This window comes from Salarias fasciatus, chromosome 20 (genome assembly GCF_902148845.1).
Source record: "Salarias fasciatus chromosome 20, fSalaFa1.1, whole genome shotgun sequence".
In the NCBI taxonomy this organism is placed as follows: Eukaryota; Metazoa; Chordata; class Actinopteri; order Blenniiformes; family Blenniidae; genus Salarias; species Salarias fasciatus.
The window spans coordinates 17,790,109-17,909,315 of NC_043764.1; the positions used below are offsets into that span (position 1 = coordinate 17,790,109).

The following is a 119,207-nucleotide window of genomic DNA, read 5'->3' on the forward strand; positions in this document are numbered from 1 at the left end:
TGGAAGTTTTGGACAAAGTTGAGCTGTTTATATCGCCTCCTCCCTCAGCCCTTGAATCCACTCCTCTGACGCCTCCTTCCCACGGCAGCAGCCGCCAATGCCGTGATGCCTTCACAGACTCTCCGTTAATTACATCACTTTTTCCGACCACGTTGAGCGGTCAGGATGAACGCGTTAGCATGAGTGTATTGTATGGGCAGAAGAATCAGATAAGATGACCTTTAGTTTGACCAAGAGTCAATAAAATACGAAACTCATCCGCCAAGGCAAATTTTAACAGTTTTATGTTATGTTTTAGTTTTCTATTTTTTTTTTCAGACTGACCACCTAAGTCTGTCTTGTCATGACCCAAAAATAACCCAATTATTAACCCAACCGAAGAGTCAAAGGTCAATTTAAAAAGTTTAAATTAGGGATGTCAACCATAAGGCCTGAAGGACAAGAAAACCCCACAAGAAGCTCCAATCCGGTCTGCCAAAACCGCCAAGCAAATTGCAAAAATTTCAAAGAAAACATTGAAAATATAATATAATAAACATTTAAAAAAATTTAAATAAGTGGACAAAGCACAACATTGAGACCTGAATGGCGATATGAGTGATGCTGGCTTAAAATCTAACCATCTCATTGCCGTGAACCTTCAGGACAAAGTGTAATTGAAATTGGCCTGATGATGCCACTGTAATAATTCACAGTAGTAATTCTTTGGTCTTATGAAAAAAATAAACATTTTGATCACGTATGTCCTTTGTCACAAAAAAAAAAAGAGAGAAAAACTTCACAGATTGAAAAGTTATTATGACACTATGTTAATGGTCTAGCCTACTCAAGATGAAATTGGACTGTATTTGTCAAACAAACTAATGCTCCGAAGGATTCTTCATTGAAAACTATTCTTTCCAGTTTCTTTTTTAACTAAATCTGAGTACCACTTTCTATCAGAAATAAATTTGTCTGAATCTAAAACACACTGGATGTTTTGCAATGTTAATCAATATGCATTATTATTTTAAAGCATTCATATATCTTTGATTGCCTGGTAAGTGAATTTGGCTGACTGGCAAAAATGAGAATTCCTTCAGATTTTCCAGAGATGTTTAGTAACGAGAACAAATTATGGATGTGAAACATTAACTATAAAAGTTGTGTATTGTATTTTTTCTTTATTAATAACTTGTGTTCTACAGTAAACTCAAGGTTACAAACTTGGACTAAGAAAAACTTTTAAGTATGAACTATATTTTTGTAGCTTTGATATTTTCCAAATTAAACATGAACAGTATGTTCACTGATGCTAATAATTAAGTGTTAAAAATAATTTGCCATGTACAATTCTGTCTAAACAGGGAGGATATTTAAGAAGGAGCAGGCTGTTCCTTCAGAATAATTATTAATACTGATTGCTTAACCAGGATATGACAAAGTGTCACAAGTTGTTTGTCAGTAAGGAAACCCTCTTTAAATATTTCCTCTTTTTTTTTTACACCATTTTATATGAACTGTAAAGACATAGGTGTGTAACCTCACACGCATTCAGAGTCGACTGTATGTTAGGGTGAATTTAAGAGAACTATTTAAAATGTAGTTCCTCTGAGAAGTAAATTATCCTGACAGTCTCCAATAACACTAAGGGCAAATTACTGGACAAAACTGGTATGTAAAATTTAGCAAAGTGAATTTGTCTCAACATAGCATCATGTGGTAAAAGTCACAAGTCTTGTTATGGAAGAATTTAGTATTGACACTCACGAGCATGGTGTGAACTCTTTTTGTCACTCAGAGCAACATATCTGGTGATATAAATATATATCTTGTAAGATTTGTTACATGTTTGCTGTCTTTTCCATTCATTTCCCAATTATATGGCTCATAAGCATACAATAGTCATGGTTTGTTATTCTGACATTAACAATGAATTGCGAGTGGGAAAAAAAAATATTCACCTCAGCTGGCCAAACTGTAAACTGTGTATTTATTAGGTCAAAAGCAACCATCTGGAGAGGCATCATAAATTGATTGTTTGAGCTTAACCTGGTTTATGGTATACTTTACATTGCCGCCGTCATCTGACTTCACATATATTTTAATGTGACTGATAGGCTATTTTCTGAATTTTGCCTTGATGTAAATTTTCAGCAAGTATCATCAAAATTGTAACTTTTTTTTACTTGTACAAAAGTAAAGAAAAAAGAAAACTGGAACTTACAAAGCTGCTGCAGCAGAGTGATAACAGAGCAAAAACGCACTGTCATGTGGTTAAGCTTTATGGCCATGGTTAATGCTGTGCACCACATGCAGCAGTAAGTCAGGGCGTAGTGTGACCTGTTCAAATTCAACCCCTCGGTGACATGCAGGAGGAACTTTAAGATAAACACCACCAGTAACTTCCTGCTTTTAATCAGATGTCAGACTTACATCAATTCCCAAGGTAAACACTGGACACAATAAAAGGAGATCATTGTATTTCAAACTTTAAAAAGAAGAATTCACAAAGTATGCTTCATCGCACCCCAGGAGAGCAGAGGCATGTATTTCCAAAAAGCTTTTGGCAGAGGATTAATTAATTATCAGAACTGTAGACGGTGTATAAGCGTGCGCGTGATACAGAGAGAGAGACTGTTTTAACTGTGATGGTCACCTTTCCAGGATGTGTCCTGTCTTTGCCCACAGTCTGCCAGATTGGCCATCACACCTCGTGACACTATTTTGAATAAAGAATTTGAAAGAAGTCTGTGAATGCTCGTGAGTAGGTTTTCAACAGAAGTGTGGTAATCAAACTTTTCACATTTTAATAATGAGCTGGTTTTCATTGCAGACATTCAGACTTGTCAAAGTAGGACATGGGTGTTGCGCCAAACATGAGCTCTGCATCAGCCCTTTAGTTGCAACATACACTAATGCAGTTTCTATTAATGGCTTTACTGTGTAGAAATCTGTGTATGGAGCTTAAACAAGGACAGTAGAATTAAGACAATATGCATCAATCCTCTAATATATTTTGCTTGTCTCTCTATGCTCTGACGTCGAACATTATATACTGCTTCCAAAGTGGATCTCTCTGATGTCGACAAGACGGGACGAAACTACAGAAATGCTCAGCTGTCACTCTTAACTCCGTGTTTTGTTTTATTCATAACAAGATGTGAAGAATTAGTTATCAATAATGATCCAAAGTCAAAACTTTCACAGTGTATTACTGGACAAATATCAGATAAGTGAACTCTATGACGCCAAATTTAGTTTAAGCGTCCCTCATATCTATCTGCATATTTACCCACTCCACCAATGTCAAACTGTAACTTGTTTGGTTTGCATAACCATGAAGCTTTACTGTTTCCCAAAAGACGTTTACAGCGGTCTAATAAAATGAGCTGCAATAAAATAACTTGTCATTAAAGAAACTTTTTAATCATCATTTTATTTTTCATAAATTAATAATTTTTGTTTTGAACTCAAGTCCTGTATTTCCAGCTTCATGAGCATTGTTTATACATTGTTTTTCTATTCCCTTAATTCTAATAACATGAAAAAGTTTTGCTTTAGGAATGTTGGGTTGAACAAAACAAAATATGCGTTGCACATCTGGCTTTGGAAATTCTGGATTAGTTTTTCTACCATTTGTTGATTGAAGCTTATAGCCTCACAAAAATAACTGATTCACTAATAGTTTAAGACAGATTAATTAACAGTGTAGATGATTATTAATCACATAGATTTTGTTGTTTGAAATTATACATTTGTAATGAATTGGCAATGTTTTATTCATAGTTTCATGTTTCCACTATGCAACACAACAATTTGTTGTGAAATAAACAATAGTTCACAGCAAAACCATATGTGATGCTTAGCACAATTTGTTCTCAAAATTCTATGATTTGGAGTATTTTCTACACCTCAAGCTTCTGTTGGGCAGTGGAGGCAAAGAGGCTGATTGCAATTTGTTGGTTTGATCTGTACAGCAGACAGTCCTCCATTGTGTGTCCCTGAGCAACAGGAGGCCTACAGATCAGTTCTTGTTTGAAAGATTGCTTAATGCAAGTATCACTGTTTGTGAATACTTTTCCAATTAGGATAAAAATGTAAATAAAACTAATCTTTGGACTTCAGATGAGGCATGCATACTCACGTCAGTAAATCTACAGTAAGAAGAATAATTACTATTAACATATCAAAAATTATCAAAATACATCATCAGCATTTCACGAAAGAAGTTGAATGTATTTCAATAAAGTAAAATTTGTCGAAAACTGTTCCCATGGAGACGAACAGTGACGATATTCTGTTCCATCTTTTGATTGGCTGAACCGAGCGCCCTGAACCGGAAGAGGCGGGACTTGAAATCATCAGAAGGAGGATATGGTGAAGTGATCATGGCGGGATACATGAAAATGACAACCTGCTACCTCACAACAAGTGTTCAACTAATGCTGTTTACTGTGCTCCTTACCTGTTTGCCTGGAGCCTCACACCAGAATACTGGTAAGAAGCGGTTTTACGAAACAGAAACAGTGACCTTATTTATTTATTTTAGAAGCGTATTTGAAGATACATACTGTCCAGGCTAGTTTATGTTAGCATGTGTTTGAGGCAGTGAAACTTCATCTGTTTCTTCAGCTTAAGCAGTTTTTGCACTTTCCAAAATCCTTACAACTCTCGTACTACTAGGTGTTGTCTATTTCTGGGTATAAATAGATTAGATTTGATCATTTGCTCAGTTGTAGGTTTTCTAAAATTGGGTGAGCCTCCCACCGCCCCGCCTTCATGTTATGACTAATTATGAAACAGAACCTGTAAAGTGAGTCTCGTGTGTCTCATATACGCCTTAATCGACTCGATTTTGCGCTGTTTACAGACTAAACACCCAAGGAAACCCCATTACCATTACTACTTCAAACATTAATTTGAGGCAACACTGGCTACTCGTTTGACAGAAATAAAGTTCCACGTATTTCGTCGGTTTAAGCAGTTTTGCGGCCTGTTTAAGTGATCTTTCATCCCGTTTCTAATCGACGCCCGGTGTTATTCAACAATAGTTCTCCAGTAATAGTGTTTTTCAGGTATTAAACATATCCCATTATCAAAGTTAATATAAATCTGTCTCTGAAAGTAAGCGTTGTTCAGGTAGCACTACAAAATGTGGATAATTGTATGGCAACAGGAAATGTATATTCTGCAAATAATAGAATATGATAGGAAAATAAAAAACAAAAGTGTCAGAAAAGTAGTTTCTCTCTTACCTGGCGCCTTTCAAATATTTCTGTTTTGCTTCCTATTTTAACATTAAACTGAAGTTTGCTTGGAGTCTTTCATTTGTCTTTGAAAAGTTAGGCGATCCACATTTGGCCAAGATATGTGAGAGAAAGTTCCTGTTTTGTTTTTTGTTTTAAATTATTATGACAAGTGAGTAAACTTCAGTGTGTTGTAATCAATTTCATAAGTTGACATGATGTGAAGCAGTCCTAAATTCAGTGTGTCTTTTTGTTAAAATGCAGAAAACAATCATTCAATACGTGATCTGTGGGATGGAGAGGCGATCACCATATCGGGGCCCAACCGATTCTGTCACAGAAACACCATTGTGCCAACCTGGAGACAAACATGGACAAGAATTCAGGTAAGGCTCAGTAATATTCTCCATCCCACACATGACAACTTGTTAGTATTATAAGATGGACAAACAGCGGTATCTATTAGTTTGGGGTTATTGTTACCAAATTGTTATACATGTATAAACTTGGTTTATGTCATTCCACATTTGGGGGAAAAGAGTTAAAGGATTAAATTTTCTAGTGGTAGAGCATCAGTCATTGCAGTTAAAATACTTTTTTGTAATCTAGACACTTTCAACTAATAAACTATCAATCATGAATAAATTCAGTGTTGTAATAATGGAGGTTTCTTGACAGGTCAAAGTGTGGAGCAAAGATGTGTTTAAGGTGGTGACAGTGGAGGGTGAGGAGGAGCTGCAGCAGCTGGATCGCTTCAGCATTTTGGGATGGTTTCAGAGTTTGCTACGCGAGAAGCACAATGAAACCAGCATTAATGTTAACCTGTACAACAAGAAGATATGCTTCAAGGTCGACCCTGCTGGAAAAACTCAATACACCGTCAAGCTGCTTCGCAGTAAGTGGAAAGTGAATGAAGTACCGTAATTGCTGATAAATTGCAGATATTATATGACCAACACTGTTTTTCTTTACTTTTTTTTTTTTTTTTTTTTTTTTACAGAGTTTGATGTCTATCTGTTTCTGGTGTTCCTCGCGGGAGGGTTGTTGTTTTTCTTTGCTGACTCACTCAGCAGGTATTTATTTTTTCAGAATGAACTAATTTTATTTTTTTACTAGATTATGATCACTATTAACCATGTACTTTTCTTTTTCATGAAGGAGTCAGGCTTTTTTCTACTCTGCTGGTATGGGCACAGGCATGATCGCCTCTCTCATCATCCTCTTTTTTATTCTGGCACGCCTTATGCCCAAGGTAATGTCATTTATATGCAAACATTAATGTATTTTCTTTATTTTAACACTGCTGCTTTGCAGCAAATGGTATGTTGTTGGTAATCTGAAACTTACCGCTATTAACATACTTTATTTACATATGCTATTAACATACTAACATCTTTTTTCCTCATCCCATAAATGCACATCAGAGATGTAATTTGGCTTTCCAGTGGTTTAAGATTTATTTCCTTAAACCATTTGTCATAACAAGAAGTAGTCTAATAAACATGGATTTCCTTATTTTTTATTCTTAGTTTATATTATTGCTACTATACCTTCAGTTATGTGGGTTTAAAATGTCTTTTTTGCTCCAAGGCTTGACTACATTGTTTGTGTTTGTACCCTCCACAGAAAAGTCCCTTTTATGTGTTGATAGTAGGAGGCTGGTCATTTTCTGTCTACGCCATCCAGCTCGCTTTCAGGAACCTCAGCATAATTATGCAGGAGCACTGGCACGCAGCGTTAGGTACGAACTGCTTTGATTATAAACATTGTTGTCATTGTTACTTGATAGAAACGGACCACAGCAATCACATTCTGATAATAAATTGCTCACTTTGTGCAAATCATGTCCATATGACATAGTAGATCTAAGATAATCAGGTCGAGAAAGGTTTATTTGATGAATTGCTAAGTAATTAAAAAAATGTGTTTGTTGATCTGCATTTGAAATAACACCTGACTCTTCTTAAACCATCTGATTCAACTCGTAAAACAGGATAATATAGACCAGAAGAACGTGTGTAAAACCTAACCTTGCTAATCTCTGCTAGATCAAATCTGCATTCTCTGAGTTACTTCTTTATTTGCAGCATCTTAATTTGTTTGTTTTCAGGTTATGTAGTCGTGGTGGGGTTCATCAGTTTTGCAGTGTGCTATCGGTATGGTCCGCTGGTTGACCAGAAGAGCATCAACATCCTGTCCTGGACGCTGCAGCTGTTCGGTCTACTGTTGATTTATTTAGGGATTCAAATTCAGCGGGTTGCCTTAACTGTCATTTTGGCGGCTGTGATCGCCAAATATCTGGAATATCCGGTGGTCCTGGCCGTGTCTGCATATAGGTATGCGTTTCCAAAATGTCAACACAAGGTGGCGTAGGAGTACTGGCAAACCTGTAAACCTTAATGTAGAGCTGGAGTCAAAGTATCTGATTATGTTTACTGAAGAGGCACCGATTTTGTTGCAGGTGTGACACTGAAAATCAGGGATTGGAGACTTTAATCACTGTGAGGAACAATAAAAACATTGCCACTGTCAGAGGGCCAAACTTTGACTTGGCACAGCTACAACAATTATTTATGTGAACTGTGGAAGCTAATTAAATGAAAAGGCTAATTGTGTGTACACAGTTTTATTTACCTTGGAATAAAGTCTTCAGTAAGCTGGACTCATTTTTCATTATTACTTACTGCTGTAAGTCACTCCGATCCACAACAGTGACAAACAGTCATTCGTGCTTGTGGCGGGCAAGTTAAATTTCTCCAGTTAGGAATTTTTTGAATTGTGATCTTTGCTTTGCGTTGCAGGAAGATGAGGCGGTACGTGCGGTGGAAGCCGGAGCCGCGCCGCCTGCTGACTGAGGAGGAGTACCAGAAGCAGGGCGAGGAAGAGACCCGGCGTGCTTTGGAAGAACTGCGGAAACAATGCAACAGCCCGGAGTTCAGCCCATGGAAGGCCGTGTCTAGACTTCAGTCTCCTAAAAGGTCCACTCAGGATTATTTTCATTATTTTCTTCCTCTAGTAGTCAATTTCTGTCTACTGATTGTGAGCATATTTCCTTGATAATGCACAGGTTTGCAGATTTCGTCGAAGGATCCCCCCACTTGATGCCGAACGAGGTGTCCGTCCACGCTCAGGAGTACGGCTTCGGAGGATCTTTTTTTGAAGATGAAATTTTCGACACCGACGACGACGATGATGAAGAGGACATTAAAGGATTTGTGAAGCCAGAGTGAGGCTACACAGCAAAGGACTGTGTCTCAGAGCAGAGACTGGTTGTAGCCTCTCAGAGGGGTGGTGTGAAAGCAGCTCTCGAACGCTGGAGAATGGATTCAAATCCAAAGGGGATGTTCAGGGAAAAAAAAAAAAAACCCTGAACATCGAAGACAGAATGAGAGGTCAAAATGTTTGCTTTTTCCTGTTGCACTACAGCTTTATTTTGAAACAAGGTTTAAAAATTTGGTGAAACTGAGTGATTGAGACGATTTGGGGTCGAGTTTTCAAAGCATGTTGTATTTCCAGCCTCTCGGGTTCTTGTGAGAGTGACGGCAACCAGGCACATCACTGTGATTTACAGATTCTGTACTGTTAAGCAAAAGAGGAGCGATGTTTGTTTTCCACACATTTCTTTTAATGGACATCTGTAGATGTGATTTAGATTATTTTGAATTAAAAAAATATATGTTTTTGAGACATGGCAGCTTCATTTGTGTTGCACATTTCAACAACAGCGCAAGAAGTGCTTGAGGTAAAGCCCGACCAACAAAAATACCAGGGAAACGGCTGGAAACCAGGATCAGGATTTTTTTACTCTTCTGAAGTGAAGCGGTTTCAGGTTCTTGAGCAACAAAGAATGTCCTTATATGGCGTTATCTCTTTCTTACAGTCTCAAAACGCTCAACACAATCAGACGCATGTGAAGTCTTTCTGAAACTAGTCTATGGAATTTGCTAAAATGTCTATTATATCAGTCTAAAGGAAGAAGCAGGGATAATGCTGCTGTTCTCAGTATTAGGAGGGAAAATAAATCATTCAGAAAGTATTCACACAACCTTATTCCGAAGTCCATTCAATTTTTCTCTCAAAATTTGACATAACGAATAATGGCATGATTTGAGGCTGTAGCTGCTCCCGAAGGAGCATCAACAAAGCATTGAGTAAACACTGTGAATACATGTGATTCTTTTGGTTTTTTTATTAATAAATTTACAAACATTAAAAAAAAATGTTCATATTGTCATTGTGGGATATTGTGAGTAGATTATGGAGGGAAATCGAATTTAATCCATGTAGGAATAAGGCTACAACAAAATGGATTAATCAGTATGAATATGGATGTTGTGGATTCACCTAAAGAAAAATGATCAAAACCTCGATTTCAATTCCTCAAACTGTCCCCAAAAATGTGATTTGTGCTTTCATAAAAGACTGATAGTGAATTCAAGGGTTTCTAATCATGAAAACAGATGAATATGTTTTTATTTTACAGAGAACTGAGTTTATAAAGAAAGTTGTGTGTGTGATTTGTCTCACGACAGCACTTGAGGTAAAACCACAAGGTTCTTCTCAGGTTATTTTTCTTGGTTTTCTCCACCCCAACCTGAAATATGTGACCTTAAATTATGGGGATGTGAAGCTTTGGCGTCGCAAGAGTGTCTCATCTTTCTCTTATCTGCACACCATCGATGGTTTCAATGTAAAGGTGATCACTGAAAAATCAAAACAAAATCCCGACACGCACGCATCTGCTCTGACACATTAAGCCGTTTTTTTGTCACTCTGCAAAAGTTCACATGAAGTTAAAAGTGAAAGCAGAACTGGGGAAACTGCAGTGAATGATGTAATTTGTTCATTTACTGTTATCTTAAATCAAGCAACTTTCAGTATGCGTTAGAGGAAATAAAAAACACGATCCATCTTTCCTGTTACACTCTAGTTTCATTGAACTCTATCTGATTACTCTGGGACGTGGTGACATTTAAACCCTGATCATCTATGCATACTACTACTTTACATTACGTGTCCCTCCTGGCAGATAACACTGCTGCTCATTATTACCTTCAATTGCACGAAACGGCTGATGCAGCCGATATTTGCATGCGTTTCCCAAGCACCGGTTCACATAATCTACGGTGAGACTGCGCTCACATTCCAGCTGCGTTGCCATTTAACGACTTCCCCAAAACGGGCGTCCGCAAAAGGAAAAGCTCACGGCGCCACATACACGGCTGTGGGAAGGCGGGAGAATCCCTTGAATATTTGAGCGTGAAGCAGACATTGTGATAGCCGCCTCATGGTGGCTTCATGTAAAGTGTGTGGACTTCCCCGCAGCCTGAAAACTATCATGTGTCATCAAGTTCAATCCTGAAAGCCTCCTTTAACCAGTTTCTATGCCAAAGAGGAATGACGAGCTTGACACAAAGCTTCTGAATCAGACATGGATCGTGACAGGGGTTTATTGCAGTGTTGTTGCATGCTGCATGTAATTCCTTCATAGTAAATTAAGAGAAAAAGCAAGAAAATCAGCTTTGCAGACTTGCAGCCAGTGCAGTTTGTAACAAAGAAAATTATGTCGGAGAGAATAATTAAACGTTGCAGTTGCTTTTTCTCCAAAACGAGAACTAATCGTCTGGTTTTTACATCAGGAACAATAGTAAAGAAGACATTTACTTTGCCGTAACAGCAGCAGTGCGTTCACCTTTTCCAGGCTGCGAAACGCAGCTGGAGGAGTAACTTCGACATGAGTGTCCACTGAGTCCGTGCAGGGAGAACAAATTGATTTCCATCTCATCAACCTTGAAAATAAAACAGTTCAGCAGAAAACAGAAAAACTAAGAGTCCAGGTTGGTCTTTAAAATCCAGTATTCCGCTCAGTTCCTTCAGTATTTGTTGATCCCAAATATCCGTACTCCGTGAAACTGAGGCAGCTTTGGAAGGAGGACGCTGAGGAGGGAGCATGTGTTGATGACGAAATGCGTGGGGTCGTATTTTGTGTAGAAACTGGCGAGAATGTACCTGCAAAAAGAGACGAGGGCATCAGGATGGACTGAGATTTAGAAGCTCTAAGTAGTTTACTCATCAGTGTTCAGCTGACATTTTATCAAGGAGTTTACAAGCCTAAAAGTCAGGCTAAGAGCTCAAAAGTCTAACCTCTATACCACCAATAAAATGTGTTATTTAAAACACTGGATTGTTACATCCAGGTTTTTAGATTTAAAAAAAAAATATTACTAAAGGATTGTTGATTGTGTCCTAAAATGTTAATCCAATAGTCGACCATCATCACTACAGATTTTCGGTGACTCGATCACTATTTGAACTGCACATGATTCACAAAACAGACAGAAGGTCTCGCTGAAGATTTGCATGAGTTTCGCCACCAACGCGCTCACTTCATCAAGCCGCTGCTCCAACCACACGGACGCTGAGCGGCCGCCGAAACGAAAGCAAAAGCCGTGAAACAAAAGGGACTCACAGTACGATGGGCGAGATGGTGAGGAATTTACGTGACGATGTGAACTGGACACCGTAGTCCATCTGTTCCCAGTGCGTGAGCAGACGGGCTTTGCCCTGGTCTGGCGTTTCAAAGGGCGTCCCCTTCACTGTGTGCAGAAACAGGTACATGACCTGCAGGGGGGACACCACACCACACACACACACACACACACACACACACACACACACACACACACACAAAGACAAACACGTTCACACAGTTAATCAGTAACTTATTGAGTCATTAATATCAACAAATACTAAACTTAATAGCACAAACCCAGACAGACAGCCTGCAAAATCCCCAAATAAAGATAACCACTTAATGCCAGGAATAAACACACATTCATGTATTATGAAACCGAATCTGAAATAAAACTGCAATTCTGGTTGTGTTATTCTGCAATTTAAAGGTAAGTAGAATGCATGGATTTGGAAATCTGATCAAACCCATCTGTTATTTCTAACAGAATAAAAGTTTGATGGATTTTGTTCCATGAAACATCTCAATTTCAACATGCGACATGTTTCCCGACATTGTTTTCTGAATTAAAAAAAATGACATTGTGAGATTTAAAAATAATTTCATATGCTTTTATTTACATTAAACACAATGTATAACTTTTGAGAGGAACTGGAGTTTCCTCTTTCTTGAATGTCAAATCGGTGAATGTCCTCACGTTTTTTAATCGCTTAAGTTCAACCAATGATTGTGAATGATTATTTAATTGGTTAAATTAATAGAACACACAAAAATGCTCTCACACGGCTACTTCTGATGGCACTGTTTCTTCTATGTAAAAAGTTACAGAAAATAACCAGTCTGAAATCTGTGGTGTCTGAAAGCAGAGGCGCGCCACAGACCATGTTGTGGATGACGTTGGTCAGCGTCCAGACGAGCGGCACGGTGAAGAAAGGGATGCTGAGCAGGACGATGTGCAGCACCACTGTGAGCAGCAGGTAGGTGAGCCAGATCCCTCTGCTGTTCATCACCCGCGTGTTGGGGTTCACCTCGCTGTGAGCTACGCCCACATTCATCTGGAAGAGAGGAGAGCATGAATGGACCGGCTGAACGAGATGGAAATGCACTCAAGCACTCTGTAATACTAATACTGATTTTTACCAGAGGCATTTGTGCTGTGTTTCACAAGTACATCTACATTTCCACAAGCTGTGTTTAAAGGCTGCTGATGACTGCAGGTTCTTATCAGAATTACGTTCATGACTTGACACACTGAATTTCATAAAAGGGAGTACAACCAGGTCAAGTCCACAGGCGTCGATGCTGATGGCTGCGTTATGTGTCACAATGTCATCATATCGGAATGTTCAAGAGGATGATACAATCACAAAGTGATCTAAATTGTATGCACTGTCAGTTCTGTGTGATCAATTAAAGGTCCGAGAGTGATGTGATATCATGTGCAATGTGGAGAATTTAAATCAAAGTTTTGCATGCATTATTGCACAACAAGAAGTGCAACACCAAGGAGTTGGACATCTATACCTAACAGCAAATAAATCAGCTTGGCTAAATAGAGAATAAAATGAAAACACACACACAACCTATTACAGAGAAATTGACCGAAGAAGGGATACAACACAACAGATCTCAGAAGAAACAGATCTAGAACACAGAACAGATCCCAGAATCAGAACAAATAATGAAGTCATGGTAAGACAAGTGATGAAATGGCATCTCCTTTCCCATTGTGTGAGACACAATCATAAACGTTGCAAATGTTTCCAGATATTGTAAATCAGGGTTTCCTAACCCTGGTCCTCGGGGAACACTATCCTGCATGTTTTGGATGTTTCCCTCTTCCAACACACCTGATTCAAATGATCAGGATTGTTATCAGGCTTCTGCAGAGCTTGATGACGAGCTGGTCATGTAAATCAGGAAACATCCAAAACAGGCAGGACAGTGTTCCCCGAGGACCAGGGTTGGGAAACCCTGATGTAAATCACCAGGCATGTTTCACTGATCAACATTCATGAATGCAAACACACTAAATTGGTAGTTTATTTTGTGCCATCTTCCACATGAGCATCCGGGAATGTTTAAATACATGCAAACCTTGATTATACCAGAAATTCTGTAGTTCTACAAAGTTAATTTTTTCTCTGAATCCCCCATCCTTTCTTTTGCGTTTCACCTCCATTTGTCATCTTGTGAAGTAGCTGTCATTCTCTGCTGTGTTAGACTGGATGGTGAGGCTGTTCTGGAATTTCACTTATATGCATTCCCATTGAACAATTGTCCTATATTGTCTAAATGTGATCATATTTCATTTCCTTTATTTCAATTCGTGATAATTTATTAACACTGATTGTCGTCTCCCCCCGCCCCCCCCCCCCCCCCCCCCCCCCCCCCCCCAAATTCAATGCGTTCTCGGTTACGTGGTCCACTCCACCCGCCGGGGTTACGCTGTACAGTAAAGCACGCGCTTCCCGTCCCTACATCACCCTGCTAATTAAACTAGCAGCAACTTTCATTCTAAACCAAACAAAACAAAGCGGAAAAAAACAAGCTGCGAACAAGCCGCGTGAACATCACAGCAATAAACGACTGCTTAATCGCAACTGCCCACACAGGAGTCAGTGTGTTAGGAGTTAACGACAGGTAACAGGACACTCGGTAGCTAGCTAGCCGCTATCTACAGGTTGACGGGCTAACGTCACTTTAAAGTGGCTTTAATTCCAATGCGGAAGACAGACTGAGGCTGGCGGGGTCAACGCCCCTGTTAACCTGCGACTAATGAACCCGGCCCGGGAGGCATGCGAAGGTATAAAACATCACTTTTCATCAGAGTAAACTTTACCTTCCTGTGTTGTCGTAGCTCACCAGGAAATTCCTGTTTCTTTTCTCTTTAACCCCGCCCTCGTGGTGTTTCTGGGGCTGGTTTTTCTGCTGCAGCTGTGCACGCCAGCGAGCAGCTGCAGGTGAGCCGGAAAAAGTGGCCCAGTTTCAGTCAAGAGCTGCAATCCTCCAAGAAATTCCCGTCACGGCCACACCAATCAAGACGAAGCACAGTTTAAAGCTCGCTGTTAATTCCCTTGTAGCTGCCAGAAAAGCCAGCCCGACATTATGCAACTTTACAGAGGTTTCACTTCAACTTTCACCTGCTTTCACACACTTTTATTTGACTCTCAGGATTTGCATTTACACTGGATAAGGTGTGATATTGAAAAGACACACACACACACACACACACACACACACACACACACACACACAAAAGAAAAAAAATACATTCAAAAATCCCCATCTTTTTTGTTATTTTATAGTTTTTTTTCCCCCAAGTGTATGGGCCTGGTGGTGAAGACGGAGTGCACACTGAAAAAGTCACCTGTCCATCAAAGGTCAAACAGACTCAGATACATATGGACTATTCAGGCATGTTTATGGACGGTGGGGGGAAAAACATACACAATAGGGAGAGCATGCAAACTGCGGTGAGAAATGCCAGTCCTATCAGACACTCCACCACTGCCAGGCCCAGTCTCCATCCCAATCCACAAAAGTACGAATAGATAAGTAATTAAAACTAGACTGTTGTCCTTACTCCTCATCTCTTTGCTGTTGTTTTGTTCTCTTTTCACCAACATCCACATGGTATCTGTCATGATTTTGTAAGGTTTCTGTTGTGAATACTTTTTGTTTATCCGTGGTTGTTTGAATCTGCTGTGTCTTCATATGAACCTTTTCATGTTTTTTTATGAGGGTTTTTTCTATTTGTGTCTTTTTTTCCCATTTTGTCACTTGTAGTGCTGGTTTTTTATGTCTTTTTCAAAATTTTGTTGTCCATTGCTATTTTACATTCTGTCTCCTTATAATAAATTTGTGTTTCTTATTTCTATGTGGCCACTTTGTTGTGCTTGTGTTTTTCATGCTGTGTGTTCTCGGTTGATCTCAGGCAGTTTTGTGTCTCTCATTGGTCATTTTTTGTGTCTTTCCTGTGATATTTTTGTATTTGTCTTTATTTTGTGATCATTTTGTGTCATTTTCGGTCTCTCACACCCTTTCTGTGCTGGAACATTACTGATCATTCCATGCAGATAATCCACAAGCTGTATTTACACTTTGAAGAAACTCAGTATCTTCAACGCTTTTCTATTGATAAATTATTACTCCGCATAACAGAAATAGCTCTGAGACCTAATCACGTGTCAGAGGAGTTCAGATCATGGTTTCATTCCTCCTCCATTCATTAAGAAACCTGATCTTGATTTGTCTATGCCGGCCAATTATAGATCCAAATCCAAGATGTCATTTCTTTCAAAAATCATGGAAAAGGTTGTTTTTACTCACATAAATCATTTCTGGATGAGCAAATTGTCGTGGATATCTTCGAGTTGCGTTTCAAAACCCTTCATAGGTGCCTTTGATTCTGTGGACCACAAACATTTTATTATTATATAGTTGTGGTCCTATCTGTCAGATAGAACCATATTCCTAAATATTTTGGATTCTGCATCCTTCTCCACTCTGCTGTTTTGTCTTGTTTTGTTTTTTGTTTTTAATTTCTACATGGTTCAGTGTTTGGGATCGTTCTATTCTCCCTTTATTCACTTTCCCTTGGAAAGCGCAGTATGTCCTTTCATTGTTACGCTGACGACTGCCAAGTCGTGCTGCTGAAACAGGAGAATGCCTACTCTCTTACACGCATCACTTGAATGTCTAATTGACATTAAATCCTGACTGGCACTTTTTTTTTTTTTTTTTTTAATGATTAAAAGACTGAAGTGATGCTTGGTTCCTGTGAGTGCCTCCCTATTGATCTGGGTCCCTTTGCTCAGCATTTAAAGTCCACCTTTACCAGTGTGGATGACAGTGTAGTGAGGTCCAGCTTTTTCTTCCGTTGCAAATCTTTGAACTGGATCTCGGATAGAGAATATAACTCATATTCTGGCTTCACTTCACATACTGCCTGTGCTTTTCGAGTTCATTCTAAACTGCTTTCATTTCTTTTGAAATCCTTAAATGGTCTTGGTCCACCCTGCTTTTCAATCCAGTATGAGACATTGACCTGAATTTATTTGCTGTCACTTGTTTAAATGTGTTCTTTTGTATATATGTTTTTTGTGGGGTTTTTTTTTTAGTGTTTTTTGGTTGTATTTTATTGTTTCATCTGTTATTTTGTTTTATAGTCTATGTTTTAAATTGCACTCTTCATATACAGCACTTTGTTTTCAACCATGTTTGTGGGAAAGCGCTTAATCAATAAATATGTCACAGTATGATTATGGTATCTTCCCCATACAACTGGTACATTAAACATTCATCAGTTACAAAACCATACAAATCCAGACCAACCCCACAACTCACATGTCAGTCTAAAGTGGTTAGTCCAAAAGTGTTTTGAAAGCAGAAGTGGTGAACACTTAAGGATGTGTCTCTTGATATTTAGTTGTTATGTGTATGTACAGACAAGTCATGTGGTTGTGTCCATGGTCTGTTATCTGTGGTTCCTCTGTGCCCTAGCATGCCATTGCTATCGAAACGTTTCTGTGAGCCCGTCGTTTAACCACAGAGCTTTACTGGCAAAATCCTTCAATATAAAGGGCCTTTGATGGCTGCTCTGGGCCATTCCCACTAATGTGGTCTTATCATGTGAAAACTCTTCAAATCAAGAAATCTGCTGCTTTGAAAAGTCCTGACCCAAAGTGCCATTTCATAAGATTTCTTTTGAAGAACGAAGCTGGGGTAAAAAAAAAAAAAAAAAAACTCTGGGAGCCACACACCACAAAGTTAGACAGAAACATGCTTTTATAATGTCTGCAGTCAAGGCGTCACATTCATAATTTAAAATGTAAACGTTAAAGTTATTTGTAATATTCAGTTATGTACAGCTTCATGTTTCTACTCAAGGCTGCATCGCTGAGTAGAAAGATAGTAAAGTCTGGTTCCTGATCGAAAGACCAAAATCATAGAAACAAGCTGCTGAGCTGAGTTTAGGCAGGAATCAGTTTTTGTGATAAACTGAGAAGCTTGGCCTTCAGTCGTTGAGCCACTACTCCCAGGAAACACTGCAGAGAGTAGACATCTTAGTTTGTCTGGCAGGACCTCCAGAACTTTTATAAACTCAATATAATTGAGCTGTTTTGGGCATCAATTCATTTTGTAACATTTAAATGGTAAATCATTTGGTACTAGATCAATAGCTACACGCACTTCCTCACTTTTGCACACATGCTGTATTTTGAACTGTGTGAATTCTGTGACCTTCAATTTTGCCTGTTTACCTTTTTGTGTTTTTCTTTAGTATTTTATACATTTTTTGCCTATTTTGCCGTCACTACATTCCGCTGCCATACTTGTATGACAAATAAAAAAAAAATCCTCATCTAATCTGAATCTATTGTGCTCCCTGGTGCAGAATTTCCATTCTTCCAGAGAACAGTTGTTTAGTACTACTACTAATTTCCCAGAGAATAAGTTCAAAAGTCGTTGGCGATCCCCTGACTTTCAGCCGTGTATAAGTAGGTCAAACTTTGAAGATATTTATCACTTCATTAACAGTTTAAAAATGATTGCAGCTCCCATAGTTTCAGCACATGTATCATCTGAGACATTTTCAGTATTTTTGCTGACTCAGAACTCCAAAGGATATCAAAACATCACAAAGAAACCTTATTGCAGCATTTGCGCTACGCAGCCTGTTCGCAAAAAGGTTTAACTCTTTTCGTAGCGTGTGCCATGTATTTTATTCAGGTATCAGTTTTCTCACTTTTTCCTAAATAGCACATTACATAACATTACATAGATAATCTGTCATGCTACTTTGATATTAGTCTTGCATGTCCGTGTGTGTTATTTATATGTGCATTCACTTGTTCTTCTCATTTGATTGACTTGTGCCCTTATCTTTTACACAGAGGAAGATAAAACCTACATTCACTCAGGTGCTGAATCACTGATTTGCAGCATAAACTGTGGACTTTCTGCCTTCCGAGGTGATGACTGTGGGCACGACATGATGGACGGCTGAGAACATTCTATCAAATCAATGCAGAAGAGACTTCCTTGTTGAGTAATCCTGTACCTTTGCGCTTAGCTCACTCCTTCTTCCCCTTCCTTTTCAAACGTGACAACTTCCTGCTTCTTGCTGTGAATGGCAGCTGAACTAACATTACATCACCGCTGAGTATGACTCCACTCAGCTGTGATCAAACATGCTGACTGAGAGGAAATATGCAGGAAGTTGTGGATCTCCGAAGGGATGTTTCAGGAAAGCACGACTTCCTTTTTGTTTAATTACATTTTTGTTATGAATTGAATTCATTCATGTAAACATAAAGTTCCAAAGTTCAGGTAACTTTCTAAATTTCCTCAATGTTGCTGTTTGTTTCTTCGAAATCCATGATATTGTTGTTTTTTTGAAAATGCAGCACACAGAGCCTTTCAGTATAATTCAATTTTTTTTTTATTTGATATGTATTAAACTTACACTGGTTCACATAAATAACAACAAATAAATATGATTTTAATAAATAAAAAATAATCCCTCTGGAAATATTTTGTGCATATGTGACAGAAAGAAACTGAAACACTGTAGTAAAAGCATCATCAGTAACTGAAAACTGCACTACATGTTTTGATCAATGTGATCATAAAAATCACCATCTCCAAGTCAACACAGACACTTTCACATGCATTTTGTCGCTGAGCTGGAGTGTAGCGTTGGATCTCCAACAGCAAAGACGCGGGCAACGAGGATGGAGAAGGAGAAGAGCCTGTCCATGATGTAGTGGCACAGTGGCTCCTTCTCCCAGTTGGCGATGGGCTTTGACTCCTCTTCACTGGTGTGAGACTCCTGTGTTGAAATCAAGAAACACCACATCATTATTAGGCACTGGAACGATTAATAACTCCTTTCAGGAAAAGGAAAAAAGGTGCTCACCTCGTCCTGCCTCCAATCCCTGATTGAATTCACACAGGTGCTGATGTCTTTGTGCAGTTTGTGCAGAGCTGGCTTCGCCTCGCTGCCGAACGCCATGCAGCTCTGGAATGAAGAAACTCTCTCCACTTCTGAGATGTACCTCGAAAGGACACTGAGCATCTTCCCAAGGCATGGCTGACGAAAGAAATTGTAAATAAGACTTCAAGAATTCACTGATGAACTGGCATTTACAGTTTTCTACACTCAGTATCTGCCACACTAAGTAATGTGGCAGGAAAACTGGTATTGAAATGCTGGTCTTACCAGAGACTTGTTTTTGAGAGAGTCGGGGTCACACGTGTCTTTTGCCTCCATCCAAACAAGTGAGGTGTTGAACTCTCCAAAATCTTTAGATCCACGGTGTTCCTGCATTTGGGTGGAAAAACATCACTTAACATATTGTGTAAAAGAGAAAAACTTTTTTTTTTTTTTTTGCTGTCTTGTATAATATTCCAAATCATATACTAAGAAAAATAAATCAGATTGGGTTTCAAAACTTAGAGGCAATTGCCAAAATCGTATGAACATTAATGTCTAAATAGTTCATTGCCATATATCAGTCGTTGTACGCACCTCCACAGCAGCTTTGGCAACTTGGTTGAGAATCACAGAGCTGACGCGCACATCCGCGCACGCACGCTGCGTCCCTCCGCCGGCTGGAGCGGCGCGTGCAGCCGTGAGAAACAGCAGAAGAAGAGCTGCAAACGCTGTCAGAGACACATTCATGGCGAGGGTTTGGTGTGCGTGTGTGTGTGTGTGTGTGTGCGCGCGTGTGTCCTGCTGTGAGCAGAGGGATGCTGTGAGTGTCCGGGCTGATGCTTTTTAAGTGGTTTTGGATGTGGGTCACACCGCAGTGACTCAGCTGAGGGTTTTCCTGCCTCAGGTGAGTTCATGCTGAGTGCAAACAGGAAGAACTGAATGAGTGAATGGGCAGCACACACACACACACACACACGCGCGCGGTCTGAATTACCATATTTTATGAGGTAATGACAGGTGAATGAAGTGAAAGTAGGATAGAGGAGCGGGATCTTCTGATGACTTCACAGGTTTATTATCGATCTAGACCTCGCAACACTTTCCACTGTAAAGATAATATATTTTTTTTCGCTGAAGCATATGTAAATAATGAGTAAAGTTTCAAACTGTGAACACTATTATTCAATTTAATGCTATGCACAGCACATGGTCAAACGTGAGCTGATCAGGTTTCACGTCACATCGGGGAAGTGAGAATAACCTTTACATTTCAGGGCGGTGATAATAAGCTGAACTGTCTCACTGGACAAACTTTCCACGTGTGTCGGCAATCTGCCCCTCTTCTCTACCAGAGAAAACCCTTTGCATTTCAGCTGAAAAGAAAACATAGAGTGCTTTGTGAGGTCTAAGATGGTAACGGGAGGCACAGTGTTATACTTCCCTTATCTTTCCCATTGATGTTAAGTGTTCTTTTGGTGGAAGTGACTAATTCAGTGCAGTCAGTCTTAACTCACATATGACATAAAGCCATCCATCGCCATCTTCATTTAAAAAGGTCAGAAAGTCAGAAAGTGGAAAAAGAAATGACAAATTAGTGTTTCAGTTCATAAAATCAAAATAGGATGGATCAAAACTCATGATAAATTTAACTCTAGGGGCTGTTGTTTGAAGGGTTAGCCCCTCACACGTCTCATAAGACCCTGAGCCCCCATCAGTCCCTCAGGCTGCATACCACACAATGGTTTATGTTTCAAGTAATGATTTCCCATTTTATTCAGAATTCTTAGAAAATAAAATGTATCATTATTTGCTGTTTTAGTCTGGTTTTGGAATGCGAGGATGTGTGACTGATAGTATCTCTGTGTTTGCTCTGTGATGGACTAGTGACCAGTCCAAGGAGTACTCTACTTCACCCATCATCTGGGATTGGCTCTGGCACCCTGTGATGACACCTGGATAAAGCATTATAGAAGATGAATGTTATTATTATTATTTTTTCCTCTTTTGCTCATGTACATTTTTGCCCATTCAACACGAGGAGGGATTAGTTTGAAAGTGTTTCCATGGGCAGATTTGTAAACGACCTCTTATATTTACTATATGCTAAAGTATTTTTCAATAGCCATTGTAGTATAACTTATAATTTCACTATAATTTTGCTCTTTGAGGGGTTGGAATTTGCTGAAATATTTTATGAAGTATTTTTATTTTTGGCCACGCCATTAAATATGTATTAAATTGTTACATTCTGTTTAAATATCACTGCGAACTGTAACATCAAAAATATACACACCTAATTCTAGACATCTGTGAAGCAGAATTTATGATGTATGCTATATTGCTGATGTATTTTATTGCATTGGATCATGTGCCAAATGAAGACAACGAGTGTATTGTCACTGTCAAATGGAATTGTGGTCAGTAAGAGGAAACTAATTTGAAAATTTGGATGACAATATGGAACTATCATAAAACTCACTTCCCCAGTATGAATTGTGTTTGCTTTTGTTTAGCTACGCTAAACTAAAAGTAAGTGCATTCAGTGTAATAAGATGTAAAATATAAAGCATGTGTATAAGTTGAAAAAAAAAAGAAAATCTCCACATTTTTTAATGATTACATTTTTTTTTCAGGAATTTTGTGGTCCCAAAACAAACGAAGCTCACGGTGCGTTCAGAGACTATAGGGAAAGTCACTCAGTTACTTATTTCACTCATTCGGTGATTGGATTTTGCAGTTTTTCACACATGTGAAATCATTTCCAAAACGAGTAAACAAAATACACATTTTTTGGAAACTGTACTCATTTATTATGTAAAACTTCGGACTAAAAGCACGTGCTTGTGATGGTTTGATGAAGCGCTGATAGAGACAACTGTGGTATCCCAGCTACATTGAACACACCATGCCCCGGAAGAGTTCATAAATAACTGTTATTGTTGTGAATGGGGTGAGCATGGACTCCTGTACGGCGAAGAAGTCCAGCAGCAGGTCTGGGAAACCTTTTGAAACAATGTATTTCGGTTGAAACGAAACACTGAAATCCCTCCTACATGAAAAGTGCTTTTAGAAGTGTTTAATCTGCTCAATTTAGCCGGAAACACTGCGGTTTTGTCGGGCTAAAGGAGCTAGCGATATCCGTCAGCTGTCTGCAATAATCACACTGGCAATAATTTCAACCCTGCTGTGGTTGAGATGAAGCTCTGTGGGTTTCAGTGTTATTAGATGAATGCTTCATATACGTTTTTCTGTTTTTTACATTTTTATTTTCTGTTACCTTCAGCGTTAGCTTCAGAGGCTATTCCGGTTTGTTTGAATCTTTCAGTTTGAAACTTTCACAACGTAACTAAAGGCGAATTGTGAGTGTGAAATTTTTGAGAACAACATTATTGTTTAACTCTTCACTTTACGTTTAAAAGTAAGATAATTCTAAATCACTGCAGGGACCTGTGTGAGAGCTGGAATTTTCATCTCAAGTTTTTAACCTTCATAAGTTTCGGATCTGAATCTACATCGATAAAAGTCCTTCCTTTTGTGTTTTCATCATTTGCAAATCTGTGAATGGATTAGAAAGATTAAGAAAATAATTAAAAAAAAAAAAACCATTTCACCAAGCCACTTGGATAAGGAGTGAAACAAGTACTGAAAGGAGACAAATGCCCACATGGCGAGAACATGCAGTCCAGCATTTGAATGAGAAAGCACTAACCACTGCTCCACTGTGTGGCCTGAGATGCTTCCTATCTGGAGAAATGAGAATATGCATCAACAACATTGAGAAGCAAGCTTGCCTGCCTTTACAAATCCCTCAACTTAACCATTTACTATAGAGATGATATTCCTGGAAAAGCTTGCATTAAAGAAAAAGCCCTTCAGTGTTGGCTGATGTTTAGGTTTTTTTTCTTCCCCTGCAGATTTATTTAGCCATACCCAAGATGAATTTTGACGGGCTCGATGCCGGAATGGGGGAGTACTCACCCAGTCTTCACGGGACTCTGGACGCGGGGCTGGAGCCCTCCATGGACCCACACCTCAACCCCACCCTGCTGCAGGCTGTGGAGTTGGACCCAGAGGGGCTGGCCGTGCCCGTCCCCGAGCCCGTGCACCTCATGGAGGGCATGTTTTCTGAGCTGCACAGCGTGGTTTCAGAAGTCGGCATTCCAGTTACCGCCACGCATTTTGACGTGCAAGAGGAAATGCTGTGGATGGGAAACCATAGAGTAAGAGCCCTCATATGCTGCTAGTTTCCCTCAGTTTAACACTGGAACACATTACAGCTGTCATTCAGTCTTAACCTTTTATTTTCTTTCCACAGGGTCATGTGACCTCCTTTTTTGGACCAACAATGGGCCGCTACTCTTCTTTCCAAGTACATTCAACAGATGACATTCGACATATTCAGAGTTTGGAAACGGGCGTGCTGTTTCTCTCTAAGTGCAATCTGAAATGCTTCACTCGCGGGGGTCTCGTCATGTTTGACTATCCGTAAGTACTGGATTGGATTGCTGAATCTTTGTGCAGATATTGACCTGAGACTAGGGATGGGTACCGAATTTCGGTAATTTTTTGGTACCGACCGAATTCCCGCTGAAGTACCGAGTATCGATTCACGGGAAATCCGTCGGTACCACATTTCGGTACCTGAACGCACCTTTTTTTTTTTTTTTTTTTTTTGACCCTGAACGCACCTTGACATTACACATCGGCAAGAGCGGAGGACGCGGTTGCGTGGGTCCAAAATCTTCGGAGTGTTTTGACTCGCAGACCGGGAGCAAATATATAATATACCGGGAGAGCGGACACGCACACGGGCCGTGAGAGCAGGCGGGGGGGGGGGGGGGGGGGGGGGACACACACCGGCCGTTTGGGAAACCTCCCGATGGCCACCCCGCCCCTGTTCGGAGTTGTTCGCGGGAGGGACAAGCCGCTTGTGCTTCTGCGATGGTCGCTCCCGTTGCATGTCACTTCCTAAACAATGCTCTGCGCATGCGCGGCTCGAAACAAGAGCGCGCAATCGAGGCGGCGACTCGACATGATATGTCATCACGCAAAAGCGGTCCCACGTGGCGTTTGATTGGCATTATGACTGCCCAATCACGAGTTGGAACCATACAATTCTGATCCTCCAGTATAGGCTCTATGCACAACTCAGCCACTTCCTGAACTTCAGGACGCTCCTTGTTTCCTGTCTTTCATGATAGGATGAGCTGATTAATGCAGGTGTGTCTGAAGCTGTTCCAGAGGTCAGACACACCTGCATTAATCAGCTCGTCCTATCATGAAAGGCAGGAAACAAGGAGCCTCCTGAAGTTGTGCATAGAGTCCATACCTTTGAGTGTTTGTTTACTGTAGAGGTGCCTGGTGCTGCTAATGTGAAACATTTCATACAGCTATTTATTTTGAGTCTATTTTTATTGTGTTACTTATTATTGTTATTTATTTAAATTTTTTACTTTATCCCCACACACATTTTTCTCAAGTTCTATGTTGGAGTTATTTCAGTTGATGTTATTGAAGCATAAATGTTGAAAATTCCGAAGTTTTGACTATTTTTTTAAATATACAAAATAACTTTAATTACCAAATGCATATCCCCCCCCCCCAAAAAAAAAGTATCGAAAACAGGTACCGAAAAATACTGGTATCGATTCGCAGGTACCGAGTATCGGTATCGTATCGATTCAGATGTGAAAGGTACCCATCCCTACCTGAGACATTCTGCAACTTTGAGCCCTTTTTAATTTATCCGCTTCATCTTTAAATTTCTAGATTAAAGTTTGTCTTTGTGTTTATTTCAGGATGGATGAAGGTGCTGATATGCATAGTCTCCTCATGACTGACAACAATACTTTACTCATGGGTGGATTACAAAACTATGTGGTTGAGATGGACTTAAATACAGTTCAAGAAACACAAAAAGTAAGATACTGGACTATCTGTTGTCTTATTCTGGGCGTCTATCATAGATTTGTGCATGAGACCATATTTATTAAGACCTGTCGACTGTGTTTCTCCCTGACAGTTCACTGTTGAGGTGCCTGGAGTTGCAATCATGCGTCAAACTAGTCGTTTCTTCTTCTGCGGCCACACTTCCGGCAAGGTATTATTGACCTGATCAGTGACGGTTAATGAAAGACGTTTGGCTGTTTCATTTACCTGTCACAATCGCCCTCTGCCAATCCCAGGTGACCCTTCGGGACCTGCGCAGCTTCAAAATGGAGCACGAGTTTGACGCCTTCTCCGGCAGCCTGTCGGACTTCGACGTTCACGGGAACCTTCTGGCCGCCTGCGGGTTTTCCAGCCGCGGACTCAACGGTTTGGCCTGTGACCGTTTCCTGATGGTGTACGACCTCCGCATGATGCGAGCCGTCACGCCGCTGCAGGTGCACGTCGACCCCCTCTTCCTGCGTTTCATTCCCACGTACACGTCGCGCCTGGCCATCATCTCGCAGACAGGTATTCACAACATTGACAAAAGAGTAGATAAATGATAGATAAAGACATATGGCTTTGATGTGATCTCCCTCCTCCAGGTCAGTGTCAGTTCTGTGAGCCCACCGGACTCGCCAACGTGGCGGACATCTTCCACGTCAACACAGTGGGGCAGCTGCTCATGAGTTTCGACGTGTCGTCCAGCAAGCAAGCCCTGGCCTTTGGGGATTCGGGGGGATGCGTGCACCTGTGGTCCGACGCTCCGGAGGTGTCGTTTAACGACTACTCTCGGGAGACGGACTTCGCCCTGCCCTGCCTCGTGGACACGCTGCCCCAGCTGGACTGGAATCACGACCTGCTGCCGCTGTCGCTCATCCCCACGCCGCTGACCAGCACGGAGCCGCTGCTGTCGGACTGGCCCACCGCCCTGGTCACTCCCAGCCCCCGGTAATGCAGTAGTGTGTGTTTTGTTACTGGACACAGGTTTTTTTTTTCTGATGTTGCTCATGACAAATGTTTCTGTTGTCATGCTTACTTTATAGAGTAATTAAAGATGTTTTAGTACCGTTATCTTCAGTGAACTCTTTTTTTTTTGTGCTGCTGCTGTCATCGTTGTATCTTGATGGCTCAATATTGGAAACATTTCTCAGTATGAGAGGCCGCCTGTAAATCTAAATCGTGTGTCTTTAAACAGACGAGCTCCTCCTGTCGATCCAGAAATCCTGCGCACGATGAAGACTGTTGGATTCATCGGCTATGCCGCGAACCCTCGAACTCGTCCTCGAAACCAGGCAGGTTCAACACCACAACACACTGACACCACTTCAAGTAGACGATAAAACAGTCAAACACGTCAGTGTTTTTGTAGATTCATAGAATGATTCAAAGTTTCACGTTTTCTCTTTGAAATGTGTCAGTTTTATCTGTAAATTTTGATGACATCTGATTGTGATTTCTGTTTCAGGTTCCTTACAAGATCAAAGATGTAGAGCTTGAATATGATAACTATAATCAGGTCCCTGAATCGCCGATTGGCCGTGATGAAGAGCCACACCTCTACATGGTCCCCAAGAAGTTCAGAAAGGTTACACTTGATCTTTTTTTTCTTACATTCACTATGCTGGTATGGCTCCTCCCTTCCTTTTAGGCCAGAACATGGAGTTGATTTTGGAGTTTTCCCATTGGCTGCAGTTGTTTGATAAAACAAATATGAAACATTTGTAATAAATATACTTTTTCTTTGGACCAGGTCACAATTAAATACTCCAAACTGGGACTGGAGGACTTTGACTTCAAGCACTACAACAGGACGCTGTTTGCTGGCCTGGAGCCTCACATCCCCAACGCCTACTGCAACTGCATGATCCAGGTGAGGAGCTCGACAGCTTTTCGGTGAAACTTCATCTGTTGCTACTGATTTCTTTTTAATGTTTTCCTCCGTGTACAGGTTTTGTATTTCCTGGAGCCAATCCGATGCCTCGTGCAGAATCATTTGTGCCAGAAGGAGTTTTGTCTGGCGTGCGAGCTCGGCTTCCTCTTCCACATGCTGGACCTGTCACGAGGAGATCCCTGTCAGGTAGATCTTTATTACGTTTGAATTGAATAACAGTAAGTGGATCCTTATCAGTCTCATTGAGGCGTAACTGCACTGTACAGCATGTGTCTCACTTTCACTTATCGTCTTCTGGCTCCCTCCTCCCAGGCCAGTAACTTCCTTCGAGCGTTCCGCACCATCCCCGAAGCCTCGGCGCTGGGCCTGATCCTCGCAGACTCAGACGAGCAGACGGGGAAGGCCAGACTGGGCCGCTTAATCCAAAGCTGGAACCGCTTCATCCTGACTCAGCTGCACCAGGAGACGCAGGAGCAGGAGGGTCCGCAGGCCTACAGAGGAGCCAGCAGCAGGTGGGAGCGCCGCCTGCGGCTTCCTCAGAGCTCTGAGTTAAAGTCGGGAGCTGACGTCTGCGGTTTCTGTGTCCGGTGCAGCTCGCTGGGCTCCTCTGGCGAGTCGGCCATCGGAAAGCTGTTTGGCTGTGAAGTTGAGAACAGCAGTTTGTGCCGCTGTGGAAAGGAAACGGTGCGCTCTTCCCTCACGTTGCTCTTCACCATGCACTACCCGGAACAAAACTCCCAAGGCGAGTCTGATGTGCTCCTGAAGCTGTTGACACTGCCAGAGCTGGATCAGCAGAGGATCAGTGAGAGACGTCTGTTGATAACGTGTTGATTTTCCCATCAGAAAAAACTGTGAAGGAGTACGACTTTGCTGAGATCCTAAAGAAGAGCATCTGCCTGGAGCAGAGCACTCAGGCCTGGTGTGAAAACTGTGAGAAATATCAGCCCACAGTGAGTTCCAGCTTTCATCCAAACGTAACACCAGGCCATGTAAGAAATGATCCGACAGTCTGGGGATGTTTCTGTGTGACGCTCTAGGTGCAGACGCGAAACATCAGGTGTTTACCAGACGTGCTGGTCATCAACTGCGAGGTCAACAGTGCTAAAGAGGCTGAATTCTGGAAAGTGCAGGCAGAGGTAAGGGGCGCTTGTATTTCTTCACATATTTAAAATACAGTGGAAACATTAAATTAGGAATCATTGCTTTTTCTCATGATTTGATGTAGTTGTTTTTTTTTCCACAGTACGCTTTTAGCAAGGCCATGCAGAAAGAGGCAATGGAGCCTACCAAACCGAAAGAACCGCCACCATTGCCCAATGAATGGTGCCTGGAGTAAGATCCCACTTTCTAAAACTGATTTCTACTAATCACAGTAACCACATTTCTGTCTGTAAGTGAACTCATTACATCTGTGTGCAGTGGGGAGGAGATCTGCAGTATGGAGGGCTTCACCTTTGACACCCGGGCAGAAGACCTGCGACACGTGTGGATCCCACTCACAATGAAGATGTCCATCAGCAAAAGTCAGGGACTGGAGATCAGCAGCTGGCCCGAAGGAGAGGAGGTGAGCGTGCCAATCGGCAGTAAGGCTGCGTGGTCAAGCAGTAGTGAGAGTGACAGCCGAGACGCTGCCTCTTTGATTCAAAAACAACTGCAGCAGCTTAAAACTCTTACCTCTTTAGTTTTAAAATTCACTTGTAAATAATAAGTTACGTTTGTGACCAGCTGAGTGCCTCTGAAGAGGCGGAGGGCGCCGCCCTCTATGACCTCGTGGTCACCGTCCCTCACATCCTGGACGCTCGCACGGGTGGAAACCTGGTGGCTCACATCAAAGTGGGAGAGACCTACCATCAGCGAAAAGAGGTGAGAAGTTTTTATGTTCAAATATTTTTATTGATCTTTTATCACTAAGAAAAAAGAGAAAAAGAAAAACAGACACATAGACACAATGACAGAACTCAAAATGAGAGAAAAGGAAAAAAAAAGGGAAAAATAAGTAGAGGACAGGGTTGCATAGTAACCTTCAATATTTTCACAAATAATGTACTCATGTAGAAAACAAAAAAAAAAAAAAAACATACGTACGTCAGCCCTTTCCAATCCTCCCACTCAACGGTGTAGAAAGAGCTAACAACAGATAAGGCACACTACCAAGAAGTGTCTATTACGAAATACCATTCAGAGCCAAACCACACTTCACGTCAAGGGTTAAACCAATCATGAATTAGTTTGTATATTATGAAAGTAGGTGAGAAAAGTTCCCATGTCTCATTAAAACCCCTTCTTCGGGGGGAGTCACGTGATGCGGAAAGAGGAGGATCGTCTGAACAGAGCTCCCGGGCCCAATGTAACTTTGAACATTTCAGAGATAGATTAATGCTGTCAAACCAGCTCCAGAACGGAGCTCAGCTAAACTGAGCTCCGTTCTGGACGCTAAACTTGACCAAATAGCCAAGTCGGTAAGATCTGTGTGCGAGAACGTGAAAGTTCTGGAGAAAAGAGTGGAGGACGCGGAACAAAGAATCTCTGACACGGAAGATACAGCATCTAGGCACGCCTGACAGAGACCATCCAGAGGCTAGAAGACCAAGAAAACAGGTCCAGACGTAACAACATAAAAATCGTCAACCTGCCAGAGTGTACAGAGGGTGACAACGCCAAAGAATTCTTCGAGACATGGATACCAAAGATTCTGAATCTTAAAGTGAAAAACGACCGGATCAAGATGGACAGATGTCACCGCAGCCCAGCGCAGCTCCGGACAGGATCAGAGAGACCTAGGATTGTTTACATCCGTCTCCATAACTACATGGATAAACAGCTGATCATGCAGAGCGCACAGAACATGGGGGAGATCTCTGCCTCCGGGAATCGCATACACTTGTTTGAGGACTTTTCACCTACGGTGGAAAAAAAGCGACAAGAATTCCTGGAAGCAAAGAAGGCACTGGGGATTTCCTACAGGATGTTGTTTCCTGCTGTGCTGCGCGTCACTCATGACAACAAGGTCCAGCTCTTCAAAACGGCGGCAGAGGCACAGAGGTATGTTCAGGAGATGCGCAAAGACCACGCATAATGGACACGTGCAAGTGCTGGAGCACGCATGCAGTTTGGTTTGTGTGCTCAGTTTATAAGTACAGCGGAAAGGACATTTATGGACATGAGTACAGCAACGTTATGTATATTTGTCGTTCAAGTTGGTGACATGTTTGATATTGAGGAAATGCTGAAGACATTGGCCTGATTATTAGAGGCTATGCCCTATGTTTTGGGGACATATACCCCCTTTGAAAAGAGTTATTATTATCTATTACATGTAAGATGTACAATTTCTTTTTTTTATTTCGTGGGGTCAAGTACAGTTGAAGCATATTATCTCTGAAGGTATTTTTCCAGACGGTCTGGGAAACTCTAGTTCATCCTACTGATTTTAGTGTTGGAGTTAAAGAAGGAGGAAGAAATGTTACGAAGTATGTGGTTTCACATGAGCCCCATAAGTATGTTTGGGTTAAAGCAGGTATGTGTAAGTTTAAGTTTTCTGTTGTCTCTGTTAAGGGTATTTCAGTTTTGTTATTTGCACCCCATCACCATCAAAAAACATTCATCTGAACTGGACATGATCATGGGACAGAGGAGAAAAATGAGATATGTCAAGTATGAATAATATTAAAGGGGCTGTATCATGCAAAATTCACTTTTTGTATGTTTTAACCTTGTTATATAGTTATGTACTCACCTAAAACACCCCCAAAGCATTTTTTTCCATCGTGCCTGCGTGTTTGAGCTTTACTAGTGTTTGTGCTGCTCAGAGAGGCAGCCCCTCCCGCACCCGTGAAAACGCTCTGTTTCCCATGTTCACGTCACACTGTGAAGATGGCTCCCCTGAGGCCCCCCTCCCGCAGGCCCTCGGCAATCAGCGTTGCTGCTTTTTGTAACTCCGATTTCGAGGATAAACTTTGACCATCGTCTGAAAGCAACAGTCAAGCAAGAGCAAGAGTCTGAAGGGTCTGCGCTTGGTGAGTTTCTCACAGGAAAAGACGTTTTTGCGTGTGGAGAAGCTAGAGCTAAAGAGCTAAAGCGAGCTAGTGTATTTGTTTTGAAGCACTGATTGGTTGAAGTCAAAGTCCACAGGGGGAGAGGCGGGATTTTCAGTGAAACGGAGCGTTTTCTCTTCCGGGTTTCAGAATTAGCCCCAGAAAATCTTTTATTTCACACAAAATGACTTTTCCTTAGCGCCAAAAATAAACTATTACCATGTTAATGCCATTTCTAGGGTTTGGACTAGCTAAAAAAGCATGATACAGCCCCTTTAAATTCTGCACTTTTAATGTGAAAGGGATCCATCACCCCATAAAGCGCAAAAAGATCCTAAGCTTTCTCAAGAAAGAAAAGATACAGATAGCTTTTTTACAAGAAACACATTTAGTCGGCAAAGAGCATATAAAACTTAAGCGAGATTGGGTGGGCCAGGTTTACTTCTCTTCATTCTCCTCTAATAGCAGAGGAGTTGCTATTCTGATACACAAGGCTACCCCATTTGCACTTAAAGCATGCAAGAAGGACCCGGATGGCAGATATATTATTGTTCATGGTACAGTTTATGGTGTGGAGATTACTATGATGAATATATACGCCCCGAGTCCACCATCCTCTTCATTTTGGACTAAAGTAGGAACAGACCTGGAGGAGTACAAATGTCCGTTGACACTGTTGGGTGGTGATGTCTCTCGATTCATTAAAAGCATTTGACTGAGTAGAACGGTCATTCCTATTCTACACTATGGAAAAATTCAAAATTGGCACGGGGTTCATTGGTTGGGTAAAATTGTTCTATCTATCCCCTAAAGCAGCTGTTATCACAAACCTCTACTGCTCAAATTCTTTCTCACTGGAGCGTGGAACCCGCCAAGGATGCCCCTTGAGTCCCCTCTTGTTTGCACTGGCTATTGAGCCATTGGCAGAGCTTATTAGAACTTCCTCAGAGATTAAGGGATTTAATATAGAAGGCACAGAACATAAAATATCGCTTTATGCAGATGACGTACTTCTGTATCTAGTTGAGATTGACACCACTATCCCACATGTGCTGGAATGTCTACAGCAATTTGGATATGTATCAGGTTTTAAAGTGAACTTGTCAAAAACGGAAGCGATGCCTGTTGGTGCTATGGCAGGATCTGCACCACCTAGTGGCTTCCCTTTCTATTGGTCACCCAAGGAGATTACCTATTTAGGAATAAAAGTTAGTCCTTCCCTCAAAAAACTGATCAAATTAAACCTACGACCAATTGTAACACGTATCAAGGATGATTTGGATAGATGGAGAAGTTTGCCGGTTTCTTGGTTGGGCAGGATCAGTGTGCTGAAAATGAATATATTACCTAGGTTGATGTACCCGCTGCAAATGTTGCCAAATTCCATCCCTAACAGCTGGTTTGCAAATCTGGATAAAATGTTTGCACAATTCATTTGGCAGGGAAAAAAGGCAAGAATGAAAATTACCAAACTTCAGAGAGCTAAGGATCAAGGGGGGCTGGGAGTCCCTAATGTACGGCTTTATTACTGGGCTGCACAAATGCGCTATATATATGAATGGGTGAATCCGGAACCTACAAATACATGGATTGACATGGAGTCTTGGAACTGTGGCCTCCTAACACTAAAAGACTGCCCTTTTATAACCTACAAGAAAGTAAAATTGGAGGTTCAAAACAATTTCATTGTCAGAAACACATTGAACACATGGAACAAGATGATGAGCTGTTTTGGATTTAAAAATCATTTTTCTCTCCTGGCCCCGATATGGAAGAACCCAGATTTTGTTCCATCATGTCATGATGCTGTATACAAATTTTGGCATGAAAAGGGCTTGGACCGGCTTGTCAAACTCTATGAGGGAGGTGCAGTGGAGTCATTTGAAGCCCTGAAAAGCAAATATTCTTTACTACAGTCTCACTTTTTCCGCTATTTACAAATAAGACACTATATACCTAAAAACAGACATGCTCAAAATACATTTTTGGAAGACCTTCTTATACAACCCATACCAAAAAGATTTATTTCTCATATTTACAAAACCTTTGGCTTAGATTTTAACTATTCTACTGACCATATTAGAAAGCAGTGGCAGAACGATATAGGGGAACAAATAGAAGAGAAGGTGTGGACTTCAATTATAAAAAACACACATAGGATTCTGAGCTGTAATACAGAAAGACGATTCAAAATATTACACAGACTCCATTGTACACCACTGCTGAGGAGCAGATTTGGCCTTGGCTCTCCAAATTGTATTAAATGTTGTTCAGAAATTGGTACATACACACACATGGTTTGGAAATGCTGTAAAATACAAAATTTCTGGTCTGAAGTGAAGGAAGAAGTTGCTACTTTGTTGGGATATGTCTTGGAACTCACCCCATCTCAGTATATTCTGGCAGCAAAAGTGGACAATGCTCGGGACAAACATAATGCTAAACTGACTGAAATTCTCTTGTATGTAGCAAGAAAGACAATCCTTAAACTCTGGGTATCGAAGGACAGCCCTACAGTGGAGGATTGGTACAAGGAGGTTCTGAGAATACTCCCTCTGGAAAAGCTGACCTACACGCTTCATGACAATTTTGAAGGATTTGTTAAGATATGGCGACCCATTCTGGACAATGTGGACATCGTGGACATGTCTTGGACTGGACCCTGTTCTGATGGGTCAATGATGTTCTGGTCAGTCTGAGACGTACTGAAGCTGGTGGTGTAGAGGGGTGAACTGTTGGAGTTTTTGTTTGTGCTTTTATTTATTTAATTATTTAATTATTTTATGATTATTTTTATATTCAGTAATCTATTTATTTGTTTTCTGTCTGATGCCTGCTGTGTGTTCTTATGTGTTCAGTTGTGGAAGACAACAAAAAAAAATGTGTGAGGTGGGATTCTATTTTGTATTGTTTCGGTCCACAAACCTCAATAAAGAGAATTAAAAAAAAAAAAAAAAAAAAAAAAAAACCCTTCCTCGAGCCATTCACAGAGAAACGCAGCATCTCAAGTGTTAGACAGGACATTACATCCTGACGCCACTGGTTAAGTGTGGGCAGGGCAGCACCTTTCCACCTCAGTAGAATTGCACGTCTGGCCAAAAGCAAGGCAAAAGCAACCATACGGAGTTCTGATGGAGTCAGATGAGGGTTATTTCCACCAGTAGCACCAAGCAGGGCAAGAGTAGGGCTAAGAGTTAAATTCTTTTTTGGTATCGTAGATAAAGTATGAAATACATCATGCCAAAATATTTGCAATTTAGGGCATAGCCTATACATATGTAGTAGGGTGGCATCACCCTGATTGCATTTGTCACAGATGGGAGATGTATCAGGATAGATGTTGGATAGTTTGGTCTTGGACATGTGGGCTCTGTGAACCACCTTGAATTGGAGTAAGCAGAGTCTGGCACAGATGGAGGATTTATTGTATTGATGAAAGAATTGATTCCCATTGATTATCAGAAACGTGTCCTAGATCCTGTTCCCAGGCCACCCTAATCCTTTCGAGCTGTGGGTGTTTCTGCGTTGCAATAATACTGTAGAGCTTGGAGAGAGCGCCCCTAGAAAGTGGGTCAAAAGATAGAAAGGTATCGATAGGTTTCGCAATAGGTGTTGAGGGAAAAAGTAGGCAGGTTTGCGCGAACATACTGTCTCACCTGTAAATACCGAAAGAAGTGTGTTTTGGGAAGATTATATTTTTCAGTCAGTTGACTAAAGGAAACAAAGTGGCCATCCTGAAACATGCTCGCAAATGATTTGATACCTTTCTCATGCCAATTGCGAAAAGTTGAATCGGAGCGAGGAGTGAAATGATGATTGGAGGCAATTGGACTCAGAAAGGAAAAGGCTTGATGCCCAAAGGCTCTCCTAAACTGGATCCACACTCGAAGGGAGTGGCGTACCACTGGATTATTTAGTGATTTCAGTATTGTACAGTCAAGTGGTACACCTAAGAGCGTGGGTAGGGACAGATCGCGGCATGAATTTAATTCCAGGGATGTCCAATTGGGACTGTCGAGTTAGAGATAAAAGCGATTCCAGAATGCAACACACCGAATGTTGGTGGCCCAGTAGTAACGGCGAAAATCCGGTAACCCCATACCACCACCTTTTTTAGGTCTCTGGAGTAAAACTTTATTAATCCGAGGTCTCTTACCCTGCCACATGCATGAGGACACAGCTGAATCTAGTGAAGTGAAGAATGATTTCGGAATGTAAGAAGTTTTTAAAAAAAGGTTGAAGGTCAAGCCTGTGTGAATCAGAGGTCATGTTCATTCTCACTTTCAAAATGACATATGTGTGTGTGTGTTTCAGGGAGTCACACACCAGCAGTGGTACCTCTTCAATGACTTTTTAATTGAACCTATTGACAAGGTCAGTGTTTTTTTTCTTTCCCCAGTTCTTGTACACATACTGAAGGTGTTCAGCCATTTGAAGTTATCTTGTCTTTGCAGACTGAAGCCGCACAGTTTGACGTGAGCTGGAAAGTTCCCGCCATCTTGTATTACGCCAAGAGAAACTACCACTCCAAATACGACCTGCGCAGTGAGTTCCACCACATCCAACCTGAATGTTTCACCCGTGTCTTGGATATTCAGTCGTTCAGTCTTCATTTGCCTCGATGTTCGTCTCAGTTAAGAATCCCATCGACGCCAGCGTGCTGCTGACCGAGGCCTCGCTGGCTCGGAAGCAGAGGAAGAGTCACGCCACCTTCATCCCCCTCATGGTCAGCGAGATGCCGCAAGCCGGTGACCTGGTGGGGCTGGATGCCGAGTTCGTGACTCTCAATCAGGTGAGGCCGTGGAACATGAAAAGAATAAGCTCTGCTGCAGATTTACAGGCATATAATCCACACTGTGACCTTGTAAAAAGGTTAGCGAGGCTGTGGCTCAATACTGTGTTTCAATACTTGAAAGGGAGAAAATGCTCATAAAACGCTCATTGCTCACCTTGTCGCTGCGGTGTTTGACCCGGCGGCCTGCAGGAGGAGGCGGAGCTGCGCAGCGACGGCACCAAGTCGACCATCAAGCCCAGCCAGATGTCTGTGGCCAGGATCACCTGCGTGAGGGGGCAAGGCCCCAACGAGGGCGTCCCCTTCATCGACGACTACATCTCCACTCAGGAGCAGGTCAGAGTGGAAACCGTGTGTCTGATGCTGGGGATTTAAACTGCAACACTTCAACACAGGTCCATAATAGACGTCACATTAGAGGAAGACGGCGCAAAAAACTGTTGCGAGGTCCAGTTTACAGTTTTCTGTAAAGTTCTGAGTTGGTCAGTGCCTCATTTCCCGCTCAGGTCATTGAACTCTGCTTTATGTGTTTTATTGTGCTCTTGCTGTGGTCATGGATTGCACCTCCTCTGTTTGTTCAGGTTTTAAACAGCCGGGAAAAGGAGATAAGTGTTTTATAGTAACGATAAAACCTGCAAAGCAAACGTTAACTCGAGTGGTAGAAGTGTGTTCTATTGCTGAGTGAATGTGTGAATAACCTGAGTGTCTGGGTCTTCCTCCAGGTGGTCGACTATCTGACTCAATATTCCGGCATCAAACCGGGAGACCTGGATGCCAAAATTTCCTCCAAGCATCTGACCACCCTGAAGTCCACCTACCTGAAGCTGCGCTTCCTCATCGACACGGGAGTTCGCTTCGTCGGTCACGGCCTACAGAAGGACTTCCGTGTCATTAATTTATTGGCATGTCTGATTTCTCAGCTGATGTTGATCCTGTTTGTCGAGCACAGTTTAAAACAAGCTGAAGATGAAAAGTCATCTTAATTTTTTTTTTTTTTTTTTTTTAAAGGTCCTGAAAGATCAAGTCATTGACACGGTCTACCTGTTTCATCTCCCTCGCAAGAGGATGATCTCCCTCAGGTTTCTTGCCTGGTACTTTTTGGGTAAGTCTACGTAAAAAAGTAAAACTTTCAGAAAAATATTAAATTCCTCTGAAGTCTTATTCTATTTAATGGGGTTCAGCCTTCGCTGCAGGGACCAGACTGATTTTGTCCCTCATTCTGCTCCCAGACCTCAACATTCAGGGGGAAACCCACGACAGCATCGAGGACGCGCGCACCGCCCTGCAGCTGTACAGGAAGTACCTGGAGCTGAGTCGAGGGGGCAGCAGCGACGAAGTCAGGAAGGTCCTGAAGGGACTCTACGAAAAAGGCCGCCAGCTGGACTGGAAAGTTCCCGACTCGGACGCCGGAGATGGTCAAGGTAGCCCAAAAAGTACGACATTAGAGCGACTCGGCCGTGGCTGCGCTGGTTCTGTGTTTGGATGAGTTCTGAATGAAGAGTTCCGGCAGACGCTGACGGGACGTGTCGTTTTCCTCCCACAGGTTCTGCAGTGTTTCCCTCTGTGATGGGGCTGTGAGCCTGGCCGGCTCTCCGCCCACCCAGCCTCACTTTTTAACTCTCATTCACGTCGTGTGAAGTTTTAACGGAGGCCCGAAGTCGACTGCTCTTCAACGTTTCACTCTGGAAATCTTTTTTGAAACTAGAAAATGAGTGTCTTTTTTTTTTTTTTTTTAAGATTTTTTTTTTAAGAAACTGAAGCAGCTGTTTGTGCACTTAAATAAATCACAACTGCTGTGAAATATGTTTGTGTTTCAATGGATAAACTGCCAAATATGTACAGGTAATAATTACTATTTAGCTTCTTTTAAAATCAATTGTTTGTGCTCACTGACCCTCATCCCAAACTTTGAAATGAAATAAAACGGACAAGAAAAACGTAACATGGAACCAAAAATACAAAATGTAGCATTTTTTGAAATGCTGAAGTAGATTCATTTTGAGCATCAAAAACGTTTTGGGGTGCAATGGCGCCCTCTGCTGGATGTGTCATAGTGACTCATCTTTTCCACTTGTTGCATCCAGAGTAAAGAGAGGGAGGTTTGCATTTCAACAGGAGATAATATGAACCCACAGCAAAGCAAATGCAAAGAAAAGCTCAAAGACAACTTAGTTACTGTATGTCTTGAAGAATCAAGCGTGTTTGGTTGCCTGGAGAAGCGGCAACCTCAAAGAAACACTTTGTGTCTCAGTGATAACCTGTTAAATTGTTTGTTTGGATCAGTGTAAACTACAGGTCATGGAATAAAATGAACCCTTACAAGTATAGCAGCAGAATGAGGCTGCTGCTTAAAATCCTTTATAATCCATTCCTCATTTTTAATTAAGTTAAAGCTTTGACTCAGAGGCAAGTTTAATCTATTACGTGATATTGGTGTTTTGTGTGAATGAGCAGCATTATGAACACAGTTAAATGTGAAATTATAGAACCTTTTTGACCTCTCCATCTTCGGCTCCCAGGCAGCATGGTAGGGGAATATAAAAAAAACAAAGCATACACATTCTGTATTGCAAACTGTTTATTTGTAGTAAATGAAAAGTGTGCCATTCAGTGAGGGGGAGAAAGAGGGGGGCCGGGGAGTCGGGGACGGTCGATGTCTTTGGTCCATACTCTGGTGGAGGGGATGATGGGGATGAGTCGGTAGGAGACAAAAGGCACTTGAGTTTACGGTTGTCTCAGAAACTTTTAGAGGAGGAGGACACAAGCTCTAACTAGAAGAATGAATGGGCTCCATGTTTCAGCCTCCTTTATGCCTAATATGAATATCACATACAAAATGCCCCATGTGAGCACAAAATTATATAGCTACTTATATGTATGTACAGCAGGGAATCAGAAATAAAAGGAAGAAAAGGACAGAAAAAGAAAACGTGAAGCTTAGTTTCATCCCCTTTGGACATCTTTACAAGCAGAGAAAAAGAAGACGAAAGAAAAGGCGACTTCAAAATGGGACATGATTACTTCTTTGGCGAAAACCTAATATCCCTACAGTTTGGAATGTAAAACAAAAGAAAACGACTGAAGGGAGACAAACCACTGGTGTCTGATCCTCCGACAGAAGCAACATGCTGGAATAATAGCTTTTTTTTTTTTTTTTTAACTCCGATTCCCATCTGTTCTGTAGCTTCCATCAGCACAGAAAAGTTGTTGAATTTAACTCAACTTCAGCCTCTGAAGGATCTCTGATCAAACTGCTGGATGTGTGGCTCCAGCACAACAACAGTGTTTCCTAATCCGGGTCCCGGAGGGGACAATCTGTTTACTTGCTGCAACACACACACACACACACCCGATTCAGATGGGTGAGTCATGGCGATGCCCTGCAGCGGCCGTGTGACTCCGGTAAACATCTGTAACACAGGGGGGCAGCGGGTCCCCCGGGGGCCCAGACGCAGCGCGGCCCTGCAGTGTTCGCTCACAATAGCTTCAAACGAATCGGTAGACACATTTCTCACTAGATCCTTTTTTGTTAATAATCAAGCCAGCACATATTTACCAAAGACTGCAAACACATTTGCACTTTTTTTTTCCTCCTTAATTAATAACTAACTTAATAGAGAAAAGTTTTTCCACAAATTAAAAGAAAAAAAAGAAACTTCCTATGATTTAAAAATAACAAATAAAAACTAACTCACAAACAAAAAGTGAGGAGAGGAAAAAAAAAAAAAAAAAATCCCAACGAGTTGAAATGAATTCTTGTTTGTGAAAAGTTCGAAGGAAGACGACACATGAAGAAGATGCAGCGATAATGTAACAACCGGATTTTTCCCACTTCAGCCTTGCAGCTCCGTGTATGTACATAACTACAGAGGAGATCAGAGGAGGGGGAATCACCGGGGGGTGGGGGGGGGGGGGGGTGGGGGGGGGGGGGGGGGGGGGGGGGGGGACACGTCAAGGAATCAGCAATGAGGTATTCATCAACTTTAAGTTTACAAACCCGACCACCGCGTCACATTTAACCTCCACAGCAGCCATAGAAAACAGATCCGTTCGATCACTCCCACAGATTGATAAAGTCGGTTCATATTCATATAAAAAAAGGGAAGAATAGATCTTGCGGCCTTAATCTTTTTTCTTTTTTTTTTCTCTCCTTTTTTCTTTACAAATCACGCGTCTGCCCTGCGAGTACCGTCTGTTCAGAAAGCTGCGGCGATGCAGACGTCTACGTCTCCGGAAAAGGCAAATGTGAAGTCTGTGACTAAAAGGCAAAAAGCACGACATTAATATGCCATTCGTGTGCATATAACGAGAAAGAAGAACGCAAACGACAAGGAACTGCGCGCGTGAGGAAGAGGAAAATCCAGCCGAGTAAAACGTTCGGTATGAATAACAGCGATGTGCACAGCGGAGGACGGGGACGAGCGTCCGTCCGTCCAGAGTTTGAACATTATTCTACAAAAGGTAATGAGCCCTCTCGGTTAGAAAAGAACGGGCGGCAGGTCGAGAACGGACAGCGACCCGCCGGCCAGTGGGAGGGAGACGCGACACAGCCTCGGGCGAAGCGCAAAGGAACGGGTTCACATTTTAGGAAATGCACATATTCAGCTTCTAGATGAGGACTGGAGGCAAGTATCTGGTTTAATATTGAGACAGCGAGCAAAAGAACCAACCAACCAACCACCACGTGCAGGTTTACATACAGGATACTGTGCAGTTTGTCATAAGGTCATAATAGCAAAAACACCCTCTAGTGGCAGGTTGCAGTGAAGGGTAGAAGTCCTGCTGCCTTAAAGCTGCAGATATAACGAGAAGTTTACTCAGAAGAGGTAAAATCTATACTTTAAAATCAGCTAATCGAGGCTCTGGAAACAGTGGGACTCTGAATAGGGGGAAAGCTGTGATCGGGTGTCGGTGCGTCACTACAGTGCAGAATTCGGCTATAAAATGACATTCCTAGTGTTCCAAGACAGGATAGTTTGTTTCAGAGTGAGTAGTTTGGGTGCAGATGTGAGGTCTTCATCTGTTTTATAGCGATTTTAACTAAAACAAAACTCGAATAAGTGCATTTCCAAATGTTAAACTCTTCCTTCTGCACCACAGAGCTGCTCTGAATCTAAAGTCTGAGCATCAATAAGTTCCCTCCAGTTTGTAGCAGCCGTAGGAAAAGCTTCTGGTTTACAGTTTGATATGTCTCGTTTTCATTTTGCAAAGATTAACGACAGTCTGTAGTGTTGATTGCACGTCTTCTCTTCTGGTGACAGAAATCCTTCTTTATACAAGAACAACTTTTTGCTCGTTCACTGTGTTTTTTTTTTTTGTTTTTGTTTTTTAAACCGTGAAGGCAATGAATGAAATGGTTCTGGAGACAAGGATACTGAAAAAAAACTTTTTTTTTTTTTTTTTTACCATTCAGGTTTAAATCAAGACTCCTGACGAAAAAAAAAAAATGAAAACAAGTACTAAGAGTTTCACTTCATTAGTGCACAAAATTGTTGCAGCTCAGTGTCAGGCTGCAGAAACTAACTTGCAAAGCAGTGAGATCTCTCTCGGTGGGGGTGGGGGTGTGGGGTGGGGGGGGGGGGGGGGGGGGGGTGGGGGGGGGGGGTAAAGATAGAAGCTGTTAACCGGGGAGGAAATGAAGGAAGAGCAGTTGTAGAAAACAGCGAGCGCTTTTCAAGTTTGAAGGATGAATGGACTGATGTCGAGAGGCGGCACTACAACTCAACTGATCTGAATATGTAAACTTGTATTCTATTCTTCATTGAAAGGGGTTAGTAGAGGGAGGGGAGGGGGGGGCAGGGCGGGGCGTGGGGAGTGCGGGGGTTGGTCGGATGGGTTCGATTGAGCAGACCGTTTCTAACGTCAAGGGCAGTGCGTTCGCGGCTGCCTCTGGGGCAGCCCGTTGTGGGCGGGCCGGTCTTGGTGGTGGGAGGACGAGGAGGTGGTGGAGGGGCCCCTGGAGCTATTGGAGTGGTGCGCCGCCGAGCCGCCGCCGCCGCCGCCCCCGTCGCCCTGGTGGCGGTGGTTGGCGCGGCCGGCGTTCCTGTCGTGGTAGCTGCTGCCGTTATACCGCTGGCCGCCGTGGTAGCCCTGACCCTGGAAGGTACGCCGGTTCCCCTGGAAAATCTGGGAGCAGAGCAGAGCGGACGGTCGGCCGCCGAGGGGAAGAAGAAACTGCTTCACAGCTCGAGTGTCTGGACGCTCACCTGTTTGTTAGGAGGGGGGCGGGGCTCGCTGGGCGGGGGCTGCGCCTGGGGGGCAGCAGGGGCGTCCTGGAGGCTCGGGCTGGCCACGGAGGACGACGTGGAGCTGCAGCGGGACCGGTTGGAGTAGCCCGTACGAGGATGGTAGACTGGAAAAGAGACGATCAGCAAAGTCACAAACAACCCAAGAGACCGTTCAGAGCGCCACCGGCCAAAACCTCATCTCACCCCGGCGACACACTCAGACACGTCTGCTCACTCACTGATCACAGGAAATATGGTGAAGGAGCTCAATGGAGTCTTTACAATGAATAAACTTTAGATTTCTAATAACATGGACAGTATTGTCCTTTTTTTTTTTTTTTTTTAAATGAGTTCACTTTAACGCTTTTAAAACTGATTTAACAGCACAAAAAGCATTTAATTAAAATCAGCTTGTACAAAAGAGGATATTCAGAATTCATTCTTTACAACAGGAACAGGAGTTCTTTGTAAAGTGGTATTCAAAATTATATTGGAGGATTTCCTACAACAAAAAAGAAAAACACGATCTTCACAGGATTATATATAAATCATGTAAAACATGATTTCAGGTGATAAAAGAGCCCATCAGGGTACTGAACCTCACTTATTCCAATTAGTGTGGTCTGAACAGTTAAAACAATTCTTCAAAATATCAGGGTATTTTTTATTATAATCATCTTAATGATAGAAGAGAGAAAAAAAGTCATAAACATAACTCGATGTATTCAGTCTATGGCTGAGTAAAGCACGAGGTGCAGGTACCTGATCCAAACCCTGAAATGCTCGTCTTCAGCGGCTCCAGATCAAACGTGAATCTCACAGCTTTCCCCAGATCTTCGTCGTATTTACGCTCGCTCACGAAGTGCTGCAGAGAGGAGACGGAGTGATAATGAGACGCGTTTAGAACGCAGCGAGCCGAGGGCCGGCGAGGCGGAGCAGCGCCTACCTTGATGTCTGCACGCAGTTCAGTCAGCTGCTCCTCCGACATGGACGCCGACTTGTCGGTCAGCCGCCTCAGCTCCTCCGCCTTCTTCTGCCGGGCGTCCAGGATCACCACTGAAACGCCACAGCAGGGACGTCAATGTGTGTGTGTGTGTGTGTGTGTGTCACCATGCCTACAGAGATGAGCGACTCCAATCAAAATAAAAACATTTTTTTCCTCTCTCCCTTTAAATGAGATTAATTCTGACTGGAAGAAACGACCCCTCAGCAGGATTTGCTCTTTAAATTGTGCTCGGCTGCATTTGCAAAATTCACTAGTGTCCAAAAAAATTGAAAAACGCAGCAAATTGTTCAGTTTTCTCAGGTACACAGAGTTTAGTCCTTTTAATCACATTATATTTTATGCAATAATCCAAATTAACGTCGTATACTTCTTTGAAAATAATAAGATTTCTAAATCTTGACTAACAACAGTTCACTTCTGCCATACTGCAGGCCGGCCGCCCCTGAATGAGTCTTTGCTTCATGAAAGCCACAGAAGGATTGAAGGCAGTCTGTAATCTAAAGAAGATCAAATATTTGCCATCAGAGCCCCTCGCTTTATGAAAGGACCCTCCAGAGAAGATTAGGCTCACGACAAGAAAAGAGCCTTTTAAAATGCCCCATAAAAACATGTTTATATTTAGGCTTTATATTTAGGCTTTCTTTATTTAAATTCTATTAATGTAATTTTTAATACTGTCTTTTTAAAGCTAGTCATTTTCAAGATTTCTTCAGTGAACTAAACGAAATACACTCACTGAGTTCATGCACAAACAGATTCTTGTTCGATCCGTTGGGGGAAAATGGAATTCAAACTCAAATTACATCGAAATCCCAATTTACACTGCGGTAAAAACTGCTTTGGAAAGGTCTTAATTTAAAAACCGCGCATAGTTTCTATGTTCTCCCTGTGGATGTGTGTTTTTCCTAAACAATGACGGTTTCCACATCAGCTCCAGATAACAAACAGAATATATGAAATAATAAAAACAAAATGATGAACCGAGGGCTGAGATGTCTGATCAACACTTGACACAACAATTCATTTTAACAATCCAAGCGTTGGTTCCTACAAATGTGATGCAGGAGAGAGGTGAGTGGAGGGGTGAACTCTGAGGAAACGCGGCTTTTGTAATTGTGGAAGAATCCGCAGAGTTTTCTTTGCTTTCCTCTCGATTCAACACACACTTCACACAAAGGCAGCATTGAGTCTCCCTCGACACCTGACACTATTCACTTTTTCCAGGCCTGGATCACACAACACTCCACACCGGGAGGACAGGAGGAGAGAGAATGGCCTACTTGTACAAATATGTAGTCCTGCTCTGTCATGTTACACACACACACACACACACGGGGTGGTATGTTGCAGGTATATCTGAACCCCCGGGGCACCAGTGTGCAGTTTAGGAGAAACTGGGACTTTGCTGTTCGACATCAATCTCTTTCACGACCTCCGGAAGTAATTTAGGTCAGATTCTGCCGGCGCTCGTGTCAGGTGATCGGATTATGGGAAGAAAAAGGCTTCTGGGTGGCGAGCGACCGGCGGGGCTCGGAGCACATACTGGAAAACACACCACTTACTGGCTTCAGCTTTCACTTTGTCCATCTCTGCCAGGAGAGTCACTTCTCTGTCCATCAAACTGGGGGGGAAAAAAAAAAAAAAAAAGAAACAAGTGAGTATCGCCGCGTTTACATCTCGACGGGAGAGGCAGATGTGCACGTCGGACCACCTCATCCATCAGTGAATGACAGCGCAAAATAAGTGAAACGCGCAAAACAAGTTTCATTTGTATCAGAGCGCTTAAACACCTGTGCCTTTGCAAAGTCGACGTTGAGACGGCTATTAACTCTCAATCACATGTGTGTGGAGCATGGGAAAAAAGGCTGAAGTATCTGGAGACAATAGACTAGTTTATTGTGGTTTTTGTTCTCAATAATGGCCTCGTGACCACGCCGGGGCCATTCACCGGTCAAAACACCTGCGACAGAAATTATGTAAAATTAAAGTTAATCATAGATCATTAAAGCCATCTCGTAATTAATTACTTCTACACCCAAAATGTGATCAATCAAGCCGCTTAGCAGATCATCGCTTCTGCAGAGAACACTCAAAACGGTCTTTTTTTTTTTTTTTTTTTTTCTTAAGTTTAAGGCCTAATTGTGTTAAATACATAAACATGCTAAACAACCAAATTCCCTAGTTTTGTCACATTCATTTCAGCTTTGCACGCACCAGCAGTTCCAGAGGTTTTCAGAGTATTTTTTTTGTTCAGCCCAATTTAATTCATTTATGTCACAAACCTAATAACTTTAAATATTTACATTAAATTTGCAAGCAGTGGAAGGAACAATGGTGGGCAGGATCGGAGCTGAACGCATCCCTTTGTGGTGAAAAACTGCTGAATGAAAGTTTCAAACTGTGCAGGGCTAAGCAGCACCACACACACACACACACACACACAGTGTGTGAACTCAGAGTTTATCCTCTGTACAGGGTGCGGTGGGCGACAACTGGGTTTACGATGGTAAATATTTGGGTCTTTCAAGAAGGAGGCTGGGAATCGCCGGTCTAGATGAATCATTAAAAAACACACAATGGACGAACTTTTCTTCTCATAATTAAATTCAGACCGATGATTCAAACAGTAACACTCCCTATAATTTAGATTTATAGCAAAAAACTGAAGCAGGACAAGCTTGTTTTTAATTCTTGCCTTTTTTTCAATACCATTTTCAACCTATAACGTAAAAGAAAATAACAAAACACAAAACAGTGTCTCAAAATACCAACATTTAAAAACTTCCAGCTCAAACACTTTTTTGAAATATGTCCTGGTGCACAGAAGCGACAGAACAGAAAGTTCATGAGTTCGATCATTTAAATGGTGACGTGAAACTGAAAACGCTGCATTAGAATTTCCAGTAGTGGGGGTGAGACGCTGCCTCCAGCTGCATCAAACCGAGTAACAGGAGGCGACGGGCCAAGGTGACGTGAACGGACAATAAATCAGGTTTTACAAGGTCTGGATTTTACGCAACTTAAATTTTATAGTACATTTGAAATGACTTGTTCACGTCACGTCCAGCTGATTGACAGAAGCGGCAGGAGGTCACTGGTATCAGGATGGTTGTCTTTGGTTTGGCATTTATCGTCGGGCATTTATCTCCGTCGACGTGGTTGTTGACAGAGGAGCTCTGCAGCGCCAGCGCGGGCCAGCCTTGGCAGATGAGCATACATCTCCATTAATCTTGCATGATAAGTTAATTTGTTGTGATTAAATCGGCCTTGGAGCAGCCAAACTGCTGCTCCGCCGTGTCACGCTTCTCCGCATGTTTTTCATACTTCTCCTGAAACATCTCACATTCTCGGCCGTCGAGTGTCACTCCAGTGTTCTTCGTCGGTGACTTTTAAATACCCGATTTGTGAGATTAAATCAGAAGCACAAAGAAAATGCGACCGAAACTGAAAAATAGGCCTTCTGATTAAAGTCGCCGCCTCATTTGCGAGCGAGAGTTTATATGAAAATAATAATTCCGTGACTGAGCTGGTCGGCGTCCAGCTGGCTGCTCGTACAAATCAACATCACTAAATAATTCAATCATGTTTTTTCTCCTTGTTAAAGACTTCAACATCCCATTTACTGGCTTCTCAAAAAGCAACAGTCCAGAGAAACAAATATAAATCCACTGAGTCACCGACTTTCCTTTTTCTGTGAAGTGTGTTTGGGAGAAGTCTGCTTGAGTCAGTGTTGGTAACATGATCATCTCTCAGCCCGGAGCCGGAGCCGCTCTGTGGGGGTTTGGGAGGAAACACTTCTCCCTTCAGACGAGGCCAGACGACACGTAGCTGGAGCCGCGGCACGCCGCCACCAGGACTTCGTCACCCTCACTACGCTGGGCCGAGGTAGAAAAGCTGATTTCTTTTGTTATTTTTTTTTTTTTTTTTTAATTCAGACCATGTCTGTTAGTGATCACTTTTAGTTTAGAGATTAGTTTTGTCTGTTTTATGGATCGAATGGATTTTCTCACGAGCCGACGGCCTGACTCACTCACTCAAGCCCAAACTCAGCTGAACCTGGACTTTCTCTGACGAATCCTCGTAGCGTCTGTAAACTCTACGACCTTTAAGTGAAGTGGATTACGTTGTTCTGGTTTTAACAGAGTCAACATGAAGCGTCTGTTAAACAAACTGTAGCTTTCGTTCCATGCATTGCTTCACTGCGTTGACCCAACAGTCACGTATTAATTGCGACACTTTATTATTTAAATGCTTTAAATCATTTATTGGTGCTTCCACGTTCTGCGCTTCCTGTAATATTAACCTGTACAACCAGAGGCTTTATAACAGTGAGCCGAGGGTCAACGTCTTATGACGCAAAACTGTTCCACAAGGAAGAGCAAAGGTGGGAAATTGAACTTTGACTGATGATACAGTGAACCTGTAAAAACCAAACACGTTCACTGCTGCGGTACAGATGTGACAGCGGCGCCAGTTTTCCCACTTCAGACAACCAAGAAGTTTGGAGACGGAGGAGTTAGAGATGATGTTGAGTGAACAGTGTCGTCTGCATACATGGATTTTTCTCCAGTTTCCTCCCACAGAGCAGAAAGATGCATTTGAGGCAACCACGTTTCTGTGAGGTCTGCGCTAGTCAGACGTCGTCGAAGAGTTCCTTCTCTCGTCAACGGCGGCACCGCGATACGCCGAGCGGTTACCTTGACATTAAGTACCGAAGTTTATCACCACAGTGAAGAAAAAACAAAATTCCTTTTCAAGTCGCCCGATATCTTTACCATCTCATCACGGTCTATTTAGACAGATTAAAAACATGAGGTGACTTATGTGATATGACTGTTTTAATGGAATACACCTAAAAATGACAGCTGAGGTCTTCATGCTCTCATCTCATTTACACACTGTAGTAAATGAACGGCAGACTTTGTGTTTGTGTTGCTTAATTAATGCAGCATTTGAATCAAATACCTGCCCTTCTAGTTCCCGTAGTCTACATCTACATATTTTTGTAATTCTTAAAAGGGAACTAAGCTTTCCATTTCCGTTGCTGGCTTCTCTGATTGAAGCACCGGTTTAGCTCAAAAGAGTCCTTTCAAGTAGTTTCTTTGAAAGTGGAATAAAAATAGACACCTTGAGGAGCGATACTGCCAGAGAACGTTTCAGGATATATTTAAAGTGTACAAACCAGCTCTGGAGCTCACTGAACGTCTGCTTCATCCTCTTGATGGAGGAGTCCATCTCCTCTTTGACCACCATCCTGTAGCGAGTCAGCGAGGCGGTGCATCTCTGCAGGTCCTTGACCGAGCGGTCGATGTTGGGAGCTGAGGACGAGACGTTTGAGGGGACGTGAGTACCGCTGAGTGTTTCTCTGAGATCGTTCCAACAGGCCGACACGTGACGAGGCGACTCTGTGCTCCACAAATGGGGAAAAAGATGAATAAAAGGAGACTGACCGATCTTCTTTGCTCCCGATGATCCTTGCTCGTCGATGGAGGATGGGAATGAGGATGAGGAGGGGTTGGAGTTGAGCCCTGGCCTGTGTCGGGACTTGCTGCCTCTGGGAGCTTGGTGGTTCCTGCCCGTCTGTGGCAAGGCGGGACTCGGAGCGCTGCCTTGACTTTCTGCTTCTGCACCTGTGAGAGAGTCAAGAACTCGTTTTAATCAAACATACCTGAGAGAGTTGCACATAATTTGAAAAAGTTTTCAAGATCTTCAGTTTCCTCATCTGTGCTTCACTCACCGGTGTGTTCGGACGTGGTGGGTTCGGAGTCCAGCTCGGCCGCGTCCAGCGAGGCGGAGTCCAGCTGCTCGCTGAGCGAGTCCAGGGACTCCCCGTCCATCACCGAGCCGTTGGCGTGGAAGCCGTTCACCTCGTCCTTGCCCTCGGCGGGCGACGCGGCCTCGGGCGGGGCGGGCTCCGCCGAGGCCTCCGGCTGAGGCTTGGGCTTCTTTTTCTTCTTGGGCTGAAAATGCAGACATGACCGTCACGGTGCGACTGCGGTCTGAATCTGCACACTGACTGAGGGCATCATGCGACACAAAGAAGAGCAGCCCGCAGCTTTAACAGCTCCACAGCTGAAGCTTGACATCTTTATTCAGAGAACAAAAAAGCTGCACGTAAGACGAGGGCGTTGTGCTTCTCACCTTCTTCTTCCCGGTCACATTCCACTCTTTGAGGATCTCGGCTGCGCTGCCTGGAACGAGAGAGAGAGAGGCGCGGCGATGACGGACGAACTCGTCACATTTACGAGCTCGCAATCCACTTTCAAAATCTGAACGCCCCACGGCGTTGTTTAGACAGCTCTAAATAAAGAACAAAGGAGTAAAGGGACAACCCTCATGTTCTATAATTAAACCTGAAAAAAAAAAAAAAAAAATGCGGAAGGCATGCGAGTGACGCGCGGCTCCTGAATGCGAGGCATGACATGTGTGACGACAACGCTGCCGAATGTTACGGGCAATAAAAACCACAGGTTGTGCGCGGCTTGTCTGGGCAGGTTGAACGCAGCGGAGCAGCAAGGCGGCGTCCGTCCGACAGACAGAAAGAGTAGCATTTGTGGAGGAAAGGAATCACGAAACATAAGACGGCGAAATAGAGAATCTTGAATCTGTTGCTCGAGAACTGCATCGAACATTGACGTCGTCTGAGATGTCCGTAAAAATAAATGCTGAAATACCTTCTAAGAAAGCCTGGACGGCCTTATCGACACAGTTCTCAAAATGCTGCAACACCAGAACGATCTCATTGTTGCTTTTGTTGGGGACGACGGCTCTGACGGCGCTGATCTGTGGAGGGAAAAAAAAACAAAACAAATAATCACACTGTATTGACTGGAGATGAACATTTAATAGAGAACGTTAACACCTTTCAAAACATTTATAGCTGATGAGCAAGGAGACAGCGATGCAGATCAAACAACGTGCCGCGTCCCTTCCTTTAACCCTTTAATTCCCGGGGCGGCACGTGAGCGGATCCTTCTAAGAACAGCGGCGAAGCTTCGCCAGTTTCACCAAACACCGTGTGTTTTATCAGTGACGCGACTCTGAGGGATCCTCCTTCTGCACACGGATGCTTTTAATACTATTTCTTTAATGTCCAGTTGGCCTTTTATCTACATGCAAACTGTACTTCGAGTGGCATTAAAAAGGCACATAATCAGATAAGGCCTTGGCGTTTGCAGTCAGACTTTACAGCGGCTAAAATAGCTCGTTATTGCAACGCTAAACATCATATCGCCTGATCTCAGACTCGGATATAATCTTGATGTTTTTTTCTGAAGAAGAGACACAATGAGCTAATACTGGTGACCATGAGGAGCTGGCTGAGGTACAGAATTATCGGGTCGCTTGTGAGAGAGAGAGAGAGAGAGAGAGAAAAATAGAAGTGGTGGCTTCAAAAAGGAAGACAAGAAAACTTCTGCATAATAACGACAACGCTGCGATTGCTGAAAGAGCTGCTGCACCGAAGGGCTGACACAGCTGTAATGAGCTTTGGCTCCTGACGGTGTTTAGCTGCATTATTTCAGCTTCATGTGGACAAGACCGTTTCTGCTTAAACAGAGCTATTTGAAAAAAAAAAAAAAAGGGAGCTGGACTTAAAACTTGTGCTGATGAGCAGATTTACTGCTTTAAATACAGAGAAGAGACATGAAGAGGTTTGTGCTGATGAATATTCTACAGCGCTACACGCTGGGATTAAAGCACGGCCTGTAAACATGAGGTTACTGCAAAGACACGGCGCTTCTGATGCCCGTCAAGTCCACTGCTTTGTGCTTTTGAATGCAGCACGAACGCCGGTGAACTCAAACACACCTGAACAGGAGGCTGTGCTACGATGCAGTTGCATCCACATATGAACAGTTGTGTGGTTTTAAATGAAGCGACAACGGCGCGTGAGACAGATTCCACCAGCGTTTCACACCTCGCTTGGTGTTCTCACACACACACACGCCCAAAGAAGCCACACCAATGCAGCATGTGCGCCAGGCGTAATTTGAATGGCACCAAACCCGACGATGGTGAGCACACCCTGAGCCCAGCCAAACCTGACAAGTGTCAACACACACCCTGAAATATGCTTAAAATGCAGCCGGATGCTAAGAAATGCACACACCGCTGCAGGTCCTGATGGGTTCAAGCAATCTTTCGAAAATTAAACTCACCAAAAAACAATAAATCACATAACCTGCAAAGTCATTATGTGATGTTTTCACGATCAACAGCTTTAAACATGCTGAGGCAGCCTGCCATAATTATGTAATGACACTATATATGTCAAGCGTTTGAGGAAATGTGACCTTCTCATCCGTTTAATTGCTTCCTATAAAAAAAAAAAAAGTATGCTGGTACATTTGCCCATGAAGCAGTACTAGAAGAGATTTTCCGTTCTCTATAAACTTTTAACTTTGGGAGAAGATCAGAAGCCACCAAGGAAACTTGAACCTGCAGACTGAAAAGCTCTCACCTTCTCCTTCATCCTCTCGGCCGTTCCTCCCTGGGACATGACCATTTTGGAGCGAGTGTCAAACACAACCCCGGACGTGTCTGAAAAAGAGAGAGAGAGAGAGAAACAGAAAATCAACTTCGGGCTCTGGATCGTATTTGCAAACCACCGTTGGACATTATTTGCAAAACAAAACAGCCAAACATCTTCGCTGAGATTTCCTGGAACACACACACACACACACACACACAAAAAGACTTCCTTTATGAAGATAAATCTGGGAAATGCGCGCACTGGGAGCAAAAAAAATCTAACAAAAGCAGGTAGACAACTTGAAAAGCAGCTTCCTGAACGAGAGCACGCGGTGTGCAAATGAAGATGCCAGCGTCAGTCAACTGTGGAGGAGGAAGGATGTGTTATTTAGGCATCCGAGCACAAGCGCACAGCGGAGGAAACAAGAAGCAAAACTTCAGCGCAGTGTCCGCAATCTGCAACGGATTCCACTGACCAGCAGCCAGCGACGGCCTGCCGAGAGAGCTTCAAAAAAAAAAAGAGTAACTCTTCTGAGCAGGGGCAGAATCAAACCAGTGCAGGCAGGAACACCGCTGAGTCAGGGTTAAAAAAAGAGGAAAAAGAAACTTAAAAAAAAAAAAAAAAAAAGAGGTTGAGCTTTCTTGTTAAAATGATAAACAAATAGAGTCAGAGTAAAGTCCAAAGGTAATCGATGGCCATTTAAAGACAAGACAAGCAAAGACGGAAAGAGGAGAAAAAACTGCTGAGGCTTGTAAAAGTTGTTTTTTTTTCTACCCCCTCGTTCATGAAAGTAGGTTAATGTCACTGTGAGCCACTGTGTGGTGAAACGCTGGACTTTCTGGCATATTTATCACTTAAATAATCCACAGCTGTAACCAGCCTCTATTCTTCTGAGTACAGCCATACTAACAGAGACAATGCAAAGCGTATATTTACCCTTTTGGCTGTTTTTCTTTGCCATGTTGTCGCCGGTTGTGTCCTAAACAGCAACACACTCCTGTGAGGAAACTGGAGCTGGGATTGAAACGAAGGCTCCCGGCGAGGCGGTGCTCAGTTTGACTTGCGGGATAAGACGGCAGCGAGGCTCGCGGCTGGCAGGAGGGTCGGAAGAACAAAGTTCACGTCCAGACCTCCAGCACGCAGGCGAAGATTCAGGCTTTCCCCCCTTTTCCCCCCTACACACAGAGGCGATCCAAACCTGTGAGGGGAAACAGAAACTTCTGTTAGGAAATGCAGTGAGTGGGAAAAGTATTACAGCAAAAAAAAAAATAATTAATTAAAATGCACAGAAACCAAACTCCCATTTCTGGAACATCTGTGAACAAAAAGTGGATGCAAATCAAATGAAATCCATTTCCTCTGGCTATAAAATATGAATGAGAAACAGATTTCAATAAATGATTGTCTGTCTGGCAGAGGATTGTCGAAATGTGCAGTTGATATCATCTCTGGCAGAAACGCTGCGCTACTTTTAGTTTGAAGAAGTTAGCGGGGCCACAGGGTGACACATCTTCAAGAGAGTAATTCCTCTTTCGTGGCTCGGTGCAGAAGTGGCGAGCGAAAACGATACGAGAGGAACCCTGAACATTCACACCGTCTGCAAACGCTCCGACTGTTAAAATTACAAATCAAAAAAAGTCCAGTAGACGTTTTCAGCCATCCTTCCAGAGGGACGATTGAAGCTGCAGTCAGCTCTTGACCTTTGAACATGTTTTCTAGAACTTACTTTTGTTGCTGCAAATAAGAATTAAAAAAGAAAAAAAAAAAGAAAAAAAAGCAGCAGTTCAGGAGGTTGTTCAAATAAACAGATTTTGCTTTTAAACCACAAGGAACTTTACTTTGTAAATGACTAAAACAATCTGCAATTCTCGAATATATTATTGGAAAAAACACCATCACCTTGCTGGATAATCAGAACTGAACACACACTCTTCCTCTGCCTGTTGTAATTAAGTAATGTTCACTCTTACACTCTTACCTTCAATGAAAAAAAAAAAACCAACCCTTGTACCAGAATTCCAGCTGTTTCTCTACAGTTTCTGTTTGGTCCCGTTTCTCCAGAAAGGGAAACCTAGTAGGCTGCACAAACCCACACCCCGTGGATCAGGACTGTGTGACCACACCTCTACAGACGTCAAACTCACATCAGCACAGTCACAAGTGACACAGCAGCAGCCGCTCATGCAAACACTCGCATTCTATTTATCAAGAGGGATCGGTGCTCGAGTCTTGAAGTGGATGCCAGGTTTTCTCATGCCGGCTCAGCCGAGTGACGCCACTCGCAGGGATTAAAAGAGCCGAGGAGCAAAAGTAGTATTTCACAATGCAGGGAGAACTTTATGATGAATAAAATTATATGTTTAAAGTCATAGGAAAATCAACAGGAGGAGTCAAGCACTCAAAGTCCATGTTTTTTTTTTTGCAAAAAAAAAAAAAAAAAAAAAAAAAAAAAAAAAAAGCATTCAACTAGACTGTGATGGTGCAAAATGACTAAGAGTTTTTTTCTTAAAAATCTGAGCAGACAATTGAATTATAACATGGGGAGAAAAAAAAGTATGGCTGTGAGATACGGCAAACATTTGCACACATTACGAATCACTGTCTTTAATGATTTTAAACATGAAACTGTATCAACATATTAATAAAGCACAACAGGCATTTATTGGTAAAATGAACTTTATCTTGCAGAGTCGGCCAAATAAATTGTCCTGTTGGCTGATGATGATAACTGTCATAAATATCATATCAGGGCAGAGGTTGAGCTGCCAAGTGAACCTTGATTGACCAACTTAAGGTTTTAAATAGACCTTATCTATAGGAATAGATTAAGAATAGCTGCAATCTGCTGCAGAGGCTTGTAATCTGACTGCATGGCCAGGATCTCCTCGTTCATGCGTGGCTTCGCCCCTGCGTTAATTGGAGACTCTGAATTGCCCGTAGATGTGGATGTGTGCATTTGCCCCCTGATGGACTAGTGACCTGTCCTGGGGGGTAACCTGCTCTCTCGCCCACAGACAGCTGGGATCGGCTCCTCAACCTGCGACCTGGAAGTGGATGAAGTGGCAGAGAAGGTGGACGGACAAAGCGATGGAATATATCACGGCTACATCGCCCAGTCCTGTGTGCCAGCCAACACACCATGATGATCAGTTTATCACTGAAGGATTCAACAATCCAATTGCCAGTTCCCAATTAAAACCAGTTCATCAGCTGATTATTTGGAAGCAACAACAAAAAAAAAAGCCTTCCTCAAATAGCTTCAATGTAAGATTTCTAGCTTCACAGTTGTCTGCAATCTGCAAGAAGCTCTGCAAATTTCAACAAGTCAAGAGAGTTTAACTTCAAACAATTGTAATCTACACTGGCAATTCATATCATCCCTCATCAGAAGAGGCTTTTTTCTGGACATTCGCAGTCAATCAAGCCTTACAGTCAGAGGAGGAAGGCAAATATTTGTAGTTAAAGGAAGAAATGTTCATGAGACAGATCCCTGACATCTTACTGCAGCTGAGCATCTCTCAGTAAAATCCTCATTCAAAGTGCTGCAGGAGCTATTTTCGACCACGCATTAGCAGCGAAACACTTCCAAAAACAGAAGAAAATAAGAAACCACATTAATATGCAGATCCTTTTGTTAAATCAGGCTCCCTGGCTGCTGAACCTCCAGCTTCGTGTTACAATGTTAGCTTGAAATAAGCCTGCAGTGAATTTCACCGCTTATGAATCCAGGCCCTTTCCACATTTTTGCGAACTTCCAGCTGAAAAAAAAAACACACACACACAAAAGAGGCTCCGATGATCCGATCTCCGAGGATCAGCTCTCTCTCTCTCTCCGGCTGGGAGAGAGAAAAATTAGCCGCGGCTCATTCGGGCTGAAGACGTCCCGGAGGTTTCCTTTAGCCTGCTAACATCACCGAGCGACGCACGGCCGCACCGACCGCACGAAAAAACCGGGAATTTAACGGTACGACCCGACAAAAACCACACAATGGAAGCAGGGAGCCGTGGAGCCCGGTCCCGCCTGTGTGCGGGCAGTGCGCGGAGCTCCGTGCGGGGTTTGAACGCAGCCCGAGCTAACGTTAGCGCAGCTAGCGGGGCTGCTGGCTGCTGCGGGGCTTCATCACAGACCACCCCGAAAAAACATCCCCACAAAGCGGCCCCGGAATGAGTCCGCCGGGGCCGCCTCCGATACGCACCTGGTACCGGGCAGCAGGCCGAGCAGAGGCTTGTGGAAGCGGGCTGGAGCAGCTCCCCGGACCGCCGGTCGTCTGTAATGCCGAGAACAAGTCTGCTCTGCTGGGCAATATTTTCCTCCAGCAGCGGACTGCCCTGCGGGTTGCCACGTCCGACTAACAACCCCCTTTTAATTGCACACGCCAGACACGAATGAAAAAAAGGAAACGCATGCTAATTTCATTTCAGTTCTACAGTGAAATTATAAGAACATTATCTGATATTAAAAATAAGATACTGGTATGTTTCAGTTGTTTAAAAATATTCCGTGTGTAGCCCTCTTTCCAGAAAAGGCATGAATATGAAATTGGTCGGCCTTTCTGTGTGGAGATTGCATGTTTCCCCTTTGCCTCGGCTTTCTCAATTTTCCATCTACACGCCAAAAACATGTGTTTGGGTTTGATTAGTGACTATAAGTTTGTAAGTCTAAGTCTCTTAAATTTCAATGGATTTGTGTGCAACAAATGCTAGCTGAGTATTTCTTTATCTGGTGATCTGATGAGTTTTCCACACTCTATAAAGAATTGGCGAGAAGAAATCAAATGAGCCGCTGTGACTAACACTGCTGATTGTATCCAACATATGCTGCAGATCGTGTTTATCTTTGAAGCCACAGTGTGCATCCTCTGATGTCTAGACAGGATAAAGCATCATACCATACAGATGAAATCACCTCAAACTGATATCTTCACTGTTTCACTGTACTCCGAAAGACTTCAAGCCACAGATCTCAATCTTACTGTCAATCTAAAATCAAAGAAGCAAGCGGGGACGTGTCATTGTTTTTACACTGTAGCTCTGCCTGCGTGTCTTGCTTGTGAACCTTTTTTGCTGCAAAAATGCGTCAAAATGCTGCTAAACATCCAAACGTGGCAACTCGAGATCCACGTCGTCACATCCGTAGACGGTCGGGTTGGGTGCGCTCGATATGCCACCCTGTACCGCCCTCCCCACGCGAGCAGGCGCTGCCATGACAGCTGTGGCCTCGGGCGACACAGTAACCATCTAACAAATATCAGCGAGTCTGTAGCTGCGCTGCTCGGCTCGGTGGGATCGAACCAGGGACCGGTAGAGGGGGACACTGTTACAGAGCGAGTCTAAAAACAGGAGAGGGGAGCCGAGCGGAGCGGCGCAGCACCAAAATGGCAACCCCCTATGTGACAGATGAATCTGGTAAGAGCTGCAGACCTTTGTGTCCGTGAAGCCGAAATCTGCTTCTTAAACGGATAAAAAATAATCACGTTTTCCATCTGCAAGACATTTCACTCCAAATTCACCAGTTTTAGTTATATTTCTGTTTAATAAGCCATTTCATCGAACGGCTAACTACATGCTACCTGCTAGCTCACTGTGACTTTACCACTACGACTCATTAAAAGAAAATATTTATTTATTTCAATTGTATCTGAAATCGACCCAAAGCATCGATTCTCTAACTTCACTTTGTTTCTAAACTTATCATAATTCCTTTATGAATGGAGACCAGTTCTCACTGGCTAATGCTACCTAGCCTACATGCTAATGTTATGGAGGGAGATGCAAACTTTGAAGTTACATGTAGCCATGAGTTCATCTTTCATTCAGCCATCGAACTAAAAACTAAAAATCCAAAGCAAAGCTATTGAACATTACTTGACGGGTTAATTCCCTCAACATGTGATTTTTGGTCACCCGCAATCGAAAATGAATCAGTTCATTACTATAGATCCAAGACAGCCTCCAATACTGAGGATATGAAAAAGAAAACAAATCAACAAAGTGGCCCTCAGATTAGGGGCCATCAGTCAGAAGTAATAAATGGATCAGATACTCTGATCTCTAATATTGACATTTTTCTCACTCTGAAAAGTTGATTCTGCCTCTTCTCAGTCAGTGCTGCTTGGCTGGATCTGTTCTGCCTCTGTGTCCTAATGCAGACACTCGTCATGGTTTTACATGACCTCATGTCTCAGACTTTATTTCAGTTATTTCATTCTTTTGTGGTTATAGAATGAAAAGAGACTCCTAATTTGCAGAGCTTTAGCACGTTTTCATTACTGCACAAATACACGTGGTGTTTGAAATTAGGTGCCCATTTAGTTCATTATGTGGCTCATCAAATGTCAATAGAGGCCTGGTATTTATAGATGACTGATATTTACGATATGCACTATTTGTTGTTGCCACTAATCCATTTTTAAAGTGTAGATTTTGTTACATTTCTACTCAGCATTGGTAAATCGTTGTTTGATTGATTCTTTGTTTAAGCTTAACCACACAACTTAAAAATAAAAAAAATAAAAATGGCAACATCTGTGATCCACATCTGGATGCTTTACCTCCAGGAGCCAGCAGAGGGGTCCGCTGGACTCTGAGCCTCTTGCACTCCTTCACAGGGTTTTTTTTTCTGAGACTTTGTGCTGTGGCTGCAGGAAAATACATCGCTGCCACTCAGAGGCCAGACGGGACCTGGAGGAAGCCCAGGAGGGTGAAGGACGGCTACGTTCCTCAGGAAGAAGTCCCGGTGTAAGTACACCTCTTCCTTAACTCCATCCATCCATCCCTTCTTTCCTTCCACTTTTCTGCACTTCCTTTCTTTATTTCTCTCTTTCACTGTACCATCTTTCCTTAAAACCCACTCTTATTCCTTTCTCCCCAGCTTCCTCACTATTTGATATGATTGACTTTAACTGTAGTAATTCACATGTCCTTGGATTGTGGGAGGAAGCTGTCGTGATGGAGAAAACTGTTAATTTGCTCAGAGAGAACATGAAGACTTCTCACAGGAAGACCTTTGGACAGAACACAGGTCTTCTCACTCCAGATGAGAGCTACATCCACTAAATTACCGGGTTAGCTTTAAGGAGGACAGAGTTATTGCAACTTTATAAATACTGCTTAGTCTCATAAATTAGAACTTTCAAGTCTTGAGTGTCTCATTATCACGTTAAACAAAACGGCGGCCGCTCTGATCGGATCCGCTTTTCACAAATTTCCTTATATGGTCGTTTCCTCCGGGCAGTGCCATGAAGCAGAGGAAGAAAACGTTCCTTTTAGTGTGATTTACTTTCCATTCACAGTTTTTTTAAAGCTGCTTCACAGATGTAAACTGTGTGTGTGACGTACATCATGCGGCAGGATTTTCCCAACACACACAGTGGCCCTGTGAGTGGTGCTGAAGGCAGTCGTGAGATTAGTGTGGCAGTAAACCTGTCAGCTTTTTGATTATATAAGAGGAATCGAAGCCTAAACACTGTGACAGAAGCTGCAGTTGGACGGTCTTGACATGGTGCGGTCAGGTAGATCTGTGTGTGTGTAACAGAAATTAGCACCAATGTCTCATTGAGGTGTTGTTTTTCTTCTTTCAGGTATGAGAATAAGTATGTCAAGTTTTTCAAGAGCAAGCCAGATCTTCCTCCCGGGCTCAGCCCGGCCGAGGCCGCGCCGCCGAGTCAGCAGCAGAAGATCCCCGGCTGCGGCAGCGAGAGCGACACGGCCGGCCTCTCCAAGTCCGCCAAGCGCAACATGAAACGCAAAGAGAAGCGGAAACAGCAGCAGCAGCAGGGCCAGGACGGAGACGCCGACGTGGAGTCGGTGAGCGACGCCGTGGAGAACGTGTCCATTTCAGAGGCGGCGAGCAAGACGGAGGCTCCCGCCCCATCTGCCGACGACCCCTCGGCGGCGGCGGCGGCCGAAAAGTCCAAGAAGATTAAAAACCTCAAAAAGAAGCTGCGGCAAGTGGAGGACCTGCAGCAGAAAGTGGACTCGGGGGAGATAAAGCAGCCGACGAAGGACCAGCTGGAGAAGCTGGGCCGGGCCAAAGCCCTGCAGGAGGAGCTGCGGCAGCTGGAGCTGGAGTCATGAAGCAATAACACACCCATCGCTCAGAACACACACACACACACACACACACGGGAGCGGACATCTGCAGCTTCGTGACCCATCAAACACGCTCCGCTCATTTAGTATTCAGCAGAAACTCCCGGAGCGGGCGCAGTCGGACTCGGCAGGAACCACAGCTTCTGTCTTCTAGATTCAGATCGCAAACGTTGTGACGCCGCCAGCCAGCCAGCCATTTCTAGATACACTTTTAACTCGATCATCGTGACCCGTTTTGTGCTTGTTCCCTTTTTTTTTGTTTTGTATCATGAGGATTCACTTTGTGTGACAGAGCGTTTAGACTTCTATTAAAATACACTCATCTCTTCACCTCCTGTTACTGTACAGTTGAACTTTCTCACTGTGGATGGGTTGGACAGAGGGACATTTTTTTAACTAAAATAAAGAGGAAAAAAAAAAGACATTTTACAAAGCGTTTTTAAGCTGCTGATTAGAAGACGAGGCAGGCGATGATCTGTACTTCAGTTTTTGTGAACAAAGCTCATGTAAAAAAAAAAAGAAGAATCAACAAGTATAACCTGTGTAGATGAAGCCTATTAGAGTTTCCTCTTCTGTGCCATGGAGCTCAGCTGTTGTTGAAAAACTATTAAAAACACACGAATGAGCCACATCATGGACGTGTTTTCTGACTGCTCTCTGAGGAAAAAGACCCAAACGTTGAGATCGGCTCCTGTCGGAGTGGTGTTCGTCTAAAATTGTGATATTTTCCAGTGTGAAAGAGTTGAATAATTTTTCTTATTAGATTTTTTTTTTCTAGTGAATGTCACTCGAGGCCGTTAGTTCAGTGAATGATCCACAGGAGCATTGCATTTTCACATCAATTAAAGTCGGAGAACTTTTCGTTCTGACTCATCGGAATGCTTCCAGAGAAGTGGAAAAGTTCTGACAGTATTTCTCTGCTCTAAAACTAAAATGACTTAAGGCATTTTATTATTTGTTTTTTTGAATTGTAGTGAGCATGATGGAAATTTAAAGCCTAAAATGCAACTATTCCTACAAGATAATTCAACTTAGTGACAAAAATGAGGCTTTAGAGCCAGTTTAGCTTTAGTTTATTTTTGTTATTCCTAATACTTGTAATTAAATCCCTTCAGTCTGGTGATCTGACTGGTTTTCCACAGCAAAAGATGGAAAAATACGCTGCATCTCAAAATCTGCCCAAACAATTGGTGATGCATTCAGTAATACTCACCAATATTAACTTCAAAAGAAACATGATTGTGATTTGTTTTCACGTGGAAAACAACGTGAGAGACAGAAAAAGTCCCTCAGCTGAGGTGCAGTCTGTGATCATGGAGTTATTTGCCATCAAAACGTGAAATTGTGTTTGTTTGGTTTTTTTCATCCACAGAGTCACGGCAGCAGCAGGAGGCGTCCTCTGTCTGCTCTCAGACACTTTGTGCCGATGGTGACTCGGAGGCGTCATTGTTTCCTCCTGCGCTCAGAACAATATAATTAGCTGTTGTCTTATGAGCGGAGTGTGGTTTACTTGTTTTCCTCATTGAGTCAAATTTAGCGCAGGATTCACAGACAGATGCGAGCAGCAGCTTTTCCTTGTGCATCTGTCGCACACATTGGAAAATAATTAAGTGGCAAACCGAAACGGTTTAAAGGAAACCTTTATTTGCCGTGACCAGCTGGTGGGCAGCTGATCTCCCTGTCAACCGGGTTAACTTTTAATTTATTGGCTTCCTTTGACGTAAACAGCATTACCCAGAAGTTATTCTTACATTCTTCCAGACAAATGGCCGCAAACGATGGTGGGAGAAGGCGTAATCGTCTGAAACAAGTGCTGGTTTTTGTAGTTAATTCACGTGGAGGTCTGGTTTTGAGGCAGGACCTGAAGCTGCAGTCAGCGGTATAAAAGCAGCAGCTTCAGGACACAGAGGAGGGATGTCACTGTGTCAATCCAGAGGGGTTTTTATCAGTTAAATTGTATTTTTTTAAGTCTTCTGCAATGGGAATGGAGCCATGGTGTAAAGCGGGGAGGAGACTGGAGGTGATGGTGTTTCTGATTCTGATGACAGCGGCTTCTTCTCTGGGCCTGAGTGGAAACCGCCTCCCCGAGGCCGTGGTAAGAAAACACAGGGCAGAGCAGAGCCGCCGACGCTCCGGTTTTAAATATTCATGGAGAAGGACAAGTGTTGCGTGTTTTTCCGTGCATTTCCTCTTTTAACTGAGTACTCCAGAAAATACCCACCGCAGCATGCAGGCCGAGAGAAGGCCGGGGTCAGCGAGTTCACTGCAGCGTGTGTGTGTGTGTGTGTGTGTGTGTGTGTGTGTGTGTGTGTGTGTGTGTGTGTGTGTGTGTGTGTGTGTGTGTAGCTGGGCCTTTCTGTCTTAACCCGATGATTTCTAGCTGAAATGAATCCATCCCGTCCGCTCACTGCGATGAAGTGTAGATAGACGGTCAGAGGATCCTCTGCTTTACATTCAGTGGTTTTCAGTCTCACTGCTGCAGAAAAATAGCTGCAGCGATTTGTGATAGAGCCCAAAATTATTTCATGAATGATCATTTTGTGATTTTTTTTTTTTTTGTGGTACTTCCATCCTGGGTTTTAAACTTCTATGAGGATCTCAGGTATTTTGGTTTGATGATGCATTTGTCTGCAGGCAGTGTTAAATCTAAATAGACTGTTCATTTATATATATTTTTCAAAATTAGTGTATATAAAATAAATAAATAAAACCTACAATTTCCAAGTCTTGTTCGCAGCATGATTGTGTAGCATGCACAGATAATAAGGGACATTAAAAAAATCATTCTCTGTTTGCCTTTGGACTCTGTCATGTGATCAAATCTCACCTTGAGTGAAAAAAGTTCAGATTACCAAAAACAATGTAGTGAAAATATGGAAACAACACAGTGCAGGACTTTTTTTTTAAAACTCTAATTCCCAGATGTGAACCTCTTTTCTCCAGGCTTATTTAAGGAAATACGGTTATCTGCATGTTCCCCTGAACGGTGAAGGCAAAAACCACCAAGCAGAGCAGATCGAAGCAGCTCCGAGGTGAACATTTAGCTTTGACCGTCTTTATTACTCAGATTGTTTTTAATACAATGCATATAACTCTTCTCTTCATGTCAGACTTTTCCAGAAAGTGACAAACCTTCAGATAACGGGAAAGCTGGACGCTGCCACTCTGGAGATGATGAACAAACCTCGATGTGGCCTGGAAGAGTCTTTCAACAGGAAGTCTCTCAGATATCAGGTGGTGGGTGGGTAGCAGCAGACACACTGTGGGCCTATTGTGCAGAAGTGGGGCCGAGTCCTACTTATGGATCTGTACATCTGACTGGGCAGCCTGTTTGGAAGGCCTCGTCTATCTTTCTCAGCATCTGGACCACCTTTTGTTTCACTTTTGTGAGGCCATCAGTAGACAAATCCCTCTGGGACGGATCCCTCTGTTACTGATGTGTATCACTGCGTTACCGTTTTGTCTGTTGTAGATGGTCTTAGAGTAGATATGAATTTAGATCAGGGTGTATTGGTCCAAACTCTCCCTTTGAAACAGTGAAGGTTGGTTCATGTTTGGACTAAATATTTTATTTCTAAATCATGTTTAAACAAAAATACATCTTGACAAAACAAATTTGTAAAATTGAATCTGTAAATTGTTATAATTTGTATTCTTTTGACTAATAAAAAGAGCGAAGACTAACAGAAGTTCTACGTGTGGACAGGCTACTGGCACAAGAGGAAGCTGACCTACCGTATCTACAACTACGCCCCTGACCTGGGCCAGCTGCAAACCCGCCTGGCCATCCAGAGAGCTTTCAGATACTGGAGCGACGTGTCGCCTTTAACGTTCCAGGAGCTGCATCGAGGCAGAGCAGACATCAAAATCTCCTTCCACAGAAACGACGGGTCGTGTCCGGTGCCCTTTGATGGGCGAGGTAGGAGACGTGATGGTTTTCCATTTAAGAATGAAGAAATGCAATATTTGAAATCAAAGGATTGATTTTGGGGAATAAATGTGCCTTTTTTGTGTTTCTGGAACACAGAAGTGTGTCTCAAGACCCAACGACTTCCATGTTTCTCTTGAAAACTGTGACTGATGTTGCTGCGACTCTGCAGGTCATGTTTTGGCTCACGCCGACGCCCCCGAGTCGGGCGTCGTGCACTTCGACGCCGACGAACTGTGGACCGAAGGGGAGCAGAGAGGCTCCAATCTGAGGATCGTGGCGGCTCATGAGATTGGCCACGCTCTGGGTCTGGGCCACTCTCAGTTCTACACAGCAGTGATGGGGCCCATATACAACGGCTACAGCTCCCACTTCCAGCTACACCCGGACGACATACGAGGGATCCAGGCTCTGTACGGTAGGGCCAGAGTGTGGTTACACCATGAAACCAACGCTCTTTAAAGACGGGAAGACATGCAGCGCTCTCCTCTTCTCAGGTAAACCGGCCGCTCCAGATCCATGCAAGGCCACTCTGGATGCAGTCATGCTGGGTATGAACCCACCGTCTTTTCATATGATTGTTGTTTATATGTTTCTCATTATAATTTTGCTTCAGCACAATAATGTTCTCAAGAAAAAGAAAAAAACTCTGAAATGAAATATCCAAGAAAAATCAGATACCATCTCTGGAATTCTGTCCCTGCAGGGCCTTTGAATAAGACTTTTTTCTTCAGCGGTCAGTACGTGTGGACACTGTCCGGTCGGGGCTTCAACGCTCCCGTCCTGACCTCGGCGCTGTGGAGGGAGCTGCCGGCAGGCCTCGATGCTGCTGCTCACTCTCAGCGCACAGGAAAATCCTACTTTCTGAAAGGTGGATTTACTTTGCACTTCTTGCAAAATCACAACACGGACCAGTTAATGTGTTTAGTTTGTTTGGAGAATCTTCTATTTGTGTTCATGTGCTTCCAGAGGACAGAGTGTGGAGGTACACAGGCTTCACACTCAACCCCGGCTTCCCCAAGCGTCTGTTCGGCATTCCTGGAAACATCGATTCAGCTTTTTATTTCAGCAAGAATAAAACCATGATCTTTTTCAAAGTAATGCTCATATTTTCTTTACTTTTTGTCTTATTTTAGCAGTGAACACACACATTAATGATCTCTTCTTTACTGTAGGGCTCTGGATACTGGCAGTGGGATGAAGTCGCTCCAGCAGACTTCAGCTCGTATCCCAGACCCATCGGGGAGCTTTTCCGTGGAGCGCCGAGTCACCCCGACGCTGCCTTAACGTGGACCAATGGTCGCGTTTACCTGTTCAGAGGAGCTCAGTACTGGCGAGTAGACCAGCAGCAGCAGGCTGTGGAGAGAGACTACCCCCTCAGCATCCCCTCACGATGGATGCAGTGTGAGGCCTGAGCCACTAGAGGCCACCAGGGATTCAACTCTCTCCTCCTCTGATCACTGAATCACAAGAATTCATCACTTCTGTTCATCATTCTGACCTGTGTAGGAGGATTTGACTGAGCTCTCACATACTTGTTACATTATAATATATTTTCAAGCCTCACTGATTCAGGAAATTAAGTATTTGGGACTGTTTTTAAAATCGACTTATTCTACACAGTGGGAGGAAAATGGAAAACCTACAGGGAATCCATAAATATACATGGAGAAAATCCAAATCTTGAAATGAACTGGCATGATTCTGCACCACTGTGCTGCTCTGCACAAAGTTTTTCCATGCAAAAACTGCTGCCTCACCTTTGAGGCTTGAACATAACTGTTAGTGGGTTATTGTACTGGATAAAAAGGCGTTTTGTTAGTTGAAATAACTCGTCTTCTTTCATTAACACCCAAACACCCTCACACTCCCACTGTAATTGCTGCTTTTTCAGCTGCAGCCACGAGATAATAAACTGTCAAAACTGATTCTGTTTAGTGTCACTTTAGGGTGTCTGATGCCTTTCTTCTTATTTAAGAGTAGCAGATATTTCCCATTATTCACAATCCTCTGTGTTTTGCCATTTTTAGTTATTCTTCTGAGTTTTAAATAACAAACAAATAGAGCAGTAATCAACAGACCTCATAATACCAGACTGTGAAGTCAGTGTTTTATTGGTTGATTGTCCAGAATACCACCTTTCTTATGCATGTTCTCTACTTTATTTCAAACGCTAATATGAAACCGTCAGTTGTCCTCTTGAAAGTTTGACTGCAAACGAATCTAAACACATGTGAAATCTACATATCCAAAGAAATGGAAGAAGTATTTGAAGACTGGTGAGCAGCTGTGTGGCGATCTTGATCCTGATGCTTCAAAAAGTCTGGCTGTCATTGAGATTATAATCCCAGAGCATCTGAAATCACTCTGTGCATTTTAATGATTATCTGACAAATGAGACCCAAACCAGGACAGGATGACGGTTGTTTCAGAGAATAAAAATAGAAAAAAAGAAGACATTTTGGTGCACCGGATTCCCGGAGACAGCGGTGAATTGGTTCACACGGCGAAGACCGGAGAGGCGGCGGTCAGAGGCACCATGGAGCCCGTCTCGAAGTCAAAGTCGATCAGGGTGTGTGTGATGGTGCTGACGCTGCTGGTGGAGGAGCCCGTCCCCATCTGCCGCTCCTGAAGGCTCTGCAGGTAACTCTGGAAGACGAGCAGGAGGAAGGTACACGCAAACAACACACACAATGTTAATAAGAAGAAAATAAACAGTGTCTGCGAGGTCTGGGCTTCGCCTCTGGAGAAATAAAGCTGTGAAGTGTTTTAATCTCAGACACTGACCGGCGCCAGGACGTCCCCGGCGTAGCGTTTCAGGGGAGGAGGCCGGCGCCGGCGGTGTGGCGGAGGCCTTCTGCGAGTCTCTTTGTATCTGTACTTCTTGGCATTTCTTCTCTGCTTTGCAAATTCAGCTGAACACATTCAAAGAGAAAGAAAGGCAATAGACAATGAACATTTTCTGTTCTACTGATGAATATGGTGGACAATAAAAATCTAAGCTCCTCTATGAAATTATTCTTTTTGTTTTTGTGTGTATAGCCATATTATTATACTCATTTAAGTTTTCACAAACCAACTCAGTATCAAAACTGCACTGTTGTGCTATAAACTGATCTAGTTCCAAGCTTGTAAAGTCTGTTGATACTGAGGCTTATCTTCCCATTTGCAGGCTGTGCAGAAACTTCACAAACTGTTCGAGTCGCCACTGCAGAGAGTCAAAATAATTTACTTGGGAAAGGAGAGCTGTTGCTCTCAAACCTAATCACAGGTCAGACTTTTTGAATGTTGAAAACCTGGAGTGAGAAATGTTCAATGTAGGAGGAAAAAATATTGAATTTCTTTATATTTCACATTTTTTTTTCTGCTTTTTTTTTTTTAAAAAAAAAGAACAACAAAACTTAGATTTAAAAATATAATGACGTATCATGTCAAATGTTTCACCGATGAAAGTCAATTTTGTAAATGTTTTGATGACTTTTTGTGTTTGATGTTTACCTGTGTCTGTATGTTATAGTTGTGATTTGCAACAGTTACAACATTTTATCCATGAAAAGACAATTTAAAAAGTACTTCAAGTGTTGTTTTTTTCTGGACAGAATGAAAATGAAAATTGAAGGTGCATTTTTGTTTCATCTAGCAATCAAACAAATTTAGGCGGCCTGGCACACCTCAGCTGGAGGTGATTGAAATGCTAAATCAGGTTGACTTGTTAGAAAAAAGTAAATTCCAGAGCTTCTACCCTGAACAGCTGAGAAAGTTAAAGAGTAAAAGAGAGCCAAGCAGTACAGAAAAGACCTGGCAGGGGTGTGAAACTTTAAAAGTTTTGAGACTCAGAATAAAAAGAATAATAAAAAAACTAGTGAGATTTTCAAGGAAGGCAGTCTGTGAAGCTGTGCACAGGAACAGACTGAGGAAATCTCCAAGAGCCAAACTGGCTCAGGGAGACTGTTGTGCATGCTGGAAGTATTTGCGTAAAAACATTGCTGATGTGTGGAGAAAGAGTGGCTTCTCATGAATGCAGGAAGGCTTATTGAAGACTGACATAAAACGTTATGCAGTCCATGAAGAAACTCATATCTCCGTTTGAAGAAGCACCTCAACCAGTTAATGCCTGGACTAGAATCACTAATATTCACTAAAGCAAATCTTTAGGGTGAAATTAAGTCAGGGGTAAATAAAATAAAGACCATAAAATTGGGAAAAATCTGAAGAGATTGATGCATCAGAGTTTGCAGTTGGAATGAAACTGACCTTCTCTGTGTGACACTCCCTTGGCTGTGAACATCCACTGCGCCGGCGCGCTGACGAGGCTCAGAGCAGGACAGATCCCCAAGATCACCCAGTTATACCAGCACAGGGGCCGCGGGTCGGCTTCACAGAACAGGTCGTACACCTGATCTGGCAGCGCGAAGGCCCCCGCCAGGTAGTCCACGCACAGCATCACCACGGCCGATCCGAAGACGGACGTGTAGACCACGGCGAACAGTTTCTGCCACTGGAGCGTCACGACGGCCGCCACGATGCTGACGGCCAGGACGACGCTGAGGGGCACCCAGGCCGGCGAGAGGCTGTGAAACTGAGCCACGGCCACCAGGACGGAGAGGGAGAGCAGGCCGCCCAGCTGGAGGCCGCTGAGGAGGAGTCCCACGGTGGACACCAGCATGGTCACCAGCCCGCACAGCACCCCCACGCCCAGGCCGATGCCCGCCTTCGTCTCCATCCCGGCATGCGTGTTCAGCGAAGGCTCCTTGGAGTATAAGAGGAGGACGCCTCCCAACGCGAACAGGAACCCCGAGAAGAACATGACCATCCGGAAGCAGCGGTATCCTGAAGGTGAAATGACACCGAGTTGGAAGCTGCAGATCGCGAGTTCAAGAAAACAAATCTAATTAAACTGTGACTTTTTTTTAAAGCTAGTCTCTTCATTCATTCAACTTTTATATCACTATGTTGTGTGCAGAGTCGCTGGAATCAATCCCAGCTAAACTATAGGTGAAGGAAGAGTCAAAGGTCAGCAGTCACAGGACAAAACGCAGAGAGTCAGACGAACACTCACACTTTTGCACACTCTTGCACGTTTTAGAGGAAACACTTGCATGCACAGGGAGAACATGCAAACTCCAGTGCTTATCTAAGCAAGCTTTTGTCTGGTGAACACACACACGCACGCACGCACGCACGCATGCACACACACACACACACACACACACACACACACACACACACACACACACACACACACACACACACACACACACACACACACACACACAAACCTCAGAATCTCACAATAACATGAAAAACACAGTTCTGGCACCATGTTCTTTGCAGCACTCTGACCACTGCTGTTCCACAGAGGATTCATTTCTTACACTCATGGACTCGCAGGTCACACTAACTCCCTGTGAGCGAGCGTCAGAGCAAATACAGACTTTGGCAGCGTGTGTGTGTGGGTTTACATAATCTCACGTTTTAGGGAGCAGGTCCATCGGACACAACACTCCCAGTCACGTTTGGTGTTTTCACTGAATCTGCATTTGAATGTTTTCACAGTAAAAAAGTGACGATAAACTTGTTATTCCCAAACATTAAAGAAGCTTATATATAATTTTACACGTTCAAGTGTTAAAAAACTAGTTAAACTGCAGACTGCTGGAAGGGTGAACAGCCAAAAGCGAACAATTAAATGCCAGTATTGCAGTTTGTGCTTTAAATTTGATATTTGTCCTGTAAATGTGTTGGCTGTGCTTTCATCTGGTTAATTTCTAACCGATGGGTTAAATAGCGACTGATTAGCTCTCCGCCACACAAACTGCACTCAAGAGGAGCCTAAGATTGTCCAAAAACATAATGATGGATGCTGCACTGATGTGAAGAACGAATTACAAAATATATAGAAGCTGATAGTTATTATGAAATGATTCAGCCATTAACAGCATTCTGTGTCCAACGCGACTCATTAGCATCACTTCAGCTGAACTTCATGACCCGTCGTCTGCTGCCTGCATGCTGCTGTGTAATCTCGTCCAGATTACAGCAGAGTTTGACTGTAAAATTGCAAAAAATGAATTCTTCTTCTCAAATGCAACAAGGAAAAACTGTGAAAACTAGTTTTTTACAGTCCAAAGATAAATATTTGAGCTAATTTAAAGCTTTTTTTGGGATCGTTCCAACATTTTACCCACACATTCAGTGCTGTTCAGAAGCTGTTTAAAGAGAATCGGAGCGCACTGTTGGATGAACTTTCTATCCTCCGGTTTAACGCTCTGACATCAGTGAGGTGTCGCCGATGTCAATCCAACAGGTGGCACTTCCAATGCGCTGCCTCTGTCAGATTCAGACGCAACACCGCCCATCTGCCCCCTGCAGCTCTGAGCCTTATCCACCCTAAACCCCTGGCAGCCTGCGAGCACCTGCCGCCGAGGGCTTTAAGGCAGCGGTGCCCGATCCTGGCCCTGGAGGGTCACGGCTCTGCGGGGCTTCATGAGCCGGCGCGTCTGCAGGCGTCAGCAGAAAGCCTGATAATGAGTCACTTCGTGATATGTGTGTGGGAGCAGGCAGGCGTCCAACACCTGCAGGGGAGTCGACACGCAGGACCTGGACTGCACGGCTCCAGGCAAACTCTAAAAACTGACAGAAGCATCAGGATGGCACGTCATTGCACAGGGAACGCCACGGCAATACATACCGAAAAAGCAGTAGATGAGGCCAAAGGAAAGGCAAACGGCGCAGACGACAGTTTGGATGACTTCATACTTGATATTAATCTGGAATGTACATATGTCCACTTCGGTTAAGCCAGCCCCGGGCTCCTCGGTGACATAGAGAGGGGGGACCGCCATCCTGGAGGATTATTACTTCTGTTGCTGTGCAGCAGGTTCGGACGTGAATCTGCCTCCTGCTCTAGAGGGATGAAACCGGAACATCCTGCGAGCGACGTCCAGGCAGAGAGGAAACTCCTGAACCAGGAACGTCTGCTGAACAGCTTCCTGTTGTGCACCTGCAAGAAGACAACACTGATTTAAAACCCTCGCAACTGGAAACACACACGGCTCTGGTTTCCTGCCACCTGCAGCTCACATGAGAGTTACAAACCGAGTCTGAACCATCCTGGGAAACATTCCTGTGAAATACGACTGTCATTCAACTCAACGTGGCGTCAGAGTTTCAAGAGGCCCGTTCGTTCTCGTTTAGGTGAAAACATTGCTGGATGTGGTTTATTCTCCACTTCCCCGATTCCCTGCTCAGGAACAAGAGAGGGAAACTGGAGATCCCCTCCGACTCTGTGTTTTGTTCAAGAACAGGATGCAGATGAGGAAATGACCTGGTGACTTCGTGCCATCGTTATTCAGACGTATTGTTCCGAACATCTGTTTTCTGGACAATACAACGAAAACAGAACGGCTGAATGAGAAACACTGCGAGTAGCAGAAACGCTGCTTTTCTACATAATCTCTACAAACTCAAATTAGCATGGGACATCAGCATATTGCAGCATAATTAAAATATTCATGATGTAAAGAGCGTTGAAGAGAGATTTAATTAAATTGAATTAAATTCTATTTAAAATTATACAAATGAACCTGCCAAAAACTACTTAAAGTGATTAAAGTTTCACATTACTTTCCAAACTAAAACAAATCACTGTAAACTTTTAAGTCAAGCGGACACAAAATGCGTAGCTGCACAGAAGCGTGGCTGATATTCACAGACTGCTCTGATCTGGGCTCATAGTAAAACGGTGTGGCTGCAGTCTGCATTACTGTAAAGACAGAGTAAGCAGCTCAGGCAGATCTCACGGTCAGCAAATGGAATTAGAGGAGCTTTAGCTGGTGAGTGATCCTCCTAGCGGCTCCACGTCCCCCCACATAGGTGAGCGTGGAACAAGAAAACACTTTCTAACAGACAAAAACCCACAGCTGAATGGTGCTGATATTATGAGGGGAAGGAAAACCTCAGCAAGCTGTCGAAAGATGAAAAAAAAACTATGACAATAAGTCCTTTTATATTAGTTTGTGAATGTTTTCTTCAGTTCAGTCATAAAAAAGGATAATTCTGAAAAAAGCCTCTCTGACTGACTGTAAGTTTAAAGACTTTAACAGGCTGCATTTCAGTGAGAAATCAAACTAAATCTCCCAAATAAGGATATAAAATAAACAGTAAAAAACTTCTCAGCTTACCTTGAGTGAAACATGTCTTCACATGGTGGAGATCAACTTCATAACAGAGGCTGAAGTGTCCTCGCTGGTAGTTTTCAATCATTAAATCACCATGAAACCAAGAAGGAGTCAGGAGTTTTGTCAGGAGTTCCAGAGAGAGTGTGTGTGTGTGTGTGTTTTCCTGTCAGAGCTGCGAGTGAGACCTGAGCGTCTGACGCACTAAAGTCTCTCATCTGTCTGCGAACAGCTGACGGCTAAACTCCGAGAGGGAGGCCATCTGCCCCCAGCGCCAGGACCAGGCCCCCGCCAAGTCCAAGGCCGAGCCAGCTGAGAGTTCAACTCTCACTACCCATGATCCCTCTGGAGCCGCAGCTCTGACTCTGCACTGTCTGCTCTGAGGATTCTGGTTTTGTTTTTTTTAAATCAGAGCGACTTTTTCATTAAAGTGAAATTCAAGTAAAGGTTATTGCTGAAGACCCTGAAATACCTTCACTATTGGGAATTTTCACAAGAATCTCATTTAATCCCTCTGTTGTTGGACAGAATAAACAAGGAGTATTTGTGTGTGTGTGTGTGTGTGTGTGTGTGTGTGTGTGTGTGTGTGTGTGTGTGTGTGTGTGTGTGTGTGCGTGTGTGCAACACTTTTGTCAGCAACAAATGCCTGAACACATTAAAAAATACTATTTAATTAACATATAATGACATTTTTTGTGTGTGTGTGTGATTGCCTTTTACTGGAAATGTAAACTGCTGAAGACGTGCGGCGTTGCTGTTTCTTTATGTCCCAATGACCCAGCTCATCCCGTAAACAGTAACTGTTACTATTTCACTAAACCCCTGTTGACTGGAGGGGGAGCACTGATGTCAGATCCACAGAATAGCTGTGTTGCATTAGCAGCCGTAAATAAACACTTAATCTGCTGCTATGCTTGATGGTGGTTTATCTATTTGCTGTTTTGTGTTATTTAGTTCAAACATAAGTCCCTAAAGAAGAGCTAAAACCCAGAATCAATCCATGTAATCCATTGACTTCCGTAATGGTTAAACTTACACGACTTTGATCAAGACCTAAAAAACTAATGAAAACTGAATTCTTGAAAAGGCGCAAAGTAATCTCCCCTTTTATTTTGCAACGATTAAGCAAAATACTCCGTAACTAATCTGCACACGTTTTCAGAGATGTAGCAGGCAAACATGAGGTTTTTGGTCACCTGCTTCAATCATTTAATTACATTCCCAGCAATAAATCCACATGAAGCTTTACACATTTGTGGTAATGTAAACAGCTTTGCTACAAAATAAATTTCATCTGATAATTTCCTGTGGGACACGCAGCGTATTGAGGCAAACAGGATTCATGGGTTGTCAAGTGGGATAATCCTTAATTTCTGCAAAAACAGTCTCAATCAATAACTTTTAGCTTTATTACATTTCTCTGGCTGTTTGCCTAATGAACACATTTACTCAGAGTATTAAGCTGTGAGTCAACCCCCCCCCCCCACCTCAAGATGCAAACACTCTCAGCTGCAATATAAGAACAAGACTCAGCCGAGAAACGACGCGGCACATCAAATTTCAGGGGACCAGCAACAGATTAATAACGACAGGAGTGATTGTCACATAACAGCAGGGACACGGAGCTGCAATAAGTTGGATGCAGGCAGTAAAATGTGTCCGTCTGAAAGGATTTAGCTCCTCCTGTGAGAACCCCGACAGAAGCCCGGCCAACCTGCAGCGCTTTCATCAGTCAAATGTGTCTTTGTACTGGCTGCAATCCTGGATCAAAGGATAGCACGCTTTTACAAAAAGTAAGGGGGAAAAAAACCACATATAAAACTAACAAAAGTGCTTTGTGAGATAAATCTTTAGGGTTTATTTCATTTATTTTTATCGGTTCCTGTGGTGATGCTTGAGAGGTCTTGCTCTCACTCTGCTGGTGAGTCTGTGCACTCAAGTGGAGCAGACTGAATCATTTCAGAAATTACTGCAGTGAATTTTGTGCAGACATTTACAGTCCCAGTCAGCCTTATTTTCACTGATTTATAGACTCATCTCGTTGTATTACTAGCAAGGCTCCAAATATCTATTTCAAATGCTTTGTCAACTGTTAACAAAATGTATGACAGACAATCTACTTTTATAGGATAAATTGTTATTTTCACTGGTTGTCATAGTAACAGCTGCAAGCAAATGTTTGCCATCTGATTAGTTTGCTGGTTTTGGACACTTCTTTAAAAACTACCTGGGCAGACTTTGGAGAACAGACAGTATCAGCAGTGCTACTTCTATGCATATGACTAATATGGTAGGAAACTATAGAGCTCAATCTCAGTCTCATTTAGGTGAGAGTACGTCTCATTTTAAAGATTCGACTCTGTGAAAAGTAAAATTGCACAAATTGAATATTGAGATGCTGACAGAAGAAAATCCTTCTCTCCGGGGTGTTATGAAAAATGCATTTATAACATGCTATTAATGTTTGTTTTTAACATGGTGGTTAATCAATTAACAAGTGCTCTGTGAGTCCTTCTTTATGGCATTTGTGATTGAGCTATATTGGATATTGATCAGGGCTGTTTCATGTTTTCAAATGACCTGTAGTTTTCTGATGCTTACAGCCTCATTGAAAGGAGATTTAGAGTCTATTCATCTTGATTTAAAGAGAATCTGTTCATTTTAAACATTTAGACATCCATTAAAAAAAAAAAAAAAAAACAACTCATGGCCATAATTCTATAATTCTAATGCATGTTTTAAATACTGACAAGAATATGCATTATAAATAAAGCTATATCTGATTTTTGTTTCCTTTTGTTATCATGCATCAACAATAAACTCAGGCAGATTTTCAGAATTGAATTTCCTTAACACACTACATGATTCAATATACATACTTGTCCTGGAGGTGATATCAGACACTTTGAGTTGAATATATGAGGAGTCAGATTTTTGCTTAACGTGGTCAGAGTATGCACGGACACTTCTTTCCAAGATCATCCATTGACTGATTGCAGAAATTAATATTCATGAATTTCCTTATTACTCTGCTCCACAGATGTGAAATACTCATGCACACATACAAGGAATTAGGAAGAATTGCAGATCATCATGCAGAGCATACACACATTTTACCAATCAAAATTCTCCAGGTGAAAATCTTACAACGTCCAACTAAGACATCATACCATCAGCACGATACAGAAACCATTTTTTCCATATTACACTTCATTATGCTTCTTTAAAAAACATTACAGTATAGCTGACTGTACTTTAGAGAGTGCCAGCATATTTTAAAGCTCCAACATATTTTGTAGTGGCACCATGATAAATTCGTCACAGGATCATGTTGCTTGCTAAACTATTTTTCACTGTGCAGTTATGTATATTGCTGTATTTTTGACTGCCTTTTGCCATTTTAAGCAATATTATCTTTGGGAAAATCATTACTGAAAAGAAAATAAGAATTAAATTCCAACTAAAAAACTTTTTCTGATTTTTTTTTTCCCTCATTTCTTTTATTGTGGATGGAAACTGTTGTAGAGCTGCTGTCTCACTCTGAGCTGCAGCTTGAGGCAATTTGTGACGTATTGACAGCTCCCAGGAAAACATTAAGTTACCTTTTGAAGAGCTGTGTGTATGTTGGCAGTTTATCTCAGGTGGCTTGTTGCTGTTTCTTTAGGTCATTGATTAATTTACTAATTATTAACTTATTAAATTTATTTAACTGTAAAGTTTGGGTGCATTTAGACAAACCATGTTAAGTTTGACAAATTTCTGATATTTTTATAATAAACTATTGCTGAATTATATATAACATGGTATATTTGATGTTTTGACATCTGCTAAGTTGACCTTCCTGTTTTGGACAGCATATGAATGTACTTTGTGATAAAACACTTGCTCGTACGTATCCCACGGTACATAAGCCATTGTGGTTTAACAGTTTATTGGCACTCAGGGTTTTTTTTTTTTTTTTCGATCACTTCGTATTCCTAATGAGCGCAGACGCAAACATCTCAGGCAATAACATTGACTGTAAGACCAAACATGCAGTGAAGCTTTGTAGAAGTTCAAAGTACAATGTGGTTCCAGCTAATCAATATCAAAATGTTTGCATGGTCTCGACTGAAGAATGATGAAAGCTTTGCGCGTCTACCACAGCACTCATCCACGTGCTTTATCCTGTCATGCTCAATGCCACTTCTATGTATTTATAAATGAATAATGAGTGAGTGCACATTTCCTGACGTTCAAATTTAGCGTGGTTTGATGCTTTTATGTTTAACCTTGCTTTCAGGATGAAAACTAGTCGAGAGCAGCTCATCTTTTGTCCGCAATAACCTTTTATTTTGTCTGCATTTACTAAGTAGGGGTATACATGGAAGCATTGTTACAAAAGCAAGGTATTCATGGCATATGATGGGATGGTTTGTGTGTCATGTTTGAATCTGCACGGTGATAGATAATAAGTGAAACATATAAAGGATTAATATCTCTTTTTACGTCAGAAAAGCAAAATCTTTAAAATACCCTTCATTAACTTCCATTAAAGTGCACCTTTTTAAACTTATGAATACCTGCTGATCTTTCAAAGCCATTGGTTTAATCTGTTAATTAAAGAATAAATACATTGCTATTTGTGTGAGTAGTTTAAAGAGAAATATCACCCCAGTTTTGTGAAACACTCAAAGGCAGAAGCTGAATGTGTGTGAGCGCAGCCATGCCTCCACGGATACATGGGAGGAAGCAACACGTGTCTGACACATGCTGTAAATATCAGAAAACCGTCTCCATCGAGGATTGCGCAGGCTTGATGCACACAAAGGCCCTTTCATCTGCTGTGAACATGCGACGATACAGCTGCATACGTCTTATCTGCCGCGCTTTTAATCTACAGCTCAGGACCGAAGCCCGCGCTGTTTCATAGCAACCCTGCTTTAAACAGTAGACTGAATGAAGCCTGTAATGCTAAACACCTCCCGATCTGGAAAGAGTGGATGTAAGAGGAGCGCAGCGCACATAGAAACACAGACAGTGTATATTTTAAAGCTGTGTGAAGGTTGTGTGTGGTATTAAAACGAACTGATTTCCTTTAGGATTTCAGCCTGTGTGGTCGACTCATAGATCATAAACAGAGCATACTGAGGGCTTTATAATGTCTGCTGTCAATAAATTCACGGTAACCACAGGTTTTTATTTTCATGTCTTGCTGGTGAATACGTAGAGATTGTGGTGGAGCGCATGTTGCAGATTGACACGAGGGGGGTCATGACGAACGAACCCGTTTCTGATGAACTGTCTCACAATGCGGTTTTACGTGTCACAAAGCGTGAACTAGTCTGTACATTTATGAAAGTTGTGCTGATTGAAAACAATGTAAGATCAAATCAGAGAGGAGACGACAGCACTGTCACTGATGGAGAACAACTCACACTCCTTGGCTTATATCCTTGTGTGTCACTTGTTGTGTGTGTGTGTGTGTGTGTATTAAAGCACAAACTGATATTGACTTTCACATTATTAACTACATTTATTCACTGAGTCCAAAACTGTCTGTTTTGTGTCTTTGTAAGGCCATAATACTGATGTTTCCACAGATATAATAATGAACTGCAGTTAGTATTCATGAGCTGGTTTGTACTAAATGCCTGTAAACGACTGACAGAGTCTGCAGGTGCTGTTCAGTTCACACACATCTCCTCTCTCATCGAACAAATTTGGCCAAATTCAGCACCTGCATTCAAAGTGCTGGAGTTTTTTTCTTACCTCCTCTTGCAGTCTGAGGAAATCATTTTGTTTTATTGAGCAGCTTTTCATTCTCACTCTCAGACTCCCGGGGCGCTTATTTTTTGTGCGTCGTCAGACCTCTTTTTGTAGAACTAAACAGAAGACGCTCCGGATTTGAAAGGCCCCTGAAATAAAGTGTCAGACGTGCTTCTCCTTCGTCCGCGCTTTGTGCTGTAATAAACTCTGCTGGCTGCATTTTTGTATTGAACAAGGAGGAATTAATGTGCAATAAAGAGTTGCCATGCTGGCTGCTCAAAGCAGTGTAATGGGCTTCGTGAGACAACAAAAAACACTCTGGCTGCTCTTTGATTATTTGTTTTGATACTCAGAAGACGAGGAGTGCTTGACAGATGCGGGATAAATAATTTATTGTGACAGAAGAACAGGTTGTCATGTTCTCCATTATCAAAAGAGATTAAAATACACAGCATAATACTCGCTGCTACCTATCTCCTTCATTGTTGCTCATCAACGTGACTTATTCATGCTCTGTAAATAAAGCTCGGTCTGATTGAGCAGCTTTTCTCAGCTCCATCTGCGCCATTCAGTTCATTGTTCAATTAATTTCTCAAATGATCTACTTCATATCTGAGGCTGTTTTCCACCTGATGCTATTGGTGTGATCAGAACAAAAGAAGGGAAACATAAGCGAAGATATCATCACGTTTAAAGAGATAAATATGACAGCAGAGCTTTGTTTATAAGATGAACGATCTTTTATTCCCTACAGCGAACTCTTCGGTAAACTGCTTTAAATCAAACTCAGAAACGGAATAAGCTTGAGCAGTATAAACTGATGTCAAACATTTTGGAAATATTTCTGTTGTAATATTACAAACCTGACAGCAGCTTGTATTTGAAGCATTTTGTCTTCAGGATGAATTCTACAACATTTATTAATGAAAAGAATGTAACAAGCCAAACTGCTCTGAAGTTAATCTGAAATTCATCAGATGGTCATGTTTTAATGGTTTTAATGTCTTTGTTATGTCTGTCTCTGTGTTTGAATTGATTACTTGATTGATTGATTGAATGAGTTGCCTCCACTCTGACACACTCATTTTGTCACATCTTTAGTTTTGAAGCTCTAAAAATCTTTCTGAGCAATTGAATGCATTATGTGAAATTCCAACTAAAAACACAGTGCTTGGATGAAAATTATGTTGCCTCATGTCTTCAGGAAACTGTCACATGGCCAGAGCTGTTTACTTCCTGGATTCACATTCAGGGGAGGATGATTGAAAAGGTCAGTAAAGTATGTTTACATCAAAATAATAAGAGAATTTTCAGCACACATCATCTTTAAAGTGACATGCATTTGAAATTGCCATCATTATGGTCTTCAGAGGCTTTACTTTGGAAACGTCCAGTAAATTATATGTGGGAGAGATCAGACGTAGTGTCGATAATATAAAGGACATAGTGCAGAGGCATATCATTTTATAAAATATTTGGAAACAGATCCTATTAATTGTTTTATTGGTTTCGATTAATTGTAATATGGATGTTTACGTTCTGATGAACAATAACGACTGGTTTGCACATTATTGGGACCTCGGTAGGACGGAGTGTGTGCAGTCAAAGGGTTCTTACAGTAAAGCTTTTAATGAAAAAGTTTGTCAAATTACTTGAAAACCATGTTTTAAGAAGAATTTCTCATGTATATCTTTAAACGGGAGCAGTAGGTTTTTAATTAGGTTTTTTTTTATTGGTAATACTCCTTCCTTTTCTTAGAAAAACTGACAGAAGAAACATTCAGAAGCTGTGAGGCTAAAAACAGTATAAAAGCTCTTTTTGTTAATCTCTCCATTGTTTCACTTGTTTGAAAAAAAAAAAAAGTTCCTTCGAATATATTTCAATTTCAAATGAGCCACACTTCATTAACATTTGAAATTGGTGTGAAATAATTGCAGCTTTTGTGTTTCCTGTGTTCTGTTTGTTTGCTTCGGTGACATTTGTGAGTCATTAATGCAGTGAAAGGTTTAGAGCACTTTTCATTCTGTGGGAGTGAGGAACAGAAGAAGGTGAAAAACACATTTCTAATGAACCACATATACCCAACGCATTGACAAATCTGTTCCAACAGAGTGTGTGTGGATCTTTGAACTGGCGGGAAATTACCATAAAAAGACCTTGATTGTCACTCTGAACTGTTTATGGCTTGTTGAATATCTTCACTTCAGTGCGGAGGGGGACGGCTTTCAGACATCACCTTGCAGGGTAAATCCAGCAGGAGGTTGAATAAATCTGTGATCCTGCCGCTCCATGTTCAGAGGTGCCAAACAGGAAGACAAAATGTGATGCCCTGCACCATTTTGTCAGAGTTGTTGCTGTAAAAGTAGTTAAATCTCAGCAGTAAGTGGTCAGCATTACTTCAGTGTAAATACCTTCATTTATTACATAATTTAAGTTGGACTGTTTTTTTTTTAAGGTAATCTGAAAACACAAATATGTTGTACTGACAGAAGAAGGCATTGCTCTTTTGTGCCACACAACAAAAACCGCTCACAAAATGATTCATGTTCACACTTTGAAGCTGAAATAGCAGCTTTGGGTCTATCAGTGCTGCTACAAGTCCTCGCTGACATTTATTGATCTTCCTCCCACACCTACTTCATCCAGATTATGGGAGCTGGAGCTTGTGGAGGCAGAGAATGGCTGAAGGGGGCACTCCACAGATAGGTTTCCAGCTCATCACACAGCCGACACGGCGCAAGACACAATCACACCGACGGCCAATTAACCCGACTGCGAGTTCTCTAAATAAGAACCTGGAGCACCGAGAGAAAATCCACACAGGCTCAGGGAAAAGATGCAAACTCAACACAGAGAGGCGCTCTAGCTTATTCTGATTTGGGGAATGTTACTTGAGTAACCCAGTGGGGCTACTGTTGTAGCTTCACTAACTCGTTTAACTAAACCATCACACTTCTTCAGAATGTCAGTATTAAATCATTTCAGATGGTCGTAACATCATAGATCATCATCACAATGATAAATCAGCGGCAAACTGGAAAGTGAGCAACCCTGTTCATTGGTTTTCTCCTTTTTTACAGTTAGCAGACAGCTGGTTTCTTCTATTTTAACTCCTTTTTACCAGATTTTAACAGATTTTAACCACATATCGTCATGCCTAAAATAAATCTCAAGCATATTTCTGTTGCAGGAGGATAGGATTTGTTTAATGCAAATCAGAACAAAAGAGAATCTGAAGTACAATCATCGAGCTCCTGGAGGAGAAAGCATCTTAAACGTATTCAAATTTACATCAAATCTTCATTTACCCCAAAATAAATAATACTGGCTGAATATTTTTCAAGGTTTATTGAATTAAACTCACAGAACTTGAATAAATAAACAGGAAGTTCACAATCAGGGGTGTAGAAATGTTTGTTAATCCAAGAATCCACAGAAAAAAAACAACAAACCTGTTTATAGAATCTTAGCGTTAAACACAGGGTAAATATACAATCTACAAGTCTAAGGTTTTTTTCTAGAGCTTCATATTGGTGTCTCTACATGTCTTAAACAAAGAACACTGAGTGCGTGGAGCTGCAGAAGAGCAATAATCTGGAAAAGAGTCAGAAAACTTGCTGCAGGTGATTATCATCACAATATGTTTTTCAATAACGGCAGATCTGCTGTCCATCTCCTGTTGCTAAAACACCAGCTTTATGTTCACCGTCTGAGTCAGCGAATGCTTTGAATTGTGACTGATGTATCTGCTATCAGAGCCTCCTCGTCATTATCTCCTGCTTCCCATACCGGAGATGAAATGATAGATTGAAATGATGCACGCGCGCCTTTCTCTGGATTCATAAATGATTTCAGTGGACGGGCTGAGAGATTGGCTTTGTTTTGTTTCTATGTAGCCTCAGTTCATCCAGCGATGAATTCAAGGTTTAAACAAGGTCGAAGAGGAGGAAGTTTGTTCATGTAGAAAAACATTCTATTTTTGCGTTTCGTCTGATTATAGTGAGGTGTGTCCAGGAAAAGTTTTTCAAGCCAGTCTCTTCAATTCTGCGTTATTTTTCATTTTCATTAGTTTCCTAAATAAAACTACTTTGCTGGTTCCTAAAAATAAAAGTATCTTAGTGCTGGGAAAAGTACTTTTAACTGTGTCTCCACCAGTATGCATACGGCTGTATTATCATTGTGTCTTGGTTTGATATATCAGCTGAGTTGTTTGCTTTTTGTGATTCAGTCTAATTACTTATTTACTCAATATGTTCAGCAGCAGCTTCGGGATTTAAAATATTCAATAAACTAATTAATATCTAATTGCACTGAGAGAAAGCAACATCAGAAGAGCTGATGGCGTGCAGATAGCTGCTCTTAGGTTTGCTGTAAGGTACAGATAGAGATACAGTTGGTTTGATAAGTAAGTACCTCATAATCTGACAGGAGTTGATTGAAAAATAATGAAGAAAAAAAAGTTCTTGCTGATGCTAAAGCCAAAAATGGGCTCAGTTGTGAGGACAGCGAGAGACAGCAGCTCTGCAACTCTCTGACTGCTTTAACACTGAAATGATCTGATCGTGATTAATAAGAGTTTCTTCTAAACATCGATTTCTACATGTTTTACATTTGCAACAACTCTGAACTGACTGCATCAGGATAGTGTGTGATACAATTATGGCCTTAAAGAATCAATCATACTCCACTTTTAGATTTAACATCAGAAACGTCACATGATGAGGTTCATTATTAACATCGATGGGACATAAAAGCAGGCCCTGTTTGGTTCTGCTTGTATTAGGTTTTGTTAATGGGATACATGTGTTATACTTGCTGTTGAACAAAAGGGGTAAAAACGGACTGCGTCGTGTGTCATCGGTACATCTGAGCTCTCCAGCCCGAACACGGGAAGCACAAGAGCACTCGTTATCAAGAGACACATAATGCTGAGGATTCGCTCCGACCTGGCTCTTGACCAACTCATTACCATAAAGTCTGGACGTTTCCTCGCAATATTCACCCACAACAGGAGAGACACATGCATCACAATTAGGTGTTCATCACCGGCAGTCATTTCTCCTTCACACATTTAATACACGCTCAAAAAAAAAAAAGCAAAACCTTCAGACATATTATCTAATTTCAGCATAATATACATTGGAATACGATTCTCAAAACTGCTGCAACTACAACACCACACCAGCTTCACAGTTATCAGGAACAACATCCAGTGATCAGTGTTTTTACCTATTTCGACATGTGAGAGCATCGACCAAAACATTAAAAACCGACAGAAGTTTTCATGCACGGTTATCAGAGTCTTCATTAGGAGACGCTGGCTTCGTAGTCCGTTTCATTGAATCTGCTGGCGGCGTGCCCACCGACCTCCTCCTGCTCCGTGACGGGCTCGTTGCTCCCGTGCGACGAGTTCTTCATCACGCTGTAGTACATGGGCACGACGTACTCGGCCTCTTTGTGACGCCTGCCGCACTTGCAGAGCTTCTTAAAAGCGACGCGAAACTTCTGGGACATGAGGTTGTAAACGATGGGGTTGATGGCGCTGTTGATGTAGATGCACATGCGGCAGAAGAGCAGGAACCAGGTGTTGTGGTAAGGCGGGTCGATGAAGGAGTTGACCACCACCAGCGTTCGGTAAGGCATCCACAGCAGGGCGAAGAGAACCACCACCACGGCCAGCATCTTAGTGATCTGAGGAGACAGAACGAGAAGCCAGGAGTCATAAGAAGAAGGGTTGAGTAAATAAAGCAGCACGCAAAGATGTGCAACTATCATGAACTCATATTTCATTTCCAACAAATAGAAGCAACATGTTAGGTTTGCCAAGCTTATTGGACTGGAAGGAGATACTGATACTGGTTACATTTTGTCTCTCGGCATTTAAAACATGAGATGTTCTAGTGTGGAAACCATCATGTGGGCTGAGAAACAATTCAAGAGCTCATAAACTAGGATAACCAAATGAATTCCCCTTTTGAGCACAAACTTAATTTCTCTTTCTTTGACACAACTTTAGCTTCAAGGAGTAACATGGTAAAGAACATATCCAACAATGAACAAAAGTGACACCAGCTGGGTGACAGCTTTTGATAAAAAGTATATTACTTAAAGCTGTCAGTCAGAGCTTTTTTCTATAGTAGTTTTCCATTATAGAGAGCAACGTCATACTGATTCAAACTGCTGTTTCTCTCCTGGAAGACACATTTTCTAATTAGTTCTGAATGCAAGATACAACTGGGACTGTTGGGAAGATCATTAGTTTTACAGGCAAATTTTCATCATAAACCACTCTTCAGACAAAAAAAACTTCATCTTATGATCAAAAAAAAAAAAAAAACCAAACAAAAAAAACATTGTGGAGGGTTAGCAAAGTATTTATACTTATATTTTGAGCAGGACCGGAATAGCTGCACCAAATGTCAGGGCAAGACAGGTAATTTGTATTACAACAGCTCAGTTTATACCATAAATGCCAACATGGCAAGAAAAAAGAAACATGTAGGATGGGTTTTATCATCTGGGGACCATGAATCTCTTTATATAGCTACATATTCAGCTTTGACATGGGTTGAAAGGCAGGAGCAGCTTGGTAACCAGAGTTCGGCCACAAAAGGGAAAAGCTAACATGAAACCAGATGTGTCTAAATGAGACTAACTGTAACCACTTTACTAGAATATCTGGAAATAACTCTGGAATATGTGTTACACCACTCAGGCAACGACGACGTGGTGTTGAAAAAGAGTTCACTTTTATTCACTACTGTCAGGACAGAGGAAAAATACAAAAGATCTTAGGAAACTCCAGAACCCACCCGCGAGAAGCTTCGTTTCTTCTGCATTCTCTCTCTTCTTCTGCTGGCTGACTGACAGTGCGTCACATCTCACAGTTTTACTCTGCCCCCTACTGGCAACACTGAATATACTACATAAACACCAGAACTGAGAATGAATGAAATCTGTAAGGAATGAATGAAATACTGCTCACAGAAAAAAAACATTTTTCTCCAGGTGCTACAATCCTCCCCTGCTAAATAAATGTTGTCCCCAACATTAGCAGAAATAAACAGCACATTTCGGAAAACAGATTCAAACATTCAACTGATAATGGTACCATTAAATGTAATTCAGACCAACACATCACAATGACAATAGCTTTCATTTGAAAGTTAAAACAAGGTAAATGGGTTTGAGTGCATTTCTACAGGTTTTTACCCTATGAGTACGTAACTTCTGTATACTACGTGATCCCATCACGTTCTGCTTTTTTTAGACACTACAGTGTTTAAACTTCGAAAAAGTTTCCTTTTTAAGCAATTGTAACATTAGCACAGTACTATTTTTATGCTCTGAAACAAAATTACTTTCTCTTACTCACTCCATGGAGACTTTTAACAGCATACATATAACTCATTTCCATTTACATCATTTCAATGTCATAACATAGTCCAACTAATTTGATGACTGGAACCTTTTTTTCATAACCCATTCAAAAAAATACATACACATTTTTGAACAAACAAATCTGTCTTCTTTCCTTGTTTAAACCAGATAACCAAATAAAAACAATTAGACCACAGTAGAAAATTCAACATCACATTCAAAGTGTTTTTTTTTCCCTTTTTCAGTCCATATTTTCCCATGACACACTTTATGGACAGTAACCCTCAGTTCACAAACAGTTCATGTTACTGTGTCCATTTCACAAAGGATAATCTATTACAGTCCATAATAACTCAAACGATATTTCAGTAATATCCGCTGGGTACAAGTGAAGGATATACCATGTGTGTTCCATACATCTGTGCAGGTAGCCAAGGAACACTGCAGTGTCCATGTACTGATGCCAGTGCATTAACATACATTGGGTTACTGTGCATTCTGATCACACGCTGAGTTGGTTGGCCTAATGAGTCGTATGTCAGCATCTCTTTAGGTCTCCTTTCTCTTTGTGATCTACGTGGTTGTGTGTCAGTTGGCCCTGACCCTAAAGTCGTTGGCAGGTCTGCAGCTCGCACAGTTTCTGTGACATCTGGAACACCATGTTCAACTGTATCGTTTCTGGAAGAATCCTCACTCATCATCATTTGAACAGGAGTTTCAACCCTGAACTCCTCTGCTTCAACATTAAGTCTGGACTGAGGTGCTGTTTCAGGAGTGACAGGCGGTGTGACATTTTGTTCTGTGGGCTGGTGGTGATGTTGCCTCAGGCTGAACGCCCAACCAAGTTCTTCCTCATCTGAACTTTCTGATGTCTCCTTTTGTTCACTGCTATTGTGTCTTTTCCTTTGTTGATGTTCCCGTTTCTGTTCTCTTCCAGTGCCTTGGGCTGGTTCTTGAAGTGGCAAAGCATTACATGGCATAAGCATGTTGCGATGGAGGATTCTGCTCCTCCCTGTCCCACGCTCAGGTTTTAATTCATACACTGGGCTGTCTTTCCCTTTTTGTGAAATGACGACGTGTATTTGATCCTCCCAATATGAGCGCAATTTCCCTGGTCCCCCGCGCTCTGACATGTTTCTTACAAGGACCCTGTCACCTGGGGAAAGCACTGAACTTTGTCTTTTCTGGTCATAATATATCTTCCCTCTTGTTGTTGTCTTTTTGATGGTTTTTGATGCAATGTCATATGCTTCTTTCATTTGCTGTTGCCATTTTAAAGCATATTCCTGGGGTGAGTTATGTCCTTTTTCCTCATTTAGTCCAAAAATCAAATCGATTGGTAAACGAGGATGTCTGCCAAAGAGCAAATAGAAAGGCGAAAATCCTGTTGCCTCACTGGTGGTGCAGTTATATGCATGTACGACTTTACTCACATAGTCACTCCACTTCTCCTTCTTTTCTTCATCTAAGGTCCGCAGCATTGATAGTAGGGTACGATTAAATCGTTCAGCTGGGTTCCCTTGTGGATGATAAGGAGTTGTTTTCGAGTTGATCATGCCCGTGTATTTTTGCAACCGTCTGAAGAGCTGATTCTCAAATTCTTTGCCCTGATCATGATGTATTTTAGCAGGAAAACCGAATTTTAAAGAAAAATCATTGAATATTTTCTCTGCTGCCGTTTTGCCTGATTTGTTACGGGTTGGGTAAGCTTGCGCAAACTTAGTGAAGTTGTCAATGATCACTAAAATATATTCATACCCTCCCCTGCTTTTTTCAAGATGAAGGTAGTCAATGGAAACCATTTCGAATGGTGCTGTTGCAGGTACATGACACATGGGGGCTCTGCTGTGGACGGAAGGTTTCTTCTGGATGTTGCATTTACAGACTTCAGTTATGAAGAAGTGTATATCTTTTTGCATCCCGGGCCAATAAAACCTTTGTCTAGCAAGATGTAACACGCGTTCTACCCCTAAATGTCCCATTTCACAGTGAAGGTACTTATACACAAGCGCTTTGTATTGTTCTGGAAGCACAATTTGAGCATTTGTTGCTGTTCTGCGCCTTAACAGACCATCTTCACAAACATGCAATCTTTTCCATTCATGCAGCAGTTGTTTAGTCTTTGCTGTTTCGTTATTCATAAGTCTCTTGTCCAGTTTGATTCCAGATGTTTTTAACTGGAGAACTTGGGATATGACAGGATCTTGCAACTGTGCCTGTAGTAACTCCTGTTCTGTTACTCTTATATTTGGCTGTTCCTGAGCAGCGAGCTCCTGAACATGTGGGTTACAGGTGATGGCTGAGATCCAATCCACTTCCTGTTGGTTTTGAGTTTCAACAGCACTGAATATTGCGTTTAAAACTTCAGGGGTGTACTGCTCTGTACACTCAGTCATATAGGTGTCCATACTCACAGGTGCACGAGACAGGAAATCTGCATCCGTGTTTGTTTTTCCTGGCCGGTACTTCAGGGTGATGTTGAAGTCTGCAAGCTCTGACACCCAGCGATGTCCGGTTGCGTTGAGTTTGGCTGTGCTCAAAACATAAGTAACAGGGTTGTTATCACTGTATACTGTCACAGAGGGAGCATAAAACAAATAGTCTCTAAACCTGTCTGTAACAGCCCATTTGAGCGCCAAAAATTCAAGTTTCCCTGAATGCAACTTGTAGTTTTTTTCTGCTGGTGTCAATGTTCGTGAGCCATACCCAATAACTCTTAGCTTGCCTTCCTGCCTCTGGTATAAGACTGCTCCCAGTCCTTGTTCTGAAGCATCAACATGGAGAATGAAGGGATCCTCAAACCTTGGGTAAGCCATCACAGGTGGATTAGTCAGGACATCCACCAGATAGTTCAGAGCATGCTGGTGGGTGTCATTCCACACTATTTTCTGATGTGGAGGGAGTTGTCCCGCCCCAACTGACCGGGTGGTGGGCTTTAACTCAGTACCAGGAGTGGCATCTGTTGAGAGTAGATCATAAAGACATTTTGCATGGCGAGAAAAATCTTGCACATAACTTCTGTAGTACCCCAGAAAACCCAGAAGTTTTCGCAGTTCTTTAATGTTTGTGGGAGGTTTTGTTTTCAGGGCTTGTACAGCTGCTATTTCTTTGTTGTCCATCCTGTAGCCTTCAGCTGAGATCACTTTGCCGAGATAGCGCACCTCATTTTTGAACAGGTCACACTTGTCTGCTCTCAGTTTAATTCCCCATTCTTGCTGTCGTTTGAGAACGGCTCTCACATCCTCAACATGTTGTGTGAATGTCTTGCTGTAAACTAAGACATCATCTAAATATGGAATGCAGATTTTGTCTCTCAGACCTTCGAGGCTCTCTTCCATACTACGCTGGAAGGCTGATGGTGCGTTTGTGAGTCCAAATGGAATTCTGTTCCATTCGTACAGGCCCCATGGCGTTGTAAAGGCCGTGAATTTCTTTGAGTCCTCACTAACACTCCCTTGATGGTAAGCTTTGCCTTGGTCCAGCACACTGAACCAAGCGTTTCCACCAAGACCATCAAGTATCTCCTGAATGCGTGGTATGGGGTGTCTGTCTGGGATTGTCTTTTTGTTAAGTCCCCTGTAGTCAATACAGAGTCTTAAGCTTCCATCTCTCTTTCTTACACAAACTACCGCAGCTGCATATGGAGATGTGGATTTGCGAATGAAGTCTTTATTTAACAAATCTTGGATATGATTCTTGACCTCATCATACAATGGGCGTGGTATTGCATTATATGTTTTGGCCACAGGAACACTATCAGTTAGTTCAATGTCCATTTTCAAGTTTTTGATGAAGCCGACATCATCTTTGTTTCTGGCGAATGCTCTGGACTCCTCCATGAGCATTTTCCTCACCACAGCTTGTTGTTCATTTGTCAAGTGGTCCAGGTTGACAGGTGGATCATAAGGTTCTTCTTGTGGATCCCCTTGAGTTGAGCTGTTTGTGGAGTATGATGAAGTTTGCATATTTTCTGCAACTACAGAGGTCACCAATTGTTCCCCCGGTTGTACCAGGTTGCAGTCAGTTATTCTCTCCACACTTCCTATCACAGTTTTACTTGGTACTGTGATGTCATGTTGCAAAGTGTTTCTCACATAAATGTTAACTCTACACGAGGAACAAGAAACATTTATGAGTTGACAGTTGATTTTCAGTCCTTCATCCAATGTTAAGTTCTCCTCTGGCTCAAAGAGCATTTGTGTTTTCCCTTTTAGATCAGTTTTAACAGGGCAGGTAATGCACTTCATTTCTCCACTTGGAACTACAACGGGTGTACGTCCTGTTTTCACAAGGTAAGTGACATTTTCATTTGTAGCTCCCTGAATGGCATTTAGTAAAGCTTCTGCCTTTCCCGATCCTAGTTTAAGGGAGTTCCTGAGCAAAGTTATACTTTCATTCGGCTGACTCTGATCCTCTGTGTTTATCAGCATTTCTTCGATGGCATTAAAACCTATGATAGGCCTCTGCAGTATGTCCCTGCTCACTAGTACTGGAACTAGTACGTCATCTGACTTTGTCTGTTTTGCTTTCGGATCACACAGACTAAAACTAACTGGGACCCAGCCCTGAAAGGGAATTTCTGATCCATTTGCTGCTCTTAAGTCCAGCAGTTCACCATCACTTAACAAATCACTGATTGGATGAATTATTGCATCAGGTAAGTTTTGGGATTTCCATGTCTCACTCATAATGGATACCTGAGCTCCTGTATCCCACAAAGCTTGTGTTTTAACACTGTTCATTTTACACCAGACAAGACACTTTTTGCCAACCAGCTGTGCAACTTGTTTGCGTTTTGATCCAGGACTGCTTGAGTGAGAAAACTGATCCACTTTGCATTTCACTGTTGGCTTTGGACGAGCTGAGGAGTGATGATTAGGCAGTTTTTTTCTTTCCCCCTTAACTGTACACAGGTCTACACATCCAGTTTTAGGGTTGGGTTCTGAGTCATTTTGGGACTTTTTCTCTGAGACTATGGCACGTCCCCCTGTCACAGCCTCTATAAGTTTCCCAGCGATTTCTGCCTGCCCCCCACTTTGCACCCCCTCGCCCAATGGGTGTCACTGCCACATTTGAAGCAATGGATGCAATCTTTTTTTTCTTGCTGACATGCCACACATTGTCGCTTTGGTCTTTTGAAAGCATTGGTCTGGGCTTTGGTTTGATTGTGATCCCCAGTTTTCCCTCCCCGCTGGACAGTTTGCACAAGGGATGCTACTTGGCCTGTGAGCTCCCGAATTGCTGTGTTACTCTCCTCCATTTTTGTAAACAGGGAGTTATCTTTGGCAGGTTTGTTGGGTTTTGTACAAACTGGGGTTGTTGGAGGAGCATCTTCATCACCACTTTTGTCAACTGTGCTCACACTTGCCCTGTACATTACTTTAGTTGTAGCTTTACTCTTTTGAGCTCTTTCATTTTCATTGTATTGGGCAATTTGCATTTTCTGCAGAAGCAGCTCGTCACTGCTTTTGTCATCCTGGAGGTACATTCTCATCTCTGTTCTGATGTTATCATTTGACAAGCCTGTCATAATAGATTGAGAACACTGACTGTGAACTAGCTCTCTGTTATATTTCAGGCCAGATTGGGCACGCTCAGATGCAAACAGGACCTTTTGGCGAAGATCAAGAACTCGTACCAGAAAGTCAAGTGCACTTTCACCAGACCCCTGCACCGCTTTTGTCAGTTGTTGATACAGCACAGTTGCATCCTTTTCTGCATAATGAGCTCTCAAGATTTGTCTGAGGGTGGCTAAGGTGAGGTCCATTTTCCCCTCCAAATAGCTCCTCAATTTCAAACCAGGATTTACAACCCGAATCACAGCCTCCATGATCTCCACTTCTGGATAGCCTTTCCTGAGCCCACTTTCAATCTGATGTTCAAGGCTGCTAAAGCTCAGAGTGTCCTTTGAGGTTGACTCACCAATGTGTCCGTTTATTTTGAAGTCCTTTCTGAATCCGCTGGAAGGCCAGTTGTTGTAGCTGTTGGAGTCTCTCCCCCTGCTTCGAGTGTCCTCCTCCCGTGCTGTCTCCCGGATGCCACATGTCTCCAGCGATGGCGGTGTAAGGTGCTCCTGCTGCAGTCCCGACCCCTGTTGAGCTCGGCTTACCATCGCCTCCTCTCTGTCGTCAGCTGTAGGCGATGAGAAGGGTGGCGCTGCTCCTGCTTGGTCGGTCTCCGCTGCTGGTTTCTCCCTCAAAGCATCGATCAAGTCATTCAGCTCCAAAAGCACAGACATGCCTTCATCTTCTCGCTCCAAAAAGTCGTCCCGCTCACAAAAACTCATTATGAGCTTAACGAGCGCACGGCGGCTCTTCTTTTGAATGTCCTCTGAGTCTTCTCCATCAGCTTTGCAATACTGGCAGACTCGCTGCAGTTGTTTCACATTCAGTCCACACAGTTTAGCCTCTATTTCCAACAGAAACTCTTCTCGGTGCTCCGACATCTTTGCAGATAAGGTTTTAACTCGCCAACACTTGGAAAAAAAAAACAAACCGAGCCGATGTCGCTCTAACTACACTTCAACTGTTCCCAGTAGCTAGCTTTAGCTCACCTAGTTGACGTGTTGTCGGCGCACATGTCCGTTCTTTTCATCCACTTTTCCGGCGATAAAACTGTCCTCTGCCGTTAAATAGTGTCCTCTTGATCTCGGTGGGACCTCCAAATTGTTACACCACTCAGGCAACGACGACGTGGTGTTGAAAAAGAGTTCACTTTTATTCACTACTGTCAGGACAGAGGAAAAATACAAAAGATCTTAGGAAACTCCAGAACCCACCCGCGAGAAGCTTCGTTTCTTCTGCATTCTCTCTCTTCTTCTGCTGGCTGACTGACAGTGCGTCACATCTCACAGTTTTACTCTGCCCCCTACTGGCAACACTGAATATACTACATAAACACCAGAACTGAGAATGAATGAAATCTGTAAGGAATGAATGAAATACTGCTCACAGAAAAAAAACATTTTTCTCCAGGTGCTACATATGTGTATCTATTTCCAATACAGAAAGAGTTTATATATTCACACCTCAACAAAGTGATTAAGCTCACAAGCTCACCATCCATCCATCCATTAAAACTGTGAGACGGATCTTGATCTGCCATACCTGCTTCCTGGCAGACACGGTGCCCTTGTTGGTCTTGTTGGTGCTGTGGGAGTGACCCTGGTGAACCGAGCCTCCTCCAGCTCGGTCGTTGAGGTGCGACGGCAGAGGGCTCATGAACAGAATCCTCGCTATGAGCCCGTACAGCACGGTGGCCACGAGGAGGGGGATCACGTAAAACAAGGTGAAGTCCAAGAAATAGATGGGCATGTAGAGGCTCCTGGAGACCCTGTAGCCGCAGGTGACCACCACCCCGTTGGTGTAGACCGTTTCATCGGTGTCCACTAAGAAGAACCACATGGTGCAGTAGAGGGAGGTGAAGATCCACACTCCAGCGATGATCCTCTTGGCCCGAGAGACGGTGCATATGAACTGCGCCTTGATGGAGTGGCAGATGGCGATGTAGCGCTCGATGGTGAAGGCGGTGATGGAGCAGGAGGACACGTTAATGCCCAGGTACTGGAAGTAAGTGATGAACAGGCATCCGGTGTAGCCGTAGATCCAGAAGGCGACCACGTCGGAGATGTTGGGCAGGCCGGCGGCCAGGAGCACGATGAGGTCGGCGACGGCCAGGCTGACCAGGTAGCAGTTAGTCGGGGTCACCATGTGTTTGGTGCGCAGCACGACCAGCACCACCATGACGTTCCCAGCTATCCCGACCCCACAGATGAGCATGGTCAAAAATATCGTGATGACTTGTTCTTCCAGGGGGTTCAGAGGCACTTCGGTCAGATTCAGGACCCGAGAGGCGTCCTGGAAGATGGTTGTGTTGTTCTCCATCTCTCCTAATGTCCAAACTCAACAAATCAGTAAATCTCCAGGGCCTCAGAATGAGAATCCTCCACAGAGAAAAACAGAGAAAGTTAACAATTAGAGTCCTTTGTATCTGCATTTAAAAAATGTTATTGATTAGTCATTCCTACATATAAGATAAGGGAACAAAATATTACTTAAATTACCACATTACAGTTACAGCACTCTCTTCTAATCTCTATATCTCTGTAGTGTTCTGTCACACACGGACATCAATGTCGTCACCATGGTTACATATGCGACATAATCCAAATATTGGTTTCTTAAATAATTTTCCTCTGAACTACATTAACATTTCAGTGATAGATTCAGTCCGCTGACCACTGATGCTCTCCATCTCATGTCTCTTTAAACAATTATGTTGTTTTGTAAAAAAAAAAAAAAAAAAAAAAAAAAAAAAAAAAAGTCATTTGGTGTAAATAACCTGAGCCATGATCTTTCACCTTGTCACACACACTGACCTGGTTTAAGATAGCCTGTCACTTTAGAATAAAACATAAGTGAAAAACAAGCCTAAAGAAGTGACAGTAATATTCATCCTTGATGTGACCCATCCATCCGCCCCAACCTCCTCTCTGACATACACATTGATCACTGCCATATGTTCACCTCAGTACAGACTGTGCTGGACTTACACACACACTTGAACGTAAACATGCTTACTTTGGAGTATTTTATCCAACAACGATGCTTTTTAAAATCTCTATAAAACAACTTTATTAAAGAAGCTTGGTATGTAGATGGTTGTACCAGGATTAGTAATACTATCTAGTTTGCATGAAAAAAGGTTTCATTTCACTTACTAATATTTTTTTGCATTTCTTAAAGCTTCAATATTACTCTTTTGTCTGACTTGACTGTGAAGAATATTTTCTCCCCTGAAACAGTGGGAAACTAGATTTCTGACGTAATAATCAGTAATCAGTTTCTTACACAACAGTGAGACAAATGATAATCATAAAAAAGAGAAAAAAACAGCAGTAAAATGATGTAGTCAAAAAAAGGAAAGTAATAAAAGAGTAAGTAAATATGAATTTGCAGCTTACCATAATTAGCAGAATGCAGCTCTCACTGTCACCCAGAAGCAGTGACTGCTGAGTCCTCCTCCAGAGTCGCTCGAGTCTCCACATCTGTCTCCCTCACACTCTCTCGCTCTTTATTTTCCCATTGTACCCCTCCCTCCGTGCTCTTCCCATTATATCCACGCAGCCTCATGTAGTCACCAACGAGAAAATCAATTGCACCTCTCCATCTGAGAGCAGAATGCCATGTCAACCACTGCGTCCAGGACAGAAACCCTGTAATTACTGAAGGAACAGAGGAGGTGGCCTGTAATTCCCCCCCTGCACTGATTGGCCGTATAATTGAAATGGCCTTAATTATGAAGATTTCCTTTTTCCTCTTCAGAAACTAGCAGGCATGGCTGCACTCAACATGGCTGACTTCTCTGGTTGTACAAAGTAAAAGTAGGATTTAGGGAAATTTCTCATCTCCTGAGAAACAAGCCGGAACAGACAGCATATGATTAAAATGTTCTCGCTGTTCCCTTGATGCACATTTGGGAGAGTGTTCACAGCTTCTGGCAATCTGACTGTGAGCGAGATTGCTGATATTATTAAAATCTTTTGCTTCAAGTTGCTGGAAAACAAATTCTGACTTCAGACCTCAAAACAGCTTTAGAACAGCTTTAGTCTGTATCTGCTTGGAAGTGATTGTCAGCATCAGTGCATGACAGGATTTTACATTTAGTAGAGTTGGTCCATTCTTTAGAATTTATCTGTTATTCTAGAAAAAGGATCCAGAGCTCCCTGAATCCTTGTGCTGTCTACCTATGGATGCATATCATCACCTGTTGGTCTTTAATATGCTGTGTCTGGCAATAATGTTCGTGTTGCGTTTCTAACGCCTGCTGCTCTGATGCCAAATGTACCAAATGTGTCAGACTGAATGTGAGAACACAAATATTCCCATTTAACATGAAGGAAAATAGGAGCCATGAAATCAGGCCAGCTGGCTGTGAAGGAGTTTATTTACATTTTAACAATAATCAGTTGCAGCTCAGCCAGAAGAAGGCCCAGAGCTGGTTCTTCAGCTGTCGCACATGTTGTATGTTAACACAGTCATGTGAAAACCCAGAGCATACAGCTACATTTGAATAATTCATGACTCCTGGACTAACAACAGCAGTGTGATATATTTACACATGCTGGTGGATTTTGAGACAACCAGGAAGTGGACAACAAGTCAGGAATAAAAATAGATTAAAAAGATGAATTCTATTGTTATTCTAGGATAAGATCTTAAAATATACCCCGTCAAGCCTCCAGGGAGTTTCATGCAGAAGTGTGCTGCAACGCAGAAAGACTTTCTGTGAGAAAGGAAGTCATTTGTTGTAAGGATTCTCTGATAAAAATAGACTTGTAAGTTATTAGATGTGTTCATGGAACCCATTAATGTGATCGATTAACAATATGTGAGCCATCAAAATGTAAGATCCAATCTATTGCTGTTCATCTCCTTGACAGGGCATTCTTTTGTTTTGTGCCTCTCCAAAGCACCATAGCGGCATCTAGTGGGGCAGAGGGGTAAAAAAGGAACGCAAAAAAAAAAAAAAAAAAAATCTGGAGAGGTAAAATAAACAAATTAATAAAAAAATAAAAAAATGCAAAAATGCTATGACAGTTATTTCCGTCTGACAAAACACATTTCACTGTATCTGCTCGATGCAGATGCGAGGAAATGCTGCTGTAAACCACAAACGCAAGTCCCAAGAGTGTCAAACCGTGGTGCATTTGCAAAAGAAAAAAAAGGTGTTGAGACGAACTCAGACAGGATGCACAAAACATTACGTGCAGCAGCTGACAACAGAAGGGTCTGAAGGGTCTGCATGCATGTCAGTGACTGCAGGGCTGCACTTTAACACAGCGCTGCTCTGAGCTGAAACGTCTGCTGTGGCCTCTGACCTTACATGTGGTTTACACAGAGACTTTGACACAAAATCATTGCAATTCTTGGCTTTATTTGCTGAAACAAGTAAAGAAAGAGAAACTGAATACTTATTTTAACAGCTCCATGTTTTCTATCATCTGTACATAAAAACGTAAACAACCACAGAGCATGCAGGTCCAGCATGCAGATTTTTTTTTTTCCAATTTATGATAACGGCACATATACCAGAGAACATACATCCTTCGTCATTTAAATTGTGTCACAAATGATCTCTTATGTATTTTAGAATGTATTTAAATTTTAAACTGTAAGGGATTTCTCTGTTGACATTTCCCTGGCTGTTTACAGGGAAAATTGTTTTGTTTATGTATTTTTTTTAACAACCCTCCACTAAGTGGTCTATTGTCCTCTACTGATGATTCTTTTGGCTCTTATTCAAAATGAAAATTGATTGTGTTAATGATGTGCCTGCACATCTCTATAATCATTATTCCTGATAAGTCTATTATTATTTAGAATATCCCTTGCTTCTGGGAAATGCAGCAATGTTTTTTTGTTGTTATTTTCAATATTAAGTTTCCATGTGATTTTCAGTTAATCTCATCATCAGTCATCACGTCCCAAAATTTTCAACACCATCAATATGAAACCAGTCAAAAATATCTTTCTTTCTGTCACTAAATGTCATAAAATTAGTTTTTTTTAAATCAATATTTAAACATTCAGCAGTAAAAGATTTAATGTTAGAAAGCATTGTCCAAACAAACACACCACCGAACACGGAGGGCACGCCCTTTGTTTTATGTTCAGCTGAGACATTTCAGTCAGAAACACAAATATCAAGAGTAACCGCCGTCTTCTCCTCATCTCGATTCTGCCACACTTGTATTTTCCTCATCAAATGGGCCGTTCTCCTCTCCTCCTGCTTTCTGAAGAAGGAAGCGGAGATTTTTCTGCGCAGCCGTCTGGCATAAACTTCAAGGAACACCAGAAAGTAGCTCATCAGCCAGAGACATCCCAGCAGGAGGGTGACTCCCGAGCTGGGAGCTGAAGTTGTTACATTGCAGGACGACGGCTCGGGGCTGAAGTCCCACGTGTAATCCCCCTGGAAGTTCGTTAACTCCCGCCTGACGCACGACTGCGGGATAATGCAAAACGCAGGGGGGAACCATTTAACCTAGAAATGAGAGAAAATTCAGCAAACGCAGCAGAAGTGAACATCTGTGGAGCGGATCGAGCTGCGCCGGAGTGCTGGCCTACCTTGTAGTCGACGCTTATAACGGCAGATGTAGGTGGAAACTCCTGCAACCACGGCACGATCATCTGAACTATGTAATACACAACGTGATCCAAAATCACAACGAAGGTGATGGCAGCGAAATGTAACGTCACCACAATCAGAGCTATGAAAGAGGAGGTGCACTCCTGGCTTGTTATTTTACAACTTGAGGAGCAGGTTTTATTTTTAGCTGGCTTCCCAAAGCCAGCATGAGGTCTTCTTAGCAGGAGCTCTTTGGAGACGTGGATGTTGTCGAACTGAACCGATGTCAGGTAAGATTTCAAGTAGCGTGCCGATTCGAGAATCAGTAACGCCACAAAAATGGCAGCGAGGATTCGGTTTGACAGCAGCTTGTATTCTTTCAGCAGGTTCCTGGCGTGCGAGAAGTTGGCCTCAATCTGCCCGATCATCTCAGTGAACCTGCTTTTAACCTCGGACACGTCAACTTTAGTGGAATGATCTAAAGTCCTCAAGTTGTTGACGATGCTCAGGTCTTCTCTCTTTACTTTGATCGCTGCTTCGACAACGTCCCGCTTGGCTTTGTTCAAGAGTTCGGATGAGTTCAGCAAAGTCTTCGTGAAGCCTTCGGCGCTGCACTTCAGGATGCGAGACACGGCGCCGACGTTCACCGTGATGTTGGGGATGACGTTCAGCACTAGGACCATGACCGAGGCCGAGGCGAGGAGTTTGCGGCCCTGTTTGGTGCAGACGGTGGGCAGAGTCATGGTGAGCACGCAGCGCAGGGGGTGGCACAGGAAGGAGGCCAGAAACAGGGCCGCGCTGTAGACGCAGGCGGTCTGGACCGACGCGTCGTGGTCGTACCTGAGAGTCCCGGACAGCCAGCGGTGAAGCAGGCCTCCGGTGACGACGGAGAGAGTGAGGCAGAGAGACAGCAGGGCGAGGACGTCTCTGCCGGCCGGAGAGGGCGTGGAGTAAGCATCCCAGAGGTGACAAAGGAGCGATTTAAGAGCCTGTCTGTAGAAACTGGCTTTGTTCCTGTGGAGAAAAACAATATTTAAATCAGTTCTGTTCTAAATCTGATGGGTGCACCAGGACAGGTTTCCATTTAAAGTGACCACTTGATGCCAAGTGAAGTTGGAGTATCAAGAAGTAAAGCTATATGCAAGGGGAGAAAATGCAAACTCCGCATGTAAAGACACCAAACCTCCCAATGTAAGAGTGTTAACCAGCCATAAATGATCATGTCAGTTATTCCCTTTGTTTCATCCACTCTCTTCTTTCAACATTCAGAAGCCCCCTTTTGAGGATTTACTGAGATCCAAAAGAGTGCACACTGAAGAGCATCCACCAAGAATAATGGGGTGAAAATAAAATGTGATAATATGGAGTTACGCCTGTTGGTGGAGCAGGTAATCAAACATGTCAGAGTATTTGTCAGGGCACCTTGAGGAATGTTTTTTTTTTTAACAGGCTCACCATTTATATAGGGTCAAATCTTGTCCAGTATTTACATGAACACACTTGGCAGAAAGTCCCTAATGAAAAATGTCATTTTATGCTGACGATACTGTCATGTACTGCTGCAGCTCCACCCTTGTTGAGGCCCTGGGCTGCGTGCAGACTGCCTGATTTAAAACTTGCTTTAATGGCAGGAAGATGCCTGTTCGACATGATACCCCCACTATTTGACTTTGTTCCTCTGTTCTGTCTGTATTAGCTTTTATCTTGTCTGATTTTGTATTTTATGTGACCTCTGCACTGTCAGTACTAATTCTTGAAACAATGTTTTAAGCTGCTCTCTTGGCCAGGCTTTCCTTGAAAAAGAGATAACCGTGTCTCAACGGGACCAGCCCGTTAAATAAAGTTTTAAAATTTAAAAAAAAAAAACTATAAACTTCAGATTTTCCCCTTGTACAATAAAGTTCAAACACATTAAGAAAATTTAATTCATTATCTTTTACAAGAAGCTGGAAAAAGTTCCAGAAATGTGTTTTGATGCATCCTGCTGCAAGAAAGAAAAAAACATTTTCTTCATGTGTTTCCATGTTACAACTGAAAATGTAACAAATTACTTGACTCAGAGTATTTTTATTGATTTGGCCAAATCTGAAACAAGATGTAAATTAGTTTCTGCCACAGTATTTCTCTTCTGGCAAACTGTCCCATTGTCAAAACACAATCTCATCAGCCTTTAGTGTGCACGCTTTCTCAAATTCACCTTCACACTAATTCTCTTCTTTCTAGCAATAATAATATTAATATTTATTTATATCTGCTTCTCTAAACCAGAGTGCTCTCCTGTGAAAAAAACTCCAAACAGTTATTACAACCTAACAGTTACTTCAAAAAGTTAATTGGAGAGTCCTGTGTGTGACTGGGTGTGTGTGTGTGTGTCTGTGAGACGATGTACTCTTCCTTCAAGCATAGTCAGCCACACTAAAACAGTCAAAGGAATGGTCAGATCCCATAGCTGTTACTCCTATTAAACTACAAGTCACACCAGCGTCTTTTCACATTTCAAATGACTGAAATGTATCCTGCCTGTTTGATAGAAATATCCCTTTTACAGAAAATATCAAAACCATCTGAATTTTGTTCCTTTTTATACATGTGCTGCATTTAAATATCAAGAAAATTGTAATTCTTACGTTCAAGAAAAAAAAAAGTTCAGCATGTTAAAATAAATACCTGCAAGTTTTAGAATAAGAAGCAGAGAATTTTAGAAGTACTTGATCACATTAGTGCAGAGAAACAATGTCTCTTCTTCCTCATGTGTAACTTTACAAATCATTGGAGCAAAGATTGTAAAGACATTCTTGACTGAATAAAAATGTCACTTCAATCACACGGTTACTGATTAAAAACAAACACTGGGTAAATATAAATTTTCATTAAAAATGGAATAAAAAAACAAAACTTACCTGACAGGCAATATGATGCTTTCTGTAATCGATTTCATTCTTCCTAACTAATCATGAGCTTGAGCGCACACACACACACACACACACACACAGACACACACACACACACAAAACAAGACTAGGAAGTGTTGTGAGCTTAAAAAGAGGAACTTTGCAGAACAGTCAGAGTCATGTTGGTGTTTATGCGCAGATTACAAGTTCCCACACGGGAAACAAACAAAATAATTCCTCTCCGTGTAAACTCCGTGTGACACAAGGTCATATGGAGAGGCATGACACATTCACACACACACACACACACGCACACACACGCAGTGTGACGCAGCTCACGCTCAGCAAACTGCAGTTTGAGGATGATGAGACACGATGACCAAGACACCGTAGGTAGAGTGACGCCACATAAAGCCCCTTTCTCTGCTAAAAATAACTAAGTTCACATCTGACTCTGCTGGTTTGAGACTTATCATTCAATAGTTGTTCTTGTGTAGACGTCACATACTTCCTCTAGTTTGTCATATGAGCAACAAACCATAAACCCCAAGAGTACTTCTGTCATATGAGGACAGAAATGCATACTATCATTATAGAATTTACTTTTCTTTGTTGTGGTTAGTTGAAGATGTGAGAGAAGCTGCTTCATGTCTGTTTTGGAATCTTTTTTTAAAGGCTGCATGTTATCGTCTCAAAATGTGGTTAACACCTCAGGACCTGCTGAAAAGCATTAACACTCCTCTGTATCTTAAAGGAAAAAAAAAAGTGCAGTAACCACAGAGTGTGACTGAAATACAGTAATCGTGGCTATAAAGTGTATCGTCTCTGCAGAAAATACGAAACCAGGCAGTAAGAGACAAAAATTCAGTTTGGAAGAGGAGAACAAAACCACCAATGATTTCATAAAATGACCTTTTTGAATCAAAGTTGCTTAAAAGGCAAATGAAAGTAACTAATTTAACCATAACTTAGAAATTTTCCACATGAATTATTAAGAAAATGTTCCTAAACAAGCAGCACTCTTGACGTGAAGGGAATTAAACAGAGTTGTGATGCCTCTGTTTTGTTTTGTTTTTTTGTGTGTTTTTTTTGTTATGCAAGACTGAAGACTGATGCAAGATCTCTCAGACTTGATAAAACATTAAAGTGAAGCCACCAGCCGAGGCCAGCTCCCAGGTCTGAATTCTAGCCTTCATTTTTATATATTTTTTTTTTAAAAATGTGCAAAATCTAATCCAACAACCTCCAGTAGGGAAAAACCTATTTTCCCAGTGTGAAACAACTGATGTGGAGAACAGTTCTGCACGTGTATGAAGCTCTGCCAACAAAGAGAAAACAAGAATTAATGCAGACTTTAATGTGGACCGCTCCCAGCTCAGATCGCCGCACACAAATAAAACAACATCCATTTCACACAATTAAAAGAGCATTAAAAGTCGTCTAATCTTGTCTGAGCCACGGCTGCAGTCCGTGCTCTCAAAGGTTGCCGCCGTTGTACATTTTGTTCTGCTCCGTGGATCTCGGTTGAGTATTTCACAGCGTCGCCTGCGCGCTACAGGCCCTTTGTCGGCGACCCTGCTTGCACTGAGTAACCAACACATCTTTCCACAAGTTAGCCATTGTTGTGGGGCCCACGTGACTTCAGAGGCTTTTACAACACCAAGCAAACACTGTCAAGAATTCACAGCTGCCCGTTACCTTCAGGAGCAGAGCCGTGTTCACGAGGAGAAATACCCACAAGGCTGTGCACAGACTAAAAGCGGATGCAGAAACGAGACGACTGAATCATCACAACTCAATTTAAATCTCATTGTAACAGATGAAGAAATGCCGTTCGATATGTAACATAATTTACAACATTCATTCATGAAAAATCATATGATAATACAGATAAAATTTAAAAACATTGGTCACGTGTTGTAACTTAATACTATGTGAATGCTTAAATAGTAACATGATCTCTTTAGTGATTTTAAACAAAATATATATTTCTATTCACAGAGGTCTCTCTCGTTCTTCCAGCAGAGGTCAGTCAAGTAATAACCACACAAGCAGCCCACTCTGCAGTACCAGTCAGGTTTTTAAAATATACAATAAAAACATATTTCTGAGCTATAATCCTATCTTTGTTCATTTTAAACCTTTTCTCTGGTCAAGTTTTAAGGAAAAGATGAAGTGATTCAGCAGTTTTCAACTTGCTGCACCAACTTCTGTTCACAGGATGAAATCTGGATGGTTTAGAGGCTAAAAAAGACTCTTAGATGTACAATAAACTTCCTCAGGGCGTTATAAAACAAGACATCTGAAGCTCTCAGAGCCTTCTGGAGTTTAAGCAACAGCATAGGTGTCCACAGAACGACTTTATCCCTGATCAGGGATAAAAACTTCACAAAATCTTCTGATATTTGTGCTCGTAATCAGAGTGTGATCAGTGGGTAGCGTTGAATGACGGGACAGACGAGACGTGCACATCAGTGACCAGAGCAGACGCGTTCTTCGGGTGAACCCAGTCTGGGTAACTGTGCAAGTCAAACATGGCGACCCCCCACGTGTTCATGGCCAGAGAGATGGAGAGGACGCCCAGGACGTTCATGACGATGCCGGTCTTCACCTGCGGAAGCGGGGAGAGGAAGCCTGAGCAGAGCTGCTGGGGTCGTCGCTCAACGTGCAGCGTGAGGAAGGGGGGGGGGGTCGTCTTACCATGTCTTTCACCATCAGGTGTCCCGACGCAAAGGCGATGGAGTTGGGCGGCGTGGACACTGGCAGCATGAAGGCGTACGAGCATCCCACTGTGGCCGGGATCATGAAGTACAGAGGGTTCACCGAGACACGGAGAGCCTGCGTACAAAAAAAAACAAACAAAAAACGTGTGTTTACAGGTGACGGCAGTGGAGCAGAGGCCAACGCCGTCACAAGAAGGTTCCAAGTTCAGACAATGGAGACATACTAGTTAACCAATTGGCGTGTCTCTCTCGTGCTGTGTTACAGGATGTACCCTGCTACTCCTCCCGTGCCGGCCTTCACTGGTCAAAGTCATTATCGGTTGTTTTACTGCAAAGAAGTCCGATTTTCTACAAGCAAATTACAATTTACATCATCAGAGAGAACTCGCTCCGATGCGTGGCTCCATATAGAGCCTGTCAACAATTGTCAGAAAGTTCATTACAAAGTTACGCTTCCTCGGATAATAATTGCCGTCAGCAGCAGTTAATGTCCAACAGGCTACAAGTGTGAGAACATCTTTTGCAAGACTTTAACGAGCCTACTCAGCCTCTGAGGGGGAAAGAGACAAGGTCAGGAGTCAGTTCATTAGTTTCCGCTGTCTCATCCTGTGACAGTCATTTCTGATTGTTGTTTTTGAAGCAGTGAACTCGTGGGGTGGACAAATATAAGACCTGGAGTGCTGTGGAAGGCTTTTTTGAATCAAAGTAACGATTTCAATGGAGCTTATCGTCGGACATGTTCATATTATTCACCATTTCTATCGTCTGACTTCCTTGCATGCGTTATTCCAAACTCAGCCTTACCAGTTCGACAATGACGGGCAGAAATATGATGATGGTGGCCGTGTTGCTGGCGAACTCGGTGAAGCAGGCCAGGAAGGCAGTGATCAGTATCACAGCTGCAGCCGGAGGGACCTCGGCCAGAGGCTGGAGGTGACCTCCGATCCACGCGGCGAGCCCGGACTCCTGCCAAATGCCACAAGACGGAGGTCAGGGGTCGAAGATCAGTTCGCAACATAATAAACTGAAGTGGGGAACCGAACCAAACAAGCACAGCGACACTGATCGAGCAGGAGAGAGAAGAAGCACATTTCACTACGGCAGACTTTTACAATTCAGAGTTGATCTTTGCAAACAAACAAAACAAAGAAAAAGAAATCATTAGGTAATTGGTTGCTTTATAAAAAGAGTGTTTATACCATCAAAGATCGAATGACTTAGCAGGTCGCAATGAGGGAAATCAGGATCTATACCTATCTGCTTCAAGACATATTATAAAGGAAATGTATCCCAGCTTCAGGTTCAAGCCCAAAACAAAAACAAAAAAAGCAATTAGCCATCCAGAGCTGCAAATGCTGAGATAAGTTTTAACTTGGATCCACATATTTACCTCACAAGCTTTGGCCATAGCGAAGCCGCCCCCGAGCAGCAGGATGATGTTCCAAGGAACAGAGTCCTGGGCTTTTTTCCACGACAAGAGAGGCACATAAGGAGCGTTTGAGGCTGAAGAAAAGCACACATGGTTAATGAGGGTGCGTATGAACTTCACACAGACGGTCGAATCCTGCACATAATCAGGCATCACACTGTGCTTTTAGCACTTTTAGGCCAAATTAAACTCAAAAAGCCACACTTTTTTTTTTTGCTTATATTATGCTAAATATTTAATGTAGGTTTGCTATAGTGCTAGTTTTTTTTTGAAACACTTCAAGTCTTTTCTGTTCCCTTTAAATTGTGCTTTGATGTTTTTACTGAGATGAATGCAACATCGTCAGATTTTCCACTTTTCTAAAGCGTGACCCACATGGAGAGGCCCGGTGAACCCCACTTTTGCTTTTCTTGCTGACATCCTGCGGTTTATTTGACCAGCTGCGCGTAACGTACACATGCACACGTGCCTCGTGTTTTCAACACGCATAAATGCATTCTCCAAGTTTGAGCAGCGTCCTCACTTCTTCAGGCTGATTAACAGTTGTCTGTTAAATAGTAACTGTATCTATACATCGAACAATTATTTGCCAAACCGTTACAGAACGTTTGGTACTGTAATGAGGAAAGTGTGTGTGGATGCCTACGACGTGAACAAATACAGGCACGAACAGAAAGCCCAAAGTGTGTCAACATAACTGGGAAAGATTATTCTAATCACAGAAACAGAGAAACTACAGTCTCGCTTCTTGGCGGGAAATTCACCGAGACTCTCTAATCTACATTATTAACATTCCGCAGCTTAGTTTCTGCTCTAAAAACACAGAAACGCAGCCGGCATAAATCTTTTAGAAATATCTGGTCAAAGATGGAAACTTCTGAATGATCCCTCAAACTGCGATCCTGCTGCCTACTTTTAATGCATAACAAACCTAATGAGGTACATTTAAGTCAATTGTATGGAATTTATAACTCCTTAAAAAAGGAAATCAATAAGATTTGCATTTAGTGATTGAATTTAAAATGACAAATGTGTTGCTGCTCACCTTGAGGATCGAACCACCATCGGAGAGAAGGTTTCTGCGAAGGGAAGAAGAACAAAATAGACACGATGATCACGCCGGTGACGGCGTCCGACACGTACCTGCGGGGCAAGAGGAGCAGAAGAAAAAGAAATTCAGAAAAAATCAGCATCTTAATATACTTCAAAGTTGTAATAATGTGCTTCAACAAGAAACAGTGTCTTTCTCACCCTTTCTTAAACAACACGGACCAGCCGGTGACGAATTTGGGATCTCTTGTGAACAGGAGCACGGCAAAAAGCACAAAAAAGAAAGAGATGGCCCCCTCCGCAAAACTGAAAGGAAGCACACGGAGTGGAGGTGAGTGACAAACTGCGCTGCGGATGTGCACATTCTGAGTCTGTTGCATGGGATTTGAAGACATACACGAGTCCTCACTTTAAGGGCCCTAATTTCCTGTAGTCTTCCTGTATCAAGGCTTTGGCTCTGGCTTCTGCCTGGGCTCTCTGGTCATTTCTTTTGAAGCACAATCTACATAAAACACAAAAAAACAGGGTGCACACAGAAGAAGGTGTTTCACAAAATAATATTAAAACTGGTTTTACCATTAAAACATGAGTTGAAACAAAATATTGACCTTGTGTTTAGTCCCCCGTAGAGAAAGGAAATCCATAACCATCCCAGAACCAGGAACACAAGCATGAGAGGGAACGCAAATGCAAACCAAGAGCCAAAATTGATAAGATCGCAGTCTGGAAAGTAGCTGTGGAGGTAAAAAAAAAACCAAAAAAACAACAACAACAACAGTGGATTTCACACAGAATTGAAAACCAGATGTGCTACTTTGTTGCTTGGTTTTAATTTGCTTCTGTTTGATATCACCTTTTCAGCTGTCCAATTAGGATGAGGTTGGGTGCGGTGCCCGTCAGGGTCGCAGTGCCTCCAATACTGGCAGCGTAGGGAATACAGATCAGGAAGCCCTTCCACACTTTCAGCTGATACTCCGACTCCGATCGGATCTCCTCGGCTGTCAAGTGGTCGGCCTGCTCTGTGGCGTCCGTCCTTTAGAGGGGTCAAGAGGCAACATCTTACATGAGTGGCTGTTTTTTTACAGACTCCACAACAGAACTCAAAATGTACGCAACTTCGAAATGAATATGATGAACACAGAGCTGAAGCCTGCAGAGCTACATAAACAAAACTGACTGCATTAGTGTTTTCTTTTTAACTAACCCTTAAAACGCCGCTTCTTCAGTCTTTAAAAGGTTCTATTTCTTTGAAAGAATTTCCACATATGCTAATAGCAACATGTGGGGGGATTTCCCACAGATGTCATCTCATCACATGTTGGAATTCACTGAGCTCCGGACAGCGAATCATTCTTTCACAAATGTTTGTAGCAAAAGTCTGCATGCAAAAATGTTTGATTTTATAAACCTGTGACTTTTAAAGTCAAGAAACACTTGAATTTAATGATTTAGAAAACCAAAAAAAAAAAAAAACTTTTGGTAATATAGTGTATATAAGGTGGATGACTCATAAAAGTTGAATTTTGCTTTAATTAAATACTTGCTTTACTATTACTTAACTTATTTCAGCTTTAATTCCATGTATCTTTATTTACATAGCCCCAGTGAAATACACTCATCTGAAAGAATGAACGCTTATAAGATAGGGAAAAAAAGAGCAAGCAGAGACTAAAGTGGAGAGGAAAAACCTGAAAGATTCCACTGATTTCAGCCTATAGATTGTATTTACATAACAGCTGAAATGACACATGCAAGTTTGGTGGTTGTGTGTGAACCGACAACCCTGACGTGGACGACATGGTGGGTGGATGTATGAGACGGATGGATAACTGGTTTCTTACCCATCCACTGACAGGATCTGTTTCTCCGAGGGCAGTGAGTGCAGCTTCACAGGAGGCTGTCCTGAAGGACAAATCCAAGCAAAGAGAGATTCTTATGCAATAGAGAAACTATTAAACACAGCGTGATTATTACATAAAATGTGAGTTTGTAGTAACTTATGCTTCCCTTTTGATGTATTTAATGTCTCACTTTGGGGAGGAAGCAGAGGATCAATCAATTACTATTGGAGTTTGAGCTTGCATCTGATGACTTCGTGTGTTGGAAAAACTGTACAAAGTTCACATGAGATTATATATTGAAGATGTTCAAGCAGGAAAGGTGGAAAGGATGCAACAGCTTTGTCATTGTTTGTTTACAGATCTTGTATGGAGTGACACATTTTGATAATGAGCATGATTAGATATGCAGTCACTCAGCACATGTGAACCAAGATTGTGATTTGTGGTTGTTTCCATAATATGTCAAATCTTTTGGCAAACAAAAGCACATCGATAGTAATGGTCAAACAGCTACGATTTCCAAACCTGCCTGTTGGCGATCAAGAGAAGTGTATTTTGTCATTTTGAAAACACAAAGAATGAACAAAACTGGAGAGGTTTGAGGTAAAAACGTCTTCAGATCTGAGTAAATGTGACAGTGTGACAGTGTTCATCACAGTTTTGGATGCACTTGAGTCCCACTGAGACATTTTTTTTTTTTTACCATTTATTGCAGCAGTGTCGTAATCCTCAGGAGACTTGCACTTTAGCTTTAGGGTTTCCAGGTCTCCAAAAAGGCTCTCCAGAATGGCGTTAGCAATGGGGAGCATCATGGCAGTTGTGGCGGTGTTGCTGAGCCACATGGACAGGAAGGATGAAGTCAACATCATTCCCAGGATCAGCCTGTGAGGACGATTCAACAGTCTCAAATCAGCCAGCACAGTTATGGCTGCAGCACTCATCACCGACAGTCAAACTTTACATCACATGGCTGAGCAAGTACATAAAACAGCTAGTACAGTTTAGAAAAAAAAGAAAACAAAAAACAGTAGCAACACTTTTGTTTGTGGCTCTTGACTAATTCTGAAGGTAGTGCCCTATGTATTTGTCCATTTGTTTATTTGAACTGTGACTCACTCTTTGTAATATAAAATGTGTCAAAGATCATCAACACAGGCCTTTGTTTTTTTTTTTTTTACAAAAAAAAAAAAAAAAAACAACCTTGATCTGCTTACTTAGCTGGAGGCTTTGGGCTTTTTGTGTGTTGCAGCATTTTCACAAACAATTCCGAATCCATGAATAATGAACCAGAGTGGACAAGTACTGATTGTCTGTGTGTTGCCATTGTCTGTGGTTACATGAACAGAGGGAAAATCAAGTTTTGACCAGTTCAACTATTGACTGACTGACTAAGTAAGAACGCTTTACATTTTCAAACTGGTTTATTTTAAAACTTATCTGTTCAAGATCATTTTTATTATCATGTTTAACTGATTTCTAATTTTTTTATGCTTTTTATTCAATCTGTTTGTTTCTGTTTTTATCTTTTACCTTGTAAAGTGTCTTTGAGTGTCCTGAAAAGTGCTATACAAAACACATGAAATATTATTATGTTATTATTGGCATCATCAATGTGTTTTATCATGTTTTATGGTGCAGGGAAGTAATATGATTGAATATGGAAATAATCCAGTAAGAGAGACATTTCCCCAGGAAAATTACACCATATCAAAGAGCTTATATTGACAATCCTCAATGCTGGTTGCATTTTCTTCTTAACATGTACTGTCAGTGAAACACACACAATCATCCTGACAGCAATCTCCCACAATACGTTATTTCCTCACCAGGCTGGTTTGACTCCAACTATGCTGAGGACCTTGAGGGCAATCCTGCGATGCAAGCCCCATTCCTCAATAGACGATGCCATTACGAGCCCGCTGAGGAAGAGGAAGTTGGTTTCAATGAAGTACTGAGGGCACACTGTTTTGGCAGGGAGAATCCCCAGTGTTGGGAAGAGGCAGACTGGAAGCATGGCTGTGACAGCCAGAGGAAGGGCCTCCGTGCACCAAAACAGAGCCATCAGCACCACCACGTAAAGACATTTTCCCTCCTGTAAGATAAGAACTGTGGTGATTATTGTCCTACTGATAAGGTGAGGTTTAATGACAAAAAGAGACAGATAACATTTACTATATGTGTCACAGAGGGAGTGTGTCAACATGTCCAAATGTGTGCAGGACATGTGCTGCGGTTAAATTAGTAACTACTCTCTTCTATATTACGAGCTAAACATAAATAAATCACAATTTTACTACTTTAGTGACAAAAACATCTTTTCGATCAGTTATAAGCTTCTATGTTTGGCAAATTAAATGCCCATAAATAATAAAGTTATTCTGTTCGTGGTGACATATCCACCCAGTAGTTTGGCTTGGCTCAGTCAAACTCAAACACAATTTCTTTTACAGTTAATTAACACATTCTGTTCTTTAGAGCTGTTGAAATTAGAACAATTTCATTAATTTTTCTAGTTGCAAATCTCATTACGTACTATGTGTTAAATGCAAGTTTTGATTAAAAAAAAATCTGATCAACACAAAGCCTCTGACTTGAAGTATATATTTCTCTAGAGTTAGTACTACATTGATAAAATAGGAGAGTAAAGCTAACAGAAATAATGGACGCATGAAGACGCACACGGGGCGCGTGAAGGACTCACCTTTTCCGGAAGAGTAAAAAGCAGTGGCAGAAAAATGACAGGCGTGAGCAGGATGATCAGCTGCTTGCGGACGCACCACAGCTTCTTGGACAAAACTGATATTTTCATCCCCAGACTGAAGGTGTTTCGCCTCCGATCAGTTAAAGCCAAGCCGCAGACTGTCTGAGAGGAGCAGGGCAGGCAGCTCTTTCAGGCCCGCAGCCACGTACAAGATTAACCAAACTCTTTGCTACAGGTTAACTCCCCCTGTTGAGCGGCCAAGTTAACGTTGTGTCACTTTTCCATTCAGCAGGCCTCTGTTATCTGTCCAGAGCCACAGAGGTGTCCTATCCTCACGAGAGGTGGGACTGATGACTCCCAACACGCACGTACACACGCACGCATAAACTGTTCTGGAAATATAAAAGTGACTCCTGTACAAAGTGCCTGCAACGAATTTTAATCCCGAACTTTATGGACAGCAAACATTTATCTTGCTGCATCCATGTATATATTAACGAAATGTATAAAATTTAACAAAGTTTTTTTGTGATTTTTTGTTACATTTTTTTTATTCAAAACATTGTATTACTATTTACAAATCACACAATTTGTTATAACTTATAAACCTTCTCTGTTTTCATTCGTTTTAGGATTAAAAACTTTTTTTAATGTGTACTGTGCCTTTAAGGTTGAGAAGGCGGGACCAGTGACGTCATTCGTTAACGTTAACCTAGCATCATAAAAGGTGAGTTCAGGTAAGTTCAGATATCACTTTATATGACTCTGACCTACTTTTTGTAATTTCTTGAATGAGTTTCATAACTGAGTATTTCATGAAAGAAAGAAATTGTTTGGAAATTTAAGAAACTAATTAAACCTCGTGGTGTAAAGTGTTGATGGTAGCTCCAGGCTAGGGATGTGCGGCGGATTGATACAAAACCAAAAAAACACACACAGCTCCGATAGAAAATGCTTCTATTGTATAGTCGAATTGTGGTATTTATTACTATATGTATTTCAAAGTTAATTAGTTGTTCTCCCCTAGCTATCCTCGTGCCTTTTTTTCTCCCACGGGTTATCGGGAGCTACTTTTTCTTAATGCTGCAGCATGAAGATCATCAAGTTTGCATTTTCATGGCGGTCTAGATTTTTTTCCCCATTAATTAGATATGTGCACAGGCATTTAGGGGGAATGTCTGGTTCACAACAAATTGTTTTTCAGATGGAATCATGCAACTTTCCCATGTAGATGTATTGCTGGTGTTTATTGGCTAGTTTAATTCATGCATCCCAAATAAAAATAACTCAAACATTGTTCAGCAAATTGCTTTTATAAGCATATTGCTATTTTAAACATATTGACAGTGCATAATTTGTATTGGATGCACAATCTGGTTCGTCCAGAGAATGAATGCCTCCGTTTGCTGGTTACAACAGAGCGGTGAGAAAATTGTCAAAGAAATCTCTTAAAACTCTGGAGAACTTCATGGATTTCATTGCTTCTTGTTGTGTCTGAAGGTGAAATAAGTAAGCATATCTGTATGAGGTATAAAGTTTACTGAATTAGCTAACCTGTTGTTATAGAGGCGCAGATTAGATGTGAATCGTTTCCCTATGCTTGACTTTTTTTTTTTTTTTTAAAGATTGAAATTTAATTGGCATTCACAGAAAATATATATATACGACGCAGTTCTTGTAGTTTGACCTTCCTGTGAGTGTGTGTTATCTGAGGATTGACCAGTAGGTGGTGATGTGTGAACATTGTGCTGTCGTTTAACTTGCTGAGCAGCTCCCTCAGGCACTGTGACTCCTGGATGTGGATTTTGTTGCCATACACTACCAGTCAAAAGTTTGGACACACCTTCCAATGACACATGACTCAATGACATTGTAGATGCTCACTGAAGGGAGTCAAAACTATGAATGAACGCATGTGGAATTATGTAGTAAACAAAAAAAAGTGTGAAATGACTCATAACATGTTTTCTTTTTTAGATTCTCCAAAATAGCCACTCTTTGCTCTGTTGACAGCACTGCAAATCCGTGAGCTTCATGAGGGAGTCACCTGAAATGGTTTTCCAACTGTCTTGAGGGAGTTCCCAGATATGGTGAGCACAAGTTTTTTTTTTTATTTTGTCTTCCCTCTGCGGTCCATCTCATTCCAAACTCATCCTATTGTCCTGTTGATAAATAAATGATGGTCCAGTGAAGCACAAACTGGATGGGATGACTGCACGATGCTGTGGTAGACATGCTGGTTGGGTGTGCAAAGCACCACCACACCTCGTTTTCCATGTGTCACGGAGGGAACCATGTATGTGGGAACATTTGATGTTCAGATGTGTCTGCTACTAGAACTCTGTGTGGCATTTATCTAGGCTCTAATCTGAGCTGCTGGTTTTCTGAGGCTGGTGACTCAGCATTAGAGGTGGCGCTTAGTTTTTCTGTCCTCATGTGAGTCAGTTGATCCCAAACGTTTGATGGTTTTTGCCACTGCACTTGGGGACACAGTCAAAGAACTGACTGACCTTCAGTTCTTAAAATAATGATGGACTGTTGTTTGTTTTAATGAATTCTATGTTGGTGTATATAGACAAGAAACTTGACTGGTCTAAGAAGGGACAAAGCCATCTATTTTTTGGAATAAAAAAACCTTTTCAGGTGGCTGCTGCATCACAAAGTCCAGTGAGATAAGGCAAAGGGTTTGGATCAGGAAACTAAAATATGAAACATGTTTTGAGTTATGTCTTTTTTGTTTACAATATAATTCCATATGTGTTCATTCATAGTTTTGATGCCCTCAGTGAGAATCTACAGAAAATCTCGGAGTCTCTGAGATTTAGATGCCAGATATGATCTTGTTTTCAGTCCTCTGTTGTGGCTGGTTGATTTGAATCTGACTGTAGAAAAACAAGCTCAATCTCGCTTTCACTTCTGAAACAGGAATTAACACACCACAAAGATTTCAGCCTTTGAATAAAGCCTACAGTTCAGATCAAATCTTCACATGTTAAGATAACATCAAAAGAATAAGCGAACATTGTAATATTTGCAATATTTGACATTTATTAACAGTACAATAACAAATAAGAGTTTTTTTAGAACTTTTTAGCACAGTCAATACAAAGTGATCAAGAATGTGCAGAATTAACAGAATATTTAAACTGTATTGATTTAATGTTACATAAATTCTGGTGTCAGTTGTTCTGTATTTCAAAAGAGTGTTTACTGTACACATAGAGGAAGTATGAACAATTTGTTCCTCTCAAACAAAACTTACATCCTTTTATGTCTTTTCCTGTCGACCTCTTTAGCTGGTAGTAAGAACACACACACACACACACACACACACACACACACACACACACACACACACACACACACACACACAAGCCAAAACACAGCTTGGTTCTGCCCCATGACACAGTTTTTAAAATAATACTGGACATGAATCTTCTGGAGAGCAATAAATAAGGTTAAAATAAAAAAAGGTTAGAATGTAATTTGCATGACTGCTGGTTTTGGGGGTGTCTTTATTGGCTTCTCTTCTGTGACGTCTGCAGACCGTGGGGTCACCTGTTCTGATGTTGTCTTGAAGATCTTTTGTGAATAACCTGATTCATAGCACAAATAGAAAAGATGACAGTGACTTAGACTGGAAAAAAGCCCACCCACTGAATTTCAGAAAAAAAAAAGAAGAAGTAAAACTTCAATGTGGAGATGCTTTGCTTTGAGAGGAAATGGTGCTTACAAGCAGGAGTGACTTCGCCCACAGTCAGAGTTACTTTCTGACACAAAGACATTACTCAGATACAGGAAACGGGGGTTTCAGATTACATGTAGTAGCTTTATATCTTCAATGTGAAAAGAAAACTGTTAGTAATTTAGAGGAAAAAATATAATGTACAAAAAACCCACCCTGGCTTTACAGACATGAATGAGCTGCACTCTGTTGCAAAATGAATTGTTAGGTTTTTGTTTCAGGGAGTCAAACTGTGTGAGCCAGTCTGACTAGTTCATTCATTCATTCATTCATTCATTCATTCAGTTTATGCTCACTTTTTTTATGTCTTTCGGTCTATTTGCTATCTAGGCCTCTGTTGGTTTGAGTGTTTTTGAGTGCTTTAAAGCTTTTTCCTGAAGTCGGGTACCAGCCGTCAGCCACACACAAATGACGGTAATGTTGGTAAACAGTGGGTGTAAGCCTGCTAAAAGCTCCACAAAGCTAGAGGGGTTGTCAGATGTCTGTGATACACTGAGGGGTTTCCCTCTGGCGTTTCAGTCTCTTGTGGCGACCCCCTTGTTTCCTATTACACTCAAATATAATTTTAATGTTTCCACTGAGGTCTGCTTTTAAAAACCCAGAGTTTCCAGTGTAACAGCAGTGGTTGATTGCTAAGATAAGAAAACATAAAACTTTATGAATCTCACAGCAGGTATGTAGCTACAGGAAAGGTCTGGATATATATATATATATATATATATATATATATATATATATATATATATATATATATATATATATATTTGTTTTTTTAATGCTTTTTGTTAGTACTCACAATAAAATGTACAGTATTCATGTTGAAGAGGGTTTAATAAATGTTGTGGCCTCCTGTGGTCAGTGTAATTATGACAACGGCAGCTGAGAAAACCAGACGTTATATTGTGACACAGCTTTAACATAACTTGATTTTGTAGTTTTATATTATCTTTGCTTTTATTTGTCTGACCCTACTGTTTGATTTTCATGAATAAACAAAATCCATTATCTCTGAGAGCATCTTCAAAAAGACATTGACAAGCTTTTTTTTGAGGGGGAGAGTCCACAACTACTCAAAATGCTGTTCGGCAGGGTTATAATTCGTGTTTTGAAATAGTAACCCCCAAAAAAATGTAATAAAAGAAGCACTGGTATGCTTAAAGGCCGTGCTGTGTTGACGATGGCACAGTAGAAACGAAAAGTGATGAATTACAAGTTGGGTGTGGGGTTAGAAAACGGCTCACTTATGTTGTTCTCAACTGCTGTGATTCTGTCGCTGAGGCAGTTTATAGAAATCACATAATTCTCCAATTTGTGGAGTTATCAGGTTATTGAAGTGACCACATGAACAGCATCATCTTTTATCCAGGTCAGAGTAAGGTGTCAACTTGTGAAGTGTGAAGGCAGGGTACATCCTGTACGGATGGCCTGTACACACAGAGAGACAGAAAACCACACACACACACACACACAGTCATTGACCCATTTGCTCTGACCATAATGTGACGACAGTAAACCTGTAAAATATCTGATCACTATAGCTGCCACGCTTCTCTGAAGCACTGCTTGTTTTTCAGGGAAGAACGTCTCGAAGTCTGTTTTCAAATCTTAAACATTTTGGCAAATGTCTCCTCTCGACTCCATCCACTCTAATCATTCATCATATATTTTGTTCAATGAATACAATTCACTCCATGGTTTCATAACCTGAAACAGATCCATATGCTGTCTATGTGTGTGTGCGTGCATGTGTGTGTGTGTGTGCATGCAGATAAATTTGAGCATATTTACCCAAATACTCATTAGCGATAGAGCGATTTTGGCCAGAGCCACAGCAGTGTAGCCCATCGCGCTCCACAAGAGAGGCAGGTCGAGGACTTCATTCTGACAGGGAACGCCGCAGAGACTCAAGTTCCACACACCGGTCACTGTATTATTCTCAAACTGAGCCACACACTCTGAAGATGAAAATAAAGAAAGGTTCAATGCAAATGCATGTACTGCCATTTTGGAGAATGCCGATTTTAATAGTTTGAGCGCAAACACACTGAGGTGAGCTTCAGTATCTTTGGACTCTTTGACGCATTGGCTACCAGAAGTGTGTGTCAAACTACTGATATCAGCAGCGCAAAGTAGACCAGTGAAGCCACAGCCGACGCAGAAGTCATAAAGGTATTTTGCCTTATTGAAATGAGGAATTCAGATCTTACCGAGAACTGTCAGACTGACATTGAGACACTGGTTCTGGCCCCCGACTTTTGCGTTGATCGCACACGCGTATGTGCCTGAATCTTCAGGAGTGACTCCAAACAATGTCAGACTGTAGTCCTGTCCAAATCTGGCTTCTCGGGTGTAGTTGTAATGCTTCGTGGAATTGCCACTCCATCGGACAATGCCAAGTCTTCTCTCGACGAGCTTTTTTAAAAAAGCAGCAATCCACAAGCGATTTCAGTATCTCCAAATAACATTAAACCATTAAGACTGAATACTGCAGGTAGCAATGTCTGCAAGGCAGAGTGAGTGACTGACCTTGTACCAGGCCACTGAGACAAAGTTGCCCTGTTTGATGTCAATACCACGACACGGCAGAGTGACATTTGCACCGCAGACAACTTGAACATCCTGCGGACTCGGGGTCACATAATGCACCAGCAGCAGCTGAGAGATTCAAAGTACACAACAAGCACCTCTGCATGACTGTTATAGTCAATAAAATTCACTGTAATGAGGATGATCTAACTCACCTGTATGAGCAGCGCGATGTGACTCCTGCTCATTGTGCGGTGTGTGAGTTTGTGGTGACTGAACAGGCTGTTTCACTTTACTTGAAATGAAATTAAAGCTTCCTGGAAAGGTGTGTTCTTCTGACCTGAGAGCAAATGACATTATGAAAGTGAATGTGTGCCACCAAGTGGTCTTTTGGTGCAGTGAATCATTTTTTATATTTAGTTACTGGAACTGGAAGAAGTTTATCGGCAGGAAAGCAAAAGAAAAAAAAAACTAAACATTTTATTAGTTACTTTTTTTTTATTTAATGGCAGCAGTGAAGCTCCTATTTTTATTACTTTTTTGCCAAAAAAAAAGGCTGCAAACATCTGAGAAGTGAGGAGACCCGATCATTGGAGTGTTGGGAGAGTAATGTTGTCCCTTTACTGTTTAAAAAGTCATTTGTCTCAATCCACTGTACAGTTTAGAAGTCACACAAGGGGTTACTCAGCTATGAGGAAATGATTAATGCGACTACAATTCCTGTGGTTTCAGTTCGGTTGTTACTTAAATGAAAAGCATGTTTTGGTGTTGTTGTCATCAGGCTGAACCACACAGCTCTGGCAAACTGAGCACTTCTGCAACAATACAGCTGTGTGTACAATAATGAGACAGGCTTGACTGAGGGACGTACAAGGAATGGAGGATTTACTCTCTCTTGTCCAACTTGGGATTGCAACAAAACTGTCAAAAAGTAGATAAATTGCGATAGAAGCAGATATTTATATTTATTGGTAGGCTACTTAGCTGTATTTCAGATTGAAGATTTTACTAAAACATTTCGATTACATTTTAAAAGATGGAGATCGAGGAAGATATTTGAAAGCAACACTGAAGTTCCTGTATCTGAGCAATGTCTTTGTGTCAGTAAGGTACGATTTATTTGCAAATAGTACCTTTAATCAGTTAGTCACTTTTGTAAAGATGGACAGCGCTGGGTGAGCTGAGACTGATTGAGCCATTATTCTTTAAAATTCAAAGTATTTTATCAACTCTGTAGTTTAAAAGAGCCACTCTGGTTCATGCTTCATGAATCTCCTTTATAGAAATGAACACATCATTATTAGGAGCCGAATTCAGTATCAATCCATTCATTTTCAGTAACACAAAACAGAACAGTGTAAACTATAAATCATGCTTGGCAATCAAACTACTCTAAAGCTCAACAAAGAGTTATGTAATCCCTATATTGAAAAAAACCTATAATAAAACGTCTTTAGATAATACAGAAAAAAGGTAATTACAGAAGCCAGATAAAAGCCTTTTTTTGTCTGCTGCTGCAAATTACCCAGCCTTCATACAGTAAGTGACGAGGTCACGAGGTCAATCACTCCAGCTGAGGAGTAAACGACGGGCATTCCTGTACACACAGCTGAGGGTTACTGTAGCGAGAATCTTCTTTTCTTTGCAAAGTTTACAGGTTTTTCTGCGAACCTGATAATACAGCAACGCAAACAACACAAATTCAGAGAGACAGTTCATTTATGTAATTGTCTTAATTATAAAAACTATTTAAAATTCTTGGCTTGAAACAGAATGTATTGTCTGAAATCTCCCTCAAACTGAAAGCAAGAGATAAATAAAATAGAATAAAATAAAATAAGGTATTTTCTATCAGAGTCATGCAGCCACAGAAAAAAATAAGCCTCAAACATGTCTTCTTTTGGCATTTTTTGTGAAAACACATTTGTAAATGTACCTCCTTAAATGAATCTCTTGAGGTCATTTTTATTGTTGTGTTGTTTTTAGCATTTCGTGTGACTATTTAGGTTTGCATTTAAAGCACATTGTAGCTTTATTGTTAAAAGAGTTTTTTAAACCTAAAAAATATGTTAAATTGACATTCTTCTTTGTGCCATTTTTATTTAGGAAAATGCAGCTGTGCCTTTTACTGCCAAGTATAGAACATTCGTATGATTGGCATTCCTATTGCTAAGTGAAATGAGTTTATTGCTTCTTCTCACTACACATTGACACCATTACTGTCACTCCAGTTGAGGTGGAAAAATGCATCGGACATGAATCAGACTGCAAGTTGAGCAGTGAGATGTTTTCTTCCAGAATCTGGCTGTCTCACTAACAGGAGGCTCCCATCAATCACACACCCACACACACTCTTATAAGTGTGGCTCATCCTGTTGTTTTGATGGCAGGGAACTCCCCATTGTCTCCCCTCAAGCATATTACTTGTATGTGTCGTTCTTGTTGACAAAGGAGGTCGATATATGGTTATTAATAGCAGACTGACTGTATGGAAAAGGGAAGAGTGAGGTGTTTGGATTCGACCATCTGCATTAAACAATGCCTCATTGAGCAGCAGCTGGCACCGCGAGAGTACGAATGCAGAACTGTACCAACGTTACAACAGACCACGAGTGGTAATGTGGGCTTTTTTGGATACCACTGACCGCAGCTGTGAGACTTTAGAGAACTGTGAGGGGGAGTAATCCAAGAAATAGACTGCAAATACAGTCACGCATGATCCTCCACTTTTCTCTCAGCTGCGAATGTGCTGATATTCCAGTGGTGCATTTTGAAAAAACGTCCAAATCAAACATGAGGGAGTTTTAAAAGCTGACACAAACTATGTGTCATCAGGAAGCAACGGGTCATGGAGG

The 119,207-nt window shown here is 42.0% G+C and overlaps 11 protein-coding genes across 13 annotated transcripts in view; 4 read left to right on the forward strand and 7 right to left on the reverse strand.

Moving 5' to 3' along the window:
* Positions 1–93, reverse strand: part of cd63 (CD63 molecule) — a 7,097-nt gene extending 7,004 nt beyond the window's left edge. Inside the window, exon 1 of the mRNA XM_030119161.1 lies at positions 1–93. This exon is cut by the window's left edge and continues 54 nt beyond it. The gene's annotated coding sequence lies outside the window, so the exon portion shown is untranslated.
* Positions 94–4,353: 4,260 nt separating this feature from the next.
* On the forward strand, positions 4,354–9,375 carry nemp1 (nuclear envelope integral membrane protein 1). The gene is made up of 9 exons (XM_030118344.1): positions 4,354–4,479; positions 5,493–5,614; positions 5,907–6,123; positions 6,229–6,301; positions 6,387–6,480; positions 6,855–6,969; positions 7,339–7,564; positions 8,030–8,206; positions 8,296–9,375. Exons 1-9 carry the CDS (start codon positions 4,371–4,373, stop codon positions 8,456–8,458), a joined length of 1,296 nt encoding a protein of 431 aa, XP_029974204.1. The 5' UTR covers positions 4,354–4,370; the 3' UTR covers positions 8,459–9,375.
* Positions 9,376–10,664: 1,289 nt separating this feature from the next.
* ormdl2 (ORMDL sphingolipid biosynthesis regulator 2) lies at positions 10,665–24,349 on the reverse strand. Its single transcript, XM_030118345.1, has 5 exons — positions 24,344–24,349; positions 14,543–14,560; positions 12,582–12,755; positions 11,698–11,849; positions 10,665–11,237 (listed from the first exon to the last, which is right to left on the reverse strand). The coding sequence occupies exons 3-5, from the start codon at positions 12,753–12,755 to the stop codon at positions 11,102–11,104; spliced, it is 462 nt and encodes a 153-aa protein (XP_029974205.1). The 5' UTR covers positions 14,543–14,560; positions 24,344–24,349; the 3' UTR covers positions 10,665–11,101.
* Positions 22,558–38,209, forward strand: pan2 (poly(A) specific ribonuclease subunit PAN2). 2 transcript variants are annotated; one of them, XM_030118342.1, is made up of 26 exons: positions 22,558–22,633; positions 23,557–23,862; positions 23,958–24,127; positions 25,441–25,561; positions 25,665–25,742; positions 25,828–26,098; positions 26,176–26,521; positions 26,769–26,865; positions 27,039–27,158; positions 27,324–27,443; positions 27,522–27,650; positions 27,777–27,976; positions 28,058–28,206; positions 28,308–28,414; positions 28,502–28,600; positions 28,708–28,796; positions 28,884–29,028; positions 29,190–29,327; positions 35,813–35,872; positions 35,953–36,043; positions 36,133–36,290; positions 36,483–36,626; positions 37,013–37,192; positions 37,299–37,392; positions 37,520–37,723; positions 37,834–38,209. In XM_030118342.1, the coding sequence occupies exons 2-26, from the start codon at positions 23,578–23,580 to the stop codon at positions 37,866–37,868; spliced, it is 3,630 nt and encodes a 1,209-aa protein (XP_029974202.1). In that variant the 5' UTR covers positions 22,558–22,633; positions 23,557–23,577; the 3' UTR covers positions 37,869–38,209. The 2 variants fall into 2 exon arrangements, with proteins under 2 accessions (XP_029974202.1, XP_029974203.1); XM_030118343.1 differs by having other exon boundaries at positions 37,520–37,711.
* Positions 38,210–41,509: 3,300 nt separating this feature from the next.
* spats2 (spermatogenesis associated serine rich 2) lies at positions 41,510–56,313 on the reverse strand. Of its 2 annotated transcripts, none has more exons than XM_030119074.1 (13): positions 56,193–56,313; positions 52,933–53,194; positions 51,985–52,064; positions 50,198–50,306; positions 49,665–49,714; positions 49,261–49,483; positions 48,974–49,153; positions 48,706–48,841; positions 45,086–45,144; positions 43,464–43,573; positions 43,280–43,382; positions 42,497–42,642; positions 41,510–42,416 (listed from the first exon to the last, which is right to left on the reverse strand). In XM_030119074.1, exons 2-13 carry the CDS (start codon positions 52,955–52,957, stop codon positions 42,153–42,155), a joined length of 1,485 nt encoding a protein of 494 aa, XP_029974934.1. In that variant the 5' UTR covers positions 52,958–53,194; positions 56,193–56,313; the 3' UTR covers positions 41,510–42,152. The 2 variants fall into 2 exon arrangements, with proteins under 2 accessions (XP_029974934.1, XP_029974935.1); XM_030119075.1 differs by lacking the exon at positions 56,193–56,313 and adding an exon at positions 53,896–53,930.
* An 827-nt stretch (positions 56,314–57,140) lies between these two features.
* On the forward strand, positions 57,141–60,672 carry pym1 (PYM homolog 1, exon junction complex associated factor). Its single transcript, XM_030118636.1, has 3 exons — positions 57,141–57,402; positions 58,641–58,734; positions 59,577–60,672. The coding sequence occupies exons 1-3, from the start codon at positions 57,372–57,374 to the stop codon at positions 60,070–60,072; spliced, it is 621 nt and encodes a 206-aa protein (XP_029974496.1). The 5' UTR covers positions 57,141–57,371; the 3' UTR covers positions 60,073–60,672.
* Positions 60,673–62,071: 1,399 nt separating this feature from the next.
* Positions 62,072–65,430, forward strand: LOC115408781 (matrix metalloproteinase-19-like). Its single transcript, XM_030119704.1, has 9 exons — positions 62,072–62,182; positions 63,031–63,119; positions 63,198–63,328; positions 63,794–64,006; positions 64,188–64,444; positions 64,488–64,566; positions 64,722–64,886; positions 64,985–65,112; positions 65,191–65,430. The coding sequence occupies exons 1-9, from the start codon at positions 62,072–62,074 to the stop codon at positions 65,428–65,430; spliced, it is 1,413 nt and encodes a 470-aa protein (XP_029975564.1).
* A 693-nt stretch (positions 65,431–66,123) lies between these two features.
* LOC115408117 (transmembrane protein 198-like) lies at positions 66,124–72,401 on the reverse strand. Its single transcript, XM_030118706.1, has 5 exons — positions 72,199–72,401; positions 70,707–71,018; positions 68,270–68,845; positions 66,803–66,930; positions 66,124–66,664 (listed from the first exon to the last, which is right to left on the reverse strand). Exons 2-5 carry the CDS (start codon positions 70,858–70,860, stop codon positions 66,515–66,517), a joined length of 1,008 nt encoding a protein of 335 aa, XP_029974566.1. The 5' UTR covers positions 70,861–71,018; positions 72,199–72,401; the 3' UTR covers positions 66,124–66,514.
* A 10,846-nt stretch (positions 72,402–83,247) lies between these two features.
* Positions 83,248–93,203, reverse strand: LOC115408782 (thyrotropin-releasing hormone receptor-like). The gene is made up of 2 exons (XM_030119705.1): positions 92,427–93,203; positions 83,248–83,631 (listed from the first exon to the last, which is right to left on the reverse strand). Exons 1-2 carry the CDS (start codon positions 93,201–93,203, stop codon positions 83,248–83,250), a joined length of 1,161 nt encoding a protein of 386 aa, XP_029975565.1.
* Positions 93,204–96,309: 3,106 nt separating this feature from the next.
* ocstamp (osteoclast stimulatory transmembrane protein) lies at positions 96,310–100,411 on the reverse strand. The gene is made up of 3 exons (XM_030119129.1): positions 100,347–100,411; positions 97,446–98,460; positions 96,310–97,362 (listed from the first exon to the last, which is right to left on the reverse strand). The coding sequence occupies exons 1-3, from the start codon at positions 100,382–100,384 to the stop codon at positions 97,006–97,008; spliced, it is 1,410 nt and encodes a 469-aa protein (XP_029974989.1). The 5' UTR covers positions 100,385–100,411; the 3' UTR covers positions 96,310–97,005.
* Positions 100,412–101,887: 1,476 nt separating this feature from the next.
* On the reverse strand, positions 101,888–111,544 carry slc13a3 (solute carrier family 13 member 3). The gene is made up of 13 exons (XM_030119088.1): positions 110,082–111,544; positions 109,207–109,472; positions 108,084–108,262; positions 107,381–107,441; positions 106,393–106,572; positions 106,148–106,273; positions 105,949–106,041; positions 105,741–105,845; positions 105,535–105,632; positions 104,451–104,563; positions 103,865–104,026; positions 103,038–103,175; positions 101,888–102,948 (listed from the first exon to the last, which is right to left on the reverse strand). Exons 1-13 carry the CDS (start codon positions 110,187–110,189, stop codon positions 102,766–102,768), a joined length of 1,812 nt encoding a protein of 603 aa, XP_029974948.1. The 5' UTR covers positions 110,190–111,544; the 3' UTR covers positions 101,888–102,765.
* Positions 111,545–119,207: the final 7,663 nt, after the last annotated feature.

Coding starts and splice junctions, on each gene's coding strand:
- nemp1 (XM_030118344.1), top strand. CDS start 4,371: ATGGCGGGATACATGAAAATGACAACCTGCTACCTCACAACAAGTGTT. Junction 4,480..5,492: donor AGCCTCACACCAGAATACTG/GTAAGAAGCGGT, acceptor GTTAAAATGCAG/AAAACAATCATTCAATACGT. Junction 7,565..8,029: donor CTGGCCGTGTCTGCATATAG/GTATGCGTTTCC, acceptor TTTGCGTTGCAG/GAAGATGAGGCGGTACGTGC.
- ormdl2 (XM_030118345.1), bottom strand. CDS start 12,755: ATGAATGTGGGCGTAGCTCACAGCGAGGTGAACCCCAACACGCGGGTG. Junction 11,850..12,581: donor CCAACGTCATCCACAACATG/GTCTGTGGCGCG, acceptor TCCCCCCTGCAG/GTCATGTACCTGTTTCTGCA. Junction 11,238..11,697: donor ACCATCTCGCCCATCGTACT/GTGAGTCCCTTT, acceptor CTCTTTTTGCAG/GTACATTCTCGCCAGTTTCT.
- pan2 (XM_030118342.1), top strand. CDS start 23,578: ATGAATTTTGACGGGCTCGATGCCGGAATGGGGGAGTACTCACCCAGT. Junction 27,977..28,057: donor TACAGAGGAGCCAGCAGCAG/GTGGGAGCGCCG, acceptor TGTCCGGTGCAG/CTCGCTGGGCTCCTCTGGCG. Junction 28,415..28,501: donor GTGAGAAATATCAGCCCACA/GTGAGTTCCAGC, acceptor GTGACGCTCTAG/GTGCAGACGCGAAACATCAG.
- spats2 (XM_030119074.1), bottom strand. CDS start 52,957: ATGGCAAAGAAAAACAGCCAAAAGG. Junction 50,307..51,984: donor CCGAGAGGATGAAGGAGAAG/GTGAGAGCTTTT, acceptor TTCCCTCCACAG/ATCAGCGCCGTCAGAGCCGT. Junction 43,383..43,463: donor AACTGCGTGCAGACATCAAG/GTAGGCGCTGCT, acceptor TCCTCTCTGCAG/CACTTCGTGAGCGAGCGTAA.
- pym1 (XM_030118636.1), top strand. CDS start 57,372: ATGGCAACCCCCTATGTGACAGATGAATCTG. Junction 57,403..58,640: donor CTATGTGACAGATGAATCTG/GTAAGAGCTGCA, acceptor CTGTGGCTGCAG/GAAAATACATCGCTGCCACT. Junction 58,735..59,576: donor CCTCAGGAAGAAGTCCCGGT/GTAAGTACACCT, acceptor TTCTTCTTTCAG/GTATGAGAATAAGTATGTCA.
- LOC115408781 (XM_030119704.1), top strand. CDS start 62,072: ATGGAGCCATGGTGTAAAGCGGGGAGGAGACTGGAGGTGATGGTGTTT. Junction 63,329..63,793: donor TCTCAGATATCAGGTGGTGG/GTGGGTAGCAGC, acceptor ACGTGTGGACAG/GCTACTGGCACAAGAGGAAG. Junction 64,567..64,721: donor TCTGGATGCAGTCATGCTGG/GTATGAACCCAC, acceptor CTGTCCCTGCAG/GGCCTTTGAATAAGACTTTT.
- LOC115408117 (XM_030118706.1), bottom strand. CDS start 70,860: ATGGCGGTCCCCCCTCTCTATGTCACCGAGGAGCCCGGGGCTGGCTTA. Junction 68,846..70,706: donor CCTCATCTACTGCTTTTTCG/GTATGTATTGCC, acceptor TTTCACCTTCAG/GATACCGCTGCTTCCGGATG. Junction 66,665..66,802: donor CCGGGGACGTCCTGGCGCCG/GTCAGTGTCTGA, acceptor CTCGTCTTCCAG/AGTTACCTGCAGAGCCTTCA.
- LOC115408782 (XM_030119705.1), bottom strand. CDS start 93,203: ATGGAGAACAACACAACCATCTTCCAGGACGCCTCTCGGGTCCTGAAT. Junction 83,632..92,426: donor CCGTGTCTGCCAGGAAGCAG/GTATGGCAGATC, acceptor CTGTCTCCTCAG/ATCACTAAGATGCTGGCCGT.
- ocstamp (XM_030119129.1), bottom strand. CDS start 100,384: ATGAAATCGATTACAGAAAGCATCATATTGCCTGTCAG. Junction 98,461..100,346: donor AGCATCATATTGCCTGTCAG/GTAAGTTTTGTT, acceptor TTTTCTCCACAG/GAACAAAGCCAGTTTCTACA. Junction 97,363..97,445: donor TTATAAGCGTCGACTACAAG/GTAGGCCAGCAC, acceptor TCTCATTTCTAG/GTTAAATGGTTCCCCCCTGC.
- slc13a3 (XM_030119088.1), bottom strand. CDS start 110,189: ATGAAAATATCAGTTTTGTCCAAGAAGCTGTGGTGCGTCCGCAAGCAG. Junction 109,473..110,081: donor TTTTTACTCTTCCGGAAAAG/GTGAGTCCTTCA, acceptor CTTATCTTACAG/GAGGGAAAATGTCTTTACGT. Junction 106,573..107,380: donor CAGATCCTGTCAGTGGATGG/GTAAGAAACCAG, acceptor ACCCCTCTAAAG/GACGGACGCCACAGAGCAGG.